Below are 123,878 nucleotides of genomic sequence, written 5' to 3'. Positions count from 1 at the left end.
TGCTTGTCATTCCCTCCCTCTGGATCTCTGAGCTTCCAGCCCCACTTCCCCATGCCATTCTGTCGGAGTCCCCCATCCTCCTCTCGTCTTCACCCTCTTTTTTTCCTACTCCTCTCCCTGCTGTCTCTTGGCCCACCCCCTGTCTCCCATCTTAGCCACTCTCTGTCTCCCAGACCCTGGGAAACCTAGTGGGGATGTCCAGGTCAATGGTTCACTGGTGGCCCGTGGGAGCCCAGAATGAGGGGTCGCCACCTCGCCCCCACCCAGCGAGGCTGCGGCCTGTCTGGCCAGGAGGAAGTGACTGTGCTGTGGCCTGGTCACCCCCGCCCCCAGGACCTGCCTGGCTGCTGCCGCCCCCGGGCTGGGGCCCAGTAAACACAGCCGCCGGCAGCCTGAGATATTTATACCGAGGTCCGGGCGTAGGTCCAGTGCCCACCACAGCCCCTGCCCTGCCCTGCCCGCTACAGCCAGCCCCGAGCCAACGTGGCACCAGCCAGCAAGGGGACGCACCGCAGACACAGCCTCCACTCAGCAGGGAGGCGGTCGCTGGGGATTCCAGCGGCCTCACTGGGGACACAGGATGCCCCCTTCCCAGGAAACACCAACACAAATGCAGCCCCACACGTGCAGCTGCTCATGAACGGGAACGCTCACTCGCCCTGCAGAAAACTCAAAGGTGATAGAGCAAAATAGAGTCCCACACAACTGCTCACATACTGAAGTCATCAGCCCACAGGTGGGGATACAAAATGCAGACAACCACCTGCTCACAGACACCCACTGAGGCTGAGAGCACCAGTCCAGGAGGTAGACACGCACTCACACAAACACACTCGGAGGAGGACAGCAAGCATATGGGAGACACACCCCATAGACACACAAACATGCTCAGAATACCGGCAACACACACATTGATCACGTAAAGGTAACCCAGATTCTGCTTGCCCACAGACACAAACACACACAACTGTCACACACACGCACTGAAAATACAGCTGAAGCAGGAAACAACACACACACACACACAGCGCCTCCTGGAAACACACTTCTCACAGACGCATAGAAATACATAGAAAACACCCACACTTCTAATTTCCACTAAGAACGCACATATTTACACCCAGAGAAGAGCAAGGGTGTTGGGGGAAAATTCAGACACAAAACACACCCCAGGGATACAGCCCGTTCATACACACAGACTAGCTTAGGACACAGAACCCAGAGAGCACACCAGCTTGTACAGCAGAAACAAAACACAGGTGCATGCACCAGAAATGCAACACACATACACACATACACAGAGCTGAACACGTGCTGGGACACATTCATTGAAATCCCCGTCCATCCATACCCAACATAGCTGGAAGGCACCCAGCTGGTGGGTTAGAGACCCCCATAGTGGAGACACAAAATTCACACCACAAAGTTTGCAGGGACACACGCACACAAAGGGATCCTGAATACATTCCAATTCACATTAGAAACAAACAAAAGACATCAACACTCTGGGTGTCCAGAGATCTAGAGGAAAGGGGGCTTTCTCCCCCTCCTCCCCCATCTCCTCCTGCCTTTCTCGCTCTCACGTTGACCCCGTCCTGGGCCTGTCTGGGGGAGGGGGCAGGAAGGCCTGAGCTGGCCTCCCCGGCCCTGCTTCCTGCCCCGTGAGGTCTGGACGGAAAGCTGGGGCTCCAGCCGGAACCCAGGCTCCCCCCACGACTTCCCTCCCTGCCCCGGGCTGCCCGCAGAGGCGGGGGAGGGGACGGGGGCGTCCCGAACCCCCAGTCCCGGCCCCGCAGTCGGCTGGGGACCGAGGCTGCCTCATCCCGACTGGGCCCGGCCTCCCCACGGGGCCAGGGTCCGGGGGTGGCCGGGAAGGTGCTGAGCCCGCAGGTTTCCCTGCCCCCGCCGGCCTCCCGGGCAGGTGGGCGGGGTGCGCCCCGAGGGCGGGGCCGGGGCTCGGCGACCGCGGGAGTGCGCGCCCCGGTGTGCGGCCGGGACTTGTCCTCGGCCAGGCGCGAGCTGGGCGTGTGAGGGCCGCGGCCCCGGGGGTGTGTCTGGGTGTGGGGGACTCTCCGTCTGGGACCCGGGGTGTGACAGGGCGTCTGGCTATGACGGGCCGGCTGCCGTTGGAGGGCCGAGGGGGAGTCCCCGGGCCTGAGCGCGCGGGGCCGGCAGACATCAGACCGTGGGCACGACGGCCCGGCCGTCTGTGCGATCCTGACGTGTCAGATCTCCGTGTGTGGTGTGTGTCTGGGTGCGGCTGTGACGTGCCAGGTCGTGTGCATGCACACTGCCTGTTGTGACCGTGACCCTGCGGAGGATGTTTGTGTAACTGCTGGTGTGTCCCCGGCCGGAGCCTCTGTTTCATTTCCTGACGGGGCTCCGATGCAGTGAGGAGTGTATGTGTGGCACACTGCCCCTGAATCCACGTCTGCTCCTGTGGCCATTGTGACTGATCCTACAGCATGTACTTGTGTGGCTGCCTTTTGCCGTGTCCCAGCCAAGGCTCCAAGGCTGGGCTGTGTGCATGTAACAGGGCAGCACGGGTCCCATGCCACCAGGTGTCACAGTTCATGTGTCATGGGTCCTGCATGAGTTTGCATGTGTCCATTGTGGCTCTGAGAGGTGAAAATGTTTGCATGGCCGTGGGACACTGTCCACATTTGAACCTCTATGTGAGTGTGAAGGCGTGCTTACCTGTGCTGAATCCTCACGGGGCTACAGTGACTGCAGTTCATCTCCACACAAGAGGCTAGTGACAACAGCAGCATGTCCTTGAATAGTGAACTCCTTCTGCCCCCACCCCACCTGGCTCTCTGTGGCTCCCAGACCCGAAGCAGGGGTGGCCACATTTCTACCCTTGGCCTGGGCTGGGCTGGACTCAGAGCCCAAGGACAAAGGACCCTCAGCACTCACACCATCCTCGCCCAGGGCAATCACTGGGCAAAACAGGTCAGAGCCACGGACCCAGGAGGGCAAGGGGAGAGATGGGAGGAACTGAAACCAGGAAGGAAGAGAGGAAACTGGGAGGCCAGACAAAGAGGAAGCAGGAGAGAATTTACCAGCAAGACCCCAGCAGATAAGAAACGCAGCAGAGGGAAACCCACCCTGGCTCAGGGTGCTGTCATTTCTCTCCTGGACAACTGGTCTCCCTGTAGTCCCTCCTGGCCCCATTCAATCTACTCTCAACCATCATCCAGAAGGACTGTCTGAGCACCTAAGTCAAATCACATCCTTCTGTTCAAAATCCCGTCATGGCTCCTGCCTCCCTCAAGGTATAAGTTTTCACTTTCCCACAGGCCTGATGTGGTCTAGAAGGCAGAACCAGTGCAGAAGTTGTGTGCATAGACCCTCAACTCCAGCTGCCTGGGTTCGAATCCCAGCTCTGCTGCTTGCTAGCTATGTGACCTTAACAAGTAACTTAACCTTCCTCTACCTCAGTATTCCCATCTGTGGAGTGGGGAGGAAATGGTCTCTATAGCAGGAGTTGGCAGACTTTCTATCAAGGGCCAGACAGTAAATATTTTTGACTTTGCATACAGTTTCTGCCCTTGCATAGACAATACAATACATAAACAAATGAGCATGGCTGTGCTCCAATAAAACCTCATTTACAGAAACAGGCAGTAGGTCAGAATTGGCCTGCAGGCAGTAGTTTCCCAACCCCTGCCCTGTTGGACTCTGGGGAGAATGCCTGAGCTAGTAGCTCCATACCTGGCGTGGAGAATTGTTATTACTTTCTGGCCTGTGAGTGATACTATCTGACTCAGATCCCAACACCCTTCCCCTTGCCCCTCCCTTCCAACCACACTGGCTTGTTTCCTGCCTGTGTAGCTCACCCCAAGTTCATCTTCAACTCCAGACCTTTGCTTTTGTCCTCCTACCAAGAACACCCTCCCCCACTCTCCCCCAGGTTGTCTTCTTGGCTTCAAGTCCCCAAGGCCACCTCCTCCAAGAAGCCCTCCCTCCTCCCCAAAGCCATCTCTCACCCCATCTTGCTTCCCTGTCTTCGTCTAGCTTTACTATGTCTGTCTCCTCCCCAGAAAGTAGGTTCCTAATGCGCAGGAACTATTCCCTTAACCTTTCTGTGCTTCAGTTTCCTGAACTTTAAAGTGAGTGTTATCAAAGTCCTTTGTCTCAGAGCTTTGTTATAGTGGTTAAATGAGTTAATTAATATAAGACACTTAGAATAGAGTCCAAGGTGCTTAATAAATCTAACCAGTGTTCACCATGAGTTCTTGGAAAATAACAAGTGCTCAGGAAGTGTTTATGTGAGGAGCGGAAAATGAATGGTGGAGAGACATGAGGAGGCAGATGGGGGAGGGGAGGGTCCGGGAACGTCGGAAGGGAGACCCCAGTCAGGCGCCCAACGACACAGAGACACAGTCCTCTCTCCACCTTTAATGGACCCCAGGTGGGCTTGGGGCGCGGTGTCCTTAAATATAGCCCCAGTGAGGCTGTCGGGGGTGGGGCCGGGCCTGCCGGGGTGGGCGGGGCCTGTGGGGCGGGGCCTGAGGGGAGGCGGGGCTTCAGCTGCACTTGCAGGAGCGCACGATCATGTTGGACAGCTGCTCCACCTTGGGCTTGCGGCCCACGTAGTACACGATGGGCAGCGGCTCCAGGGCCTGCGGTACGCAGCATGGCGCCGCCGACGCGCCAGGGTTGTGCTGGTTGTACAGCGCCAGGACCTGCGGGCGGGTGGCTGGGGTCAGGGTTGGAGGTCGTGGGCCGCAACCTCCCAGCCTCTCCCCATCTCCCTCTGTTTTATCTCATTATGTTTCTTTCTCGTTCCCTGCCTCTCCCCATTTTCCACTCTTGGCTTGTTATCTTAGTGTCTTTCTCTGTCCTTCCATCTTCCTAATTCTCTCTGTCTGTCCCCCTGGCTTTTTCTCTCTCATTCTGTCTCTGTTTCTTTCTCCTCCCACCTCCCCACCTCTTCAGCCTCGCCCAAGTTATCCGTCTCCGTGGATCTCCCCATATCCGTCTCCTCTGCATTGTGTCTCTAACTGCTCAGACCCTGTCTCTTGCTTCCCTCCATTCCTTTACCATCTCCCCTCCAATCTCCCCGTCTCTATTTCTGACTACCATCTCACCAATTCATCTCTGATTTTACCTCTTTTACCCCCTCTCCTCCCTCGGTTCCTGTTTCCCCCCATCCCACCCCGAGCTGGTACGCCAGACTCACCTTGCTGTACTGCGTGTCCAGGCTCCAAATGTAGGGGCAGGGCCCCAGGCAGAAATTGGCGTGGTAGCCCTTGGGCTCATGGATCCACTTCCAGCCCAGGTCCTTGCGGAAGTCAATGTAGAGCTGCCGCACGCAGCAGTTCTTCTCCGTGGAGCTGCAGGCGGGAGGGAGGAACCCAGGTCAGGTGAGTGGAGGGGCCGCCCCTCCTCCCTCTGTGTGTGTGTGTGTGTGTGTCTGTGTGTGTGTGTCTGTGTGTGTGTATGTTTCACTCTGGCTGCCCCACAACCCCGCACATCTCCATCTTGGTCTCCCTTGCACCCAATGTGATAATAACAGCAATAGCAGTAATAGTAATGATTATCACTGATAAAGCACTTGCTTTAGTCCAGCACTGCACTAAGGGCATCACATTAACCATTATGTCATGCAATGCTTGAAACAAGCCTGTAAGAAGCCAGATGACTGTCCACAGGGGAAGGCTACATAAATCACGGCATATCCACACACGTGAACATAAAAAATACAATGCAGCTCCATGTGTACTGGCATGTTCTAAGTGTGCAACAATGTCCATTAAAATACTACCACATGCTGGGCTGGGGTCTACTGGGGACTCAGTACAAATGCTTGTTATTCCCACAGAAATCCTCTCTGGCTCTGTTTCTTCACTTCATTCATATGTATGTTCAAATGTCCTCCACTCAGGAAGGCTTAACTCCTAGGACGCCACATGGCATGCAGTAGGTGCTCAAGAAATATCAGTCAAACAAACAAATGTCTTTTCCTCAGAGTCCTTCCTGGGCCATCCTATCCAAAATACCAATCCAAATGATTATGAATTCCATTCAGTGTAAAAACGGCATTTCAGCTATGCAAGAGAATATGAAAATGTCTGCATTTGAAATGGGGCAAATCTTAATACCTGTTGACACTGGATGAGAGTTTACGGGGGTTCATTATACTATCTTGGTTGCTTATGTATACATTTAAATTTTTCCATAATAAAAATATTTAAATCAGAATAGGAAAAATAAATTATCCCAATGATTTCTTTCTTTCTTCTTCCTCTGATTTATTTTCCTTCTTAGTACTTATTGCCACCTGCTCTTTTATTAGAGACTGATTTGTTTACCTGCTCATTGTCTGTCTTCCTCTGAGGACAGGACTTTTTGTCTATTTCATCCCTAAATGTGCTCCCACTGCCTACAACAGTGCCTGGCACACAACAGGTGCTTAGCAATTATTGGCTGTATCAGTTAACTGATCAAAAGGTTAGGTTTTTAAAAAGGACACTGGAAAGTGGTGGTGTGTAAAACTCAGCTATTCTGGACTCATGATTTCTGTCCCAGGCTCAGATGTGAAAGTCAGTCCTCCTCAGTCTGGGGCCCAGGCTTCTGCTTGCCTGGAAGGAAATATGGGATTTTATGTGCTGGCCTCCAGGACCATGGTTGAGATGGGTAGGGAGCTTGGCTAAAAAGCCTGACTCATGGGCAGCTGGGAACACTTTATATTCCATGTTCATAACAGGTGAAAGAAACATTATGCAAAGTTACAGGTACAATATGATCCAAATTCTGTTTTGAATAGAAGGACTAGAAGGCAATATATTAAAATGTTGACAGTGACATTTGATATCTGGCAACGTGACAGGGGATATCTTTCCAAATTCCCGATAGTGAGTATGTGTTACTTTTAGAACCAGAAAATAAAAATTAGGGGGTAGAGGTATAGCTCAGTGGTAGAGTGTGTGCTTAGCATGTGTGAGGTCCTGGGTTCAATCCCCAGTACCTCTGTGGAAAAATAAAAGAAAAGAAAAATTAAAAGAAAGAAAATGTAGTACACTTCCCACTCCCCTGAAAAAAGAGACTCTACCATTTGGACAAAATAAAAACATATATGGATATGTGTGAGTGTGTCATGCTGAGACTCTCAGGAGGGAGACATAAATGTAATAAAAGCTTCTACAGAGGGGCCTGGGGGTCAGGGCTGGAGGGTCTCTGAGTATCCTTTCTAGGTTTGGTCCATGTGCATGTATTTTCCTACTCAAAAATCAATAGAGAACTAATAAATTTCAAAACCCTACAAGGCAGGTCTTATTATTATTCCCATTTGAAGGATGAAGAAACTGAGCCTCAGAGAAGGGGGTAAGGTGTGTCTGCTCATATGCAGCCTGTACGTGTGGAGCTCTGGGCCAGTTCACAGCTAACTCTGTGCCACCCAGGAGTTTGTGGTCTCATGTACCAGTGCAACCATGTCAGCTCAAGCAGAAGGGGAGAGGCGATGCCACAGGACCTCCCAGGGCAAGACATGGCCTTTCTGGGAGCCACATGGTCCTGAGAAGAAAGTTAGAAAACTGAGGTTCCTGTGAGCTCAGCCTGGTCCCTCCCTAGTCTAATTGGGACCCAGTTCCCCCATCTGTACAAAGATGCGAGAGACGCTGGATCAACTAAGATGCTGTGAAGGGCCCGGAAGGCATCAGGAAGTCCATGTACGGGCTCAGGGAGGGGCATATGCCCCCATATATAGGCATATTTCTTGGGGAAAGGTTCCTGGCTTTTGGCTTCTCAAGGGGGGCCTTGACTCACAGAAAGGGAAGAACCACTGTCCAGAATAATCTCGCATTTCTGGTTCAGCTCTGGCCGGGGTGCTGAGGTCCTACAATGTGAACAGTGTGTGATTCTATTATCCAACTCAGCTGTTCTCCACGTGGGGTTCCTGGAGCAGCGGCAGCATTGCCTGGGAACTTGTGGGAAATGCTAGTTCTCGGGCCCCACCCCAGACCCACTGAATCAGAAACAGAGGGTGGAGGTGGGGGACAGCAGGACACATTTAAAAAGCCGTCCAGATGACCCTGAGACAGTATCTAACCCGTTTGTTCTGTGCATGCCTGGATCCTGCTGCCTGGGATACAAACGGTCCGGGCCCTTGCAAAGCTCTTGCCCAGCAACTCTGCCGTCCAGTCTACCAGAACCCAACAGGGCCTGATGAGTAAAAGAAACCCACTGGGGGCCCCAGGGTGGGCAGAAGGGGCCTCCTATCCAACTGGATGTTGGGGAAAGGGTCAGGGAGGCTCCCCAATAGAGATGGTATTTATGCTAAGAATAACATTATTGCGGAAAGCCTCAAACATACACAAAAGCAGAGACTATCACGTTGGACCTTGGTGTCTCCATCACCCAGCTTCAGCAATCCTCAAGTCACCACCAGCTTCACTGTGTTTCTACTCTTATCCACTTTCTCTCCCCAAGTGAATGATTTTGAAGCCCACGTCATCCACCATATCATTTCAGTCATAAATATTTCAATACAGATCTCTGAGAAAATCAGGACTATGTTAAAACACCACATAAGAAAAACTAACAATTCCTTGATATCATCAGATATCTAGTCAGAATTCACATTTCCCCAACTGCCTCATAAACATCTTTCAATAAAATAGTCCGCATAAATAAAGATCTAAATAAGGTCTACACATCGCGATTGGTTGATTCACCTTTTAAGATTCTTTCTAAAATCTATGGAACTGTCTCTGTATTTCCCCCCTGTGTGTTGTAGTTGTTGGAGAAATTGGCTCAAGTTTCCCACACTCTAGATGTTGCTGGCTGCATGCCCATGGTGGTGGCTCACATGTTCCTCTGGTTTCTGGAAACTTGGGAGTTGGATCTACCGTCTTGATCAGCTCCAGGTTTGATTTTTTGGCCAGACTTCCTAACTGACATTTTGTCCCTCGCGTGGTTGGCTGCCTCTCTCTGTAACGTTATTAGCTGTTGGCAATCAAGACCTCAATCCATGCATTCACTCACAGGGTTGCTAGGCTGAGGGTAGGATCTGGTGGTGAAGAAGCTTGGGAGCAGAGATGACTCGCCAGCGGGAGAATTGCACTGCAACAAAGCCCAAAGGCATCATCAAAATATGAAGCAGGGGAGGACCAAGGTCAGACTATCATTCTAAATTAGCAACATTCTACTCTGAATTTCAACATTCTAGGACTACAACTTTTCAATTTTCCTAGATTACCATACACCAGCATCTCAAGATTCTAGATACTCCAACAGCTTTCCAACTTTCTAAGATTCCCACATTCCAACTCTCGAGGATCTTGGCATGTCTGAATTCCAATATTTCAAAACTACATTCCAACATTCCACAGTTCTGAACCCATCACTCAAGAGGTCCAAGCTGCCACTTTCTAAGATCTCAGCCTTCCAAAATTCTAACAAGATTCCAGCACTGAGTCCCAATATTCTAGGTTACCAATATTCCACTTTCTCCAACTCCAACATTTGTGGATGCTAATATTTTAACACAGGATTCCACTATTCTGGGCCCAATATTCAAGGACTCCTATCTGCCAACACTGGAGACTCCAGTCGGACAGTGGGCAATCCTCCAATTCTGGATTCCGAAGTTCTAGGATTCCAACATGCCTTGAGTCCAACATTCTCAGATTCCAATAATTAACATCGAATTCTAACATCCTAGAATTCCCAACATTCTAGAACCAACCCCCACCTGCCAACAATATAGGAATCTAACATGGCGACATTCTAATATTGAATTCCCACTTTCTTGGTGTTCAACATTCTAATGGTCTCTGATTCCAACACACTAGCAAGAAAGCAAGCTGATCTCAACAATCGAGGACTTCCAGTTCACACATTCAGCATCCTAGGCCTCAGACCTCACCCCCTGAGCCCTCCAGGCTGAAGGAGATGCCAGCCCAAGCACAGCACCAGGCAGGTGCCCAACCTGCGGTGCCTGCTCAGCAGATGTCCAGAAGGTCTCCAGCCCGGAAGGCCTCCGTGAAAGGCTGCAAGGTTCACCTGAAGCAGTAGTTGGTGTCCAGGGCTCGGCGGTGCCGGGAGCTGTGCAGGTGCTGGGCCCTCTCCAGCGGGGTGGCCATGAGGAGCAGGAAGGGCCGGTTCATGCCATGAATGGTGGCGAGATCACCTCGGCGGCCAGAACTGAACCCTGCTTTGGTTTGGGAGTCAGGGGATGGGGAGGGTGGGGGAGACACACACACTCTCAGATGGATGCATGAGTGATAGGCAGGGGCAAGAATACACACACACATGCACATACGCACACACACACACACTCACTTTCTCAGAGAGGTGGATGGGTAGGGGGAGCGGTGAGAAGGCAGGGGGAGGGAAGACACACACATACACACACACACATCACTGCTGCTGGGCACAGGGCCGGGCCAGGGAGGTGGGCCTCACCGTTAATGTCCACTTGGAGTGTGTTATCTTTGCTGTCACAGGAACAGTGGGCACTGAGGCGAAAGCCCTCTATTTCCTCTGTGGGAGTGGGGAGAGAGATGCCAGTGTCAGGGGGTGGCCCATCCCAGCCCCTGGGGGAGGAGAAAGGAAATAGCAAACCCCTGGAGTAGGGGTGAGGGGACCTCCTTCCTGCCCTTCCCCTGCCTGTCCTCTCACTGCACCCTCTTGATCCTTCATCCTCCTTCCGGTCTCAGCTCAAATGCCACCTCCTCCAGGAGGCCCTCCAGGACACAGCCCCTCCTCCACTATGACAGAACTTTATTCACAGCACTTACCATCTCTGACATGTGTATTTGGCTATTTAGTTCCCTCATTGTTCTCAGTGGAAAGCAGGATACATGGGGGCAGGGATCCTTGTTTTCTTGCTCCCCGCTGGGCCTGGCCCACAGTCATAAAAACAAACATCTACTGAGTGCACACTGGGTGCCAGACCCTGTTCTAAACACTCTTTGTGCATTATTTCCTTTCATCCTCACCAAAGCTCCCCATTTGACAGACAAGGAAATCAAGGGCTGCAGAGAGGGGGTGACTCTCCCAAACTGGGAGAAGGCAGGGCTGAGGGGCAAGAGCCTGGGCTCTTGTCCCAGGGCAGGACTGGGAGAAAAGTTTCTTGAATGAATGAGTGGAGTGCTTTCCTGAGCTTCTGCTACCTGCTGGGCCCTGTGCTGGGTGCTCTGGACTCAGCAATGACTAAGACTGGCATTTGCCCAGCACCCACCTGCTCCCTAACCCCCATCTTTTCACCTGCCAAACCATCACATATCCCGTGAGTCTTGACACAGTCATTCTCACCCAGGACTCATTCCCAGACCCCACCAGATGGGTTTGGGTGCCCACTCTGGGCTCCCACAGCACTTACAGCCTCCCCCATCCCGGCCCTGTTCACTGTGGCCATCACAGCCTGCTAGGTCTTTGGCAAGACTTCCTAGGTGTCCAGAAGTGACTGTGGGTCCCATGAGGGCAGGCCTAGAAGTTGTCATGGTCACTACTGTGTCCCCCACACCACCAGCACAGGGCCAGGCACAGAGCAGGAACTAACTGGTATTTACTGAACGAAGGAATGAATGAGAGGGAGATCAGGAAGGGAGATGTGGGTGCTGCAGACTCAAGCGGGACCGGATAGACTCAAACCTCTTCCTCTCCCTGGACTCAAGGCCTCTGCACAGCCTGTCTCTCTGCCTTGAACACTATTGTGCCTCCTTTCTGCTCATCCCTCAGACACCCTCTTCGATGTCCCCTCCTCCAGGAAGCCCTCCCCGATCTCCCAGGCTGGGTCAGGCACCTCCTCTGGACTCCCCATCCCAGCCCTGCCTACTCTGGGACATTTCTACCTGGTTTTCAGGTCTTCCCTCCAAGTCTTCCCATTCTAGCAATGGACCACGAGCTCCATGAGGGCAAGGATGGGGCTGTTTTGGCCACTGCTGTGACCCCAGCATCACCCAGCACAGGGCAGGTGCTCAGGAAATGGATTAACCATTAATCACTCAGGTTTGAGAGTCTGGGAGGAGGGCCAGGTCTGGGCTCTTTGGCACAAACATGGGATGGAGGGTGCTAGACAGGGTGACCAAAGGACAAACAATGGGGTCAACACCATTACAAAACAGGGGTGGGGCAGGCAAGCGGTCCTCACCTCTGTGGGTCAGCCACTGCCGCACAACTCCAGTGACATCAAAGGACAGCCACTCCGGTGAGTCGCTGGGGGCCAGCAGCCGGTTGCTGAGGTAGCGCCAGGAATCGTTGCTATATTTCTGGAGGACAATGCGTTGAGGGGAGAGACAGTGGGTAGATGCTGCCACACACCACCATGTACGCTGCACCCCTCATTCCATCTGCTCCCCCAAACGGGCCTCCACGCAGTCCCTCAGTCCCCTCCCGGACACCCACACTGAAAGGCCCAACAGGAACCACCCACCCCCACTGCAGCTGGGAGAGGAGAGAGAGCCTCAGGCATGGGGGGTGGGGAAGGTACCTGGGCAGTTCAGCCCCTGCCCCTGACCTCCTGCATAGCCTGGGGAAATTCCTCTCCCTCTTTGGCCTCAGTTTCCTCTCTGGTGAAATGCCAGGACCCTTTCAGGTTGGACAGTTCATGATGCTAAGACTCTTCTACAGACATCGTAAGGGTCACTGACTATACAGTTCTGCAAATTTGACCCCCCCCCCCCGAATTCTGAGGGTCTGTAACTTTCGAGGGGCTGATGTCAGAAGTCATTCCCTAAGTGCAGTGCTTGGTAACACCCTAAGAATCGCACATTTAATGAGCTGGAGAAGTTCTGTGAGCCTGCTGCTTTACAAACCCAGGAGCTGGACATGCCACAAACCCAGATGTTGCAGATGCCAGACACCCCCGTGGAATGATCCCCTGGAGCTGGCAGCATAAAGCCAAATTCTCTAGACCCCGAGAACTTAACATCAGACAAATTCCCTTCCTGCAGGAGTCTAACATCTACTACTGAATCTAATGCTCCATATGACAGGGATTCTAGGTCACATAACTGTCAAGAGAATCCAGCCCTCCTGGAGGCCCCAGTCCTCCTGGAGACTAAGTCTTCTAGAACAGAGCTATCCAAGAGAACTTTCCACGATGATGGAAATGTTCTTTATCTGTGGTGTCCAAAATAGCAGCTGCTAACCCCATGTGACTACAGGCCACTTGAAATATGGCCAGTGAGACTGAGGAATGGAATTTTTTTTCTTTTAATTTTAATCAACTTAAACGGACCACATGTGGCTAGTGGTTACTGTATGGGACAGAGCATTTTGAAAGTCTCCAACCTTTCCAGAGATTCCAGCTTCCAAAGCCCTGAGTTCTTAGAGCCCAAATCCTAGATTCCAGCCTTCAAAGTGTTTAGCATCTAGGGCACTAGGAGTCTAAACATTTCAGAGTCCCTTGGTTCCATGGTCTGTGCTTCATCGTCCTTCGGGGTCCATCTATGTGGACCTCGCAGCCACCAGCCTTCCAGCCGCCCCAGCCCAGGCTGCCCCCAGGGCCCCTGTCCCACCTGGTACAGCTCCACGTGCTGCTCCGCTTTTAACTTGAGCCTCAGCAGGCGCAGCTCTGCCCGAGAGAGCAACACGGGTTCGGGTACCGCCTCTCGGACCTCCGATGTGTTAAACAGCATGTATATGCTGTGTGGGCTCCGCTTGATTTTATCATAGATTTCTAGGTGGAAGGAGAGGGGTAATGTCAGGGTTTGGCAGGGGCAGGGGAACTGGCCCACACCAAGTCCAAGAGCTGACAGCCTTGGGGTTGAAGCCCCTGACACCTTTTAGCCGGATGACCTTGGGTGACTGGCTTCTCCTCACTAGGTTTGTTTCCTCCTCTTTAAGCGGGATCCTATTCACCCTTCCTTCCCGTCATCTGGGAAGTGCCCCCTCAGTACAAAGCTGGCACAGGGGTGGAGTTTGCTCTGCTTGCTCAGGTCTCCCCAGCAGTTGGAGCCTCAAATGCAAATTACGTTGCAGAGTAGGGATCAAGGGTATTTGGCTCTGACTGACTCTACTGCCTTCCAGCTCTATGAGCTTGGGCAAGCCACATTCCCTCTCCCAGCCTCAGGTTCCTATTCTTTGTGAAGGATCAATTTGACATCAAGCTCTCTGCCTCCTAACCCAGATTCTCCTAACTGAAGTACTGTGTGACTTTGGGCAAGTGGATTCCTCTCTCTGTGTCAGATTCTCATGTGTAAGGCAAGGTCTGATTGCAGGACGACAGTGTGAGATAAGTGAGACAAAGCAAGTCACACAAGATCTGCACACAGTGGTCACTCTAATGTGTTCAACAACCCCTTGAGGAAGATACTATTATTATACCCATTTTATAGATGGGGAAACTGAGGCCCAAAGAGATGAAGCAATTTGCCCAAGGCCACACAGCTAGGAAGCTGCAGAGTGAGGATTCAAACTCAGGCAGTCTGATTCCAGAGGCTGTGCTCTTAACCTCTAGGCCATGCTGCCTCCCTGCTAATGTGACATTCTTCCTCTTATTATTATTATTAATACTAATTGTTTCCGCCCTCAGCTGGTTAAAGAAGGCAAAGTTCATTCTAGGTAGGAATGGCTTCAGGGGTACAGGCAGGGAACACAGAAAATTAGGAAGAGTGTTTCCTGGTCCAGGAAAAATTTGGGCCTGGGAATGAGAGGGCAGGTCAGGAACTCCTAGATCGACCTCTGCAGTGGGAGCGTGGAAATGGTGGCGACATCTGAAGAGAAAGGACAGAGGAGGCCCCTTCTGTGGGCCTCCTTATTCTGCTTCTCCCCTTCTAGCTAAGCCAGCCCCCGCCCACCACAAATAAGCCCTATCTCGTTCCAGGGGTTACTCAGCAGACCCCAAAGGAAGCCCAGGCCGGGAGACAGATAGGGAGGAAGAGAGATAGAAGGGGTAGGAACGGTCAGAGGGAGAGATGGAGAGTTGGGCATGGAGGAGAAAGGGATAGAGAGAGAGAAAGAGATGGAGAGAGAGAAACTGGGAGACCCAGACAGGGACAGAGAGAGTAACGGGGATGCGAAAGAAACGGCAAGGCAGAGATGGGAGACAGAGACACAAGAGATGGAAGACATAGGGTTTGGGAGCAAGATGGAGGCAGAAGAGGGTTGAAGGTATCAGTGTTGAAAAAAATTTCTACCACGAAAGTGAAGCGACCAAGGAAAAGGTGAAATGGAGATGCGGGTGGGTAGGGACATCATTTGGCTGAAGCCGCAACTGGGCGCACAAATGGGCCAGAGACCCGCAAGTGCACTGCCCAAGAGGGAAAGTGAAAGAAAGCAGGGGGGTGGCACCCAAGTCTCGGGGCCACGCGGGACGCCTGGGTCCCCTCGCGGGCGCCGACGGGGCGGGCCCGACGATAGCCCCGCCCAGAGCTGGGGGTGAAGAGGGCGGGAGAGGCCGCCGCCGCGAGAGCGGGGACCGGACCTGCCTCGTCTCGCCCCAGGCTCCGCGCGCGATCCCCGCCCCTCGAGGCACGGGAAGGAAAGGGAAGGGAGGGAGGGCGAGGCGGCCGGACGCTGGGGTTTCCCCAGCCTCCCAGGGAGGAACTAGGAGTTTGGGGTCCAGGCTTTCAGCATTTAGCTCTGCGGGGTCCTCCTGCCCCCTTCCGGAAGCGGAGGCTCCTCCCCCCGCGCGTGGCACCCACGTGGGGCTTCCTCACTCCTACCAGCTCTGTTTCCTCGCCCGGGTCTTGTAGAGTCGCACCCACCCACCTCTCCCGCTACGATTCAACTCCTCACTCAGCCATCTCCCTTCCATTCTGCCGGGGCCGGGGCGGGGGTGGGTCGCAGCTCCCAGCATGGCAAGGTCCATCTCTCCTCTGCTGCCTCCCAGGCCCACCTTTCCCACGCTTGTCTCCCCTTTCCCTTCCCAAGCACGACCCAGTATTCTAGGGTCATAAGTTTCCTGGGGCTCGTTTCCTCCACTGGGCTTCCTCCTCTCTCGTCTCAGAAATACTCGGGAGCACCTCCTGGAGCATCCCTGGCACCCGCCTAGGGTCTCCGCTTCTCTCCCGCTAGCTTCCCCCACCCTACAACCTCGCGCCCCCTTTCTACCCCGCATTTATCACCCCCTCCCCGCCTTTCTCTAAGCCCTCCCCTAATTTCGCGTGTTTCTCGAGCCCTGTGCAAGTGGATCCTCTCTGCACTTTCCTGGCACCTCCGAGCTTACACCTAGTTTTCCTGTCCTTCTTGAATCTTCCCGCCTCACGACCCCTGGGCTCTGGATCAGCTTTCCCCACTACCTCTCCTTTCCCAAATGCTGGGGTCCTCGCTTCTCTCAAAGCGGGCCCCCTCTCTGCAGCCCCCACCCCATGACCCCTGCATTCCAGTGCACCCTGCTAGGGGAAGTCTTTTTCTACACCCCTTCCCTCCTACCCTCTAATTGCTTCGCGTCTCTCCTAAGGGACTCCCCCTACGACCCACATGTTCCTGTCGCCTTCTAAAAGTGGTCCACTTCTCTCACTGTCTCCTCTTCAAGCCCAGATACCTGGGGGGTAGGGAGATCAGCCCTATCTTCTTTGGAATCCCCCACCCACGTTCCCGGCTTCCCCGGGGGTCCTCTTCCTCCAGCCAGTCTCCCCTACGGGTAATTTCCTCCCCGCGACCCCTGCACTCCGGCGCCCCCTGGGGGGTCCCCTCCAGGGTCCCCTGCCCCTCCAAGCTCACTGTCGCCGTTTTCCACCATTAGCACGCGGGTGACCTCCTTGGCGTAGTAGTCCGCCTCTGGCTCGGGCTCGGGTTCGGCACTTTCCCCGGCCACCCGGTCGCGGGTACTGTTGTAAAGGGCCAGTACGGCCTCCGGCAGCGGGCCGGGCGGCACCTCCCCCTGGCTCGGGGGGCTGGCGAGCCGAAGCTTGGACAGAATCTGGCCGCGGATGGCCTCGATGCGCTTCCGCTTCACCAGCTCCATGTCGATGGTCTTGCAGGTGGATAGTCCGGCGGCCGGCCGACCAGGCGTCAGCACTAGCAGCCACAGCAGCGGCAGCAGCAGCGGCAGCAGCCGCAGCCCGGAGGGCGGCATGGGGGAGGCGGCGCCCCCCCGGCACAGCCGAGAGCGCTAGCCGAGCTGGGGTGGCAAGAGGAAGGCCCCGCCCCGACAGGGGCTGGGGGGTCTCCCGAGAAAAGTAGGAAGGTCTGGGGGGGAAAGTTGAGGCCCTCAGGGAGAACGGAGCGGAGGTGGCGGGGAGGCTTTGATGGGTGGGTTCTTGGTATCCCACGGAAAAAACCGGGATGGGCGAGATCTGGTACCAGAGGTGGGTGGTCTTGAATAGGAAAGCTGAGGCAGGTCTGAAAGAGATCTCGTCTCCTGGATCCCAGAGGAGAAGGGTCCTTGGATGCGCGGGGGCTCAGGAGAGAGGCTGGGAGTTGGGGGGCGTGCAGGGGGGTGCGCCCGAGGTCTGGGGTCAAGTCTTCGTGGGAGTCGGGTTTGCGGCTCCTGAGGGCTGGTCCGGAATGGGGGAGCCTGGGGAACGCCGTGTAGGGGGCAGGGAGGGAGGAAGCGTCCGAGGCGGTGGGGGGTGCGGTCTGGTGTCCCCAAATCCTGCCTCTCGGGGCAGCGCTGCGCAAAGCGGTCGCCGCGCCTCCGGCTCCCAGCGGCAGCGGAAAAGTCTCAAAACTTTTTTTCCTCTTCTCCCAACCAGCTCGTCCCTCCTCCCGCTCCTCCTCCCCCTCCTCCCCGCAGTGGCGGCGGCGGCGGCGGCAGCACCAGCGGCGGGGGCGGCTCGTCTCAGGCTCTGGGGCCTCGGGCTGCTCCTCAGCGGCTTCTTCCTCCGCTCCCGGCTGAGGCCGGCCCCGCGGGCTGCTCCGAGCCGGGGGGTGCCCCGGAGGGGGCGTCCCCCCTGCCCCCGGCCCGGGGCCTCGCTGTCTGGCGGATCCGCGGCGGGAGGAGGAGGGTGGGACGGCCCGGGTCGTGAAGGGCGGCGGCAGCGGCGGCGGGGACCGGCTGGGGCGGCGGGGGGTTTTGAAGCCGCCCCGGCCCCACCCAGGAAGCGCGCGGGGCGGGGGCGGCCCTCAGGGGGAGGGCATGGGGGGGCCGGGCCACCGTCCTCAACTCGCGTGGGCGGGCTCCAAGGGGGGTCTCTTAAGCCCTCGGGGGAGGGGGCGGGCACCCGGCTCCGCCCCACCAACAGGGTGCTGCCTCCTGGCGGCCGAGCGCTACCCAAGCGGGTGACTGTGATGCGTGTAAGCTTCTCGAGCTGCGCGAGGGTCACCGAGAGAATGAAGACCTGGTGGAGAGGGTTCAATCAGAGGATGGGGACACGGTACAAGAAGTCCGAGGAGGTCCACCCGGAGTGGAGAGTGAGGAGGTGGGGCAAAGGGGGAGAGTGTCAGCCAGAAGACAGGGAGCCAGTGGGGCGGGAGCCCCAAGGAGTGGGGGCCGTAGGAGCATCACCCAGAGTGGGGAAGGGGTCAGAGGTTGAGGCAGAGGATGGGGTAGGGGGCCTGAGGAAGGAGAGTGACGGTGGGAAGATGGGGCACAGGACATCTGACAGATGAAGAAAGGCAGAAAAGCACCCACTCCTGAAAGAACTGCTCTCCTTTATTGAGCCCTTCCACGAGCAAACAGCTTCTTTGCACTCAACCCACTGTGAGCCCACACAATGACTGACCCCATTTTACAGAAGGGAAAACTGGGAGGGGCAGCCAGTGGGCTTGAGGTGCTAGACAGGACAGAAGCCACACTATGCCTTGGTTGGAGTCAGGTCTGACAGTTTCCAAAGTCCATGCTTCTGACCACTGAGCCATCCTGCCCATCACTGGGTGTCCTGAGATATGGGTGGGGCCAGCTGTTGATGCAGGGTCCTTCAGCATTCGACACCATAGCGGTCGAAGTGGCGGAGCAGCAGGCCCAGCTCAAGGTGCACGGTGCCGCCAGCGGCGGTGTGCAGGCGATAGCGGTCAGCCCCGCTATAGATGGCATCCCCATGCAGCAGCTGAGGCCCGCCACCCACGAAGGCCCTCGCCAGCTGCTCCCGCCAACTGCCCAGGGGTCGCCATGTGGGGCAGTCCAGCTGGTGGGTGCCTGGACTGCTGGGCACATGGCAAAAACCATAGCCTTCAAGCTGGCAGCGGCCAAAACTGTCTTGGGACCACACCTGGAGATGGAGCCGGGGCCAGCCTGTAGGATAGGAAAGAGGGAGGAAAGGAGGGATGGGTGCAGCCCAGTCTCCTGCTCCTGGAGACCCCAGGCCCAGGCATTCCCCTCCAGGTTTCTGCCCCAGCCTCCTCTCTGGACTCCCACCCACACATAGTGGCCAAAGGGATTTTTCTGAATCCATGTTCATCCCTTGCTCAAAACCCTTCCATGATTTCCTACTGCACTCAGTATGAAGTTCCACCTCAACAATTAAGGCCCTTTAGGTCTGGCCTCTGTTAACTTCCCTCTACACGGCCTCCTCTTCCGTGGCCCCATCTCAAAGGAGCCCAGTCCCCAGGTAAATGCTTTGGGCCTTGCCCTGGATGCCTCCCTCCTTCCCTCCCCATGGGCAAACCCTGTCCTCTTCTCTGGCCTCGGGGCCTTCTTTCTTGCTTCCTCCAACCCATCCTTCATCTGGCAGCTGGAAGCATCCTTCGCCCCCTTCTATAGGTCTCCCAATTTCCTCACTCTGAACACAGTTCAGCTCCTCAGCCTGGTAGGCAAAGCCCTTGGAGATCAGCCCCATTTCACCCTCCTTTCTGAGTCCCTCTGTGCTCCACCCTGTTTAAGAAGCTGGGGACACAGCAGCAAACAGAGCAGACAAAAATTCCTGCCCTTGTGCAGCTGACATCTTAGACAACGAACACAGTAAATAAGCAAATTATAGGGTATGTTAGATGGTGATAACTGCTCTGGAGAATAATAAGCTGGGTAGGATGGGGGTAGGGATGGAGTTTTAGAAAAACGGTGATCAAAAAAAGGTTCACTGAGGTGACATTTGAGTGAATGAGTAAAGGAGGGACAGGAGTATGGCCGCATGGCTGTCTAGGGAAGAGCACTCCCAGCAGAGGAAAGAGCTAGTGCAAAGGCCCTGAGGTGGAGTTGCCTGGTGGGGCCAACGTGGCTGGAGCAGAGTGAGAGGAGATGGGGAGGGGGTGGTGGTGACAGAACCAGATCGAGCAGGGCCTCGTGACCCACTGTAAGGCTTTACTTTTTACCCTGAGTGAGATGAGGACCACAGAGGGTCCTGAGCAGAGGAGGAATGTGACCTGACTTAGGTGCTCACAAGGGCACAGACTATGGGGGTGGGGTGGGAACACCAGTAAAGACGCTACTGTAATAGGCTGGTGAGAGGTGAGGATGGACAGATCAGGGTGCTGGGGAGAGAGGGGTGGAAGTGGTAGGATTTAGGAAGCATTTCAAAGGTGAAGCTAATAGGACTTCCTGATGGACAGAACTGGAGGGGAGGGCGCTGAGAAAAGAGGAGGCAAGGATGATGCCCATATTGGGAGACTTGGGGTCCTTAAGAGCTGAAAGGTCTGTTGACTGCCTCACCTTCCAATCCATTACCCACAAGGCAGCCAGAAGGATCTTTTATTTATTTATTTGATTTGGTTTGATTTGATTTGGGGGGGGTAGGTAGTTAGGTTTACTTATTTATTTATTTTTAGAGGAGGTACTGGGCATTGAGCCCAGGACCTTGTGTATACTAAGCATGCGCTCTTCCACTTGAGCTGTACCCTCCCCCCATAGAAGGATCTTTTAAAGGCAAAATCTGACTTTTCAGTCACCTGTGCTGGCTCCCCAGTGCCTTCAGGAGATGGCCTCATCTCTGCAGCCTAGCATTCAAGGCCCTGCATGGCCTAACACCATCCCCTGCCACCTGACTCCTTGCAGTCCTCCTGCTCTCCCTCGGGCCTCCAGATGCTCCTGGCTCACTTTCCCCCTTGAGCCTTCCACGTGTGGCTCTCTGCCCAGAACTCTCTTCCATCCTTCTGTTTTAATAGCTCCTGCTGGCCCTTCACAGTAAAGCTCAAACATTCCCCTCCTCCACGAAGCCCTCCCTGAACTCCCCAGGAGAGTCAGGCGCCTCCTCCGGACTCCCATAGCCCTTCAGGATCCCCCATCTTGGTCCTGCCTACTCTAGGTTCCTACTGTCTGAGGGCAGCTCTGTCTCCCCCAAAGGATGATGAACCATGTGGGGACAGGGCTGGGTGGGACAGGGGCTGTCTCAATCAGACATCTCCCTGGCATCACCTGACACAAGACAGACACTCAGTAAATATTATTTACATTGTAGAAATATATGGCATATTTACCTAGGCTATTTCCTGGAATCCATTCCTCTCTAATGACCCAAATTTTCCGCTAGAGGAGGTTTTCTGATACCTGGCCTCCCCCACATATTCATTTCCCCTCTGAGCATCTGAAGAGCGCTGCCAGCAGAACAGCCACCTGCCCTCACCTCTCTCTCTCTCACACACACATATACACATAAACCCCTCCCAGCTTCCTCCCAAATGAAGACTGTTGTTTGTCTCTGTGAAAGCCACCACCTCTCCCCCTGGCCCTCCCCTTGACCTTGCTCCCTCCACCCCTGGCCTCTGCCCTATTTGGAACACACTCTAGAGTCAGCCTGGGGATGCCTCAGCTCAGCCTCTCCAGGGCCAAGCCTGCCCAGGAAAGGGACCCAAAGGGCATGGGGAACAGGGACAGCACTGGGTGTTCTCAGTCCTGGAAGCATCGGTGCCACTAACCTACCTCCCCTTAGTCTAGCCTGGGGCCCAGGCAGGGAACCTACCTTGAAGGCCTTTGGTGGCAAAGTGCAGGTCGATGGGGTGGGACCAGTAGGCCATGTCCCCTATCTGGGGGGTGTCCACCTGCGTTTGGCCCTCCCGCACACCTGACAGGAGCTTCCATGCTGCCCCTGCAGTGAGAGTCAGGACACAGATGAGGCAGGGCAGGGTGGGAGGCAGTCATCGGAAGGGGATCCCACTGTGGCTGGAGCACCCCATTTCTCCCTGGCATGGCGAGGGGCAAGGGTTGCAAAGTGTGAACTCTGGAGCCAAACGTCTGGGTTCAAATCCTAGCGCTATTCCTCCTGCCTGTGCAACCTTGAGCGAGTTAGCTTTCTCTGCCTCGGTCTGCCCATCTGTAAGGTGGGTGTCACAATAATGCATTCCTCACAGTGTTATGAGAAGATTAAATGAGTTAATAGACACGATGCACTCAGAACAGGGACTAGGTCATAGTGAGTTCTGGACATGTGTTGGGTATCATTTTATTACCATTCTCAGCCCACACTTAGAGGCCTAGTCCAATGATTAAGATGGGCCCAAGGGTGTCCTTCACGAGAAACACAGATCACATCGAGAAAGGTGCGTCATAGCAGCAATCCTGAGGGTGAGAGTAAGAGCAAAAAATGCACTCAGTGCTTACTAAATGCCAGACGCTGTGCTAAGCGCTTTAGTAATGAATTCATTTAATCCACCCTCTGGGACTCTTAATCCCCACCCTACCCCTGCTGACAGATTCTCCTCCGGAGCCCACAAGGCCCTGCAAGGCCTGGCCTGTGCCCCTCTTCCTGAACTCATTTCCCATCACTCTCCCCATTCCTCACCGCCCGCTAGGCTCGCCGGTCCTATTTTTGTTCCCCTCCTCAGGGCCTTTGCACTGGCTGTTCCCACTGCGTAGAAAACTCTGCTCCTAGATGTCCCCCTGCCTGGCTTTTTTTTTTTTTTTTTTTGTATTTCATCCTTCAAGGATCAGCTCAGGTGCCACTTTCACAGAGGGGTTCTCCCTCACCCTCCTATCCAAACACCAGTCCCTCTCCCATCATTTCATCTCATTTCTTCCTAGTACCTACCGCTGTCTGTAATCATTGCACTCATGTCTTTATCTGCTTATTTATTTTCTGTCTCCCCTACTGTGAACCCCAGAAGAGCAAGGATCTTGTAAACTACTGGATCCCTGGGGCCTCAAACCCAGATCATGGTACACAGAAAGTGCTCAATAAATGTTCTTCAGACAAATATGTGATCCTAGGAGGTGGGGGCTAATATAATTTTACTGGTAAAGATACAACCTCTGAGAAGGAAAGGCATTTGGCCATTCATTCCACAAATGTTTACTGAACACCTACTCTGTGCCCCACCATGTTCTCCACCCTGGGGCTACAGCAGGACCGCAGCAGACCAAGGTCCCATGGTGGAGCTGATTCAGATGGAGATCTGAGTGATGGCGGAGACCAAAGGACAAATAGTCCCACTTTATAGATGAGGAAACTGAGGCTCCAAGAGGGAAGAGCACTTGCCCAGGGTCACAGAGCTGGTGAATGGTAGGGTACTGGAAATTGAGTTTCTGAGTCCAGAGCCTGCTTCTTATCTGCTCAGCTGGAGGATCTCAGTTTCCCAGGGAATCTCAACCACCACCCTCCCTACCAGTGAAATCACAAAGGACGCAAGGCCTGAAAAGATGATGATGGCAAAAGCCACATGCATTTCATGGGCATTTATCTGTGCATAAATACTGAGGGCTTTACAAACAAGACTCTATCCAATTTTTCCTTTCTTTTTTTTGAGGGGGGGATCCAATTTTTATACAAGCCAGGCAAATACTTACTGGGCACTTAGAAGTCTAGGCCTTTTTCTAACTGCTGTTGATATTTATTTAGTCCTCACAACAATTCCGTGAGGTAAATAGTGTTATTTTTCCCATTGTACAGACAGGGAAATCAAGGCAAAGACAAGTGTCCAAGGTCACATAACTAACATGCAAGAGCGGGTGTTGAACCCAGGCAGTCTGTGCTCTTAACCTCAGCACTCTGCCTCCTCTTAGTTGCTATTTTTAAAAAAAGTTTTTTAAATTGAAGTACAGTCAGTTACAATGTATCAATTTCTGGTGTACAGCACAATGTCCCAATCATACGCATGCATGCATATATGCATATACATACATATATTCACTTTCATATTCTTTTTCATTAAAGGTTATTACAAGAATTTGAACATAGTTCCCTGTGCTATGCAGGAGAAACATTTTTAGCTGCTATTTCCTTCATTTTCAGACAAGGAAACTGAGGCTCAGAGAGATCAAGTTCCAAGGCTCCCAATTAACAGGCAAGGGAGTTCATATTTGAGCCTGGACCTGATGGCCTGTGGCCTTAACCATCACACCATCCCACCACACTGTACTGCCTCTGATGGGGAGACATGAAAATTGGGGCCTGCAAGGTCCCTATTGGGCCTGTGTGGATGGATTTGGATGACTGCCAGAATAGGGTTCCTACATTCTCACAGAGAAATATGAATACAGGAGTGTAGCCTTGCTTCTTAATTCTGAGATGGAAACTTCCATTTTACATTAAGAACTCAATAAATGGAGGCTGTTAAGCAAATAATAAGGATGGGGGAGGCACCCAGGGCACCCCTAATACAGTGAATGCAGTCAAAGAGCTGTCAACTGTTTTGAGGATTGGGAGTATGTGCTGGGGCCGGGTGTGTGTGTCTAGCCTATAGTCCCATATCCTTAGGGAATGTGTGTTGAGAGAGTGGGAGCCAGAGTCCCCGGAGATGGGATGGGAAGGGATAAGAAGGGAGCCTGAGATTAGCATGAACAGAGCGTCGTCACGTTTAGGAGCCCTGAGAGCCGATGGAAGCTGAAGATCCGGGACAGAGTCAAGGAGTCAAAAAAAGAGGGTGTGGCTTCTTTTGTGGGTCTAGACTGGGGGGATCTTGGTGGGGAAATGCACCATGCCCGGGAATACCTGTGTGGACGCCCCACTTGCAGAAAAGGCTACTTTCCGAGAAACCGGTGGCCCCCATGATCTGCCCGATTACGTGCACCTCAGCCATGGCCCTGAGAGGAGAAAAATATTATCATTGCCTTGTGAGAAAAGTGTACAATTATCTCCACCTAACAGATGGGAAAACTGAGGCCCACCAAGTAAGAAGCAGTACTTGGGATTCCAAGCTAGTTTTCTCAAACCACGAGGCTGCGGTCTTAATCATGATACTAACTGCCTCTCCAAGACAGCCCCGGAAAAATGAGAGGCGAGAAACGGACCAGCTGAGGAGCTGGCGTCTAACTCAGCCGGCCTCCAAAATAACCTCTTCCTCCCGATCATTGCAGCGGAAAGTCCCGCCCCAGGGCCCATAGCCCCGCCCACAAGCACAAAGCCCCGCCTCCTCAGTCGGATCCCTCCCTTCAGATTCATGAGGCGCATGCGTTCTAAGTGCAGGGCACTTTAGCCCCGCCTCTGAGCTAACGCATGCGTTATTCCTACCTCAGAGCACCTAACGGTTACCAGAGGTGAAAGCGCCGGCGACGATTGGAGTTCATGGGCTTGAATGTTTGTCTCTCCGCGGACACTGACCCTCAGGCCTGGCTCGCGCCTCTCCCAAGACCTTCCTGGCAGCGAGAGATCTGAGGGGCTGATCCCTCCGAGGCCGCGCCCGGCTCCCGCCTCCCTGGTTGTTGCTAGGGCGACAGTAGCCTCCGCCCCTGGCCTTGCCCCCGCCCTGCGGGTTGCTAATTGGCCCTAGCGGTCTATGGGGGCGGGGCTGAGATGTGATGGACTTTTTCTCTCCTGGTTTCTCCATTTTGTGACAGGCGTCTGTCCAGCCGCGACCCACGGTTCCGCCATTCGGGGCGTGGCCCTGCTGTTGCCATCTTGAGTGTGGCTGAGGAAGTTTGATCATCAACTGCTTCTCCCAGACACTTTTTTTTTTTTTAACAAAGTAAGCAAGTACATCGATGCCCCGTGCGCCCTAAAACTCTCTTCACAACCAGAACCACAAATCAGAGACTTGAGCCAAAGCCAAGGGGGAATCTCCGTCAGATGGCTGTGTGCATCCTCCGCCTCATAACTAGAAAAAAACCCCAAAACTCATTCAGAGAAGTTGGGGAGGGGGTTCCTTTTTAGAGTTCCCCCAAGCTTCTCAAGGACTGATAAATCCAACTTCCTTCTCAGCAATACTGTCCAGTTCTTCACTGTTAGTGGCGATTCTGAGCAAGGAGTCGGGTATGGGGGAAGGGGTATGAGAAATGAGGAACTGAGGCCCCTTTATCTGCAGAAAATCCTGTTCTTAAAGGCTGAACTCTGTCAGTAACTTGTGACCTTGCATGACTAGGTCTCAATTATCGCATCCATGCAATGGGCACAAGGAGAGTAACTGAGTCAGAAGCACTCATTCTGATTTCCAGAGCAGTGACTTTCCCACCCTTTAAGTCCAACTGAACCTTAGTTCGTGTCTTATTCCTCCAGCCCAAACCAAAAGAGTCCAAAAGGAACTTTTCCCCCTATCTTTTAGCAAAACGGGGACTGCAAAAGTTAGAGTCACCAGCTGAAAGTTATAGCTAGGGGGCAACATTTCAATGGGATGATATTTACATAAATAAAATAATTCAATAGGTTAATATTTCACTAATAGGTGTATTTGAAAGTCACCATTTATGGAGTGATTTCTCTGTGCTAGCCCCGTAAACTGATTGTTTTGTATGCATGATCTCCTTTAATCCTCACAGCTATCCCACAGGGTAGGAAATTATCAGCTTTATTTAAGATGAAGAAATTAGGGCAAAATCATTTGCCTTAAACCAAAATGATTATAGTTCTGTCTCTGTCCTCAAACTCTATGTTCCTAACCTTCTGCTTTCCTGCCTCTCTTGGATACACATCTCCCAGTATCAAATATGGAGGTTATGCACGTCCTCCTCGACTCCATCACGTCCCATATACAACCAGTCATCAAAGTTCCATACAAGTCTACTTCTTAAATATTTTTTCTTCAGTTGGTTTCTTCCCCACTGGTTGATATTACTGATTAAGAAAAATGCTTCCCAGGGGGCAGAGTATAGCTCAGTGGTAGAGCACATGCTTAGCAAGCGTGAGGTCCTGGGTCCAGTCCCCAGTACCTCCATTAAAAATAAATAAATAAAGCTAATTACCCCCTTCCCCCAAAAAATGCCTCCCAGTTCAACTACCTGGGTTTAAGTCTTAGCTCTGCCCCTTCTGTGTGACCTTCAGCCTCTCTGGGCCTCAGTTTCCTCATCTGTAATGTGAGTGATGGTATCTACCTTGTTAGATTACTGTCAGGATTTAATGAATGTATGAAGCTATTTTAAAATATGTCCACAGACTCTTTAACACTCCTTCTTTCACTTGGTAGAGCCTAATTTCTCTCCTCTTGAGTATAGGCTGCACTTTGTAACTTGCTTCTAACCGGTGGAATATGGTAGAAGTGGTTGGTGTGTGACTTCTGAGACTAGGCCATAAAAGGCATTGAGGCTTCCTCCTCTCCCTCTCTCTCTTTTTTTTTTCACTTGGAGGGGGAACATAATTAGGTTTATTTATTTGTTTGTTTGTTTGTTTATTAATGGAGGTACTGGGGACTAAACCCAGGACCTCGTGCATGCTAAGCACGTGCTCTACCACTGAGCTATACATACCTACCCCCTCAATGTCTCTCTTGAATGGCTCAGCTTGAGAGAGACCAGCCACCAGATTGTGACAGCAGTGAAGCAGCCAGTGGAGAGACCCCAGTGGGGAAGAACTGAGGCCCCGTGCCAACAACCAGCACCATGTGAGTGACCCATCTTGGAAGGAGACCTTTCAGCCACATCAAATCTTCAGGTGACTGTTGCACCTGGCCAACATGCTGACTGTAACTTCATGACACCCTAAGCCAGAACCAGCCAGCTAAGTCATCAACAGATTGCTGACCAACAAAAACTATGTCTGATGATAAATGTTTATTGTTTTAAGCCAGTAAGTTTGGGGAGATAATTTGTTACACAGCAGTAATAACTAATACAAATGCCTAATGCATTTAGGGTAGTGCCTGGCACAAAGGAAGCATTATGAATGTTTGCTATTATTGATGGTTTTTATTGTTGACGTTGTTGTTGTAACTGAAATGACATACACACGTGTTTTACAATAAGCATGCTGAGTACTTATTGATGGGCTTTTTACTTTTAAGGTTTTCAAAATTGTGATAAAATACACATAACATAAAATTTACCATTTTAACTGTCTTTAGGTGTACAATTCAGTGGCATTAAGTACATGCACACAGTTGTGCAACCAGTCTCTAGAACTATTCTCATCTTGCAGAACTGAAACTCTGTACCTATTAAACAAAAACTCCCCATCCCTCCCTTCCTCCAGCCCTCTGGTAACCACCTATCTACCTTCTGTTGCTATGAATTTGACAACTCTAGGCGCCCATATGAGTAGAATCATTCATTGTTTGTCCTTTTATGACTGGTCTATTTCACTTATCATAATGTCCTTTAGGGTCATCCATGCTGTAGTGCATGTCAGAATTTCCTTCCTTTTTTTAAAAAAATTATATAGCAGTCTTTTATTTATTTATAATTATACTCTTTATTTATAATTATATACTTAAATTTGAAGTATAATTGACCTACAACACCATGTTAGTTCCAGGTATACAACATAATGATTCAGTATTTCTATATATTACAAAATGATCAGCACGGAATTTTCTTCCTTTTTAAGGCTGAATAATATTCAGCCCATTTTCTTTATCCATTCATCTGTTAATGTACAGTTGGGTTACTTCCTCCTTTTCCTGGCTATTGTTAATAATGCTCTTGTGAACATGTGTGTACAAATATCTCTTCAAAACCCTGCTTTCAGTTCTTTAGGGTATATACCCAGAAGTAGAATTGCTGGGTTATATGGTAATTCTATTTTTAAGTTTTTGAGGAAGTGCCATACTGATTAATAGTGACTATTCACATTGTTTTATATCTTGCATTTTTCACCCAGTGATACATCTTGGAAATTTATCCACATCAGTATGTAAAGATCTAACTCACTCTTTTTCAAAAATAAATGTTTTGAAGTATAATATATGTACAGTAAAGTGCACAAATCATAAATGAGCAGCTGGATTAAATTTCATGAACTGAATGAACCTGGTAACCAGAACTCAGCCCATGTAAAGAACATGACCAGCCCCCTAGGATGCCCATCATGCCTTTTCCAAGATGCCCCCAAGGGAAACCACTAACTGGATTTCTAACAATATGGATTAATTTTGCCTGTTTTTTACTTTGTGGAAATGAAGTCGCACAGTATGCATTGTTTTGTGTCTGCTGTCTTTGGCTGTGTTTTGCTTGTGAAATTCATTCACGCTATTGCATATGGCTGTAGATCTTTCATTCTCATTGCTGTATAGTTTCCTCTGTGTGAAGATGCCACACTTTATTTATCCATCTGTTGACATATGTTTGGTGGACATATGTTCAGATCTGAGTGGAGTGAAATTGCTGGGTCATAGGATATGTTCAGCTACAGTAGTAACTGCCCAACAAGTTTTCCTAGTGGTTGGACCAATTTGGATGCCCACCAGCAGTGTATGAGAGCCCCCCCAACCCCATCCTCACCAACATTTCCTGGTGGTGTGTTCCTTCATTTAGCTGTTCTGGTGGGTGTGTACTGGTATCGCATTGTGATTTTAATTTGCATTTCCCTGATGACTAGTTGAGTAACTTTTTAAATGTTCATTGCTCCCTTGGATTTCCTCTTTTTGTGAAATTTTTGTTCAATTCTTTTGCTTGATTTTATGTGTGTGTATATATATACAGATATATACATATATATTATACCCATAACTCATTATTTCTAACAATAAAATTCTCCTAAGAACAAGAGGATTCTCCTATATAACCAAAATACCAATTTAACATTTCCCCAAGTATCAATTTAACATTGATGCAAAACTATCATCTAATTTATAGTGTATATTCAAATTTCGCCCACTGTCCCAATAACATACCTTATCACCATCTGCTCTCCCTCCGGGATCACACTTTGTGTTTTGTTGTCATGTTTCCTTAGTCACCTTTGATCTAGAACAGGCTTCCAGCTTTTAAATCTTTGTTATTGTTTTGGTTTTCATGACACTGACATTCTTGAAGAGTATAGACCAGCTACTTTATACTGTGTCCCTCAATTTGGCTTTGTCCCATGTTTTCTCATGATTAGATTCAGATGATGCATTTTTGGCAGAAAAATCACAGAAATGATGTTGTGTCCTAAGTGTATATCAGGAGGGACACAATGTTGATTTGTCCTAATACTGATGTTAATTTCTATCTCCTGGTTACAGTGATATTGTCCGTTATTACTATTTTTTTCCCTTTGTAATAAATATATGATCTGTGGGAGCATACTTTGAGACTTAATAAATATTCTGTTCCTCATCAAACTTTCAGTCAGTGTTTAGGCTTCTGTTGATGATCCTGGCTGGAATCTCATGTTTAATATTCCACGACCATCACAAACTCCAAGAGGCCAGGGTCTCTTGTGGTATCCTGGGGAGACTGACTATACAAGGCTGATGGCAGCCAGAGAGATCTACTGGACATGAATAAATCTCTAGGGTGGACAAGGGAGTCGGAGGGACCTATATTGCTCAGAGGTTTGGTAAAAAAAACAGGCTGGTGGGAATTCATGCCCCCACCCCACAAATATGTATTGAAGCCCTGCTTTGTGCCAGGCACTGTTCTAGGCCCTGAGGCACAGCAGTGAACAAAAGAGATCAAATCCCAGCCTGGCTGGAACTGACACTGATGTGGGAGGATTCAAACTACAAACAACAGAAATATATGTTTCATAGTGATAAGCAATAAGAGCGAGGTTAAGGAGACAGAGAGTAACAGGGTCTCTCTCCCCATAAAACAGGTCTCTCATCTTCCCTCCGTGGATCTCCCCGCCTGTTGTCTGCCAGAAACTCTGGCTGAGCCAAGTGCACTTCCAGACACCATCTGCTCTCCCCGGGAGTGGGGCCTGTGCCAGCTCCAGCGTCTGGACTCTTGGCACGGAGCCCCAGAGCCCTGGAGCAAGGGAACTCTGGCCGGCCCCACATCAGGAAGGGAATCCTCCAGTTTGACTGTCTGGGACTGGTGAGATGGAGGGCTTCCGAGAAAGGGAAGCCAATGCAAGATGGGTGGGCTCCCTGAAAGAGGTGGAGGCCGGCAGGGTGAGAAATCCTCTAATCAGACTGATGAAGATGGAAATAAATAATTATATTCCTAAATACCAGACATGTTCGGAGTGCCTAGTTTGGGGCAGATGTTGGACATTTGTTATGGCACCTAATCTAAGTGTTTTATATATATTATCACATGTAAGAGGCAGGGAGTATTTACTACATTTTACAGATGAAGAAATTGGGGGCTCAGAAAGGTGATGCCATTATCCAGAGGTCATATAGCAGGTGCCTTGAAGAGCCTGGAAAGGAAAGGTCTGTGTGGGTCCAAACACTGCCTCATAACCACCACCTGTACCACCTGATAAGTAGCACGCCACCCCTGGCCCACTCCCACCTCCGCACCCTTTCCCTGAAAGCCCCTACCTCACCTGCTGCCTCTGCTTTCTCCCCTCTCTTTGGGCCAGCAAGAAACACAGCCCTGGGTTGCAAACTGCTGGTGGATCCTAGTACCAGTTGTTTACCTTGGCCAAGTGAGCACACATCTCTGAGCCTCAGTCTCCTTATCTGCAGAATTGGGATAGGAATAGAGCTACTGAGAGGAATCCTTGAGATGATAATGCAGGGCATCTAACCCAGGGGCCGGATGTAGTCTGCACTCAGTGACCCCGCGGCGTGCTCGTAGGCAAATCCTAACCTCTCTGCGCCTGTTTCCCCCTGGGCACAACAGGACAATCAACGATCGTTCTTAGGAATAAACGTGTACGTGTATGTGTAAAGCACTAGGAACCTTACCCACAGTTAGCTGTGGTTGCCGTTATTATTGCTGGGCAGCGGGGAGGACAGTGGGGTGGAGGCGGGGCCAAGCCAGGAAGGCCCTGGAGAATTGGGGCGCCCCCTCCACCGTCCTACAGCTTTTGGGTCTGGGTTCGGGAGGGTCTGTGCTCAGAGACTACCGCCTGCTCCTCCACACCCGGGGTAGCAGGGACCCACGCCGGGCGCTGACGTCGGCCTTCAAGGCCCCCTCCTTGGCTCGGCAGAGGGAGGAGCCTGGGGCCCGCCGCCCCGCCCCCATCCCCGCCCCCGCGCGCTGCGGGCCAGGGGCGCTGGGAGGGGCGCCGAGCGGCGCGCACAGACCCCGCGCCCCCAGGCCCCGGTCCCGGCACCGGGGAAAGCGAGGTTCACGGAGTTCCCCCACCCCGGGAGGTAGGGTCGGGGCGGGTGTCTGTGCAGGGGGCCCAAGAGGTTTCGGCCTATGGCCGTGGGCGGTGAGTGAGGGGCTCAGCTGGGGGGGGGGGGCGGGTACCGCTTTCCCCCGGGTCCTGGCGTTGGGGATCCGGAGGCAAAACCTTGGTGAGGAAATCGGCTCAAGGCAGGTTTGTACTGAGGGCGGGAGACTTGGGGACCCCTCAGGGGGATAGTGAGGGCAAGAAGAATATTCTCTGGTTGAGTTGAGTGTGTACGTGTGGTGGTTTGCGGATGTTATGGGGGAGGTGTGCAAAGGTGGATTCTGGTGAGGTGTTTGGGGAGCTGGTAGGTGTGAGTCATGGATGTGGCTGGAGTAGGAGAGGGGTGTGTGGCTCTGGGTATCTGGGGCAGGTGTACAAGGAAGGTGATGGGTGGGAACAGGGGAGAGTGTCCAGGCTGCATGTGTGGGAAGCCTGTGTATATATGTGTATCTGGGGGAATCTGATGCTGGGGGGATTAGGATGAAGGTGCAAGGAGTTATTTGGATGAGTGTGTGAGAAGCTTGGGGCTCCAGAGAGGTGTTTTCTGCGAGCTTATTTTAGGGGGGCAAGTATGCAAACAGTCCCTTGGGACATGAATGTGCACAGGAGGAGGGGGTGTTGGGCTTGCCTGGATGGGTACGTGTGGCAGGGGACTTGGGGATTGAGAATGTGAAGGCTTGGGGGCCACAGAGGGTGTGTGAACTACGCATAATTGGGGATGGGCGTGGGGGGGAGGGATGGGAGTGTGAACCCAGTATGGGTGTGAAGTTCATGGGCCAAGTAGGTGTGTAAGGCATGGTTTGGAATAAATGTGCAACAGGTATGTGGTTTTGACCTGAAGAGAAAGTAGCCCAGAACCAAATGTCCATATTCCTGAGTTCTCGTCACAACTTGGATGAAACTCTTTTTACTCCCTGGGCCTCAGTTTCACTATCTGTAAAATGGGTCTGAAGATCAGTCAGCTACCTAATCTCTGCCTGGGGCCTCTCCAAAGCCAGGAGTCAGGGGAAGGATGAAGGTGCAACTTTTACAACTTGTCTTTTTCTTTCCCCTACCCCCAGGAATTCCCTCTGGGAACCTCTCTCCAGCCATGGACAGCCCCAGTCTTCGAGAACTCCAACAGCCTCTGCTGGTGGGTGCAGGCAGTGAGCCCCTTGTCCAGAAGCCTGGTGAGCCTGATCTGGGGCCTCCCTTTCGAGAGACAGCCTTTGCGGAATCGCTGAGGGGTTGGCAGTTTCTGCCACCATCTTTTCCCTCTGTGAGCGCTGGCCTAGGGGATCCAGGGCCACCTGACCTTGAGGTAAGAGCAGCATCACTAAGGTGGGCTCCTTAGTGGGAGATAGGGGAGGGGGCTGGAGGGCGAACCCAGCTACGGCCAACATCTGGCAGGCTGGCAGCTTGAGTACCAGCCTTTGGCCTCCAGTCTCACTTCCCAACTGTGTGTGGCCTTCCTTGGTTTCCAGTTGTGGTTCTTCCTATTCTCTTTTTCCCCCTGTTGCTTTACCTTTTTCTCTCCAGATTCATCTCATCTTTGTTCCCTTTGTCTCTTTTTCTCTTCCCTCTGACTTCTGACCCCCGTGTTCTCTATCTGTCCATCTCTCTCCTAAGCCAATGCATCTCTGTGCCTCTGTTGTCCCTGGTCTCTCTCTTTTTTTTTTTTTCCAATTAATGTCACTTTTGATAATTTCTTATTCCTTGGGCATATTGTCAAGCTTGCCTTTTATTTCCTAAACATGGTTTTCCGGTTGCTATTACTGTATAAGAAAACACTCCAAAACTTAGCAACTTAAAACAACAATAATCATTATCATGGCTCATGGTTTCCATGGGTCAGGAATTTGGGAAGGACTTGAGTGGCTCTGCCTCAGGGTCTTCCATGAGGTTGTGGTCAGCCAGTGGCTAGAGCTGGAACACTGAGGGTCTGAAGTAGCTGGGGTCTGGTTGGATCTCTGTCTCTTGATGGAATCTCAGGGCTTCTGCATGAGTCTCCCCAGGTGGGCTGGTTTGGGCTCACAGCATGGCAGCTTCAGGGCAGTCAGACTTCTTGTGTGCCTCCAGCCTCCAGCATGAGTGTTTCAGCAAAACAGAAGCTGCTGACTACCTTTTCTGACTTATGCTTACAAGTCGTGTGGCATTACTTCCACCACATTCTATCAATTACAAGTGAGTCACAGCCTGCCCAGACTCAAGGAAAGTGGACATAGACCTCACCCCTTGATGGGAAGATTATCAGTCACACTGGAAGAAGAGCATGTGGGATGGGAGAGTGGTTGTGGCCATTTTTGGAAACACAGCCTGCCACATTGTGACAGTAAGCTTCCCTTTGGTATATGTGTCTGATAATTCCATTAATTGAAGACTTTGAGGGCCTTATTACTTCTGCCAATTCTCATCTATGGTTCTCGTGTGCCTAGTTATTTTTGACTGCGTGCTGGTCATTGTATTTGAAACATTGTTTTTAGGAAAAATTTCTTTGAGGCCTAGAATTAAAGTGCCTTCCTCCAAAGAGGATTTGGTTTACTTGTGTCAGCTGCAGGGCAGAAGGGGCCTTCTCTGTTCATTTGACCTCTCTGTTAAATTAACCTTGATTTTCACTTCAGTTTTGGCCTTAACAGTAACTCCTTAAAGTCTTGTGAGCTATTTGATACAAAATTAAAACAAATTGTTTTTAACCTAGAACCTGTAGTTTCAGCTGACAGGTTTGTCCTAGTAATTTAGGCCGCCAGAGCTGGCACCCCTAATCTCCATCTTGTTACAGTTTCCTGTCCCCATTGGTTTCTGTCTTCACTTCAGAGATTTTTAATTCAGAGCTTTTAAGCAGTTATAGTATCCGTGATTGGACTTGTGAACTCCTTGAAACTGAACTCAAAGCTTTTGAGTGTGGGTGATGCTTTTCTCTGGAGACAAGGTCTAGAGCTTCCCCACAGAGGGATCCAGGATTTAGACAAGTCAGGAGCCTATCTCTTGGAACATTTTTCTCTCTTGGTGTCTTTGGGGGCAGGGAAGATGGGTGGAGATGCCCACTTAGGCCGTCTCCTGCCCATAGGATGTGTCATCCAGTGACAGTGACTCGGACTGGGATGGGGGCGGCCTGCTCTCCCCACTCCTACCCCACGACCACCTTGGCTTGGCTGTCTTCTCCATGCTGTGCTGTTTCTGGCCTGTGGGCATCGCCGCCTTCTGCCTGGCCCAGAAGGTCAGTCTGTGGGTGTGGGGTTGGGAGGGGACTGGATTAAAAAAGAAAAATGCGTTAAAAATAAAACAAAACAGAGGAGCTATGCTTGCGAGGGGGCAGGTGGAGGGGGAGAGATGGAGATAAGTATTCATCATCTAGAAACATTCAGGGGTAAAATGAGGCATGTTTCACAGAAAGCAGCCCAGAGGGGTGGTTAAGAACCTGAGCTCAAATCCTAGGTCTGCTGCTCTCTAGTAAGGTTGTGCGCAAGCCATTCAACCTCTCTGTGCCTCATTTTCCTCATCGGTAAAATGGGAATGAATAATTCCTGCCTCAGGGCCATTGTGAGGCTCAGAGTTAGAACTGTGGCATATGGTCATATATACATGTTTTTATTAGTCACGCGGTATTCCCCAGTGCCCAACTGTGCCCGACCCACAGTAGCTGCTCCATCTGTTTTTGGAATAGATGAGTGAATACATGGGTGTGTTGGGTGGGGGAGGAGCTGGGCTGCGGGGATGCCTGAGTCACCGCTGCCCAACGCCTCCACAGACCAACAAGGCTTGGGCCAAGGGGGACGTCCAGGGGGCAGGGGCCGCCTCCCGCCGCGCCTTCCTGCTGGGGGTCCTGGCCGTCGGGCTGGGCGTGTGCACATACGCGGCCGCCCTGGTGACCCTGGCCGCCTACCTCGCCTCCCGGGACCCGCCCTAGTTGCCCCTGCGGCCCCCACTGTGAACCCAGAGGCTGGCCGCCCAGCGCGTCCGCGGTCGGAGTGGAGAATCCGGGTGGATGAGGCGGCGGCGGTAGCGTCCAGAAATGGGAGGGCGCCGGACCACCCCCGCCCCGCTTCCTGGAGGCCGCAAAGAGCGATTAAACACCAGACACTCTTGCCGCCAAACCTGTGTCTGTCTGTGTGTGTGGGAAGGTGGAAGGGGCTGGCGGCGCCTGACCCCTGGAGGGGGCGGGCCAGAGTGACGGGCTGTCCCCAGGGTGCCCCCTGACACCTCAGAGCTAGAGAAGGGGGAATCCGCCGCGCGGCCCGGAGGGCTTCCAAATTGCAGAATATTCTCTTCACAGCATGGGTGGTCGGTAGAATTAGAGAAAGCCAGGTTCCAAGTCCTCACTCCTCCATGTTCATTGTGGAACCTCTGCCCAAGTGCCTTCTCTCTGAGCCTCTTTTTCTCATTTGCGAAATGGGACTATTTCCCCCTACACCTGAAACAGACCCGAAGACTGTGGGTCATACATGTAAACCACAGCCTCCCTCTGAGCTCCTTTGACAGCAAATGGCAGAAATCCAAGAAGGCCTGCCTTGCCCAAGAAAGGGCAAGAAAGCCGACACAGTACCAGTATTCAGGGCTCAAATGAAATGGTCTGGTCTCCCCATCTCTTGGCCCTCCTTTCTCCTGTTGGCTTCACTGTGCAGGCTCCTCCTTCTGGGAGAGAAAAATAGCCCCAGGTAGCTCAGGTACCCCAGAGGTCCTGTTCCTCAGTTACTCTCTTGTTGGCCCTCCTGGGGTAGGAGGCAGCCCCCTCAAGTGGCCCGAGACTGGGAGGCTGGGATGGATGGAGCCTTAAGACATCAAAGGCAGGCAAAACAGCCGTCTGCCATGAACACTTAGCAGAAGCACGTTAAATGGGGCCTGATAACACCAAGTAACAAGGCGACAGTGGTTTAGTTTTCTCACTCCATTTAAAGCCGTTTAATCTCGCTAGGAGGAAATACTGTTCCCCATTTGTGCCCTCCTGAGTGTCTTCACGGATCATAATTTTAAGCTAGATATTTATGCATTTCCTTCTTGGTTACTGGGGATGAAAATGACACCTGCCCAAAGGGGCAATTGTGGGCACCTCGTGAGCCAGTTCAAGTATGAAGTGTGCAGAAGGCCCCCCAGCGTGTCACCTTCACCATGCACCCCCAAGTGGCAGTGGCAGACAGGATCTGGCAGCCATGTGGCCCACCGGTGGGAACACTACTCCTGAAGGATGTTCCTGGCTCCTATTCCCTAAATATGAGGGTTGTGATCAGTCAAATCAAAACTAAAAATATACCCATTTCCAAAAGCCCCTTAGGGGTTGCTCCCACCCCTGAGAACCAACAGGCCTCAGCCACTTTGGTTCACAGAGAGGGAACCGCAGTCCAGAGTGTGCTGGCATCTCCTGGGTTTGTCTGAACGGTGAGGGCTCTGGGTCTGGACTCAGTGGAACCCATGCTGCACCGCTAATTAGGTGGTGACCCCTGGCAGTTAAAAGACTCAGAACCAGATTCCCCTGAGGCCCAGAAGGCCTGTTACCTCCCTGAGCACCCCTCCCTCCTCCCACCCTCATTCTGCTTCAGCTACACTGGCCACCTTGCCAGCCCTTGAACCTCTGCAGGTCTCTGCCAGGGGTCCTCCCCCCACATATCTGTGAGTTCCTGAGCCTGCCCCTGGCCTCTTCCCGGGCTTCCCTTGGATGTCCCCCTTTCCATGAAGGTGTCTCTGACTGATGTATTAAATTTGCCCTCCTCAAACGAACCCGCCAAAACCCCTCTCCCGGCCCCGTCCCTTTTTAAAATAACATTTGCCACCATTCAACAGACACCAACTTTATTTGTCCATCACTTCACTGCTCCTGGAACCTGGGACCTGGAGGCTACAGTAACAGCCCCACTTTATGGGACGGTCAGAATGAGTAGATTCACTCAATAAATGCACACTCCTAGAGTGTCTTCCTGGGGGCGGGGTGGGGTCTGTACCGACCTCCCCCCATGGGCCCAGGGACTGACTAGCAGGTTGGGGGTCCCTGCAGCTCTGGGACCAGCTCACTCCGGCACACAATGACAGATAGGCAGGGCCAGGCTGCTGGTTTATTTGTCGCTGGAGGTGGTAGGTGGCAGTGGCGGGAGGGCGCCCTGCCCCGGCTTGCCTCAGCTCTTGCCTCAGCTCTTGGAGTAACGCCTCTGCAGCGATTCCCGGTAGAAGCGGAAGACGTGCTGGGAGGCGGTCTGGGCTGCTGCCAGGCACTGCTGGAGCTGGGAGGGGAGACAGGTCAGTGCTCAGGGCCCGGGCCTGCCCCGTGGAGGCTCCCCCAGGCCCCACCTGATTCCCAGAGTCCCCAGACCTAGCCCTCCACAAGTAAGGCAGGTGGTGTGGGGATTACTCCAAGTGCACCCCCTCCTCCCGGACTGCATGGGCTCCCGAGAGGAGAAAAGGAGAAAAAAAAGACAAGGGGAAAGCTCCAGGGGTCAGATTCCTGCAGCTCCAAGCCCTCAGACCAAGGGGATCGGGCATCCTGACCCCTGGAAGTGACCGCAACCTTGTTGATCTCTGGAGCCAGAGTTTGGAATTTTAGAGCCACAGGCCCTGTGACTCCAGTCTTACAAGCCATGGGATCTGAGACACCCCAGATCTTTACTGCCACGTATGCCTGGATTCACAGGAGGGCCAGGTTGGAAACGCTCTTGGAGACCATTTCATCCAACAGTTGCCAAACTGTTTTACGGACATTCCAAACTCCAAGGTGCACAGCTCTGGGCTGGAAGCTGGGAGGCCTTCAGGTGCCCCTACCTCTTGATTTCAACCTGAGCCCCTCTTCTATTCTCGTAAGTTGGGCTTCCCTTTAAAATTCCCACAAGGGTTTCTATGGCTGCAAAGTTTGAACACTCCTCTTTACAGAAGGGATGCAGGGAAGGAGCTCTCCTTAAGCCTCTGAGGATTGGGACAGGACCTGACGTTAAATGGGAGGGAGGGATCTGACAGTCACCCCTAATCACACGCTGGTACCTCAGCATCGGAGTAGAGCCCCTTGGTGGTGGACATCAGCAGCTTCCGCTCCACACTGTCAAGTGCAAACGTCAGGACTGCCCGGGCCTCCTAGGGATGAGGGGTACAAGGTGGGGGACCTGGGACTCTCCCCTCAGACACAATCTCAGCTGGTCCCAAAGAAGGGGCTTGCTTTTCTCCCAGCCAGGCACTTATGTATCAAGTGTGTGTGGTTTTTTTTTTCCCCCTACATATCATTCCTTCCCTGCTTCCCTGGGTAACCGCCTCCCACGCCAGACTCCACCACACGGTTCTGACAGGGGCTTCTGAGCACAGTCTCCTGTGCCACAGGGGCAGCCACAGTGCCCATCATTCCCTGGTGCCTTCCAGCCTCCCTCCAGTGCTCTGTACCCCTGGGGCTGGAAGCCAGCAAATTCTGTTTCCCAGATTCTTCCACCAGTAAGGTTCTACCAGTAATCTGGGGGAAGACTGGAAGGAGGGAGAGCAGCATCTTGGTCCTCCCTGCAGCAGGAGTTTGGGGTACATCACCTGCCACAGTAGCCATGGAGGTGGGCTGGGCTCTGGACTTCAGCAGCCAGTGCAAAGCCAGAGCATTTCTAGTTCCAACTGCACCAGTGTCTCCAACAGCACAGACTAGGAGTTGCCTTCAGGCTTCTAATATCTGGGTGGCCTCCCTTCTTCCTTTTTGCTCCTGCAGCTCTTCCAACATGGTTGTAACCAGGTCCCAGCATTAAATTCCCTCTGTCTGAAATCCCCCAAGGAGTTTCTGCTTTCCCGACTGGATGTGACTGTTACAGTCGGGCAAATAACTGTGACTAACCAGAGCCCTAGCACACTGTGCACTTGAGAAAAAGTTCTCTCCTCCTTTGCTTTTGATTTTCAGCCTCTAAAAATTAACTCCCTTTTTGCTTAGATGGGTTAGAGTTGGGTTTCTAGCACTTGCCCAAATGAACAGAGCAGAGCTCACCAGTTGGGACTGAGGTGGTACAAGCCAACAGTTTTGGAGAAGCGAGGCCTAGAGGAGGAGAGGGAGCGTCTGCCTGAGGTCTTTGACCACCCTGCCCTTCATACCTACCTTTTCCTGCTTTGCTGTGGGGTCCAGCATGAGGGTCCCACCAGAGTCCAAAGCACAGGTGACCCCACAGAACAGGGCCCGCATGGGTACCCCAGCGTCCACCAATGCCATGCAGGCAGCATTCAGGCAACAGGCCAGGAGCTGAGTGCCACAGGCAGTGGTTAAGTTTCTACAACACATGCACGCCTCCATTCACCCTGCTAGTGCTTGTGGCAGACATCACTAATTGCTCACAGAAAAACAGAATGGGAAAGTAGTGCTGGGATCCACTATCCTTGAGTTCCAGACTTGAATTTGCCACCCGTAAGCTGTGACCTCGAGCAAGTTACTTACTCTCTCTGAGCCTCAATCAGGAATCATAATGATATGCAACAGATAGGAACCTTCAAGGAAACTGAGGGCGGAAGCCTTCCAAGATCACACAAGGAGGCAGTGGCAAGGCCAGGCCCGGAGCTTGGGAATTGAGCAGGTGGTGCTATCAGGTGACAGAGGGATGAGGCAGTATCCTGGGAGCCCACAGTCCGGGGAAGAGGTGTGGCTGGGGTGCGGTGCGAGGTGAGCAGAGGCCTAAGTCAGACAGCTGGCCACACCTCAGGTTCCTCAAGTCCCTCCTCCCCAGGCCTAATGTGGCAGATAAGGGCCCAGCTTTACAGTCAGTCAGTCCCACCTCTGCCACTGACCCTATATTACCTCCCTTCCGTAAAATGGGTTCACAACAGATCTCGTCTTCCCCATCTATGAAGTGTCTGACCAGCACAGGGCCACGCCCCAGCAGAGCCTTCTAGAAAGGCCGGTTTCTGGTCCTTGGCCTCCACCTTTCTCACCCAAACCACAGCCATCTTTCAAGGCTGAGCTGTTGAACCAACCCCTCTGCCTGCTTAGGGCTCCTCCAGTGTTGAACCTCAAATCCAAGCTCAGGGTCAGAACAGAGGTCAATGGCACAGGCTTTGGAGTCAGATAGGCCTGGGTGTGAATTCAGCCTCTGCTGCCTTCCAGCCACATGACTTGGGCAAGCAAACTCCCCTCTCTGGGCCTCGGTTTCCTCACGTGAAACATGGGAACGGAACACCCACCTGCTAGGGGCCTTGAGCTCTAGAACCAGATGGCCTGGGCCCAAGTCCTGGCCCTGCCAATTACTAGAAGTGTGAGTTGACCCTACTGTGCAAATTAAATGAGTTAGGTATAAGGTGCTCAGAACAGTGCCTGGCATGTAGTAAGCACTCAAGCCGTGCCTGCTGTTCTACAACAAGTTGGTGCTTGTGAAACAGACTAGTAGAGGGTGCATACATGGCCATCAGTAAGGGGGCCAATCAGAGATTCTGGAGGACTTCCTGGAGGGGGTGGCCTGGGGGAAAGGATACAGAGCCAGCATCACTGACAACCTGCAGCACCACAGTTATGGAGGTGCGGGGATGCAAGGCTCCCAGCACCACTGCTTCACACGTGTTTCTGATCAGTCGCTCTCGGCTCTTCTCTGCTACGCCTGGGGAAATCAGGGGAGGGGTAGGGGTGGTCAGGCGCTTCCCTCCCGTCTGGCTCACCTTCCTCCATATGCCCCACCCAAACCCTCTGGAAAGGGCCTGCAAGTCTCAGCCCTGGTTAGTACAAGACCCTGCATGGACGATAGAGGATTCCTGGTGGGAAAGAGAGCCTCAGAGCTCCCAAATCCAGTGCTGCTGTCTACTCCCATCCCCATGGGCCCAGCTCTGGGGAGTGAGGGGGACAGAGCGTAAAAGGGCAGAAAAACAGGTTAATGGAAAGAAGGAGAGACGGAGCCCGGAGAGAGGAGGGGAAAGTGAAGACTGAGAGAGAGAGAAGTGACAGGAACACAGGCAGAGAGCTGGAGAAAGAGACAGAAATGGCTGAGGGGAGGGAGAGGGGGAGTGGAGACTGGGGACAGCAGTCGGGGAGACACCGGGCAAGACGCCCCAACAGAGTGGACATCGGAAGATCCAGCTGGGCCCAATTACCAGGCAGCCCGGTCTTCGGCCTCAGGATCACTTCCAGGGTGGCCTTGTTGAAGATCTCTTTGCTGACCTTCACCTCAGCTGGCCCGTACACACCAGCCAGGACAGACGTATCCCCTGGGGAGACAGCACAGGAGGCCTCATCCACATTTTCCCTGACTCTGGGGCCCAATGTGCGGCACTTAACAGTGTGGGGACTGAGCCAGGTGGCCAGAGCTCCCCACATCACCCCTACTCTGGCCTCCCATTTGTTGGCAGTGATTCTTTGAACACTTGCTTCGTTTCTCTGCTTTCACTTCCTCATCCGCACAATGAGGATAACAGTACCCTCCACTGCCCCTACCTGTGAGGATTAAATGAGATAATCTATTTAAAAGAAAAACGCTGCCAGGGAACTGCTGAGTGCCCAACAGACTTTTGCTATTATTATCAACTTTAACATGCAGTCCTTCCTGAGCGCTAACCTTCCTTCCTCTTACTGCTGTGGTCCCAACTTCTCCTTCCAAAGCATCCCCTAGCCCAGCTCTCTTCCTTCAGGCCTACATCCCCAGACTCTGCAGCAGTGGAGAGAAAGGGGTAACAGTCTGGGGGTGGGTCCTGACTCCTGCTGACTTCCTCCTGGCATTTTGCTCACTTCCCTGGGCCTCAGTTTTACCATCTGCAAAATGAAGAGACTGGACTGTAACATCAGCTTCCAGGCTTTGCTAACCACAACTCCCCATAAGAGATTTTAGAGCAGGATCCAACACACACATCTGTGTGTACTTAATGGAACGAAAGCCTCACAAAACAACTGTTACCATTACTGCTTTGATACACTCTGATATTCTCCATTCTAGGTTAAAAGAACCATTAACAAATGCAATTCTCAACCCTGGCTGTACACTGGACTCACGGCGGAGCTTTAAAAGATTCTGATGCCCAGGCCCCTTCCCCAGGAGCCTCTGAGCTCTGCAAGCTGCTCTAATGTGCAACCGGGCCTGCAACCTGTAGGGGGAAGACATGGAGCTCTCTCTCGAGCACAGCTTCCAAACACTGGCCTGCAATCAGAATCACCGCAGCAGTTAACTTACAGTGTAGAGGGCCAGCCTTAGTTGGCATGGGCAGGTTTTGGGGCTTTGCATTTTTAACCTCACCAGAGAGTCTGAGGTCACAGGCATGTGGGACACACTTTTGAAGGTCTGCACAGAACCCTGCTCCAGGGTCCTGGGCTTTGGGGCTTTAGAATATGGAAGGGGCTCAGTAGTTCTTAAGCTCTAAAAAACTCCAGGCAGCTGCATTTAGCAACAGCTCAGCCTGGGGAAGGTTCTGGGAAAGTCCCGGGTGAGGCCTTCCCTGCCCCCCCCCCTGCTCCCCGGGGTTGGGAAGGAGGAGCTGCCATGTAATTGGGGGGATTCTTCTTGGCTCCCAGAGGCTGTGCCCTGAAGGGGGAAATTATCCAAACAGAACTAGATCCACAATGGGGTCTTCCTTCCTGTTACTCCAGATGAGCTCTCTGTGGTTCATCTGAGCGTAGGGGTCCCTCCACTCTCACCTTCTCCAGGACATGGCTCCAGCAATTCCCTCCCCTCTGGACCCTACATCCATCTAACTCCAGCCCCACTGAGCTGATCCTCTTACAGCAAAGCTCCTGAAGAGCCGTCTCCACTCACAGACTCTTTTCCTCCCTGACCCCACCACGCCACTGGAGCAGCTCGACAGTGCCATCCAGGATCTGCGTCCAAGTTGTCAACCCACAGGCCATTCCCATCCTCACGTGATGCAGCCTCTCAGTAGGGCCGAGGCAGCTGGTTGGCCCTTACATCTCAAACTCATTCTTCTCTGGGCTCCAGGTCACTGTCCTCCCTTGGTTTTCCTCTTACATTACTGGCTACTCCTCCTCAGTGTCTTTTCCTAGCTCTGCACAAGTTGGAAGACCCAGGGCTTAGTCCTGAGACCTCCTCTCTTCTCCATCTATACTAATTTTGGTGGTAATTCCAACCAGTCAGTAGCTTGAAATACCACCTATAGCCGACGGAGTCCAAATTCCAGTCTCATATGTACTACCGCCCAGTCCACACTGCCACTCGGATTCTACCAAGCACTGCAAATTTAATCTTCCAAACTGAACCCATCTTCTGCTAGCACAGCTGATCTAAGAGAAAAAACATTAGGGTTCTCCCTGACTCTCTCATACCTCCAAACCAAACCATCTGCAACATTGGTCAGTTTTACCTTCAAAACACACCCAGGATCTCACTACCCGCCTGCTTCCACTCTGGTCTGAGCCACCATCGTCTCCCTCCTCCCTCCGATCCTCTATAGTCAACACTGCAGCCAGAGAGGTTCCATTAAAATATATTCAGATCATGTCACATGGCTCCGTTGTCATCATTAGGCCTTATGTGACGGGCAGTCCTTACCTCTCTCCAACCTCCTGTCACTGCTGCAGCCACACTTGTCTCCTGACTGTTCCTCAAACACACCAGGCAAGTTTTTGCCTCAGGGCCTTTACCCCTGTTGTTCCCAATGCTTGGTAAGCTTTCCTCTTGATCTCTTTAGGGTTTGTTCCCTTACATTTGGGTCCTTATTGAAATGGTGCCATCTCAGTGAGGCCTTTCCCGAACACCCTATTTAAGACTGCTTGCAACCCTCTCTGGCATACCCTATTCCTCTTCCCTGATATATTTTTCTCCATAGTATTTTGCTGTATATTTTACTTAGTTACCTTTTGTCTGTCTCTCTGAATGGAATGCAAATTCTGTTAGGGCAGGGATTTAAAAAATTTTTTTATCTGTGTATTCTCAGTCCCTAGAGCAGCACTTAGCAAAAATGCAGGTGTTCAACCAAGGAATGAATGAAAGTAGGCTTTGTACCTGGGTTTAAGATAATACCCTAGAGAGGGGCCTGAAGCATTTATAGGGGTGATCCTTAGGCCTATCTCCAGAGGAATGTTTACCCAGGTCAGGGAGTTGAGTCTAGTTTGAGAGGTATTTAGCTAGCGGAAGGGGATATTTACCTAATAAGTAAGACCTGCCCCAGTCTTAGGGATATATGGAGAGTTGTGTATCCCAGGCAAAGGGATATTTATCCAATTGTTGGGGCGGGGGCTGGGGCCATCACCCGCAATCTGTAAAGTATTTACTTGGGTAAAAAATCTGCCACGTATCTAGGGAGTAATTAAACTGGTAGTGGTGATTTGCCAGACTACCGGGTATTTATGCAAACAAATGGGCTTGCCTCAGTCTGGGATGTATGGACCCACGGTTGGTGTGTGGGAGGCCGGGAAGGAACCTAGTCAAGGGAGACAGTCACCCAGATGAAGAGATTTTCCCTATTCCGAGTATTCGTTAAGAGGAGGTCTGCCCCTCTTTCATTTTGAGCACTACTTACCAAGTGGAGATATCTTCTTTCTAGTCGGGAGGGAGACATATGTCTGCTGGCGTATGCAGTAGTATCCACCCGGGCAAGAACCGCACCAGTCCAGGAGGGTTATTTACCAGCTAGCAGAGTACACTGTAACCACCCCCTCAAACGAATACCACTTGGGTAAGTTCTTACCTTGCAGGAAAGAGGCAGAGCCATCAGGCCGGGACAGCAGGTTCTGTTCGCAGGCAAAGTGCCGGAGGCTACAGCCGGGGCCCCGAGGGCCGGACTCTGTTTTAGACTCAGCGCGGATCTTAGCTTCATTCTGCATCGCCCCCTCCATCGCCCCGGACCCCACGTGCAGCGGGGATTCTCGCTTCCGCACAGAAACGCGCGCTTGCGTACACACTGCGTACCCAGTGCGCACGCGCCGCCGGGGGCTCCAGAATCCGCGCCTACACGTGGCTCCGCGTTTACTAACAATCTGGTCGCTCTCACTCCCGCCTCGAAAGTCCAGGAAAGCCATTGGACAGAAGAGAAAAGAGGGCGGGCCTTGGCATGAGCTCTTCCTACCCGAGGCCCCCGGGCCCTGAAACCCTGGGGCTCTAGCCAGATTGCCCTCTTCTTTGCCTGTTACAGAAACAACTACGACGAGGCGGTCTGAGTAACTTTGGGGGAAGCTGTATTGTTTTATCCCCCTACATATGTGTCCTACAGACCACAGGACTAGTAGCAGGTGGTTTCTTGGCAGGATGATTTGGCATTTGAGTCAGGCTCATGAAGGGGCAGCCTCAGTCTCTCCAGTCTCGCGAGGAGAGGGGGCGGGTCGCCCAAGGATTGTTAGTCAAGATGGCGCTGGCAGCTGCTGCGGCGAGGGTTTGGGAGCCAAGTCGAGGCTTGGGCCAGGTCGGCCTCCTGGTCCTGCGGAGGCTTGGGGCTCGGGGGCTTGCTAGATCTGTGAGTACTTGGGACACCGGGGAGTTTTCCGCAAGGAGGCATAGGGACGTTAACGCTGTCTTCAGAGTGTAGGGGTCCCTGCAGGGAGTGGAGGATGAATTGTTACCGAAGGGACGAGGGCTGGGAGAACCACTTGGAGAGGATACACAAGAGAGGAACTTTCACTTCTTAGGAAAAGCGCCGCAGGTCCTTTGTAGACCCTGAAGGAGGGAGATAATTGGAGAGAGCTAGGGGGCTTCTCATTAGTTGCCATCTATCACCCGGTGAGGCCGCAGGAGGAAGATGTGACTTTTTCCCTCAGGGGCTGGAGAGTGAAACTACGTTTGTAAGAGAAGGACTTTCTTCTCGGTAGAAACATCCCCTTCAAAGAGGAGAAAAGAGAGAAGGTCCCTCATCACGGGCTTTTTAGTGCGTTGTGTTTCTTTGCTCTAATTCTGATTTTAAAATGAATTGGTTAAAAAGTCGTTTGATCTGTGCCCTCAGGTGGAATGCCTGGCCAGGGCCCTTGTCTGTTTATACAGAGGAGAGAATCAGTAAATATTTGTTGAATTAATGAGAGGGGAAGCGAAGAGAGAGAGGTCTAGACAGAGCACTTTGCCCACATTTCTTAGAAACACTTGAGAAATGCCTTGTTTCTTGTCAAAAGGGTCAGGCTCCCTTTAGGTTGATGCTAAGTGGCAAGCAGAAATTTAGTTAGGAGCTCTGTTCAGAGGGAGAGAGGCAGTGAGCTGCAGAAAAGCTGTGAACTAGAATTTTACATAGAAGAGAGTAGTGGTTAAGAAGGTGGGCTCTGAAGCTAGACCATGTGGGGTCATACCCCTAACCTGCCACTTTCCAGCTCTGTAGCTTTGGGCAAAGGACTGCTCCTCTCTGGACCTAATTTGCTCCTCTGTAAAATGCTAACCTTGGTCACCTCATAGTGTTGTGAAAATTAAATATGTCAAGTGCAAAGAAGCGAACCTGGCATGTGACAAAGGCAATAGGAGTGTTGGCGGCTGTTGAAAGTAAAGGTGGAGGGAAAGGACAGAAACTGACCTTGGAGATGGGGGATAGGAAAGGAGTGACCTTGGGAGGGCCTGGATTGGTGGGGGCCTTAGTGGGAAATCTGTCATGATCTTGTAGGGTTGGGCCTGATCGTCTGATCTTCAAACCATTCAGGAGGGAAGATGGAACCTGTGGGAAAGAGCTGTAGCTAGAGAGGGAAGCAGGGGAGGAGGATGGGCTGCGAATGAGGTTTAGGGGTACCTAGGAAGGGAGTCACTTGACGCAGGTAATTTCAGAAGGGTTGCTGGAGCAAAATGGAGGTGGGACAGCCCCTGCCTTTGGGCTGTTCTGTGCCAGGTGTTTGAGGAGCAATCAGATCCTCCACATCTGGTCTCCCTGGAGCTCACTGACTGGCCTTTGGGGTGGGGGTGGGCTGCACTGGAGTGGGAGTAGGGGAAGGTCATTTATAGCTGATCAAATCTGCGTCCTGGCTCAGTCTCCTTGCTGCCCTTCCTCTTGCTTCCCTTCCTTTTTTAAAAATGTTATTTTTTGGCGTGGTGGGCAGGGGCAGCAGGAGGTTATTCAGTCCCTGCTTTTTGTTTATCTATTTTCAGAGCCCATGTTTTTAATTCTCCGTTTTTAATTATCTCACTTTTTTTTTTCCTTAAGATTAAAAAAGATTTTTTGGAGGAGGGCAGGGAAGGAGTAGTAGCCTTTAGTCAAAGAAGCTTTTAGGCCAGGGCTGTCCCATAGAACTTTTTGTGTTGATGGGAGTGTTCTGTATCTCTGTTGTCCACTACAGTAGCCACACGCCACACGTGGCTGCGGAGCACTTGAAATATGGCTAATGGGACTGAGGAACTGGAGTTTTAATTTCCTGTATTTTTAATGAGTTTAAATAGCCGCAGGTGGTTGGTGACTGCTGTATTGGATGGTGCAGTTTTAGCCAATCAAGGTGGAGTTGGGAGAGAGTGCCTTGGGGGCAGGTTGGGAGGCTGTTTCACAGTGGACAAATTGGGTTGTTGGGGCAGGTTGGGTTGGGAGGAAGTTTCCATATTTCTCTCCTGACTGCTTGCTCCTCCTTTCATGTCTTTTATTCACTATCCTGTTGCCCTGGAGGCATTTGCCTGATTCTGTCTCCCTCTCCCTGCAGTTGCTAGCTGAAGTTTTAGTCATCAGGGAGAAGAGGAGGGAGGAAACTTGATTGTCAAGGAGTCCTGAGATGGTTTCTCAGCCACCACCCTGAGAAGCAAGTGGGACCTTGGCCAAGTCACTTTACTACCCTGAGCTTAGCAAGTAGGGTGAGTGCTCTGGTGGAAGTCAGGAAGCTCCTCCAGCTGGGCCTGTATGATCCAACCCAGCTGTTCAGGCAGCCTGTTCGGGGGCTCTAGTGCTCCAGGGCCCGGTGTGGCATCTCCAGGTGGTTGGTGCCCAGCGTGTACTGTGGTATGAAACCATAGGGGTTCATCTCCTTCTTGATTGGTGTCTTTTTATTTAATTGAAGTATTGTCCATTTACATTGTTGTGTCAGTTTCTGGTGTACAGCATCATGTTTCAGTCTTACATATACATACGTATGCTTCTTTTCATATTCTTCATTGTAGGTTACAAGATATTGAATATAGTTCCCTGTGCTACACAGTATAAGACTTGTTGTTTTGGCCGGTGTCTTAATGAAGCACTTCATAATTTATAGTGCCAAGTCACACCGTTATTACATTTAGTACTACCATCCTGCACGGTATATACTGGTGGTTTTCTTCTATTACAGGGGAGGAAACTGAGTCTCAGAGAGGTGAGGTCTGAACTTGGAGCTCTGGACTCCAAAGCCCAGTCTCTCTGTAGTTTCAAGATGCTTGGAGGAGAAGGTATAGGGCTTTGGTCCAAGTCTTGCAACTCCTGCTTAGGCTAGTCCTAGTGTGTATCATCAGCTGCTGGTGGGAAGAACCGGCCTCAGCGCCCCTGTGCCCTTCCTTCCCTGTCCTTTAGCCCCACTGGCCATTTGCCTCTTCCTTGGACAAGCCCCTCCCACCCAGAGGCCTCTGTAGGGATTTGGTCTTTCAGGTGTCGACCGACAGACCACTTCCTCAGAGAAGCTTTCCTGACCCCATCACCAGTCTCTGTAAAACGGGGACAACAGCAGTACCGACCTCAGAAACATGTGGTGAGGAGTAAAGGAAACAGTTCTTATGAAGCACTTATCACATACACCATGCGCTCGGTAAGGGCTCAAGAAATGGGGCTGCTGTTTCTCTCCAGAGACAGTGAATCTGGTGTGGCCTCGACTGATGCAGGAAAAGGCCACTTCATCCCCTTGGTGGCTCCCTGAGGCTGGGGAGAGCCTGCTTCATCTCCACCCCTCCCTGGCCGCCTTCACCAGAGGCCCCAGGAAGGGGAGGCCGCTGATGAGGTCCCTGACTCTCCTGAGCTGCAGGTAGAGCTGGGGCTCAGCCTTGCAGCGTGCCTCAGCCTGCAGAGAGCGGGTTTGGTGGCCTTAGCTGCCCTTGCTTCATCTGGCTTAACTGGCAGCATCACAGAGCCTCCCACGACAGAACCCCGCCTTTCTCTCCAGCTTCCCTGTAGCAGGCAGGCTGCCTGGCTTTGTATGCTCACGTCACCACACATGAGCTCTGTGGCCTTGGACAAGTCACCTAACCACTCTGAGCCTTAGGGCCACCTCTTTTCCAGAGGTGTGGTAATGGCACCTGCCTCACCTGGGTGCTGGGTGGGTTCAGCTAGCACACGGGCATAACAGAGCAGCTGCCTCGTGTGGCGCCGAGGCATGTAGTTAACTGTTGTTATTGGGGTGCCAGGGTCTCTTCTCTTGCCTCAGAGCCTTGTTGTTCCCGAGGACCCAAGTGTTCTCCTGGCCCCCAGCCTTTGCCTGGCTCACCACTGCTTGTCCCGCAGGCCTCGGCTTCACCTCCCTCCTCCATGAGGCTTTCCTCCTGCTGCATCTGCTGCTGGCAGTGACAGCCTCCTCCCAGAGCTACGGCAGGTGCGTTGCACCTGCCTCACCACAAGCCTGCGAAGTAGAAATTCTTATTTCCATGAGAGGACGCAGGTTCAGGGACACTGTCTCCTGCCCAGGTGACAGAGATGGAATGGGACAGAGCTGTATTCAAACCCAGGCTGTTTAGCTGTCCCGCCCCTCATCCCACCCTGCTGCATGTTAACCCTCTACAGTCCTGCTTCCTCTGAGATTGCCCCTCTTGGTTGTAACTTGTGTATTCAGGGCTTGTCATCCCTCTCCCATCGGCTCCTGCCCTCAGTTCAGGGCCCGACTTAGAGCAGGTATCCACTGTCTGCTTGCTTGACCACAGCGGTTGTCAGATGCACTTGCTAGCCTCTCATTTGTCCAGTGTTCGTCATGTGCCAGGCACTGGGTTGAGCCCTCTACACATGGGCTCATTGACTCTTCATGAGCACCCATGAGATAGATACTCACACCCGCCTCAGTTGACCTGTGAGGAAACTGAGGCTCTGGGTTTAGTTACAGGGCCCGGAGGCAGTGGTCAGCTCAGAGTCCGTGACCTTAACTGGCGCCATATGGAACGGCTGGAGGAGGGGCCGGACCCAGCCTTCCAGAGCAGGCCTGTTTCCTGTGTGGTAGGAAGGGATGTGGCTTCAAGGCTTTGTGTAAATCTGTGCAGCCTCTGCCATTGTCAGTCACTGGTCACCAGGAGAGGACCCCCCCCCCCCCCAAAAAAAAGAAAAAATGGCAGAGATGCATACTTCCTCTGCAGGCATTTTACCACCCACTCCCATGATGGAGCATTTCCTCAGGGCCAGGCACTGTCTGAGCCTTTGGTAGCTCAGGGAATCAGCACAGTAACAGGGTAGGTACCACCGTCACCTCTATAGGCCCAGGATGACGGGGCATGGCCGGGGCCCAGCTCCAGGGTGCAGGGGCATCGAGGTGCCCTGACAGTAGCTTTCCAGCCTTGAAGGCAGACAGTCCTGCCCTGACCCCGGGGTTTGTTCCAAACCCTGGCCCCTGGCCTCCTGTCCTAAGGCTCCTGCCCAGACAGCAGCCCTCATCCGGTTCCACAGGCATCTCCCCTGTGCCTCAGTCTCTCGGGAGTGTCTGCTGGGGGCCTTGGTCTGGAGTTACAATCCAGTCTGAGGTGCCGTCAGGCCTTCTCCCAGGCGCCTCTTGCCCCCATCTTCCCAAGGTGCCAGTCAATTCCTTTTTTCCCATTTCCTGACCTTCCTAGATTTTGTGTTTTTTTCTTCCCTTTTGCCAGTCTTGGAGCACATAGTACGTCCCATGCCTGTGCTGAACCCTCTGTGTGCCTTATCTTAGGAACGTTTGGTGGCAGCCCTCTGCAGCCTTTTTGCAGATGAGGAAGTTCAAAGAGACAAGGTGTTTTGCAGAGGGCTGTGCAGTGAGATAAGAAGTTGGAACCCAAGCTGATGAATTTCATCACTCATTCACCAGTTCAGTCAGTAATCGCTTGTTGAGTGCTCTGTAAAGCAACGTGGACATGCTCCTCGCCTTCCTGGAGCTTGTGATGTGTGGGGGAACGGACACGAGATGAACGGATCTTCTAGGTGGGTCCGGCCCTGTGAGCACTCACGAAGGGGAAGCATGGTTTGCGGGAGTTGGGCTGGTTCCATGACATTGTCAGGCCTGGGCCTGCCCTGCCGTTGGGAGTGTAATTTCCTGTATTTCCTCACAGCCGCAAACGCAGATAAACGCACATGTGTTCCCCCATGGGAACCTTGGATGGCCTTGTTCACTGCAGTTACAGGAGGGAGGGTGGGGAACACATCTGTGCAGCCGCGTGTGAGATCCAGCTCGTGGCAAACCCGGTCATTCTTCCTTTGCTCCTGTTAGAAGTGAATGACTGAGCTTAGCGGGTGGGCAACGGCAGCTGGCTTTGGGGGTCTGGATGTCAGTCCTGCCCTGAAGCTCAGTCCTGACTGACTTGTTTTATTTCTGGGGCCTGGCGCAGGGAGGTTACATTACCTCCCTGAACTTCGGTTTCAAGGGCAATAGTAAATAATCTGTCTCACAGCCACGCTCCGAGGACTCGGTGAGGGTTGTGGACGTGGATCTCAGCCTGGCGCCCGCCAAGTGCTTAATAAAGGGTGTGTTGCAACACTGAGACCAGTCTAAGGCCGTCTAGCTCAAGAGCTAAGAAATGGAATTGGTTCACCTCCTGGTGCACGTGGAGGTGTCTGCCAGGCTTCCCCGCCAGGCCTCTGATCCGAGGGGGTGTGATGCTTCCCACGGACTCCTCCAGCCACGCTGAACTCACTTTTTGCCCTTTGATCTGTTCTATTTTCCCCGGCCTCACGTGCTCTTTCTCTGACTCCTAGATATCCTTTGGGTCCCAGTTCTCACATCACTTCTTCAGGGGAAACTTTCCCTCTTTCCACTCTGCTCTAGCCCCCCGGCTTCTCTTGGGAGAATACGCATCACCCTCATCCCCTCGTCCTTACTTGCTCAGCATCTGTCTTTCCTGCAGGGTGGCAGGGACAGGTGTCTTGCCTGTCATAGGTCTCCAGAACTCAATACCTGGGACGAAGCAGGTGCTCAAGTATTTGATGACTGAGTCAGTCTGGACTCCTGGAGGGAGTAAGGACTGGAGTGGTGGGGCATAAAAGTGTGGGGAGCGGTTTGCCACGTGACGGAGGAGGAGGCTGGCCCAGGATAGAGATGGCAGCAGCCGGGCGGCAGTAGAAACGATAATCCACATTTTTTAAGCTTTTACTCTGCTTACAAATACCCTGCTCACCCTTTTATATTAACGGTTCTAAGCCTCACGACATTTCCACGAGGTGTTCTCCATTTTACAGATGGGAAGGAGGAGACTTGAAGAGGGGAGTCACACTCCCATTGTCACCCAGCAAGGGATTTGAACCCAGGCAGGCTGACAGCTGACTCTTAAGGGCTCACAGACGTAAGCTGGGCAGCCTCCCTCTGGGTACGGGGGTCAGTAAAGAGCCCATCTGGCTGACTCGAGGACGCTCTGTGTCTGTGGTAGCCATAGGGGTGGAGAGGAGGGTGCAGCTGTGGTCAGACTGGAGAAGCCTTGGATGCCAGGGTGAAGAGCTGGGGCCTCTCATGATAATGGCTACCAGTTCCTGAGTTGCCTGCCACTTGATTAGATCGATTAATCTTTACAACAACCCTGTGTAGTAGACACTGTTATTTTCACCCTAGTTTTACAGGTGAGGAGCTGAGACACAAAGAAGTGGGAACTTGCCCAAGGTCACACACTGGGAAGGTGGCAGAGCTGGGAACCATGTGCGTCAGGCCCCAGAGACCACAGCGGCCTTGGCAGCTTAACCACCAGGCCTTACTGCCTACTGCTGTGCAGTTGAGCTGCTCCTGACATGAGTGCCCCCCACCCTCTCTCCCCAGCACCCCCAGAGGCAGCAGCAGCAGCACTTCTCGTCCCTGGATGACAAGCCCCAGTTCCCAGGGGCCTCAGCGGAGTTTATAGACAAGCTAGAGTTCATCCAGCCCAATGTCATCTCTGGGATCCCCATCTACCGTGTCATGGACCGGCAGGGCCAGATCGTCAACCCCAGCGAGGATCCCCACGTGAGAGCCACCTCCCTCTGACTCCATTCCCCCAACTCAAGCCCCTTGCCCATCTCCTCTCTGGTCCTACCTGGCCCATGTCTGTCTGCCTCCATCTGCAGCTGCCCCAGGAGAAGGTGCTCAAGTTCTACAAGAGCATGACGCTGCTCAACACCATGGACCGCATCCTCTATGAGTCCCAGAGGCAGGTGCGTGGGGACGGGCTGGGGAGGGGTGCTTGGGATTACCTGAGGTTACCTACCTGTGTTTGGGCCAAAAGACAGCTCCCAAGGAGGAGGGGGTGGAATGGAGATCCTTGTCTTGAAGTCCTTCAAGTTCTTGAGGTTCTCCTGGGGCTCTGGAGGACAGGGTCGGGGGGGGGGGGCCTGCCCGAGGGCAGAAGGATGGACCAAATCACGGAAAACCTTCTGTCTGCTGGGCTGGGGACTTCGCTGTGCTGGGCGAGGGCAGGCAGGAGAAGACCTGACTACCTCTCCTCTCAGGAGCTCACAGTCTTGAGAAACCGTGGCCTGTGGTGCCTCCCGGCGTGCCCGCGTCCAGTGCGCTGCGATCGTACACTCAGCAGTGTTAATACCAGCAGACAGAGATTCCGTCAAAGCAGTGTCAGAGAATGGAATTTGTTGACTCAAATAACTGCAAGTCCAGAGGGCCTGTTTCAGGCACAGCTGGACCCAGGGGACTGAGAAGGTGTTATCAGACTGTTTCTCTTTTTCTGTCTTTTCTCCTCTCCTTTGCCTTGGCTTCCTTCATTCTCAAGCCACAGTGGTCTCTGGGAGCTCCAGGCTCACAGAGAGGCAGCAAAGAAAGGGTTCAAGGTACCGGCTCTGGAGCAAGACTGCAATCGATATCCTCATTCTGTCCCTCTCTAGCTTTGTGGGCTTGGGAAGGTTGCTTACCCTCTCAGTGCTTCTTTTCTGAAGCTACTTCGTGGGGTTGCTGTGAGGATTGATGTAATGGCCTTAGGAACAGTGGCCACATAAGTAGCTAATATTCATTGTGTGCTGGCTAAGTTAACCAGCACACAGTGAATATTAGCTGCTTATTGTGAATATCAGCCTAGCCATTATTGTCCTTTCTCCTTAGCAGTGGAAAGAGAATGTCTGGTCCCTAATCTTTCAGCAGAAGGCCCAGGGCTGATGTTTACTGGACAGGCTCTGGTCACAGACTTCTCCTTGAAAACCAACCCATGTGACCGACCGGCCAGTCCGGGGCCACAGGCCCATCCCCAGGAACCAAGGGAATGGAGGTATGGAGCCCGTCCCTCCCAGGAGACTGAGAGTAGGGGCATGGGGCCCAACCACCCTCCCAGTCCTAATAAAAATAAAAGCAGTCGTGTAGGCAGATTAATAGTTGTTGTTGTTGTTGTTGTTTTAGTCTTGCATAAAAGAGATGCAAAAAAAGGTTGTCTAGGGCTGGTATGGTGGCAACCACATTGTCACTGGATATCCAGCACTGGCTTCTAGCCTCCAGGGCTCCTCATGAACCAAATGGCTGCTGGAGCTCCCTCCATCATGTCTCATTCCAGGCAGGAAGTGGAAGGAAGGTGGAAGATCAGACATGGCAACACCCAGCTATCTCCCCACACCCACATTTGTAGAACTTTCTAGGTAGTCCCACCAAATGACATCACATGTATCGTGGGTCATTCCCAGCTGCAGGGGAGACTGAGAAAGTAGTCTTTTAGTCTGGGCAGTTGCTGCTTACGGTGGAATGAGATCTGTTAGCAATGAGGAAGAGGGATCGGATGCTGGGCCGGCAACTAGTGACCTCTGCCCCAGCCCAGGTCCTGTTTCCTCAGGGGGCCCCTCTCAGGCTCCTCCCCACACCCACCTCGGCACCCCTGCCAGGCCCTCAGCACCAGCATCTGCCCACTCACTTGGCACTGGGAGGTCAGTTCATTTTTAATTGGCTCCCTACTTAGAAGAAAGGGTTATTCATGTGCTTCCCCGACTGTGACAGAAAGCCAGGCAGGCCTGTGGAACACATGAGGCCTGGGCACAGGGTGTCCTGCGGGTGCCCACCCGGCTCTCTCCGTTTGCCTTTACATGCGTTCCTGCTTCTTCCATCTCTGTGCCAAGGCCCCCGGGTCTCCAGCCAGACTTTGCCTCTTAGCCCCAGATCTACTGGGCTTCTTGCCCTGGGTGTCCCACACCAAATTCAGCCTGTCCAGACTTGACTGCGGCACCTTCCTCCCAGACCTGCTCCTCTTCCTCCCTTAGGCCATTTTGCAGTGAAGGGCACCACCGTCCACCCATTTGCCCAAATTGGACATCCACAGTGTCCCCTCCTGCCCCCTCGCTATCACTTTCCCCCTCATTCACTCTGTCCCTAAGTTTAGTTTGAAAGCCATTCTGCTCAGCACCACCATCAGGAACCCAGACTTCCTACCTTTCTGCTTCACCATCGTGGGCGAATTGGCTTTCATCCTGTGCTTGTTGCCTCATGTTCAGAAGGTGGCTGCCACAGGTCCAGACTCCACTGCCACGTGCAGAGCAGGAAGGAGGGCTGCAGGGAAGGGGCGGCAGCAGCCGCAAGTCTCTTTTATCAGGAAAGCAAAAGCAGACTTCCACTAAATTAGCTGGCTAGAGCTGTGTCCTGCGGCCACCTCTGGCTGTGAAGGAGGCTGGGAACCTGCTCTTCCAGGCTCTGGGATTCGGGGGCTTGGGAGAAGGGAGTTGCTCTGGCACCGGTGGAGCCAGTCAGCAGGGGCTGCCGCTCCCTGCACTACTTAACTCAGTTTCTCCAGACTCTGAGCCATCCCCTCCCTGCCTTCTCACCACCACCCACCTGGCTCACGCACTCAGTCCTGTCTCCTCTGTTGTTCCCCGCACAGCAGCCTGAGAGACAAATCTATTTTGTTTTTTCTTTTTTCATTCTGAGAGACAGGTCTGAGACATCGCTCCACTGAGAGCTATCGGCGGGTTACCCCCATCCTCAGGGTAAAGTCCAGACGTATGGTTTCCCTGCACTCTCTGGGTGTCGTTCCCTGTGCTTCCCGCCTCGTCTCCCCACCCCTCCCACTTTATATCTCTGTCCTTCTGGCCTCTTGGCCTTTGTTGTTCTCTCTGCCAGAAACTGCCACCCTCCCCACCTTTGCTCAGCATAGGCATTGCTCCCTGATGCCTCTCCGTGGTGGGGCGGGTCCCCCTTCAGCCTCCGACTGCACAGCCCCATCACCCTGGTTCTAACCAACCTGGCAGTTTCTCCATGAAAGCAGGAACGCCAGTGTGGCCTGGCCCAGAGCCGGCCTTCAGGAAGCATCTGTTGATTCAGAGTCGTCAGAAGTTGGTCAGTGTTTGGATGTGTCTCTGTCATTGCCCAGCCTAACTGAACCCGGACCTCTGGGCCCTCCTCCACCCCCAGGGCCGGATATCTTTCTACATGACCAACTATGGCGAGGAGGGGACGCACGTGGGGAGTGCAGCCGCCCTGGACAACACGGACCTGGTGTTCGGCCAGTACCGGGAGGCAGGTACGTCTGCCCCTGGCCTGGCGCTGTGAAGCAGGTGCTAGGGGCTTGGGTGTGTGGTCCCCATCGAGGCAGGTCAGGCCCAGTCAGTCCCTCCTGTTGTGGCCCGCATTAGTCACCCATTGTGCTCTTACAGGAGCGGGAGGCCTGAGGAGCTGGAGGAAGACCTTTCCGAGCAAGAAAGAGCCGAGCCAAGCCAGGGGCAGGAGTTGGGGGGCTTCCCCTCCCCAGAGGCCTGGTGGTGTTGTGGTTAAAAGCCTGTGCTCTAACCATTCCATGCCTTGCTGGTGACCATTTTCAGATGTTGGGCAAGTCAATTCTGTTCTTAGCCTCAGTCTTCTCATCTCCAAAGTAGAGATTAGGATGCACTGTCGGGCTGCTGGGAGCATGCAGCAAGGTCAGGCTGAGCTGCAGGCGTGGCTCGTATTGTAGACCCCTGTCCACAGGGTGCAGGGCTCTGCTGGCCTCTCCCGAGATGCTGTATCGTTCAGAGAGCAGAAACAAATGGGAGGGCCCGGCCAGGGAGCGGCTAACTGCTGAGTGAATGCAGCAGAGGATGGAAGGGTCAAAGACTAAGGATAAAGAAAATGGATGAGCGATAAGGAGAGACTGGAGGTGAAGGAGTGAGCCTGGGGAGCTGAGGGTGGGGGTCTAGAGCAGTTGTTGATATGGGGGCCCTGCCAGGGAGCTGCCCTGAGGCAGTGCCAGGGAGGCAAATCTGACCCTTCCTCTTTTTTTTAAAATTTAATTTAATTAAAAAAAATTTTTTTTGCAGTGGGGAGGTGACTACGTTTATATAGCTAATTTTTTGATGGAGGTACTGGGGATTGAACCCAGGACCTCGCGCATGCTAAGCATGTGCTCTACCACTTGAGGTGTTCCCTCTTCCCATGACCCTTCCTCTTAGGTTCTGCAGGATCTTGGGCAAGTTGCTTAACTGGTCCTTGATTCGGTTTCCTTATCTAAGGCAGTAGTTGAGGGACTTCACGGGGCAGGTGACAGAAAGCCTTCAGCACAGGGCCTGGCTCAAGATGAGCACTCAAGAGTCAGAGGCAATGTTGTGACCAGGGCCTCTCACCCTGGGACAGCTCTTCAGCAGGGAGGCAAGGCCTGGCCAGGGAGGGCTCGGGAGAGGGCTCCAAGCAGGGCCTGGAGCAAGGGTCCTGGAGTCACGGGCAGCAGGCTCTACCCTCAGGGGCCACCTCCACAGGAGTGAGCCAACCCGTACCAAGGGTCTCAGAAGGCCTTGCATCCAGGCAGGTGCAGGGTGCACTCAGGCAGGGCAAGGAGGAAAGTCAGACTGCGGGCCCCATTTCTGGCTGGGCAGCTACTCGCCTTGCTGGCTCTGTGTCTCCCATCTGTGAAGTGGGGAGAACAAGGGCACTCAGAACAGGAGCGCTCACTGAGCTCCTGAGTGCCAAGGAGCTGTTCCCAGTGCCGGAGCCCTGCAGCAGAGCGGAGGTCTCTGCCCAAGGTCCCACTGCAGCTGCTGCGGGGAACCCCTGACAATCCCCCTTACGTGCCAGAGCCAGGTGACACAAGGCCCGGGTCAGAGAGGTGCCACCTTGTGGCTCCTTTGATGATGAGGTGGGCGTCCACTGGGGTTTTGTTTCAAGAAGAGGTTTTACTGCCATGAACAGGTTTGAATATTTCTTCTCTAGTCCAGAAGTCGTGAGCATGGCCCATACTTTTCTTTGGTTCATATGATGATTTTTTTAAGTAGATGAATTAGTTGACACACTTAAAACTCAGGTAGTTTCTCATTCTAAAAAGAAAACAGCAAGCTGGATTTCTTCTTTTGAAAAACTGGACCATCTGGCCTCCCGGGGCAGCAATGAGTTGCTTTGAACAGCAGCCTCCCTCTTGAGCCAGGCCTGTGCTTTCTGCCTCTGCCCACCTGCTTCCTGCACCCACTGGTCCCTGTAAGCATCCGATGTGCCTTCCCCGATTCTAGTCCGGCTTCCTTCCTGCACAGGAGGGAAACGGGAGCCCTGGTAGGAAGGGCCTGGCAGGGAACCCTCACAGGGTTGACCCGCCTCCTGCATTACCCGCCATGGTAACGGCAGCCTCCTCCCGCACTCAGGCGTGCTCATGTACCGGGACTACCCGCTGGAACTGTTCATGGCCCAGTGCTACGGCAATGTGAGCGACCTGGGCAAGGGACGCCAGATGCCCGTCCACTATGGCTGCCAGGAGCGCCACTTCGTCACCATCTCCTCTCCGCTGGCCACGCAGATCCCTCAGGGTGAGGACGCATTTCCCTGCACGGGCCCTTGCCCTTCTCTGTCCTTCAGGGGCTTCCTAGTTGCTACCACGGGCAGAGTGCTGGTCTGTACAATAGGCTTGCAGGACCCCTCTTGTCTGGGGTCCCTGTCGGAGGGCTGTGGCAGCGTCCACACCCCGTTCGGCAGGCCTGAGCGGGTACGATCACTCTCTCCATTTCCCACACTTGTGCCCCAGGTCTGTTGTTTCACAGGCACAGCCAACTGTGCGTAACTGAGCATGCGCCAGACCCCTCGCTGAAGGTCCGCTGGCAGGGATCAAGAGAAGGGACTCACATTGTCAACCGTGTGGTTCTCGACCCCAGCCCTGCTCTGCCTCTGTCCTCAGAGTCTAATTCCCTAAAGCTTACTCTGGGAGCCCGTGATGCTTAGGTGCTTAGCACCGTCAGTGTGGCTTCTATTAAAGGCCACAGCTTGCTAAGCAGGCCTGCCTGGGGCCAGGCTGCAGCCACATGGCGCAGAGACCACAGGTGCGGACCTCCCTGCCCCACCTCTGGAGCCTGCACTTGATCGAGGGTCGGTCTGCTCCAGGACAGACACATGTGCTGATGTGTCTGCGGGGCTTAGCAGAGGGCCCGGCACGTCGGAAGACCTGTGCACATTCACCCCATGTGTGTTCTGTTTGGGGACAAGGAACAGTTTGTGCCTGAGGTGCGAGGTGGGCACGGCAGCTTTCTGGCAGGAGGGGGCATTTTTGCTGATTTCTATTTCATAAGGTTTCTATAAGGTGGGGCCTGGCCCTCACTTTCCAACTGGGTGACCATTAAGTCACTCAGTCGGCCAATGTACGAAGTCCTTGCTGTGTGCTGGGCGCTGTTCTAGGCACAGTGAACAGAGGTGAGGAAAAACCTTAGCCCTCCTGGTGCTGACACTGTGCGGGGGGTGGGGAGGACCATAAACAGGATGAAGTAACACATGGAGTATGTCAGGGCAATAAAGTCTACAGGGAGAATAAAGCTGAGGGAGTGGTGTGTGATGGGAGAAGGTGGGGACAGGTGTCTCCAGGTGACAGAAATACAGACCAGGAAGTTGGGGGGGCAGGCAGGGTCTTGGGGCAGGTGCTTGCTCTGTGTTTGAGGTGCAGGGAGGAGCGATGGAGCGGGTGTGGAGGGAGGGGCTGAGGGAGGGAGAGCAGTCAGGGCAGGGTGCAGATAGGTGGGGTCTTGGGCCTTTGATTTTTGAAGGCACTTTGACCCAGAGTGAGCCTGAGCCAGGGGAGGGGAGGGGAATGACCGGCCTGGCTCACCTTTTAAGTCCTAGGTTGGCTGCCCTGAGGGTAACAGGTTGGGTAGGTTGGGGCTGGTGGGGAGGCTGCTCTGGAACAGCCACAGGCTAGAGGTGGAGGTGGGGAGGGGTGGGGCTGGGCCCCCGGGGAGAGGAGAGGTGAAGGAGGTGGGGAGGAGGGGTCAGGTTCTGGCTCCACTTTGAAGGTGGAGCAGGTGTGGGAAATGACAAAGTTAGAAGTCAACGATGCGGAAGTCTTTGGCCAGAGCATTTGGAAGGATGGAGCTGGGGTCAGCTGAAGGAAGAAGACTGGGTAGAGCAGCTTCTTGGGGGACAGTCAGGAGCTCAGGTGTCTTCTTTCCCCTCAGAGCCTGGCCACAGCCAGCCTGAGCCCTGGAGCCCCGGGTTGGAGGGCCGGGGTATGTGGGTCTGAGTGCGCATGAGACCCGCGCCTATCTCTGCTCCTGTCTCTGCTCCTGCAGCGGTGGGGGCGGCCTATGCAGCCAAGCGGGCCAACGCCAACAGGGTTGTCATCTGTTACTTCGGAGAGGGGGCAGCCAGTGAGGGGGACGCCCACGCTGGCTTCAACTTCGCTGCCACACTCGAGTGCCCCATCATCTTCTTCTGCCGGAACAATGGCTACGCCATCTCCACGCCCACCTACGAGCAGTACCGTGGGGATGGCATCGGTACGGGCCCGCCGGCCGCTCCCCACCCTGCCTGCGTCCTTCCTTCCCCTCCTCCTCCTGCCCTGGGAGCACAGCTGTTTGCTCTCCTGCCTTTCTCTGCTCTCTCCCCACTCCCTGCTCTTGTGTCATCTGAGCCCTGAGGCCTGACCTACCTCTGTCCCCACAGCGGCTCGAGGCCCTGGATATGGCATCCTGTCCATCCGCGTGGACGGCAACGATGTGTTTGCCGTGTACAATGCCACAAAGGAGGCCCGGCGGCGGGCCGTGGCAGAGAACCAGCCCTTCCTCATTGAGGCCATGACCTACAGGTACCTGCCACCCCCATCACCCCCCTGCCTTGACGGCCGCCATCTTCAGTATCTCCCCCACATTGATCCCACAGCCCCGTACTGTGTAGCCCCTTCCTGACCTTTATTCCATTTCCACCCCTTCTCCCATAGTCCACCCCTCTCTCCTGACCTTCATCCGAGGAGCCGCAGTCTGACCCCTTCCCTCCCCCCAGGATCGGGCACCACAGCACCAGCGATGACAGCTCAGCGTACCGCTCGGTGGATGAGGTTAACTACTGGGATAAGCAGGACCACCCCATCTCCCGGCTGAGGCACTACCTGCAGGGCCGCGGCTGGTGGGATGATGAGCAGGAGAAGGCCTGGAGGAAGCAGTCCCGCAGGAAGGTAAGGGAGGGCCACCCTCTGGGAAACCACCACCCTGGGGCTGGGTTCCAGGATGGCGCGTCAGAACCCTAGGAAGGATGGAGAGGCTGGGGGTCTTGGGGGTAACCCCGGTGATGTCTCTGCCATCGTGCTGCTGTGTCCCGGCCGCTGTCTGCCCTCAGCTCCCTCATCTCTGCAAAGGGATACTGGGGTACCCGCTTCAGAAGCTCGGCAGAGGTGATTTAATTTGAGTGCAGTGTAAGGGTCCATCCAGAGTCGGTGCCCAGCCCTTAGCCCTGGACATCAGACCCCAGAGGCATGCAGTCCACGGTGGGCAGGTCAGACCCTGGTGTTGGGCAGTGCTTGCTTCCTGGCTCTGCCCTTGACTACATCATCCTGGGCACGTCCTTCCCCTTCTCTGTGCCTTGGTTTCCTCACCTCTGAGCTGCCGGCTTCTTAGGGCTGCTGAGAGGCTGAACTGACTCTGTACTCTTCAGTGCGGTGCCTGGGCCTGCTAAGGGTAGAGATGCTGGGATTTGGGATGTTAGGGTCACCACTGTTATGACAGTTATCTCCATTGTCCAGATGGGAACACTTGGCTCAGGGGATAACGCTTTGCCCAGGTCCCACAGTTAAGAGGCAGGTTCCTGGGTGGGAGGCTGGCTGCCTGCCTATTGCCCTTTGTCTCCCAGGTGATGGAGGCCTTTGAGCAGGCTGAGCGGAAGCTGAAGCCCAACCCCAACCTGCTCTTCTCGGACGTGTATCAGGAGATGCCTCCCCAGCTCCGCAAGCAGCAGGAATCTCTGGCCCGTCACCTCCAGACCTACGGTGAACACTACCCCCTGGACCACTTTGAGAAGTGAGGCCGCTCGCCCCACCCGCCTCAACCACCCCAAGGGGCAGAGGGGACTGGAGGGACGCTACTCCTTCCACACACAGCCCCCTCAAAATACTCAGGCCAGGGCAGTACCGGGTGGCTCCTGCTCACCATCCCCGCGCCTACAGGCTGTTACATTGGTGGGGCCTCGTCAGCCCCCTCTCCGGCTTTTGTTACAGGGCCTTCTCTCGGGGGCTGGGCCAGGGCCCCTCGAGGACTGGAAGCCCCTTCTGGGCTGGGGGTGGATGTGGCAGCTCAGCCTGTGGGATTTAGAGTGTGAGGTGGTCAGCAGGGAGTGAATAAACTGTCTCTCTGCCTTTGGCTCCGTGCCACCTCTGGTCTCCGTCTCCTGGAGTTTGGGACGTGGTAGGAGAGTCCAGCATGACTGATTTGGGGCCACCCCCACTTCTCCACTTGAGATAAATGAAGCCTAGGCTGTTGAGCTATCTATTTCCCTTGGAAACTTCTGCAAGCTGGAGGGTCAGCTTCAGCAGACAGGTAGGGGTGGGGGACCTACAGAGATGGGCTCCTGTCTCCCATAGAATAGGGACAGGCTGGTGTCCAGCACAGTGACCAGGAGGCCATCGGGGCTGGCCTTGCACATTAAGGATGGGGAGGGTGTCTGATGTGAAGATCAGGGTACAGATGAGTTCTGCTCTGTAAAACCCCCTGGTACCCTTCAGATACAAGCGACTCCAGGCCTCAGGAGGGAAAGCGTATTTTTAAAAAACAAAAAGACAGAAAGTCCGTTGCCTCTTGGGGAGGCCTCTGGCCTGGGGAGGCCCAGGAGGGGCTCGAGCAGGCTCCATTTCACACCGAGGACTGGAAGGAGAGGCTGAGCCAAGGGCCGGTGCCGAGGCCCAGGCCAGGTCTGCCTGCCCCTCCCCGCCGAGGCTCAGCACTGGAGCTGAGGGTCCTGCAGCTGTTTCCAGAGCCGGATGCTGTCCTGGGGGCTGAGGGGCCGCACCAGCAGCAGGTCGCGGAAGGCACAGGGGTCAGCGGTGCGGTCCGCTGGCCAGGCCGTAAGGAAGCCTTTGTGGGTCCTGGGCACCAGGCCCAGGGCTTGGAAGCACAGGCCTGTGTAGACGTCGTCAAAGGGGAAGGGGGCCACGCGGGCTGCTGCCTGCAGCAGCCAGGGTGCCAGGCGCCCGGCGATGACATAGCCGCCCCCGCTCGCGTAGGCCGGGTAGCTGCCTTCGAAGAAGGACCCAGGCACGTAGAAGGGTCCTCCAGGCTTCCGGAGGGGCTTGGCCTGGGTGAAGACCTCGCCCAGATAGAGGACTCTGGCCCTGCTGGGCGGCAGGGCCCGCAGGTGGTCCAGCAGGGCAGGGATGTGTACGAAGGCGTCGTCCTGGGTTCGCAGGACAAAGCGCACACTGGGGCAGTGGTGGCCAAGCCAGGCCAGCAGCAGCAGGTCTTTGAGCGTCTGGTTGAAGGGGACGTCGAGGAAGTCCCAGAGCAGCAGGTCGCTGTAGCGGCGGCTCTCCCAGGCCGCCAGGGAGCCTAAGTCAGGCCCCCTCTTGCCTTCCGGAGACCCCAGCAGGAAGAGCAGCCGGACCCCCGGAGCCGGCCCGCCCCATGTCTCCCTCACGGCCTGTCGTTCCGCGAAGCGCCCTGGTCCCGACTTGACGGCCAGTAGCAGATAGGGGACGTCAGAATCCTTGCAGCTGGCCACTTGGCCGCCGCCACCCCCAGGCAGCCACTGTGGGAAGCTCCGGCAGGCTGCCGACAGCAAGAAGTGGCGGAGGTCCTCGGGGTAGGAGGTGAAGTCTGGGATCTCGGCAGCAGCAGCAGCCCCCCAGGCATTGCAGTCTCCCGCCTCAGTGCTGTCCCCGCTGGGCAGGGTCCCCAGCCGCCACTGCTGCTGGTTCCAGTAAGCCATGGGCAGCGGGCCAGTTTGGCCCAGACGGGCTGAAAGGTTAGCCGGCAGGGTGGGCTCAGGGCAGGCTGGCGTGGGGCCTGGCGGGGTGCTGCGGGGTCCGGGGTAGGCCTTGCTAAGCCGAGGCTCTGACGTCCATTCGATGTACACTTTGAGGCCCAAGAGTGTGAGCAGTGCTGACAGGCAGAGGAGGCACTTGGGGCAGCGCATGACCCGACCCAGGGAAGGGGCAGCTGTGGGAGCTGCAAAGGAACCACAGAGGCCTTTGGGGTGCAGGGATGAGCCCTCCAGCCCCTGCCAACCCCAGTAAGGCTTCTCACAGTCCCAGACCCTAAACCAGCCCTCCAGCAAGGACTTTCCCCTCTTCCTGGACTTGTGGATCCCTGCTCCCATTACAACACCCTGCTCTTCCACCATCAGCCCAGCTCCTTCCACCTTCCTAGAAACTCAGGAGGCTGCCTCTTCCTCATCCTCAACCCCATCCCCACCCTAGAGACCGGTACTCCGCCCTTCCAACCTTCTCCCACCAGTTCATCCCCCTTACCGGGAGTCAGGATCACAGGGTCCCCTCCTTCCACCTTCGTGGAAACCAGAAACCAGCCTCCCTCTACCGCCCAAGTCCTCACCCCAGGCGCTGCTCTGTCTTTACCTCCGGGTCCGGCTCCCGCCAGCTCCAGCGCCCTGGGCCTCTGGTCCGGCCCTCCCTGCCGCCTCCCCTGCCCTCGTCCTGGAGCTACTGCCCTTGTTCTCCAGCCCAGCTGGTCGGTGGGGCGGGGAGGGGAGCTAGAGGCTGGGAGGGCCCCAGGGGCCGGGAGGGGCTGGGGCGGGGCTGAGGGAGGAGGGGAGAGGGAACGGGGAGGAGGGCAGGAGGGCAGGAGGCCAACCTGAGAGATGGGGCTCTGACGTGTTAGGGCTGGTTTTCTGGTGAGGCAGCGGGAAAGGTGCCGGGGTGGCTGCAGAGACTGACGGGGGGCCAGCAGGCCGGGGAGGGGAGAACCAGGGGCCCCGGAGAGAGCCCGAGGGAGGCTGAGGCTGAGGGCTGGTGGAGCCATGGGCTGAGGGCCCAGGGACAGAGAGAGTCCTAAAGTGGCAGCGCCTGGCCGGGGGTGGAGGGCGGGGCGGAGGTGAATGTGCTGAGAGGGCACGGGTGGCCCTGCCAGTGGTAGGGGGTGTCGTCATCGGCCCTCCCCCCCAGTCAGGGTGGGGGTTGGGAAGGGGGCTGGGGGGGAGGAGGAGGAGAGACGGGCAGAGATAGACAGTGCAGAGAAGAGACAGCCAGGGAGAGGCAAAGAGGACTTGGGGAGGCAAAGAGGAAAGAGCTGCCAGGAGAGGAGATGGGAAAGTGGAGTCGGAGGAGGAGGGAAATGGAGACAGCAAGTGAGAGAAAAGAGGAGCCCCTGTTGGGGAGGGTAGAAAGGGACATGAGGAGAGGCAGGTGGAGGGACGCAGGGTGGGGGACAGAGCCTCAGCCAGGGAGAGGCCGAGAAGGGAGCCAGAGAAGGGAGCCAGAGCTGCCAGGAGTGGGGCAGATGGAAGGGGTGGGTGGAGCATGAGCCAGGCTAGAGGGCAGTGAAGGGTGATGGGTGGGGGCACCAGGAGCCCTGGAGCTAAGCTGACCCCTGCACCTCCTCTGTCCCCTTGGGTGCCTGGGCTGCCTGCCCAGTGGGGCGGGAATCCCTCACTCCAGCCCCGGCCCTGTCTCCAGCTGCACCGTGACTCCAGGAACACTCACATCCGGCCCCCTGGGATGGGAGAGAGTGTCTGCCTGTGTTTACATCCCTGCCCTCCAGAGGCCCCTGCTGTTGAGGCTGCATCAGCTGTCTGGGGAGGCAGGCAGGGGGGCCTCCTCATTCCAGACCTCCTGGGGTGGGGCAGAAGGCCCCTCAGCGAGCCTGGCCTGACACCCTTCACCCCACCCAGGCTGGGGACTGCCGATCATCTCAGCAGCAGCAGCAGCAGCAGCAGTTGATTATCCGTCCAGCACTGATTCCCTCCCTGCCAGGTTTGAATAATGGAGCCCACGGGACCAGCTGGGGGAAGTGAGTGCAGAGGAGGTGGGAAATATTGATGGAATAAAAGCTAGAATGGGCTGGGATCAGGGCCCTGAGCATCCCTGGAAGGGGCCTTCAAGCCTCCCCCAGACCAGGATGGGGGTCCAGGCCCCCTAACTCTCTGCTCATCTAGCAGAGCAGAGAACCTCCCAGGGCCTGGAGGTTCTTCGATCTGGGCAGCTGCCCCTCCTGGGAGTGGTGGGAAGTCTCGAAGCAGAGGGTTTTGGTTGCTGTGTGCATCAGTCTGCAGACACCCGATGAGGAGAGAGAAACCACCCAGCAACTGTAACAGGTACAGTCGAATTTCAAGAATGAAGAGGTGCCTTGTGGAGCATGGTTGAGGGGGATGTGCAGGTAGAACACGGTGAACACAACCCAGCATTCCTGCCTCCCGAGCCTTCAGGTCCCTCTCCAGATGATGCTGGGGCAGTTCTGGCTTCTCGCCCGCCTTAGGGATTGTAGGTCACTGTTGAGTCCAAATTCCAGTCAGCCAACCTAGAAAAGCTGTCAGGACTACCCCCGGCTGCACTAGCTAACTCGTTACATCTAGATCTAGTACTAAAGTGCCCTCCTGTCAGTGAACTTGGCCCCAGCCAGTGAGATCTGCCCTCACTGGCTAACACCCTGAGGACCCACTCCTGCACAGGTTCCCCAGGGTTCTGACACTACATGTTTGCAAGTCTTCCCCTTTTCGTGTCAAAGCTGTTGCCTTCGGGTCATAGTGAGCACCTGTCCCCCGGAGTGCGCCGAGACTTGACCCTCGGTATTTCTGGGTCTAGTGACAGCAGCGGGTGCTTGTGGAAGTCTTAAGAGCAGTCACCCTTTTCAGGGCGTCTGCCCCAGGAGAGGTCAGCACAGGGCTTCCAGGGCAGGGATCCCCGGTGGTCTCAGACACTGGCAAGGGGGGGCCTGCAGCAACCGGGGGGTTCAAGAATCTGATTCCTTTGGGCCCAACCAGATGACCTGATTCCAAATTTCTGGGTCCCACTGTTTACCAGTCAGTGTCCTTACTTTTACATGAGAAACTTCTCAAGACCATGAAGTCAGCTGTTGCACCTTAGCAACTTACAAACTTCTGTGGAAAAAGCACATTTATCAGCCCTGGAGCTAAAAGTAAGAACTGTGGTGGGGGCTGTCACGAGGGCTTTCCAGTTCTGAGACAGTGACCTGAGCTGGGTGCTCAAAGTCACTCCAGGGAACCCGCCCAGCACTGTCTTTAGGGCTGTCATCACTGCCACAGGTCAGCACAGCAGCCTAGGAGCCCCCAGGGCACGCCCTTCAGTTGGCGCCTCATCACAACCCGAGAGGAAGCCCCTCAGATGCTGCTGCTGCTGCTGCATGCCCTGGGTTCTTCCTGTGCCTCTGCCCGTTGCCAGGGGCTTCTGCGCTGCCCTCAAGTCAGAGGCAGGAAAAACCAACTCCCAAATCCTGTCCCTCTGAGTTTATCTCTGGGAACTCTCCGGATGCCAGTCCTGTATCAGTTTGGGTCCAATCCGGAGAGAAAAACTACATAGTGCTTTGAACATGGAAAGTTTAATATAAAGAATTATTGACTTTAACAGCAAACTGAAACAGGAAGGGATTCGTTGGTAAGGTGCCTCAGAATTTACTGGAAATCCACGTTCAGAGGTGTGGTGAGGCATTCAGGGAGGTGTCTCCGTGCAGGCGCTCCTGCGTGAAACTGCGGGGGTGTGTGTGGGGCGGTGTGTTGCCGGGGGTGCTGCTGACCACCTGGGGCTTCAGGAACCAGGCACTGGGGAAGCCGAGCCAGCACTGCAGGGGGCGCCGCGCTGCACACCTGAGCCAGGAAGCAAAAGCCTTTCCCTTGACGAGGAACGTCTTCCCAGTGCCCTCTGCTGGCAAACCTGATCACGCCAGTTAGCAAGGGAAAAATATTTCTAAGGGCCACATCAATTTTCACAGAGCAAACAAGAAAGTTGAATTTGGAGCTGAGTCAGTAATGCAATAAGCAGGAACACCGTGGACCTGAGGCGCTCCCAGCCTTTACTGGTGTGGACCACGCCTGGGTCCTGCGGTGAGCTGAGTCCCACACAGGGAAGCGCACCCTGTAAAACGTGGGTAGCAGCCCCTGTTTGGTCAGGTCCCGGCAGGAAACAGCAGCACATGCAAATGGGATAATTTGACCAGAGTTTTCTTGACATAGTGGTGGGCACGGTGTGGGGAAGCCCCCACCTCCCCCAGGCCTGCAGAGGCAGGAGGAGGTTGTGAACTGGAAGGAGGGACGCGTGCCTGACAGGGGCTGTGACCTTCCGCCCAAGGTACAGAGCCCCCTGGGTTGGGGAGTAAATACCCCGCCTCACACTCTTTCCCTCCATCCCACCAGGGCCCCTCAGCCCGCCCGACCCCCACGTTGGTGAGACCGCCTAGAAGCCAGAACTGGGCTGTCGGCCCCTCAGCGCAGCCCTGCTGACGCAGGCTGAGTCTAGGCAGGGATGGGGCTGCTGGCTGTGTCCTGCGACTGCTCCTCCAGCCCCAACTTGAGGCCCTGGGCCCAGCCAGCCCCCAGAACCTCACAGTTGGGCAGCATCTCCTCCACCAAGATCTGAGTGAGGCCCGGGTTGGACACAGCAGGGAGGTGGGAGATGTCCAGCCTGCGGAGGTTCCTGAGGAGGCAAGATGGGGGAGGCCCGCCTAAGGACTGCGTGTCTGCATCAGGGTAGGGAGGGGGTTGCCCCCGCCCCCACTTCAACCCCCAGCTTCCTAAAATAAAAGTCTGAGGGCCCAAGTACATGAGACCCACCATGTTAGTTACAGACACCTCTGGCTCCTCTTGTTTTGCAACAGTGTAAATATCATGGAGTTCCATTAAAACAAAAAAACCAGGGGTCCTCCTTTCTCCCAGGGGTCTGCCGTGCTGCTCAGCTGTGCTCATCACCACAAACACTGACTCTGTCCTGGAGGCAGGAATGCGGGAGCTGCCCAGCGGCGCCCCCTCCCCACTCCCTCTCCCATGTATCTGTGCTGGGTGGTAGCGCCTCGCCTGGCCTGGGGCCCAGCCTGAGCTGAGGTCTCACCAGAGGTGGTGGAGGCAGGCGAGGCCCCGTTCAGAGATTCGGGGGCAACCAGCCAGCGAGAGCTCCTGCAGTGAGTCGGCCAGCTGGTGGAGGCGACTAAGACACCAGTCATCCACGTGGGGACAGCACCGCAGCGACAGGGACTGGAGCTCCTTCAGGGCCACTAGAGGGGGGAGAGGGCAGATGGCACCGAGGGCCCTTCTGGAGCTCACCACGAAAGGGAAAGTGCAGAGCCCTGCCCATCCCCACCCCCCACTCACAGAGGTGGTCCAGGCCTTGGTAGTTGATGGCACAGCCACTGGCATCGACAGCCTCTATGGGCACCGCCCGGAACTCCCAGAACTCAAGAAAGGACAGACCACGCCCACTTGACCGCATCCACTCCTTGTCCTGAAACCTGGAAAGGAAGACAGGGTTTGCAGGGTACCCTACCCCTCCCTAGGCCACCAACTTCTTGAGAACACTCGCAGCCCATATAACACAACGACTGTACTGGGCCTGGCGCACTTACTATATTCCAGGCCCTGGACTAAGGGCTTTACGTGTCTGTCCTCATTGGATCCCCTGACAACCCCATCAAAGATGGAAGGTTTGGCCAATTTTACATACCTGGAAGCTGAGGGTCAAAGAGATTACTGATAACAGAAGAGAATAGAGCTCTAAGACCAGACTCCCTGTAGATGGGCAAAAGTTGAGGCATTTCCAGGTGCTGGAGGGAGTGTTCAAACCAAGTGAGAATCTTAACTGGAACCAAGATGAGGGGTTGATGAAGCTTACATGAATTTTGTTTTTCAAAAAAGTAAAGGTAGGGGTGAAGGTAGAGCGCATACCTAGCACGCATGAAGTTCTGGGTTCAATCCCCAGTACCTCCATTAAAAATAAATAAATAAATAAAGCTAACTACCTCCCCCCAAAACAAAAACATATATAATAAAATATTTAAAAGGCAGAAAAAAGGGAGGAGGAGGAGGAAGGTAAGAATGAGAAAGGAAGGGGGAAAGAGCAAAGAAAAGCAGCACCAACACTGACTGAGCACACGTGCCAGGCCGGGCCTGTTACAACTGTCTGGATTGCAAAATGGCTTTGAATCTTTACAGCAAACCCATTTTACAGATGACAAAACTGAAGCTCAGGAACAAGTCCCAAGTCACACAGCTAGGAGGGGACAGAGACTGGGGGGCGCACAGAAGCCTGTCTGACTGAAGAGCCTGGGGCTTGGAGCCGCTCTCCCGCCTCCCCCAACCCCATTCTGCACCTTTGTCGTCATACTTGACTGCGCCTCCCTGCTTCAGGATGAAGTGGGCACCTGCCACGTACGGGCCGTATCGCTCCTTGATGTAGGTGAAGGACCTGCCGGGAGGAGAGTGAGGATAAGGCTTGGCAGCACCACACCCGTCGTCAGGCCCCGGCGCTGCTGACACGGTCAGAGTCCACAGCACAAGACGCAGGCAGGCAGGCAGGGGGACACACACACTCAGACTGCAAATATTTACTGAGTGCCTGTTAGGTGCTGGGCACCAGGGGACGGTGGTGATCAAGGCAGATAACCAGCCCCGCCCTTGTGAAGTTATTTCACTGGGGGAAACAGGTAACAAACTGCAGAGTATCAATTCCATGATGATCTTAACACAGAAGAACAGACTAGGAGTGGGCTGGGTCAGGGGTAGGGACAGAGGAGGCTAATTTAGTTTGGGTGTTAAGAAATGCTTCTTAGGAATAAAGAGTTATATTCAAATGAAAAGTTCTGTTCTATTTCATGACATGTCATTCTAGCCACATAAAAATAATCTTGAGGAAACTTATTTCAGAATAACAGTTTTATATTTGTGTAGTAATTAATATTCATGCACCTACTGAAACCCAGAAAGCCTGATTCTGAATGAACTATGAATGTCATCAAAAAATGTAGCAAATATTTCACAGTATAAAAATCACTAATAAAAATGATGTAATGATAGGAAAAAAAGGAAGAAATGCTTCTTGAAGGAGATGACACTTGAGCAGAGAATGAGTGGGAGAAGGAACGCAGATGTCAAGGCAAGAGTCTGCCAGGCCAAGGAACGGCGAGTGCAAAGGCTTGGAGGCTTGAATTAGGATGGCTGAACGAACAGCAGTAAGGCCATCAGCTGACGGGGTTGGGGGAGTCTCTGGTGGAGGTCTCAAAGCTCAGTAGGGGCCAGGTTTTCAGCCTCAGAGTTTGGCTTTTATTCTAGTTGCGACTGGAAACCATTTGAGGGTTTGAGGCAAAGCAGTCATGTGACCCATTCTGCTCTCTGAAGAGTCCTCTGGCTGCTCTGGAGACTATGACAGACTGTAGGGGCAAGAGGTGACCAGGTAAGAGATGACCGCTGGGCAAACCTGTGACATTCTAGTATTTTACTGATGGACTGGATGTGGACGGAAGGGATGGAAAGAGAGGAATCAGGGATGACTCCTCAGAATGTGGCTGTTCACTGGGATGGAGAAGGCTTGGGGTGAGAAGACTTTCTAGGGGGAATCAAGGGTGTGCTGTTAGCCACATAGTCTGAAGTGCCAGCTCGAACTCCAAGAGGAGATGGTGGGCGGCAGGCGGCCTTTATGCGCTGGAATGTGGGAAAGGTGTGGGCTGGAGATGACGCTGCAAGCGGGCATAGCTGGCACCGCCTGGAGTGGCAAGGGCAGGGTGGGCACCGACTAGGGAGGCCTGAACAGCAGGGTCTTGCAGGCCAGGGATTCTCACCGATTCTTCTGGTGCACCTTCAACACCTGCTTTCGGAGCAGGTACTCCCTCACGGCCGCCACGTCATAGAATCGGTCTGCCAGGAACTGGAACAGCGTCCTCCCCTTCCTCTGAATGCCCTCCGGGTCCACTGCCCTGCTCAGGCCACGGATGCTGCCGGTACCCCAGTTCCATACCGGGGCCGCCAGGCGCAGGGACTGGGGAAGAGGAGACGGGAGGAGGGGCTGAGCCTGGAGCCTCCTGTGAGACACACAGCGGGATCCCCCTGTGCTTGCTCCACAAATCCCCCTCCCCAAAGCTTTCCGCTCACTTAATCCTCCATTCAGAACTTCCAAATTCTCTGGGATCCACAAAATGTCCTCATGTTTTCCCCAAGTTCTGCTCCTAAATTCTCCTTGATTTGGCCAAATATTCTTGGTTTCCCCAAATCCTCCCAATTTCCCCCAAACCCTTATTTTCTCAAAACCTCTATTATCTGACCTCTTAGTTTCCCACAAATTCTCCTCTTAATTTTATCCAATTCTCCCCAGAGTCTTCCTGAATAACACATTCCTTTACCCCAAATATAATCTTTTCTCCAAACCACCCTTAACTTGTTAAAGCTCCCAAACTCTTCCTTCAATTTCCCCTCTGAAGTTTTCTCTTAGCCTCTTCCATTTCTCCTTTTGCTTTAACCACATTCTCCTGATAATTTTGCCCAAATTCTTATTTTCCCTCAAAATTCCTCTTAAGCTCCCAATCTTACTTCATTTCTTAATTGAATGTCATCTAGCCTTTTTTTTTTTGTAATTTAAGTATAGTCGGTTATAATGTGTCAATTTCTGGTGCACAGCACAATGTCCCAGTCACACGTATACATACATATATTCGTTTTCATATTCTTTTTCATTTAAGGTTATTACAAGATATTGAATATAGTTCCCTGTGCTATACAGAAGAAATCTGCTTTTTTATATCTACTTTTATATATAGTGGCTAACATTTGCAAATCTCAAACTCCCAAATTTATCCTTTCCCACCCTCTTCCCTTCTGGTAACCATAAGATTGTTTACTATGTCTGCAAATCTGTTTTGTAGATGAGTTCATTAGTGTCTTTTTTTTCTTTTTTTTTTTTTCAGATTCCACGTATGAATGATATCATATGGTATTTTTCTTTCTCTTTCCGGCTTACTTCACTTAGAATGAAGATCTCCTGGTCTATCCATGTTGCTACAAATGGCAATATTTTATTCCTTTTTTTAAATCACTGAGTAGTGTTCCATTGTATAAATATACCACAGCTTATTTATCTAGTTATCTGTGGATGGATATTTAGGTTGCTTCCATGTCTTGGCTGTTGTACATAGTGCGGCTGTGAACCTTGCCAACCTCTTACTTTAATTTTTCGTTAAGTCTATCCCTTGATTTTGCCCATTCTTCCTAAATTCTCTCCACCAATATGGCAAATTCTCCCCTTAATTTCTCCTAGGTCCTTCCTTGGAATTCCCAAATTCACCTCTTGGTTCCTGCCCCCCCCCTACACCCATCATCCCTTTGGCTTTCCATCAAAATTCCTAACTCTCCCATGAGTTGCCCTCATTTGTATCCTTTGGTCCCCTACCCTAGGACCTCAAATCCCAGTTTCTCGGCCAATCCCTTCCAAACCCTCATCCCTTGCAGGTCCCACTCTCACCCGCCCGCAGTCGGATCCCTTCCTAACTGGCTGGGCGCGCTTTCTCACACCGAACGCCCTGCTTCCCCACTGGTTTCTCTCCTCTGCGGTCTGTGACCCGCACGGATCCTTCCCGACCCCCTGCGGCCACACGTCTCCGCTCAGCGTGAGAGTTAGCGGGACAGGCCCTCTGCTCCCTCCTGCTCCTTGCTTCCTGGGGGCCGACAGAAGCCCTGAAGGCAGAGGGGCTAATTTTAGGGGCTCTAACTAAAGTCACCCACCGTCCTCGGCGCCACCATCTTGTTAAGACTACGTAACCGGAAGGGGCTGGCCTTTTTTTTAATCCTACCCATCCGATTCAGGCTCGGGTGTCTTTTCTCATGGCCACGCCCCCTCCGTTTTCCAACCCTCCTCTTAAAGGAACACACACTTTTCACTCTTCTAGGGGTTAAGGATCGGTTGGCGTCCCTTCTTCCACGGGCCTTAGTATGTGGGACTCCGCAGCATTTCCCTAGAAGAGGGTGGGCATTCCTTCCTGTTGGAGTACCTTCCTGACCTCCCACTGCACTCACAGCCCCCCTCAGCTTTCCTGTTCCTCTAGCTCTGGCTTGCTACCTCCCTAGAAAAGGGAATGATGCGCTAAGAAACTGTTGGCTTCTTTCTTTAAAGCAGGGTTAGGGACGGGAAAGGTGTGGGTGGTGGGTGTTGAGGTTAGATCTAGGTAAGGGACAGAAGTGGGATCTCAAGACTAGCATTGTGATGTGTTCACAATTTTAGTTTGGAGTTCAAGGCTGGAATTTGCCGTGAAAATTCAATACGAGGTCTTATGGATAGAATTATTCATTCATTCTACAAATATTTACTGAGTCTCTACCACGTGGCAGGCACTGTTCTCGGTACTGAGGTTGCCGTGGTGAACAGGGCAGACCAAGCTTCTTCGGCAGGAAGTCAACATTCCAGGCAGAGAGAGGATGGGTAAGAAACAAATGAATAGGCAAGATAATTTCAGACAGTGTTTGATAAGAGGCAAATAAAAACAGGCACTATAAAAGGGAGTGACTGAGGCATAGGGCCACCGGCAAAGACCTTTGTGAAGAGATGACATTTTAGCGAAAAACAGCCATTCAGAGATCTGGGGGAGTGTTGTATGAAAGAGAGAAGGATAGCACTCCCCTTGACAAGGATGAAAGAGTCACTCGGGCCTGACAATACGTATCTAACCGTCGTGGGGTTGTTTTGCTAGAGAGGGTGTGGAGAAAAAGGAACCCTCCTACACTGTTGGTGGGAATGTAGTTTGGTACAGCCATTATGGAAAACAGTATGGAGATTCCCCCCCAAAATAAAAATAGACTTACCGTTCTATTCAGCAATCCCACTCCTGGGCATATATCTGGAGGGAACTCTAATTCCAAAAGACACATGCACCCCAATGTTCACAGCAGCAATATATACAATAGCCAAGGCATGGAAGCAAACTAAATGTCCATCAGTAGATGACTGGATAAAGAAGATGTGAGATAGATATATACATATATATATCTCATATATATATATATTACTCAACCATAAAAAAGAATAAAATAATGCCATTTGCAGCAACATGGATAGACCTGGAGATCATCATTCTAAGTGAAGTAAGCCAGAAAGAGAAGAAAAATGCCATATGATATCACTCTTATGTGGAATCTAAAAAATAAAAAAAATAAAAAAAAAACATGAACTTATTTACAAAACAGAAACAGACTCACAGAAAGTAAACTTATGGTTATCAGTGGGGAAAGGGGGTGGGAAGGGATAAATTGGGAATTCAAGATCTGCAGATACTAACTACTATATATAAAATAGAAAAACAGTAAGTTTCTTCTGTATAGCACAGGGAACTATATTCAATATCTTGTAGTAACCTATAATGAAAAACAATATGAAAATGAATATATGTATGTATAGGTATAACTGAAATTTATGCTGTACACCAGAAATTAACACAACATTGTAAACTGACTATACTTCAATAAATTAAACAAAAAAAGATCTGGGGGAAATGTGTTTCAGGCAGAGGTAACAGCTAGTGCAAAGGCTCAGAGGTGGGACCAGCTTGCAGAGAGAGGTGGGAGACTGGGTCAGAGAGGTGAGCAAGAAGCTGACTAATTTATTCCATTTGCAGGGGCATGATCTGATTTACATTTTCTAAGGATCATTTCTGCCCAGTGGAAAACAGACCTTAGAGGGCAAGGGGGGAAAGCAGGGTTCAGGGAAGAGGCTACTGCAATAGTCCAGGCAGGAGATGAGTCCTGTGGGCAGTAGCAGGAACGGGGCAATGGAAATGGTGAGAAGTGCCCAGGTTATGAGTGTTTTGAGGACAAAGCCAATAGCTTGAGAAACTAAAAGAATAGTGATGCCATTTATGGAGATGGGGAAACTGGGAAAGCAGCAGGTACAGAAAGGTAGGTGTGGTAGGCTGAATAGCGCCCCCCCCATATCTACATCTTGATTCCCGGAGCTTGTGAATATGTTACTTTATATGGTAAAGGGAAGATGTGATTAAGTATCTTGAGATGGGGAGGTTATCCTGGATGATCTCGATGGGCCCAGTGTAATCACGAAAGTCCTATTTGGATGGAGGCAGAAGAGTCAAGAAGTAGGAGATGTGATGACAGGTGCAAGAGGTTGGAAGGATGCAGGGAAGGGCTTATGAGCCAAGGAATGCAGGTGGCTTCTAGAAGCTAAGAAAGGCTAGGAAATGGATTCTTCCCTGGAGCCTCCCGGCCCTGTGGACCCACTTCAGACTTCAGACCTCTAGAACTATAAGATAACAACTCTGTGTTGTTTTAAACCACTAAGTTTGTAGTAATTTGTCACAACAGCAATAGGAAACTAATAGTGGGGTAGGTCTCAGCTGAGAGATCTGTTTTGACCATATTCATGGTCATGAGATGGCTGAGACGTCCAGGTGGAGATGCTGAGTAAAGGTCTGGGGGTCAGGACTAGAGTCAGAGACGGGGGAGCCATTGACATATAGGTGGAATTTTCACACCCCTGAAAGAGGGGTTCTAGCTGAGGGTGGCCCACAGTGCATCCTGACCTTCTCCGTGGCAGGGCCCAAGATGCTAGTGATAATGACTGCAGGCAAGTCTAGGGTGGGCAGAACTGGCTGCTCAGCTGTGGGCCAGCAGCCTGGACACCGAGGCACTGCAGCCAAGGAATCGTTCTCTTGGAAGCCACTTCTGGCTCCTCAGGCACATGGATCAGGGAGCTGTGGGAGGGCTGGAGTGGAGAATACAGGCAAAGACCCAGCAGGAGGAAGCCAGAGGTCAAGTGGAGAAGGCTGCAGGGGAGGCTGGGGAGGAGCAGTTGGAAGGACCCAGGAGGGGGCAGGAAGGATGAGGCAGCGCATCCACACACCCGGTGAGGGGTCCTGCCTGAGAAGAGTCAGGGACAGTGGTGTCTGACCTCCGCCAAAGGGGCTGTGGTTGGATTCTTAAGAACAGAGTTGAAGTTAAACTTCAGTATGAAAAACAAACAAAAAAACCAAAACCCACACGAGGCTGCTGATTCTCAGGGGAAAATGGACTTTGGGATGCCCAGTCCCCCTCCCCCACCCCTACTGCCCTTTACTCCCCTCCCCCCAGCTCCCTGGGGGACTGGGTCACTCTGGACCTTGCTACTTCCTGCTCCTGGCTGTCACTACCCAAAGACTATGGAGCTGTGGAAGCAGCTGAGGCAGGCTGGACTGGTGCCTCCGGGGCTGGGCCCACCTCCCCGGGCCCTGAACGGGTTCCCCCCAGTGGAGAAGGTGGGTCAGACCCTCATGTTCCCAGGGGCTGACACTGGAAGTGCCAGGGAGAGTCTGCTGTGGATCTGGGAGGAGCTGGTGAGTGAGGGGTTTGGAGGGGCAAGAGATGGAGGTGGAGAGAATGGATGAATGATGGGGAATGTATGGAAATAAAAAGGCCGCAGATTGAAAGACAGAAAGTGAGAGACAGGACTAGAGAAGTAGGGGCAGAGACAGACACAGAGAGAGAGAGAGAGAAAAAAAAAAAAAGACATGGAGACAGACCCAGCGAGACAGAGACAAGATATGGAGAGCAGAGACTGAGAACCACAACAGACTCAGATTAAATCTGAGAGACAGAGAGGTAGAGAAACAGAGACAGACAGAAAGACAGGGATTTGGAAAGACAGGGACAGAGACAGTCAAGCAGAGACAGAGAGACAGAGAGGGATAACAAGAGAGGGAGACAGAATAAGAGAGACAAAGAGACAGACTCAAAGACACACAGAGAGAAAGAGAGATGGGGACAGTGAGGGCCAATGGAATGGAGAGGCCAAGGCAGAGGGAGACAGAGGCAGAGATCAGAGACAGAAGAGGATGGCAGTTAAAGTCCAGGGACACAGTGAGGACTCCACCCATGTGCTGTGGGCCAGGACCTTTAAAGAAAAAGTAATTGATGACACCTGTGAAAGATGGCCAGGCCCTAAGTATGGGGATCACTGCGGTGGGATTTTGCAGTAAAGGAAACAGAATGGGCTCAGCTCCGAACACAGCATAGGCAAGAGGAAAATTACAGCCAAGGAGCAGGGGAGGGGTCAGGGGACAGAAAATTCCTAAGAGGAAACATCTGGGGTTAGGGGGGATTCTGGCTAAACCAACCTAGCAGGATTCTTGCTGAAGGCAGGCCAGGGTGAGCAGCCATCACCTGGGGGAGGGGGGAGGGCAAGGAACCTGATCAGATATTGAGAGAATGATGAGATATGGAGGAGGGGGAGTCTTGCTAAAACTGGATTTTACAAGGAAGTGCTGATGGGCCCAGGAAAATGTTCAGGATCCTCACTAAAATTTGGTCAGGCAAAGATCTATGCCGGGGCTTGAGCTGGGAGCCACTCCCACCCAGGGTTCGAGGTGGGGGCACACTAACCCCTCGCCCTCTGAGGTGGGGTGCCCATGACTCCCCCTTCCCACTCACAGGGGAACCTCCGCCGAGTGGATGTCCAGCTGCTGGGCCAGCTGTGCAGCCTGGGGCTGGAGATGGGGGCGCTTCGGGAAGAACTCGTCACCTTCCTGGAAGAGGAGGAGGAGGAGAGCATCGAGGAAGAGGACAGAGAGCTGGAAGGGAAGCAGGAGGGGGCCTCCAGCCCTGCCCCAGGCCGCCGCCTCCCTGACTTTGAGATGACTATCTGAGGCCCAGCCAATGTGCTTCCGAGGGACACATGAATGATATGCAAGTTTATGCAAAGAAGGTGGGGGGATTTGCACGTCAAATTAACCTGCCAATGTCGATTTGGAATCAGCGTGCCTTCCTTGAGCAAGAGCTTTCCTAAAGATGTCTGAGATGAGATGGAGGTGTTGAGCTGTGGGGGGTATGTTTGCAGATGATGTGGGAGGTTTGCCGGGAAACTCTAGGTGTATTTGCAGATGCCCTGCAGATGTGCTGCAGGGGAGACAAGGGTCTTTCCAAATATGATGGAGATGTGTGCAGATGGCTGTTGAGCACTTGAAAAGTGGCCAGCCCTAGCAGAGGTGCGCTCTAAGTGTAACATACATGCTGAATTTTAGAGCTTGGTATGATAAACAGAATATTCAGCATTCTGATAGTTGTAAAAATTAATTACATATTGAAGTGACAATTTTGAGTATGTTGAGATAAATAAAAATATGACTAGAATCAACCTCACCTGTTTATTTTAAACTTTTTTATTGTGGTAAAATAACATTGCATAAAAGCTACCATTTTAACCATTTTTAAGTGTACAACTCAGTAGTTAAATGCATTCACATTGTGTGAATGTGTTTTCATCTTGCAAAACTGAAACCGTACTGATTAAACAATAACTCCTCATTCCCCCTTCCCACAGCCCTTGGCAAACACCCTTCTACTTTGTCTGTCTATGAATTTGACTACTCTCAGGGACCTCCTGTGAGTGGGATCACACAGTATTTCTGTTTTGGGGACTGGCTTATTTCACTTAGCATAATATCCTCAAGGTTCATCCATGTTGCAGCATGTATGAGAATTTCCTTCCTTATTGAGGCTGAATAATATTCCATTGTATGTACAGTCACGTTTTGTTTGTCAATGGGCACTTGGATTGTTTCTACCTTTGGACTATTGTGACTAACGTTGCTATGAACAAGCGGGTACAAATATCTATCCAAGTCCCTGCTTTCAGTTGTGTTGGGTATATATAGCCAGATGTGGAATCGCTGGGCCGTACAGTCGTTCTATACCAAATTATCTGAGGAAGTGCCATACTGTTTTCCGCAGTGCCTGTACCATTTGCCACTCCCCTCCAACGGTGCGTGAGAGTTCCGGTTTGCCACCTCCTTGCCAACACTTGTTCTTTTTCTGTTTTTCATGATAGTCATCCTAGTGGATGTGAGGTGGTACCTTACTGTGGTTTTGATTTGCATTTCCCTAATGATTAATGATGTTGAACATCTTTTCCTATGCTTGTTCATCTATTTCTTTTTATGTTTTTAAATATGACTGCTAGAAAACTTAAAATTACATAAGTAGCTCCCGTTGTATTTCTCTTGTGCGGCACTATTTCAAACGTTTGAAAATGGAATGTGGGTGTGAGCAGATGCGCGGTGAGGCTTCATCGATGTTCCCAGATGCACTGCAGGGCGTCACAGCTCCACCTGCAGGAGACAGGCAGATACCTGAGGATGGAAGCCGAGAAGCAGGGCTGTAAATGTAACTCCTGCCCAGTTCCACATTTGTAGAAAAGCTGCCCAGCCCAGCAGGTGGAGGGCTCCAGCCTGAGGAGAGAGAGCTCTTTGGGGAGCTATCAGAGAATGAAAGAGAATGGGAAAGAGAAAGAGGGTGGAAAGAGCATAACAAGTAGAAAAATTGCATAAACACAGGTTCTGGATGATCTAGCGGTCTGGCTCCTTGCTATTCAGAGTGTGGTCCATGGACCGGCAGGATCAGCATTGCTGTGGCTATCTACTGCTATATAATAAATGACTGCACAACTCAGCTGTTTTAAGCAATGACAACATGTATTTTGCTCACGAATCTGCAGTCTGCAAGGGTAACTCCTCTCAGTTCAAAGATGAGCTGTTGCGCTTCAGCTGGAACCATCTGAAGGCACCACCACTCACATGTCTGGTAGTTGATGCTGGCTATTGGCGGGGGCCTCAGTTCCTGTATGCATCTCTCTACGTGGGAGAGACTGGCTTTCACACAGTGTGGTGGGTGGGTTCCAAAGGCAAATACAAAGAATAGAGAGCCAGGCAGAAGCCATACTGCCTTATAAAACCTAGCCTCAGATGCCAGGCAGTGACCCTCACCACATTCCACTTGTTGAGGCAACTGCAAAGGCTCAGGGGATGGGGAAATGGTTTCCACCTTTTTATGGGGGAACACAAGGTTCTGGAAGCGTGTGGGTCAGTGAAATGGAGCAGGGTGCTATGGGGCCCTCCTGGGTATGAAAGCCCCTCCATGTCCCTTATTTCTTGTTTGTAGAAAAAGGCTTTAGTCTCCTAGACCTTCCTTGAGTTGCAAAGAGCAGACTCAAATAGTTTACTAATTAGGGAAGGAAAGGAATGCAGAAACAAAGGGAAAACAGTCAATCAAGAAAAGTAATGATGGCTTAAACAAGGGTTCAGTGATCAAACAAAGTGCTAGTTCCTCCTCAGGGGATATACATAATAATTTGATGCACAGCTTTGAGTCGTTCTACAGAAACTAAGACCCCCACCCAGGTGGAGGATGGTGAGTACATGGACCACAAGCTAGTAGGCCCCAGACTGGTTGGAATCAGGTTAGGTTCCTAAAACATCACCCTGTTACCTCACCACCAACCAATGAGAAGAAAGTCACATACCCTGCAGCCCTAACCCCACATGTTGCCTTTAAAAACCCTTCCCTGAAAGCCACTGGGGAGTTTGGGTCTTTTGAGCACAAGCTGCCCATTCTCCTTGCTTGCCACCTGCAAATAAATACTGTACTTTCCTTCACCACAACCTGGTGTCAGTAGATTGGCTTTGTTGTGCAGCGAGCAAGCGGACTCAAGTTCAGTTCAGTAACAACAAGACATACTGCTGTGGTCATTTTTGGAAAACACAATCTGCCACAACATCACCAGGAAGCTTGGTAGATGTGTTGATTCTCAGGTCTCATCCCCCTCCTGAATCAGAATCTATATTCTGCAAGATTTTTCAGATGCTTCCTTTGCATATTTGATTCAAGAAGCACTGTTCTAAATCACAAACAGCACTGTTTTGAGCATGAGAGGACATAAGTTTTGAAAGCTCCCTCTAGCTGCTGTGTGGGGCTGGGTTAGAGGGATCTCAAGTGGTGGCTGGATACAAGCAACCAAAGAAAAAAACAGATAAATTGGAATTCACCAAAACTAAACAGTACTGTATATCAAAACATATGATCAAAAGCAAAAAGACCAATTACCAGTATTGAAATTGAGTCAGTAATTCAAAAACTCCCAACAAACAAAAGTCCAGGACCAGAGGGCTTCACCAGTGAATTCTACCAAACGTTCAGAGAAGTTAACACCTATCCTTCAGAAACTATTCCAATAAATCCCCTTGGTTTTGGGGAAGAAGGCGAGAGACTTGTTTTCTCCTCGGTTGGCTGCATTGCGAATAGCCTCGCCACTGCGAATCTCATCTAGATGCTTCAGCTTGCTGCAAATGGGCAAGCCAACCTGGTTCGGTAACAAAACCACCCAGTTTGTGGTAATTTACTACGGCAGCCCTAGGCAACTAATACAATTGTTTTTTACATGAAAAGAAAGAAAGAAAGAAGAGAGAAAGAAAGAAAGAAAGAAAGAAAGAAAGAAAGAAAGAAAGAAAGAAAGAAAGAAAGAAAGAAAGAAAGAAAGAAAGAAAGAAAGAAAGAAAGAAAGAAAGAAAGAAAGAAAGGAAGGAAGGAAGGAAGGAAGGAAGGAAGGAAGGAAGGAAGAAAGGAAGGAAGAAAGAAAGAGGAAAAGAAGGAAGAAAGAAAGAGGAAAAGAAAAGAAAGAAAGGAAAAGAAAAGAAAGAAAGGAAAGAAAAGAAAGAAAAGAAGGAAATTATTCCAAAAAATTGCAGAGGAAGGAACACTTCTGAACTCATTCTATGAGGCCAGCATCACACTGTACCAAAACCAAAGACATCGCAAAAAAGAAAATTGCAGGCCAATATTACTTATGAACATAGGTGCAAAAATCCTCAACAAAATAGCAGCAAACAGAATCCAACAATATATTAAAAGGATCATACACCATGATCAAGTGCGATTTATCCTAGAGATGCAAGGATTTTTCAGTATCTGCAAATCAGTGTAATACATTACATTAAAAAATTAAGAATAAAAACTAAATGGTCATTTCAAGAGATGCATAAAAAGCTTTTGATAAAATTCAACATCCAATTATAATAAAAAAAAAAAACAACTCCAGAAAGTAGGCATAGAGGGAACACACTTGAACATAATAAAGGTCATATATGACAAACCCACAGCTAACATCATACTCAGTGGTGAAAAGATGAAAGCATTTCCTTTGAATCAGGAACAAGACAAGGATGCCCACTCTTGCCAGTTTTATTCAACATAGTTGGAAGTCCTAGCCCCAGCAATCAGAGAAGATAAAAAAATAAAAAAATAAATCCAAACTGGAAAGGAAGAGCTAAAACTGTCACTGTTTGCAGATGACATGATACTACAGATAGAAAATCCTAAAGACACCACCTAGAAAACGACTACAGCTCATCAATGAATTTGGTAAAGCTGCATGATAAAAAATTAATATACAGAAACCTGTTGCAGTTTCTATACACTCACAACAAACTATCAGGAAGAGAAATGAAAGAAACAATCCCATTTAGCATCACATCAAAAGAAATAAAAAAACTAGAAATAAACCTACCTAAGGAGGCAAAAGATCTGTACTTGGAAAACTGTAAGACACTGATGAAAGAAATTGAAGATGATACAAACGGAAAGATACCATGCTCATGGACTGGAAGAATTACATTGTCAAAATGGCCATACTTCCCAAGGTAACCTACAGCTTCAAGTGCAACCCCTATCAAGTTATCAATGGCATTTTTCACAGAACTAGAACAAATGATTTAAACGTTTGCATGGAAACACAAAAGACCCCTAATAGTCAAAACAATCCTGAGAAAGAGCAGAGCTGGAAGAATCACACTCCCTGACTTCAGACTATACTACAAAGTTCAGTAATCAAAACAGTATGGTACTGGCACAAAGAGAGACACATAGATCAATGGGATGAGATAGAAAGTCCAGAAATAAACCCATGCACTTATGATCAATTAATGTCTGACAAAGGAGGCAAGAACATACAATGGAGAAAAGACAATCTCTTCAATAAGTGGTGCTGAGAAAACTGGACAGCTACCTGTAAAAGAATGAAACTAGAACATTCTCTAACACACATACAGAAGTAAACTCAAATGGATTAAAGACTTAAATGTAAGACTGATACTATAAAACTCCTAGAGGAAAACATAGGCAGAACACTCTTTGACATAAACTGCAGCATTTTTTTTCATCCAGCTCCTAATGTAAAGGAAATAAAAGCAAAAATAAATAAATGAGACCTAATTAAACTTAAAAGCTTTTGCACAGCAAAGGAAACCATCCACAAAGCAAACAAAAATCTACTGAATGGGAGAAAATACATGCAAATGATATGACTGATAAGGGGTTAATATCCAACATATATAAACAGCTCATACAACTCAACGACAAAAAGCAAACAATCCGATTAAAAAATGAGCAGAAGAGCTGAATAGATATTTTTCCAAAGAGGAAATGCAGATGGGCAACAGGCACATGAAAAGATGCTCAACATTGCTAATCATCAGGGAAACACAAATCAAATCCACAGTGAGGTATCACCTCACACTGTCAGAATGGCCATCATCAAAAAGAGCACAAAAAACAAACGTTGGTGAGGATGTAGAGAACAGGGAACCCTTATACACTGCTGCAGGGAATGTAAATTAATGCAGCCACTGTGGAGAAGAGTATGAAGGTTCCTCAAAAAACTGAAAATAAAGCTACCACATGACCCAACAATTCCATCCCTAGTTATATATCTAAGGAAAATGAAGACACTAATTCAAAAAGATACATTAACCTCAGTGTTCATAACAGCATTATTTACAATAACTAAGATATTGAAGCAAACCAAGTGTCCATCAGCAGATAAATGGATAAAGATGGGCTTTACATATATATAAAATATATATATTACATATATATATACACACACATACACACATACATACAATGGAATATTACTCAGCCATAAAAAGAATAAAATTTTGCCATTTGCAATGGTATGGATGGACCTGGAGTATATTATGCTTAGTGAAATAAGTCAGACAGAGAAAGAAGAATAATGTATGTTATCACTCATATATGGAATCTAAAAATTAAACAAATACATGAATATAACAAAGGAGAAAAAGACTCACAGATATAGAGAACCAACTATACCAGTGGGGAGAGGGAAGGGGAAAGTGGCAAGATAAGGGTAGGGGACTAAGAGGTACTACCTACTATGTATAAAATAAATCAGCTACAAGGACATATTGTACAGCACAGGGAATATAGGCAATTTTTTATAATAACTTTAAATAAGTGTGATCTATAAAATTTTGAATCACTATGTTGTACACTGGAAACTAATATCGCATTATAAAGAAACTACATCTTAAAAAAAATCAAGTGACTTGGAAAGAAATTTCTCCAAAGAAGATACACAAATAGCCAATAAGCGCATGTAAATCGTTCGACATCACTGGTCATTAGGGACTTGCAAATTAAAAACACAATGAGACACCACTTCACGCCCACTAGGAATGACTATAACCCAAAAAATGGAAATAGCAAGTGTGGATGAGGATGTGAAGGTATTGGAGCCCTGCTGCATTGCTGGTGGGAATGTAAAATGGTGTAGCAACTGTGGAAAACAGCCTGGCAGTTTCTCAAAAAGTTAAACATAAAGTTACCGTATGACCCAGCAATTCCACTCCTAGGTGTATACCCAAGGGAAATGGAAACGTAGGTCCACACAAAGACTTGTACATAAATGTTCATAGCAGGGTTGTCCACAAGAGCCAAATAATGGAAATAATCCAAATGTCCACATGTGATGAATATACATGTCATGTAACCAACTGTACATTATTCAGCTGTAGAAAGGAATGAAGGACTGATACACACTACATTGTGGATAAACCTTGAAAACACTATGCTCTGAAAGAAGCTGAATACAAGGCCACATATGGCATGATTTCATTTGTATGAAATGTCCAGAAGAGGCAAATCCACAGAGAAAGTAGATTAGTGGTGGCCCGGGGTGGGGTGGGGGGCGGTGACGGAAGGGGAGACCAGGGAATGATTGCTTAACAGGTGCGAGGTTTTATTCTGAGCTGATGAAAATGTTCTGGAGTTACCTAGTGGGGATGGTTATCCAGCATGAATATACTATATATAAGCCACTGAATTGTACACTTTAAAAGGGTCACTTTTATGATGTATGAATTTATATCCCCCCAAATTGAAGTATTGGTCAGTAGAGGACCCAGGTGGGCCGGGAGGGGCCAGACGGGTCAGGGCTGTGGGGAGGGGGAAGCCGGTGGGGAGGAGGCTCAGGAGACTGATGGGCAGGACTGGGCATGGGGAGGGGCATTAGCCTGAGGACCGAGGGACGGGGACACAGAGGAGGAGTGGTTTGGGGGGAGGATCACGTGTGGTTCTTTTGCAGCTTGACTGTGTGCATGGGAGGCTATTAGGAAAATCAAAAATTACTTGCCTGACTTGTGTTTCTATTGAACGCACACCTGCTGTGGCGGACTGCTTCCACCAGATGGCGCCAAACACAGGCTTCTGCAGCCCCACCAGCTATGGGAGAAACCGGGTAGCGCTGGTGTGCGAGCGGAGAAACTTCAAGATCTGGTGAGTAGGAGACAGGCAATACAGTAGGCTGAATAATTACCCCCAAAGATATCTGTGTTGTAATCCCTGGAACCTGTGAATGTTACCTTTTATGAAAAAAGGGACTTTGCAGATTTATGATTCTATGAAAGATACTGAGATGAGACGACTATGGTGGATTGTCTGGGTGAGCCCTAAATGGAATCACAAGTGTCCTTATAAGAGACAGAGAGCTATGTGACCACAGACATGAGAAGATGATGTGATGACCGAAGCAACAGGCTGTGTGAGGAAGAGGCCACAAGCCAAGAATTGCAGTGGCCTCGAGATGATGGAAAAAATAAGGTAACATGTTCTCTCCTGAAGCCTCCAGAAGGAACGCAGCTCTGCCAACACCTTGATTTTAGTCTTCTGACTTCCAAAATTGTAACAGAATAAATGAGTGTTGTTTGAAGCCACTAAACTTGTGGCTGATTTAGAGATGGGCCCTTTGGCAGGTAATTAAAGTTACATGAGGTCATGAGGGGAGGCTCTCATGATGGGATCTGTGTCCTTATAAGATCTTTCTCTTTCTCTCTTTTTCTTTCTTTCTCCCAGCATGCACTGAGGATGGGCCATGTGAACACATAGTCAGAAGGCAGCCTTCTACGAGCCAGGAAGAGGGTGCTCACCAGGAACCAAACTGGCCAGACCCTTGATCTTGGACTTCCCAGTGTCCAAACTGTAGGAAAATAAATTTCTGTTGTTTAATACTCAGTCAATGGTATTTTGTTGTGGTAGTCGAAGCTCATGTGGATTTTGGTGATGCAAGTGGTTCTAGAGGAACAGAATGTTAAAGATGATTTTCTGAATTGGTTCTGGGATTTCAAAATTGGTTCTCTAATCTGGTTGAACTTAAAGATATTAATGACTCTATTGCTAGTAGTAAGAGCACTGACAGGCCAGGGCTGGCAGCTGAGATACACAGCTTATCTCCACTGGATACTCCTACTCAGCCACTTATACGAAACAAGGAATTAGGTGACTGTGTATGTGAAACTTGCCAACATTTCTGGGGAAATAACAAATATAGTGAGGTTCGCTGACTGATCCTAATGTTGCTGAACAACGTTGTGATAGAAAAGGATGATTTCAGGGGTGAGATTCCAGCTCAAGCTGTGCAGAAATAACCTGGAAACTTCTCCATGTGCCCTGAAGGAGCCCCTTGTCTCTTGTAGTCACAGGGCTGAGGTTGTTGAAAATCAAATGTAGGATCTTATCCTGTGACTGGGTGAATATCAGCCTCTTGGGGTGTTTACTGTCAAAGGAAGGGCATCGACTGGGAAAGAACGAGATCCTACAAGTTTGGATGGAGACGTGTAGGAAGACCCTGGTGAAGCTGGGGACATTGAGCCCCTCAATTCTGATGAGTCTCTTTTGCCAGTGGAACAGGTCTCCACACCCCAGTCTGAGGGGCTGAAGCCTGCATCACCTGAGGAAATGGTAATGCCCCCCTGGGGGCCATCGTCCTGCAAGACGATGCAGATTCTCCTCAGGACCCGCCCCCACCACCTCTCAGCATCTACCCATAAGTAGGCTCAAGTCCCAACGGACCCCTAAAGGCGAGGCACAAAGTGTGACCCATGAGGAGGGGCACTGTACTCCAAAGGCACTACTTGAGAAATCTGGGAAACTCGGTGGGAATGGATGTTAGGTGTGTGGGACGGTGGGGGAAGGAACCCAGAGTTGGATGGGGCTGAATTTATTGACGTGGGCTCTCTACGCAGAGATTCTGCACTCAATGCTGCAGCTCAGGGAGCTAGAAAGGGCTCTAATGGTTTGGTCGGTTGGTTCTCTGGCTGAAAAGGGGACTAAAGGTGGCCCATGAGGAGCAAATTAGAAGTGCCAGATCTCATGTGGCTTAATGCAGTGGGAAGGATTCAGGGACTCTGGGAGACGGGACTGCTAGGTGGATGACATTGAGACCTACCTACCCACATGGGGAGGGTCCAGAGGACATACCTGTCGTCCTGACTGAGAGAAGCAAATTTGTGAGCTGAGTCCCAGCATCCTTGGAGAGCTCCGTGACCGCTGCTCTCTGCAGGCCCCCTTACAGTGGGACTTGCCGTTGCTGAGTTGGGAAACCTAGATACAACGGGAATAATCAGATCTTGGGGTGGCAGGGGGCAAGATGCAGCGCTCCATGGCCAAAAGCAGGGTGGATGTGGTTACCCTGTGGACAGCAGGGTCAAAGGAGCAATCAGAACAGCCTGACCTGCAGGCCTTCAGCCTGGGCTGGTTGGTGATGGTCTTCCTAGATGTGAGATAGGTAGGAAGCCTACTAAATTCTCACTTGAGCTGTAAAAGCAGAAGAGTTTTAAGTCAAGCAAACAAAAGTTTAACCTGAATCATAAAAACAGAGTCAAGTTTCCTCAGTCAATTCCCAGACTTGAGTCAGTTTATAGACCTAGAATCCTTTCAATGAAGGGAAGGCTGGGTTCCCTTGAGGAAGGACTCTGGGATAAAAATTTATACTGCTCATCTTTCTCTCAGTCTTCCTCAAAGAGACCTGTGGCCTTTTACCACAGTCACTGTGCATTGCAGGAAAAGAAATAATCAGACCTTTTGGGGACTATGGGACATTGGCTCTGAACTGACATTTATTCCACGGGACACAAAATGTCACTGTCATTCACCAGTCAGAATAGGAACTTACAGAGATGAGGTGGTCCATGGCGTTTTACCTCAGATCTGTCTCACGGCGGGCCCCATGGGGCCCCGGACTCGTCCTGTGGGTACTTCCACTTCTGGAATGCATAATTGGAATCAATACACTCAGCAGCTGCAGAATCCCCACAGTGGTTCCCTGACCTGCGGAGTGAGGGCTTGTAGGTTGGGCAAGGCCAAGTGGAAGTCACTAAAACTGCCTTTATCTAGGAGGATGGTCAACCAAAAGCAATACTGCATCCCTGGAGGGGCTGCAGAGACCAGTGCCACTGTCAAGGGCTTGAAGGAGGCAGCAGTGGTGATTCCCCAGTCACCCCCAATTCAACTTGCCTATTTGGCTTGTGCAGAAGGCAGACCTTGGAGAATGACAGTGGATTATCCTAAGCTTAAGTAGGTGGTGACTCCAGTTGCATCTGCTGAGCCAGACATGGCTCATTGCTTGAGCAAACTGACACATCCCCTGTGCTGGGGATGTAGTTATTGATCACCTTTTTCTCCATCCCTGTCAATAAGACCCACCAGAGCAGTTTGCTTTCAGCTGGCAAGGCCAGTAACCCTCACTGTCCTGTCTCAGGTGTTTATCAGCTCTCTAGCCCTGCATTGTAATTTAGTTCTCAGGGATCATGATCACCTTTCCCTTTCACAAGACATCACACTGGTCCGTTACATTGATGACATGCTGGTTAGACCTAGGGAGCAGGGAGTGGCAACGACTCTGGACTTATTGATGAGACATTTGTGTGTCAGAGGATGAGAAATAAATCCAACAAAAATTTAGGGGCCTTCTACCTCAGTGAAATTTCTAGTTGCCCAGAGGTGAGGGGCATTTCAAGATATCTCTTCTAAGGTGAAGGATAAGTGGTGACAACTGGTACTTCCCACAGCCAGAAGAAAGGCACAAAGCCTAGTGGGCCTCTTTGAATTTTCTAGGTAACATATTCCTCATTTGGGTGTGTTCCTTAGGCCCATTCACCGAGTGACCCAAAAAGCTGCTAGTTTTGAGTGGTATGCAAAAAAAGAGAGGGCTGCCGTGGGCCCATGCTCTGTGACAGCTGCTCTGCCACTTGGGCCAGATGATCCAACAGATCCAGTGGTACCTGGAGTGGCAGTGGCAGAGAGGGTTGCTGTTTGGAACATTTGGTGGATCCAGGCCCTTAGGATTTTGGAGCAAAACCCTCTACCCTCCACAGGTAACTATTCTCCTTTTGAGAAACAGCTCTTGGCCTCCTACTGCGCCTTAGCAGAGACTGAATTCTTGACCGTGGGCCACCAAGTTACCATGTGACCTGAGCTGCCCATCTTGGACTGGCTGTCATCTTACCCACCAAGCCATACAGTTGGGTGTGCACACCAATATTTCAGCATCAAATGGAAGTGGTACATACCTGATTGGGTCCAAGCCGGCCCTGAAGGCATAAGTAAGTTATATGAAGATGTGGCCCAAATGACAATGGCCTCCACTCCTGCCTTCTCTCTCCCAGCCTGCAACTACGGTCTTACAGGGAGTTTCCTATAATCAGTTGGCTGAGGAAGAGAAGACTCAGCTGGGGGTGGGGATAGCTCAGTGGTAGAGCACATGCCTAGCATGCACGAGGTCCTGGGTTCAATCCCCAGTACCTCTATTAAAAAATAAATAAACCTAATTACCACCCCTTCAACAACAACAAAAAGACTCAGCTGGTTTACAGATGGTCTTGCATGATACCCAAGTGCAAGCATTTACCAAGTGGGCAGCTGCAGTTCTACAGCTCCTTCTGGTGCATCCCAGAAGGCCAGTGGCGAAGAGACTTTGCTCAGTGGGCAGAGCGTCAGGCAGTGCATCTGGTGCTTCACTTTTCTTGGGAGGAGAAATGGCCAGGTGTGTGATCATATACTGACTCATGGACTGTGGTTTGGCTGGATGATCAGGGACTTGGAAGGAGCATGATTGGTGATAAAATTGGGGGAAAAGTTATGTGGATAGACCTCTTTTGTTGGAGAAAAAAAAAATGAAGACATTTGTGTCTCATGTAAATGCTCACCAAAGGGTGACTCAACAGAGAAGGATTTTAGTTTTCAAGCAGATAAGATGAGCCATTCTGTGCATAACACTCAGCCTCTCCCCAGCCATCCCTGTCATTGCCCAAATGTCTCATACGCAAAGTGGTGGTCATTCCATCACCCATTTTTCTTTTTTTACATTGAAGTTTAGTTGATTTACAATGCTGTGTTAGTTTCTGGTGTACAGCACACACACACACATATTCTTTTCCATATTTTTTCATTATAGGTTATTACAAGATATTGAATATTGTTCCCTGTGCTATACTGTAGGACTTTGCCCCACTGGGTCACCTTGGTATTGAACCAATCTTGGGTCCGCTCACCCTGCCTCAGGAAAGCAAACCTACCAACACCTGATTGAGGTGAAGGAGAGTGCAATGTTTATCACAGGTGCCGAGGAAGGAGTACGGGTGGCTAATGTCAAAAGACCTGAACTCTTTGATGAATTTCTGGGAACTCTTTGATGGATTTCTGGGAACTCCTTGATGGATTTCTTTTTCAAAGGCAAGGTGAGGGAGAGAGTCACAGGGTGCATGATCAGTCGGTGCACCATTCTCTGACTGGCTGATGACGAGGTAACAGAGTGGTATCACAGGGGTTAACATTATCATTTCGCAGGCTCCAGCTTGTCTGGGGTCTATGTGCTCCTGATTATCACAGTTACCTTCTTCCATGTGGTTGGGGTTTTAATATGTGCAGAACAACTCAGAAACATGCCTCAGACACTGTTATCTATGTCCCTCAGGGAAGAACTAAAGATTCTGTGGCTCTGCTATATGGCTGATATATTAAATTGTTCCCAGTTTTCCTGGCCCCACTGCTTTTTTTTTTCTTAGTTGCTACATGCTCACATTCTTCCAATCATTAATTCTTGAGCCAGACCTTCTGTGTCTTGGGGAGGCCTGGGCAACTAAAGCTTTTTCACAACCAAGAAGCAGGTGGAACACATTGCAGGGAGAACTGATGGTGTAAGTTCCAGTCCAAGTCCAAAGGCAGAAGACATGTCTCAGCTCAAAGATGGTCAGGCAGAGAGAGCAGATTCTCCCTCGCTTGGTCTTTTCTTTTATTCAGGCCTTCAGTGGATTGGATGAGGCCCCTCCACATTGCGGAGGGCAATCTGCTTTACTGCATCCACTGATACAAATGTTAATCTTATCCAGACACATACACCCTCACAGACATCCCCAGAAGAATGTGTAACCACATATCTGGGGACCTAGTAGCCCAGTCAAGCTGACACAGAAAATTAACCAATACAGCTGGTCATAGGGAACCTCTCCTGAGACCGTAGGTGTGAGTTGAGAGGGTCTGGGCCACCCGTTCATGCCTGATCTTGGACAGACCACTTCTGTTTTATGATGGATGTGCTGGGCCTGCCTGACCTAAAGATTTGGTGGGCTTGACAGAATCCAGATTAAGATGAGGGGCTCTGGCTACCAGGTCATGTTACACCTCACGTTCAGAAACTCTCTCTCCCAAGGCGCAGGAATAGGTCAGGAGCAGTTTTTCTGTTGCTCTAGAGGCATGGCCTTGCTCCGGAGCCCAAGGAGTCTGCACTTCTCCTCTTTTATTAAGTCCTGCCTGAGGCCCCACAAAATGTCTTTCATTCTTCCAACATGGGTTAGAAGGAGGCACAAGGTACAATCATGTGCACCCTTTTGGGGGGTGGTCCAGCATGCCCAGATTACTGGAGACCTGAAAACTTCACGGAGAGAGCAGATACAGACAGTGCCCAAGGCCATGGAACGCTCACCCTCTGTTTTGCATTGCTGCTGACTAGATCTGGGCCTGGCACTAATGTGATTGTCGTCATGGATATCACTGTCCTCAATTATCAATATTCACGAGCATCCACTTCCACTCTTTGGAGTACGTGGGTCTCAGTAAAGCATTCAGAATAGTCACCATTTCTTAGCCATCAAGTCTGATCGTCATGCTGTCACCACTCACCCAGAACACTGCGATTCCGCAGCATGTCCAGACAGGCCAGAACCTTTAGGAACATACTGGGCACAGACCATGAATGTATGTTTTTGGTCCCGTGTCAGTGTCAACTGTCCCTGGTTCATCTTCCTGATAAACTGTGAAAAGAATGCATTTGCCAGGTCAACCCTGCGTACTGCATACCTGAGGCTCTGGTTAGTAGCCAGCACAGCGTCTGGCACAGTGGCTGCATGTGGAGCTACAACTTGGTGATGTTTGTAGTACTCTGCTTTTATCTGCCATTATCTATCTGGATTTTGGAGATACCAGGCTGGGGATGTGATGGGACCATCACTCTTGTGTCCTTTCAGAGTGACTCTTAACATCTGCCGTTTGCCCTGGGATGTGTTTGGTTTCATTTATTATACGCTAGAGGGCAGTATAGAGAAGGAGGTTTCCTCTTTGTTTTTCCTGCTGTAAAAGTTCTTGCCCCACAAGTTAAGGAACCACTGTGAGAGTTCTCCCAACTGCTATGTAGATCCACTCTCATCATATGTGTGATGAGGAAATGACCATGGGGTGAGTCCACGGACTCAGTGGGGCTGGTATGAGACAGACATGGACAAGGAAGATTTCAATTTCCTGACCCCCTTAAGCCAAGTACTCTAACAGGCCCATAGCAGTTCTGTGAGTCCCTGGTTTTCGTGCCAACCTGGGCTCCATGTCCAAGAGCTCTTGAAAGATCTGTGTTTTCCTCCTTCCCAGTGAGCAGGTACTCAGGTAAATGGCTGTAGGTCACTTGTGAGATGGCCTGGGAATCATAGTGGCGTGCACTTGCCTTCATGTTGCAGGGACACTGCTCATGGGGACTGAGCACATTTATCAGTCAGAGTCTGGCTAGGAGGACTTTCTCAAGTCTGAACTTGGCAAAGGATCATGACTTTATATTGCAGCAGCTCTGATCTCAGCCTTCTGCTCCTCCATTCTTCATCTCTCTCTTTTTTGTGTGTGTGCCTTTTACATTTTTAAAAATTGAAGTATGGTCCGTTTACAAAGTTGGATCAATTTCTGGTGTACAGCATATTTCAGTCATACATGTACATCCATGTATTTGTTTTCATATTCTTTTTCATTATAGGTTACTACAAGATATTGATTATAGTTCCCTGTGCTGTACAGAAGAAACTTGCTGTGTATCTATTTTATATATAGTAGTTAGTATCTGTAAATCTTGAACTCCCAATTTATTCTTTTCTGTCCCCTTTCCCCTCTGGTAACCATAAGTTTGTTTTCTATGTCTGTGAGTCTGTTTCTGTTTGTAAATAAGTTCATTTGTCTTTTTCCCCTTAGATTCCACATATATGGCATTTTTCTTTTTCTTTCTGGCTTACTTCACTTAGAATGATGATCTTCAGGTCCATTCATGTTACCGCAAATGACATTATTTTATTCTTTTTTATGGCTGAGTACTATTCCATTGTATAAATATGCATCCTTCATCTCTTGATTCTCTTAAGTGACCACCTTGCTACCTGTTATATCTCTTGTTCCCCAAGATACCATATTCTAAGAGCCATCTCCTAGACCCCTGCAGGTCTGTCTGCACTCTGATGTTGCTGCCAATTATGGTAATTATGTCCCCCTTGCTTCTGATGGCTCAGTGCTGGCCTCTGCTTTTCCCAGATCCTCATCCCCTATTGCTACTATGGAGCCCCACTCTGTAACAGCACCTCCTGTCTGTGTTCAGCCCTGACCTATGGAGGAGGGTCTCCATTTGCACGTCAGTGGTACTGGTGCCCCTTTCACCAGTGCTCTTCTCACCAGCCCTCCTGGGGATCCTAGATGGCCAGTGGGCTTCCTCTTTAGATAGGAGACCTGTCCCACCCAGCATGCACCCTTCCCTGAAGGTTTTGAGCCCTTGCCCCACTGCGATACTGTGGTGCAATTCAATTCTGATGTTGACTACTTGGAATTAGTGCAGACCTCACAGGCTAAGGACAGGTTCTTCCACGAGACCACCTTCACATTAAATGCTAGCCTCACGTTTGTTGTCCCCATGCCACCCATACTTCTAATCAACTTGCTGCAAATTCAGAGGGTCCCATAACACCCTCAGATTGGATATTTTGCTAGAATGACTCAAAAAACTCAGGAAAATTCTATTTATGCTTCATAGTATTGTAGCTGTCAGTGGCGCAGTATCATGTACACACGAACACCTTGCAGAGAGAAGCAAAGCAGTTCTCTGTTTATTGATTCTTAGAGAAGGATTTATATAGAACATGCATGCTGCCTCACATATCATCTAAGTTATAACAATGTTAATAATCTTAAGGTAGTTAGGTTCCCAGGCTCCAGGTTCCCAGGCTCCTGCAGTAAGCACAGGATGTTACATGATCAAGGACAGATGTTTTAAAGTTCGTCACAAAACTTCATTAAGTAGGCCATCTCTCATCCAGCCAGCTGTGACTGTCTGAGGTTGTCCTCCTCTGAGGATCTTACCCGTCGTTGGCTATCCAGCCGTCCATACTGGATACATTAAGTAGGCCATCTCTTATCCAGCCGGCTACGTGACATTTCTCACAGCTTGTTTATCAGTTCAGCCCATGGCTTATTCTCTAGAGCCTTCAGGCGGGGGCCTACATATCCCCCCTTTTTATTATTAAAAGCAAGGAAACAATCCTGTTGCACAGAAGCAAGCAATCCCATCATGACAAGAGTTTGTTGTAGAGCTTCCTGTTGCTTATGTAAATTACATATCCATTTTAAAAGATATAACAAGGCAATACAGATCAATATAAGCATGCCAATATGAATAAAAATGTGTAAATTAAGCCCATTAAGCCAATTTTCAGGCTTAAGCCAATGCAATCCATTTTCAATTTGCTCAAAGACATTTTGTGCAAAAGCATCATGGATATTATGTAATTGAGTCTCCAACTGATCTTGTAAATTAATATGTTCTCCCAAAAAAATCATTAAATGTTCCTTGTAAATGTTGTCTGATCTTACACCATGGTGTCTCTTTTTCATTATATTGAATAGGAGTTACACATAGCATAGAGAATTGCCAGTCACATTTCAATCTTAATCTTTTTGATAATGCTTCTTGCTGTTCTCTAATCCATTCTACGGCAGCCTCAAGAGCCTGTAGTCTAGCCATGATTCCATGATCTATGTCAACCTGTGTTTGTAGCTCTTAAGTTACATTAGTCAAAACCTTTTCAACCATATGGGCAGTATTAATAGAGGATACTAGAGCTGTTGAAGCAGCTGTGGCCATGGCAATTATGATTACAGCCGATATAATAAAAGCAATGAATGTAGCTACAAATCTTTTTGGCCTAACTTTCTTGAAAGACTCTAATAGCACATATAAACTTTGCTCATTAGACCAGGTTCTGTTCAGGGTAACTGGTAGCCATACATGAATTCGTTGTTTTAGTAGCATAACATAAGATACATTATAGTCACTAATATTTTTATGCATCAAACAATCAGAATACCAGAAAGGAGGAAATAAATTTGTGATATAAATATGGTCAGTAGTAATATTAGGAGGGAAGGGACCCCAAACTAAAATGTAAGGATGTGTAGTGCAAATCATTACAGAATCAGAAACATTGGTAATTAATGACATAGAATAATTGCCCGACCCACTTAACATAGTCTCCATGATAAAGAATTCTGTCACTAAAAGGCAGTCCGAATCTCCAAATGGTCTTGTGCATAGGACTAAAAATAATGTCACCATCAGACAGTTCTAAAATGGGTCCGGAAAGTTCATGTTCACTCCAAGTAATTGGTGCCGAAGAATTTTGTCCAAACTGAAGAGACATGTTATTACTTAACAAATGTCCATGGGGTCCCCGATCCAAGAGAGTTCCATTGAACAAGGAGCTATAACAAGGACACTGTATCTGGCAGGATGACCATTGAACAGAATAAAACATATTTCCAATCAGTTTTCAGTTTACACATGGGGACAGGTGGCACTTGTGGTACATTCAGAATTTCATAAGTAGTAGTTGATACAGCTATAATAAAAGTTAAATTGGCTGCTTGATTTCTCTTCTTAGGTTGATAATACAAGTACAATTGCTTCTGTAGATTAATACAATCAGTATGTGACTTATTATATACAATACATAAACGTGGATTATGAGAATATAGTGTCAATGTTTGGTTGCTGCCCAGATATTCTTGCGTTGCCACGGGAGGTATCCATGTGCCACCTGTTCAAGCAGAATCGTTAGAAGCAAGTGGGGGGTCTGCAAGCCACCACGTAACAGGTGTGAATAAAGGAGGGTTAAGAATATAAGCCCAATAAGACATATTAGATCCCCCAGAAATTAGAGACATGTAGCATGCAAAATGATAAAAAAATTAAGATCCTTATCCATCTTTTGAAGTGGTGACCACATAGATATACTTCTGTGCTATCCATCATAGCTCATGACCTGTATCAACACATAGAACACCTCTCTTCCAGCATTCAGCCTGATAAGGGCCTTCCCAATCATCAGTAAATGGCTTTTTCACCCAAACTCTATCTGGGCCACCTATCACAGCAGGATTAGCATGTCTCTCTTGAGCAGTGTGAGCATCTTTTCCTTGATTTTAAAAATTAAGCATATATAATGTGTGTGCTAGGATGTTATGACATTCTTGGGGAGTATATCTCCCCTTTAAGTTTTGCAAGTAAGCCTTAAGAGTCCTGTGACAACGTTCCACTATAGCTTGTTCAGTGGAATTATAAGGTATTCCAAAAGAATGTTGTATTTGCCAATTAGAGCAAAATTGTTTGATAACCCTTGCAGTAAATTCTGAGCTGTTATCTGTTTTTATAATATGAGGTTTTCCAAGGACAGCAAAAGCAGACAGCCAATGTTTAATAACTTCTTTAGCTGTACATTTAATACATAAAGTAGCCCAGGTGAATAAAGAATAAGTGTCAACAGAAACAAGTATAATTTTAAGGCACCCAAAGGGAGGGAAAAAAGTAGTATCTGTTTGCCAAATCTGATTTTTGCTAGATCCTCGAGGATTAACACCTTTATGTATACGGTGAGGACATGAAAGAGTACGTATGTTACATTGAGGGCAAGCAGCAATAATTTGTTGAGCCTCTCGTTTTGTGATGGGATAAATGGCTTTTAAGGCAGCGACATTACAGTGATGCATTTCATGAAATAACTGTGCTTTCTGAAAACAAGAGAGATTGGTAGCTAACATAGAAACAATAGAATCTATGTAAGTATCTCCTTCTGTAAGTGGACCTGGAAGATTAGTATGAGAACTAATATGAGCAATAAATAGTGGGTGTTACCATTGGAAGATTAATCCTTTTATGTTTAGAAAATGCTGAAAATGTTGTCTTGAAGGTGCTTTAGGTGAAACAGCAGAAGGAATTAAGGGTATAGCATCGGCAACATGTAATGAGTCAGTTAATATATTTAATGGTTGAGAAGGCCAAGTCATTAATGCCAACTCAATAGCTGCAACTTCGGCTATTTGAGTACTAGCATGGCCAGTTGTGAATTTTGAGCACCATTGACCTTCATTCATCCATGCAATAGTGGCTTTTGTGGTTTTTCCAGAGCCATCAGTAAAAACAGGTAAGGCTTTGGGTATAGGAGTTTGAGAAATAAGTTCTGGGAATTGTAAAGGAATCTGAGTACAAAATTGTAGCAAGGGATGGGAGAATTTTTTGAAAATAATCTTTCCAAGAAAATCAGCCAAGGACAATTGTATTTCTTCATTTATTATAAAATTATCCAGAAATTGTTGGGAAGTACATGGAGGATTAACAGAGTGTGGATATTCTCCTATTAATTTTTGCAAACAACGTTGATGTCCTTTCATAATTAACTGGGCTATCATGTCAAATTTAGTTGGGGAGCCTTTAGAGGCTTATGAGAGAGATAGATACATTCTAATAGAAATAATTGAGAACCTAATTCTTGAGCCAACACAGCAGTAGGAGACAAAGGGGTAAAAAAACATGAGCAAAATAATAGGTAAAGATAAAGAGATTCTAAGTAAAAATTGCTGATAAACAGCTCTAGCAATTGTTTCTAACTCCATAAAAGCTTCTGATGTAAGGACTGGAATAGATGCAGGATCTCTATCTCCTTCAAGCAAAGAAAATAAAGTATGCAATTGTGATGTGGGTATTCCTAAACATGGATGGATCCAATTTATGTGGCCTAATAATTGTTGTAATTGGACTAGAGGCATTTGTTTGTTTACGTGAATTACAAACGGATGATGATGAATAGTACGTGCGTCAATGGTCATTCCTAAAACTCCCCAGGAACCTGTTTTTGTACTTTGTCTTGGGCAATAAGCAAACCATTAGCTTGAAGTGTCACAAGTGTTCTGGTATATAATTCTTTTAACATGGTATCTGTTTCAGCAGCTAATAAAATACCATCCATATAATGAAAAATAATGCATTGAGGGAACATATGCCGGGTAGGTGCTAAAATGTCACCAACTAATTGTCGACAAATTGTAGGACTATTTTTCATCCCCTGAGGTAAATATTTCCATTGATAGTGCAATGGTATTTCCTGATTATTATAAATTGGGACAGTAAATGCAAATTTTTCTTTATCATCAGGATGTAAAGGTAAAGAGGAAAAAGTCTTTTATATCAATGACATATAAAGGTCAATTTTCTGGAGTTAAGGCAGGGTTAGGCAAGCCCTTTTGTAAGGGGCCCATAGCTTGCATAACAGCATTCACTGCTCTTAAGTCTTGTAAGAGGCGCCATTTCCCAGATTTTTTCTTCATAACAGAAACAGATGTGTTCCAAGGACTAGTAGATGGTTCCAAATGACCCAGCTTTAATTGCTCATCAACTAATTGCTTTAAAGCTTGTAATTTTTCTTTAGGAAGGGGCCACTGCTCTACCCATACAGGAGATTGCTGGGTCCAAGTGAACGCAAAGGGTGTTATTCCTGACAATAGTTCAGTGGCCCATATTAAAAAGGATCAATGTTAAGTGTTAAGTTCCACTGAGTCAATAAATCTCTTCCCCATAATGTGTAGGGAATGGGTAAAAGTAAATGGAGTAACACTTGCCACTTTGTTTTCTGGCCCCTTAGCTCTCAACGGAGAAGTGCTGATCTCTGGGGCCATAAGGCCCCCACACCTTGAACATTAGCATTAGAAGAATCCTTAGGCCATAAAGTAGGCCATTGATGAGAAGCAATAATAGTTTTATCTGTTCCTGTATCTATCAAACCAGTAAATTTTATCCCTTGTAAAGAAATATTTAATGAAGGATGTTGTCCAGATATTTCGTGTGACCAAAAGGCAGCTTGGCCGATTGTCCAAATCCAGAAACCTGTCTCTCTTTTGATAAAGTTTTTTCAGCAGGTAAGTAAGGAATCAAGATAAGCTGAGCAATCTGAGAATTTTTTGGTATAATATAATAAGAGGAAGCTCGAACCATAATTTTTATTTCCCCCGCATAATCATTGTCAATAACTCCAGGCAAAATAGTCAATCCTTTGAGCCCTACAGAGGAACGTCCAATTCAGAGGCTGAAATATCCTGCAGGTAAGGGCCCATAAACTCCAGTAGGTATCAAGTAAGTTTTTGACTTATCATCTAACAACTCATCATTAATGGTAGCTAAATTGAGTCCTGCACTCCCTGGGGAGGCGGCAATAAGGTCGGTAATTGAGTATTGGGTCTTGAGCTGATTTCTCCCCATACTTGTTTTTGGTGGGCACCTGGAGGAGGGGTGCCCCGTTTCTAGTTACCCGATGGTTTTCCTCTTATCATATTACTATTAACATTAATTTTAGATTTGCATTGATTAGCCCAATGGTATCCACGGCAGCACCAGGGACATATTTTTGCAGGTTGTTTTTGAGGAGGTTTATCTCCTTTACAATATTCAGCTATATGACCTGGTTTTTGGCATTTAAAACAGGCTAAGGGTGGTTTAGCATTATTGGACTGCTGGGAGAAAGCAGCAGCCATAATACGGACAGCGTGAGTTTGTGTCCCTACTTCCTGACAAGCTTTTATCAGCTCCCCTAAATTATGATTACGACTTCGCAAATGAGCCATAGCAGCCTGACAGTCAGCATTTGCATTTTCAAAGGCACACTTTAATAATAATATTTGAGCAGCCTCAGGATTAGGTATTTGTCGCTCAATGGCAACTGGTAGGCGAGCAATAAACTCAATATAAGGTTCAGCAATGCCTTGTTTTATGTTCACAAAAGAATTAATGGCCCGATCCTTCATGGATGGTGGGATAGCCTTCCAAGCTGCGAGGGCAAGCTCAGAGCTCTGACGTGGTAATAGTGCATGAGCTTGGCATTGAGCATTAGGCGTTGCATATTGTCCAGCTCCTTGTAGCATGTCAGCACTGATTGGTATATTCTGAGTTAAATTATCTATAGATTTAGTAACAGCCAAATCATTATATTCAGACTTCCATAAAACATATTCGGCATGACTTAATAAGGTCTTAGCCAATATACTCCAATCATAAGGAATCATATGGTAACTTCCTCCTAATGCTTCTATCATACCCACAGTAAAGGGAGATTGAATGCCATTCTCTCAAATACTTTTCTTCAATTCCTTATAAACAGTGAAAGGCAATAAATCATGAATACGTTGACCATTTTGAACAATAACAGGGAAAGCTCTATGTATAGCATCAACATCTCCTTTCAAAAGTCCTTCCCTTAAGCACCCATGCATTAAACTGTGACAAGATGGATCCTCAAAGGCAGGGGCATTAACAATAGGTGGAAAAGTAATTTTTTGTTTATCTTTCTGATCAGAACTCAAAGGAGGAGGAAAAACCTCTTCTGAGTCTGAATCTGAATCAAAAGATATTCCCAAAGGTGAAGTCTCCTCTACAGGCTGCTTTATAGCTTCCCCAGCCGATGGCACTGGGGGTGGTGGCTGTAGTGGCAGAGGAGGTAATTTATCCTCTGGAGGGGCTGATGACTCCAAAGTGTTAGCCACAGCATTGTGATTAATGGGAGTATTCATAGTAGAAACATCCTTAGTATATAATGGCCATAAGGCCATTCTAATTATCCCCCACATCGTTATTAAATGTACATCAGTTAAGAGTTTGAATTCAGTTTTTAAAACATGTCCAGCTTGTTCCCATAACTCTAAATCTAGGGTGCCTTCCTCCGGAAACCACGGGCAATGTTGAGCAATGTCCAATAATAAATTTTGGAGCTCCGTAGGAGAAACCGAAACTGATACTGCTTTAAGCAGCTGTTGTAAAGTCCGAAATTACAGCTGCTGCTGCTTAGTAAGCTGTTGCCCCATGAGTATTCCTCGGCACGCCTGATAGGCTGAAAAGTCCCCCAAAATTTCCTTAGTTCCATTTACGTGTTTGCCGAGTCTGATATCACATTGGGGTCACCATCTGTGACATGATATCATGTACACATGAACACCATGTGGAGAGAAGCGAAGCAGTTCTCTGTTTATTGATTCTTAGAGAAGGATTTATATAGGACATGTATGGTGCTTCACATATCATCTAAGTTATAGCAGTGTTAATAATCTTAAGCTAGTTAGGTCCAGGTTCCCAGGCTCCAGGTTCCCAGGCTCCTGCAGTAAGCACAGGATATTACATGATCAAGGACAGACTGTTTTAAAGTTCATCACAAAACTTCATTAAGTAGGCCATCTCTCATCCAGCGGCTGTGCCTGTCTGAGGTTGTCCCCCTCTGAGGACCTTACCCGTCATTGGCTATCCAGCCGTCCATACTGGATACATTAAGTAGTCCATCTCTTATCCAGCCAGCTATGTGACAGCTCTCACAGCTTGTTTATCAGTTCAGCCCATGGCTTATTCTCTAGAGCCTTCAGGCGGGGGCTTACAGTACCAGCAAAAAGGAGAGATGCTAGGTCAAAGACAGGGTAGGTCCCACACGCAAGCTCCTCTGTGGAGTCAGGACACAGTGCCCACATCAGCCACACTGAGGTGTTCAACAACCAGGAAGCTCATCGGATCACTGGTGTCCAGAGTGTTCACTCGGGTTTTATTACATTGACAGGTGTGATTGAAACATGGGTTGTGATACTGAACTCACTCTCTAGACCAATTTCCATCCCTAGATGACAGGGTTGTTTATTTGGATGACGAGCCACCCTACTCGATGCCGAGCTATATCATCAGAATGAACTCAGAAGAGATCTAGGAACTCCTGAACACAAAAACAGGCTTACCACTTGGAAAATTTCAGCATCAGCGACAGTGATTTCACAGATACTTCATTATATCACACTGAAGGCCGCAGTTCTGGCATCTCTACTTTATTTAACATGACATTCATTTGTTCTAGGAGGCAGTACTTCCTCACGACTCACTTCAAGAATTTGACCTTTGAAACATCCCCATCCCCTAAACGCTATCGGGGCTCATAACCTGCTGTCCTGCCCCCAGGGCGCTGTCCTTTCTGCTGCTCAGGGGTTCCTTCTAGATCTGGCCCTTCCCCTGCTCTGAGCCTGGCTGGAGAGTCACCCCAGTGGGAGCAGTCCTGCCTGCTCACTGCTCCTAGGAGTGGTTTGGGGACAACTGCCCGAAGAAGGGACTGTGGCTCAGCTGAGGGCAAGTCTCTGTTGAAGAGGGCCTGTGCAGAGATCAGTGAGCAGCCTGGGTACAGGAACTCAGCAGTGAACCCAAAACATTCACTATATATATTGTGCAAACACTTTTAAAGAATAATATCACAGACCCTGGGAACAAATACTTTGGCAAGAGAGGTGTTGGTGAAGAGTGATAAAAAAGGTTAGGGTTCTGACCAGAGGTGAGATGAGAGATTGTACGACTCCAAAGCATAGTCAGGATTAAACAGTCACTAAGAGAGGGGATGTGCTCCAGACCCAGGCTAAAGGGAAGTGGCTTTCAGACAAGGGCCCCTTGTGGGCACCACTTAGAGCCAAGGCGTCAAGACCTTGGTGTGGGAGCTCTTTGCACTGAGTGTGTGTGTGTGTGTGTGTGTGTGTGTGTGTGTGTGTGTGCATGAATGTAGGTATGTGCTGTATATGTGTACATGTTTGTACACGGGCATGTGTGTATGTCAACGTGTACTCGTGCGATTATGTGTATGTGTGTGTGTATGTTTATACATGTGGTGTGTATGTTTGTGAAGGGAGTTAGGAACACACAGGTGCAAATCTCCAGACACACAGGAGTCCCAGGGACACCTGAAGATCAGGGGGTCAAGAAAGGGCACAGGAAGCCAGGTGAAGAGGGAGATTGCAATCCCCTGGGGTGAGAGACCCAGAGAATGAGCAGGGAATGGAGGCCGTCAGGTCAACGCAAGAGACAGAAGACTTGAGCGGAGGGTGTGGGAGATTCAGAAAAGGAAGGGATTTGAGTGTGGGGGTGTCAGAAGAGGGTTTCTGGACTCCAGCCTGGGGGAAACTGAGACAGGCCAGTGAAGGGCAGGCTTGGGGTGGAGACTAGAGACTTAGAAGACAGTTCCCAGTGGGAGGGCCAGGATCCAGCTAGGACCAGGTTGAGAAGGACAGGGCTGTTCTCAGAGCGGGTCCGGGGGTGCCATTCAGCATCTGGGGAAGCGCAGCAGAAAACCTGATGTCGACCTTGGGCCTGAAAGACATCCCTCAGCCAAGTTTGCCTTGTGCTGAGATGTGTGAGTAAGCCAAACTGTGACCACAGTGGAGGCTGAAAAGGAAGCAGGGCCCAGGGAAGAGGAGGGGAGGGGGAGGGGGAAGGCATCAAGGGCAGAAGAGTCTAGAGCACGGGATGGGGTTAGGGCTGGGATTGTGGGGCGTGGGAGGGCAGGAAATCGAGGAGGCAGGAGACTGTAGTGTGCAGAGCCCAGAAGGATCTAGAAAAGCAGAAGAGCCAGGAGGGGTTTGAGGGGAGGGGATGTAGAGAGGGTCACTGCCCTGGAGGATGTGTGGTGAAAGTCAGGGTGAGGAATAACTCTGCGGGGGGTGGCATGCTTGTACACTTTGATTTCTTCACTGAAAATGAGGCCTCCGTCACATCCAGTGCTGTTTGGACCGTCAGCCTCACGGCCGGCTTAGGAAGCACAGAGCTTGTTGGAGTCCACACCCTTCCCCTCTGAGGTCTGTCTTCTGAGGGCTCCTCCGTGGCCCAGAGCTTCTATTTTCCTCTGTTCTGATCACATTCTGTCTCTTGAAGACTTCCGCCCGGGCCCTGTTCATCCCTGATCTCTCTTCAAGGCCACCATTTCTCCTCTGGCCCCTCCACTCAGATCAGGAAATGTCCTCCTCAAACTCCCAGGTCTGTACTTACAGCAGCGCCCCTGCTCCCCACACTGAGGCAGAGGTTTCCAGTGCCTCCTCAGGACTCACTTCCAGAATTCCACCTTTGAAACCTCCCCATCCCCTAAGCCCCATCCGGGCTCACCCTCTGCCGTCCTGCCCCCAGGGCGCTGTCCTTTCTGCTGCTCAGGGGTTCCTTCTAGATCTGGCCCTTCCCCTGCTCTGAGCCTGGCTGGAGTGTCACCCCAAGGCGAGAAAGAAGATAGCACAGAACCAGCCTTGGGACCACAGCACCATTCAGCAATAATTTTTTTCTCTGTTTTTAAGTTTATTCTTGTCAGAAAGACAGAGTCGTTATGATGGCATAACAGCGTAATTTCTGTTTTGAAATTTTGCCAATGTTTGAGAAAACCACTGGTTAGGAACCATTTCTAGAAGCTAACAGTAATCTGTTCTCCTGAAATTGTTTTCGTAACAGTCGAAATATTTCTCCAATTTCATTTTTTTTTTCAGGGAAGCGGTGTTGGTACAACTATAAAAGCAAATGCTCAGAATCAAACAGTTACACCAGTGGATGATGATACTGACACAGGAAAAAACAAACATGGGGCATGAGGGGGGCTGTGTCCCAGGTCTCAGGGGAGTCCCTTGGATGTACCCCGCCAAGTGTGGCTCCTTGGCTTTGCACAGGAATTCAAGAGCAAGCCTCAGCTCAGTAAAGGTAGATTTATTTAGAGAGATATATGCTGCATAATGTCTAGTCTGCTTCAAAAGTTAAGAGAAAGGCCACCAGGTGTGGGGATTGGGTGCTCAGGTTAAAGTAAAAGTAGATACACACTCCATAGACAGTCTGCAGGCCATCTCCAAAGATGAGGGTAGTGAGAAAAGCAGCCATGAGGTGCGGTGTTGCTAGTTTTTATGGGCTTGGTATCTTCACATATCAGCAAGCGGGAGGACCATTCCAACTAGAAGTCAGATCTGCCACCATCTTGAGCCTCAAAGTCCCCTTTGAGTTGACCCTTCCATCATTCTGGTGTTAATTGCTGTGTCATTCCTTGAATGGCTGTGCCCTGCCCCCTTCCCTCATGTCTCATTCCCCCCTCAGAGATTTTACTCCCATAATCTCATGGGGGTGCAGAGGGGCGACGGTCCGACTTCTGAAACTACTTCCAGGCTGAGTAGGGGCGTTGACCCTGCCTAACAGGGAGTAAAAATCTCTGAATGCCTAATCTAGGGGCCCCAGGGGCAGGACAGCCTTTTGTTTTTGCGTCAGAGGGCAGTATGGGCTGGAATTCTCGCATGGCCATCATCTGTTCTGGTAGTGCTGTAACCCACTGTTTTCATAGACTTCCAATGAATCTTAAAAATGAAGCACCTTTGTAACAGCAGTTCAACTGTGTATAACAACAAAAGACTTAAAAGTCATGGTTAAACACCTGTAATTGATAAAGAGAGACTTGTTTACAATTACTAGAACTAGGATTATATTCAACTTAACATACCAAATAATCCTAGTTCATTTAATATCTAAGATTCCTCAGAGTTCCTTTAAGTCATCACAAAGTTAGCTGGAACTAAAAAGAACTTGCAGAATTTGTTAAATCCTCACGTGGTCCCATTTCTAGTGATAGCCTGACAGTAGTAGCTCTGTCAGGGACCTCAGATATTCAGACAGCAGGGTTCACTTGACAAACAATATGGGGTGGAATGAAGACCTCCTCTGGTTTGGGACTGAGGCAGGCTCCCAAAGCCGAGAGTAGTCATTTTTCTTGGTGGGTGTTTTTCATGTAAGGGTCTCTGAAATAGATTATTGCCTGGAATTTAGTGAGCAAGTCCCTTCCCAATGAAGGAGATGAGGCACTCAGGCACCAGCAGAAACTGATATTCAAAAGTAAATTTCCTAGTAAGCACTTGGTTTGGGGCTTTCTGTTGATCTCCACTATTATACAGGATTGAGAGGACAAGGGTCCAGGGAAATCAGTCAGCACAGAGTAAGTGGCCCCTGTATTTACTAAGAAAATAGCTTTTTTTGCCTGCCACATCAAGGGTTACCCGAGGCTCCTTTGGAGAAATAACCACGTGTCCTTTGGGACCCAGGAAGGGTCTCTGGCCCCATCGGTCTTCATTCATCTAGGCCATCACTGGTTTGGGAGCCTCAAGCCCCCTTCGGGACTGGGGGCAGTCCCGCTTCCAGTGGCCTTTTTGTTCACATATTGAGCAGGGTCCTGGTGGACTTTTTCCAAACATGGGGCATTCATTTTTCCAGTGGCCCTCCTGGCTGAACTTAAAACAGGTCCCTTTTAGGTGAGACAGTGGCTCTGATCCAGGCATCCTGGATCCTGTCCTCACCATGGATCTTCATAAAGGAGGGTAACCCTGAGGTGGCACAGGGGTTAGGGCTGCCACTAAGAATTGTGCCTTTTGATGCTGTCCCTGAATCCTTCTTGCCTCTTCAACCCCGTCTCTATTGTTAGATACTCCAAGTGCCAGATCCATGAGATGATTCATGGGGGTCTGGGTCCCACAGCTGCCTTTTGTAATTTTCTCCTAATGTCTGGGGCTGACTGAGTGACAAAATGAGTATTTACCAGGACTTGCCCCTCAGGGGTTTTGGGATTAATACTAGTATGCTTTCTAAAGGCCTCCACTAAGCAGCCCTGGAAGAGGGCTGGATTCTCATCTTTTTCCTGTGTTACTTCTCTGAGTTTGTCATAGTTGATGGGCTTAACAACACACTTTTTCATCCCCTCTACGAGGCATGTTACCATATGGTTTCTGTGTTCAAGCCCTCTACCTCCCTGTTGGTAGTTCCAGTGGGGGCTCTTGGTCAGGGATTGCTTCCCCCAGTGTAAGGTAGATTATATGTCCCTAATTGTAGGTAGTCAATTCTTTGGCATGCACCTGGGCTGCACTAAGGAGCTGGCTTTTTTCCTCAAAAGTGCAGCAGGTTGAAAGGAGGACCTGTAGGTCCCTCCAGGTGAGCTCATAGGCCATTGTCAGCCTGGTAAATTCCTCCATGAAGCTACTAGCATCCTTGGAAAAACATACAAATTTCTCCTTGCAAGTAGCCAAATCAGTCATGGAAAAGGGAACGTGAACTCTAATAGTTCCTCCATCACCCCTAAGGGGCAGTTTGGTAGCAGGAGGTTGGTAGGTGGCCCCACTTTAAATAGTACCATCAGGACTTTCCTCTGGTGAGGGAGACGGTGGGGAAGACTGTCCCCCTCAGAGCTGGGGGGCATGGGCGTTCCTGGCTGTGGACCCTGGGGAGCTAGACCCATAAGGGGGTCATCTAGAACATTGAGTTCCTGTCGGGGGAGACACTTGGAGGGGACATGAGCCAGATATAACCGGCAGGAGTTCCTTAGACCTGGATCTTGGGATAGGGTCAGGAACACTTGGACATATGGGATATCCCTGTTTGCCTCCTCTTTTATACAACGGGTTTAACTGCAAGATGGTATTGTAATTTAATGACCCATATTTTGCCCAGACCTCTTGGTCCCCTAGTTTGTATAGAGGCCATGCAGCATTGCAAAGGAAAATTATTTTCTTTTTCCCCAAGCTATCCTGTTTAAACTTTTCCCAATTAATTAATATGTATCCTAATGGGGAGCCCTTTGGGATACTTGTAGTTATCCCCATTTTGGTTAGGATGCTTTTGTCCTTGAGCCTGAGGTGGCTCCTTTGTACTAGTCAAGCAAAGGATCAAGGGCCAGTGGGAGAAAAGGTGGCCAGAGTCCCAGGGCCTAAATCCTTCAGAGGTAAGGAGACCTAGGTCCTGAGTCAACTAAGCAGATTACCTTCTCTGAAAGAGGGGAGACAAATAGCTTCAAAAGGTAGAAATCCAGGATGAAAAAGGAATGCTGTAGTTATGGCACTTCCTAGACCAGAGATCCATAGGCCCACTGAGGGAGTACCCACCTCCCTCAGCGGTGATGTCCACTCAGTGATGTAATGAAACCGGGGCTCCAAGAGGGGTGCTTAGGCCATCAACCCGCAAAGGGAGTGCTCACCTGCGACTTCCACTTAGGGGTGCTTAGACCATCGACCCATGAAGGGAGTGCTCTCCTGTGACTCCCACTTAGAGGTGCTTAGACCATCGACCCCTGAAAGGAGTGCTCACCTGTGACTCCTACTTAGGGGTGCTTAGACCATCGACCCATGAAGGGAGTGCTCACCTGTGACTCCCACTTAGAGGTGCTTAGGCCATCGACCCCTGAAAGGAGTGCTCACCTGCGACTCCTACTTAGAGGTGCTTAGACCATCGACCCACGAAGGGAAGTGCTCGCCTGTGACTCCTACTTAGCGGTGCTTAGACCATCGACCCCTGAAAGGAGTGCTCACCTGCGACTCCCACTTAGGGGTACTTAGACCATCGACCCCTGAAAGGAGTGCTCACCTGCGACTCCCACTTAGGGGTGCTTAGACCATCGACCCACGAAGGGAGTGCTCGCCTGTGACTCCTACTTAGGGGTGCTTAGACCATCGACCCATGAAGGGAGTGCTCACCTGCGACTCCCACTTAGGGGTGCTTAGACCATCGACCCCTGAAAGGAGTGCTCGCCTGTGACTCCTACTTAGGGGTGCTTAGACCATAGACCCATGAAGGGAGTGCTCACCTGCGACTCCCACTTAGGGGTGCTTAGACCATCGACCCCTGAAAGGAGTGCTCGCCTGTGACTCCTACTTAGGGGTGCTTAGACCATCGACCCATGAAGGGAGTGCTCACCTGTGACTCCCACTTAGAGGTGCTTAGACCATCGACCCCTGAAAGGAGTGCTCACCTGCGACTCCCACTTAGAGATGCAAATACCCGCAACCCGAGAAAAAGTGATCACTTGCTACTCTTGCTTGGGGGTTCAAAAATCCTGATCCGCAAAGAAAGTGCCCACCTGAAACTCCGGCCTAGGGATGCAATGAGGCCATATGCCCTGAGGGCACTTGGGGAGGGCCTGGCAGCAAATTTTTAAAGGGGAATTCCTGGATTCCTCTAATTTGGGCCTCCTTTTGCAGTTCCGGTGTTCTGGAACCAGATTAAGATGAAGACTGAGCAGAGAAGAGGAACTGGGCTGAAGGAGCAATGGAGGGAAAGCTCACCCAACCACAGTTGCCAATTACTTGCCATGTGGCCTTAATTTGGATGTCTGAGTGGTCACCTTGGTGGATCCTCTCACTTCTGAAGAGATAGAGCGATAGAGGAGAATGAGAAAAGATCGAGGGGAGAAAAGCTTTGGGTTCTGTGGGCTCCTTCATGGCAGCATCAGCTGCCACCTAAGGGCTACTTGAATCTGCACAGCATGGGAGAAACCCCCTGCTACCCTCCAAAGAAAGGAGAGCCATAGCCCAATAGGTGGACCGAGATTATGCCCTTTTAGCCCTGTTTCTTGATTTAAACACCCCACATTGGGTGCCAGACAGATAATACAGGAAAAAACAAATGTAGGGTGTGAGGAGGGCCATGTCCCAGGTCTCAGTTGAGTCCCAATACCACAGTTTAGGAACCATTTCAAGAGGCTGAGGTGATAATCTGCATCTGCTAAACATGGTTATCATAACATTCAAAATATTTCTCCAGATTCAAGTGCATCTTTTTTGTTACAGAGGCGGGGTCGGAATGTATAGTTAGTAACAAAACTGAAATTTCTGCTGTTAACTTCCCACAATGATGCAGCATCTTATACAATAATATGAGATGTTGTTTTTTAAGATTTTGTAAAGCTAGTATAGATACCGAACGGATATATTAGGAGAAATTATACCATCATCACTTCTGCCGGTTGGCGACCCATCATCTTTTTAAAGACATATATGATCTTATTTTTTAAACAATTCATGTCCAACTGGTTGTATGCCACTGAAGCTATCTTGTCTACTACAAATATCAGCGTCTTTTTGATTAGGTACATAAGCAACCATTTTAAGAGTATCAAGATTGGCTTTATCATATCATATCCATTTATCATTAATTTATCTTTTACGAATTTCCATACCTCCTCTGTGATTAATTCAGCCACCATACTTGTTAAACTTCCCACGGCCTTGTCCTTGATGAATAAAATAAGCGAATCCATGGTGAAAACGCGAGGAGGTCTTCTGGTGGTATGAGTGCAAGTTCTGAATTTACTCCTTCTATAGAAGACACGGGGCATGGGCATTTCACAGAGGAGTGGCCAATGATCATGTGACACGTTATGGGGCAACACTTGACATATAAGGTTAGTTTCCTCTCACTTGTTTGACGGCCATGATGACTAGTCATAAATGCCTAAATATTGCGATGCAATGGGCCCTCCTTCCTGCAGTACTGGGGATGTACCACCCAGTACAGGAGCAACCAACCTCTCACCACCAACTAGTACCCAGGAGGGGAAGTGGACATTGTCTTCAAAAGGCTTCATATATTAAGCAGAAAATTTTGAAGTTGTTTTAATGCTGTGGTAGGCTGAATAAGGGTCCCCAAAGATATACACAGCCTGACCCCCATGACCTGTGAAAGTTACATTATGGGATCAAGGGGCTCTTGACCATGTGATAAAGTTAAGGGTCTTGACTTGGGGACATAATCCTGGGTTTTCAGGGTGAGAGATAAATGGAATCATAAGGGTCCCTATAAGGGGATTGGACAGAAAGAGATTTGAGTACAAGAAGAAAGAAGGTGATATGAGTCTGGACCAGGAGGCAAAAAGGTGATGCAGTGAGAGGCTATGAGCCAAGGAGTGAGGAGAGCCTCCAGGAGCTGGAAAAGACAAGGAATCTGATTGTCTCCAAGAGCACTGGGAGGGAACATGTTCCTGCAGACATTCTGATTTTGGCCCAGAGAAACGCATTGGAGATCTCAAGACTGCTGACTGTTAGAGAGTAAATCTACGCTGTGAATCTGCTAAATTTGTGGTAATTTGTCATAGCAGCCAAACATTCTATCAGAAATAATATTTACATCAGCCCCAGAATGTAAATTTCTAAAAACATCAGCAATAAGACCAAAATTGTTTGTTTTTTCAAATCTTCTTTTTTTTTTTTTAACCAGATAAACACTAGTATGTATTTTTATTTTTAACAACAAGGGCCTCAGCATTACACTTTTAAGAAAAGAAAAATCTGGCGTGTACAGCCTAGGACTTGTAAACAGTATTTCATAAGTGGTTAGGAGGAAATCTGAAACCCAGCCAGAGGGAAGTGGCCATGAAGGAGGAACCCTAAGATTAACAGTTTAGGCACAGCTCTAAGAGCAGGGGTCAAATGCGTGGGCATTGACTGAGGTCCAGTGCACTCCTGGAGGAAAAACCCCTGGCAAGATGGTCTGGCGGTAGAAGCTGGGACTTTTTAAGGCACATAAGGCAGGGATTCCTACTGAAAAGGAAAGTTCAGTTCAGCATGTCCAGGGCTAGTGAAATTGGATGTAAGGGGCAGGGGACTATACTTCCTAGGTCCAGGATGAGAGGAGAAATATTGTTAGGAAATTGTATTAGGGTTCTCCAGAGAAATAAATCAGAGTGCGTGTGTGTACGTATATGTATACATACGTATATATGCATATGTCAAGAGATTGAAGGAATTGAGAAGACTTGTGAAGCCGTCTCCAAGCTGGAGACCCAGGAAAGTGAGTGCTGTAGTTCCAGTCCAAGCACAAAGTCCTGAGAACAGTGCAGCCAGTGGTGTAAGTCCCACGGTGAGGGTGGGAGAAGACTGATGTCCCCACTCAAGCTGTCAGGCACAGAGAGTGAGTTCTCCTTTCCATTCACTCTGTGTTCTACTCAGGCTGCTCAATTGATGGGATGGGGCCCACTGGGGAGGGCAGTCTGCTTTGCTCAGTCTACAGATTCAAATGCTCATTCATCAGGAAACACCCTCACCGACACATCCAGATAATGTTTAACCAAATATCAGGGCACCTTAAGATGGCCTAGTCAAGTTGAAATGTGAAATTAGCCATCATAGAAATAAAGCCCTTTTTTTTGTTGTTGTTTAAAAAAAATCTTTTAATTTTCAAAAAGTTATTTTAAGAGAAAGGTTATTTACAGGCAAGTTACTTGTGTCAGATCTATGGATTGTTTTGGGTAGTGTGGCCGTTTTGATAGTGTTAATTCTTCCAATACAAGAGCACAAGAAATCTTTCCATTTCTTTGTGTCATTTTGATTTTCAGAGTATAGGTAACCTCCTTGGTTAAGTTTATTTTTAGGTATTTTGTTGTTTTTGATGTATTGGAATTGTCTCTGCCAGTTATAAAACTCTGGTTTTTGAAGTGAAAAAAAAAAGTGAATGAAGAGCCACAAATGGAAAAATATCCTTCTTTTTTATGAGTGAGTTGTATTTATGTTTATGTATATATATACTGCATCTTCACTATCTATTCAACTATTTATGTGCACTTAGGATGCTTCCATATCTTGGCAATTATAAATAATGTTGCTGTTAATAGCAGTGTGTATATATCTTTTTGAGTTAATTCTTATTTTGTGGATGCCTTTATTCCCTTGATAAATATGTAAGTTTAAAAAGATTGTACTGTGTAGCACAGGGAAATATATACAGGATCTTGTGGTGGCTCACAATGAAAGAAAATGTGATAATAAATATATGTATGTTCATATATAACTGAAATATTGTGCTCTACACTGGAATTTGACACAACACTGTAAACTGACTATAACTCAATAGAAAAAAATGTTTAAAAAATAAATAAAAAGCTAAAGCTCTAAACATTCTTAGAAACAATGAACAGTGCATATATGTAAATTTAAAAACTATATGTGCAGTAAAAAAAAAAAAGATCTATCAAGCCATGAAAGACATGGAAGAAACGTAAAAGACATATTACTAAATGAAGAAGCCAGTCTGAAAAGGCTACAAACTGTACAATTCCAGTCAAATGACATTCTGGAAAAGGTACAGCTATAGAAAAAAACAGAAAAATCATGGTTTCCAGGGGTTTGGGGAGAGGGAGGGAGGGAGGAATGAATAGATGGAGCACAAGAGGTTTTTAGGACAATGAAATTATTCTGTATGATACTATAGTGGTGGCTACATGTCATTATACATTTGTCAAAACCCACAGAATGTACAACATCAAGAGTGAACCTTAATGTAAAATGTGGACTTTGGTTGATAATAATGTGCCCATGTTGGTCCATTAATTGTATCAAATATGCCACATTGATGAAGGATGCTGAGAGTAGGGGAGAATAAATGTGTGTGTGGGGAGGACTATATGTGAACTCTCTGTATTTTCTGCTCAATTCTGCTGTGAACCTAAAACTGCTCTAAAAGGATAAACTCTATTTTTAAAAAAGAGAGAAAAGTTATTTACAGGCAAGTTACTTCCAGTGTTAACTATTAAAACCTTTTACTGTTGGGCATAGATAGATCAGCAGCAGTCTGCATATACAACAGAGCCACAATAGCATGGCATTCATGGTCTCAGGCTCTCTTCCAATATACCCAAGGGATCTGGACAACCTGCAGAACATCCCATCCATCCCAGGCCATTATGTTGATGACAACAAGATAACTAGACCTGAGAGCAAGAAATGGCAAGTATTCAGATTGTCTAGTAAGACACAGGTGTTCCAAAGTGTGGAAGAGGAATCCTTCTAATATTGATAATCAGTGACAATGAGTATCAGAGGTGACTATGACATCCATTGGAGAGAATGATGCCAATGACAAGGTCAGCCCTAGTTACCAGCAATTTAAGCAATAAGTGAGAGTTCCATGGTCTGTAGAGCATCCTCATCTGTGACCATTCAGGGAAGCTCGTAGGGTCCAAAAGTCTAGGGGGTGCTGGACCACCCTCCAGAGTAAAGGACAAGTTACTGCACCTGTACATCCATATAATCCATGTAAGAGGAAGACTGGTACTTTGTGGGGCTTCTGGCAGAACCTAATGAGAGAATTACAAGCAGCAGGGCCATAGCTCTACAGCAGTAGCAAAACAGCTCCTGATCTGCTCCTTAGTCTGGGGAGACAGTGCCTGATGTGTGATGTAATGTGACCAGGTAGCCAGAACCTGTCATCATGACCTGGGATCTATCACACTCACCAACTTAAGGTCAGATGGGGAGCGCAGCAGTCATCACAAATGGAAGTGGTACATCCTGGGTTAGACAAGGATAAGTGGCCCAGACCATTGGCACCTACCACTCCTGCACTGACATATGTACACAGCTTTCATCTGTGCACTCATGGGATGGTCATTCTGACTAGTCAGCAAAAAAAGAAAAGGCTCCACCCTCTTCAAGATCATTCCAGCCCATCTTCTCTATTTCCCCCTCTCCCTGTCCCAAGGCTCCTATTCAACCTTACTTATTGGTACACAATTGGCTTTGTGGACCAAACTGAAGGAGATCTTGAGAAAGATCTGTTGCTTTTCTGTAGCACTCCCAAAGGATGCTGAAAATGTCTGAACCCAAACCAGGCTTTAAAAGAAAGCTGCATTCATCAACTTGGTCAAAGGTTGACACTGTAAATCTTTCCCACTAAGTCTGCAAACTGCTAGTCATGGACTTTGCTTCCTCCCCAGCTCTGTCCCACATTCACCACCCTCCCTCCAGCTGCAATCCCAGGTGCCTTTTCTGTTCTGGCCACACTCTGACTCCCTTCTGGATTTGTATCCTCAGTGCCCTCAGCTCAAGTCTTGTGTGTTTATTGTGTCTGCTATAGCTCCCAACACCTCAGACACAGCAGTTGGGTGTTTTTGGCATCTTGTTCATAACTCATCCCAACTGTGCATGTCTGCAGTTATTTTTAGCCCCTTATGGTTTCTTTGTATTCTGTTGTCCCAGCCTGTGCAAACACTGTGGCAAGAGGTCTCAGGCCTTGTCTTAGGCCTTGGCCTGCATAAAATGCCAAAAGCATATATCAACCTGACTTTAAACTGCACAAGTTTTTCTCTAGAGCACTTTTCCCACAGACCTCTTTCCTAAGCATCTTTGTTCTAGGCACAAGAATATTAGGAGAGTTCTAAAGCTGGAAGTGAACTTCATACCCAGCAAAAGAAAGGGAACTTCTTCATCTACAAAAACAAGGACAACTTTGCAACAAGTTTTTACCCTGTATGTGATCGCTATGGAAATCATTGCCACCCCTTGAACCCTTTCTATAAAACCTCCTGCCTTCTCTCCCTGGCAGGCTCACAGTCTTGAGGTCATTAGCTCACTGTGACCTCTTTTGCCTGGGTAAGAAATCAAGCTGCCTCTTCTATTTCATCCAAAACTTTGTCCTTGAGTCTCAATTTGGTAAGTGGGGTATAGAGGCCATGTTTCAGCAGCATTGGGACTGAAGCTAATAGACGTGCTCATCATGTTTTCCAAGGATTATTTCATGTATGAAAGTTTTAAAATTCCTACAGGGCAATATGGCTACATTCTCATGGATAAGGTATGAATATTTCTGACAGACAAATTAGTGGCATATCCAATAATCCAGTCACCAACATTCTTAAAGCAGATGTCTATTCTTTGTTTGAAGATTGTTTTTATAAATTTACTGGGAAAAGTTATTCCAGTTGTACACAGCCAAACTGTCATGCCACTGTTAAAGCAATATCCTATATTGTCTTAAAGATGATGCACCATGAACTAAAACAGTGATTATGGTGTAATTACTAATGATAAATCTAACAGAGCATATATCTACTTTCTGGTGGTAGTATCTTCTTGTCCCTGCCTCCTCAAAGGTTACTCTCCAATCATATCAACAACCACTGGCCAGAAGTTTCCATCACCAACTCATTGATTTCTAAATCACTTTACCAATTCTACCTGCCAGGCAAAGATGAAAGACTTGAACTTTTACACAGAAGGTTTTAGTAAATTACTAAGGAAGAATGTGATTTGACTGCCTAATCTATGGATTATGGAGACTTCCTTCTCTTGCGGAGTTCAGGTCTCTGGTTTGGGACCTGAGTCAAAGAGGGGGCTCAAACTGAGAGAACCCAGGGGATGGGGGAAGAAGAGGTCCACATTTGTTAAGGGGAAAGATGCTGAAGGGCTTGAGCCTGGATAGGATTTGGAAAAAGAGATGGGGTGGTTTCAAAAGGTGAAAATCTGAAATGAAACACCCTGAGGGCGGTCTCTGGAACCTCATGGCCCAAAAGCGGAGTAAGTGCCCACTGTGGGTGGTAGATGGCAAATTGCTGGATTTGAGGACAGATATCCAGACATGATCAGAGTAGAGCTCTCAGCCTTGAGCATTCAAGTGAGGAAAAAATAAGGGGCAGAAGAGTGAGGAAGCCTTCCAGAGGGACAAACTGCCAAAAGACTTCAACTGGCCAGAAAATTTCACTATCTCTGCAGCATGCCAAACAGTACAAGGTGTTAAAAGTCAACATTGGAAGTAACCTGACTGTAAAGCACCTGAGGTCATATGCACATGAGAAGACAATTAAGGGAGGAAAAAGTTCACAAGAAACACAAGAAATGGTTCTAGTCAGAAATGGCATCTTTGCTCCTTCTGTTTTGCTCTTTTGCTATTTGCAGATTATTCAGAGAGGAAGAAAAATCTTTCTTTTAAAACCTCTTCTTCAAAGCTGATCAGTCATCCAAGAGAGTTTTTTTTTTTTCCTTTTAACAGAGAGAATACCAACTACCACTCTCAAGTCAGTAGACTATTTGAAACTAAAACTCCTCTCTATAAATTCTTATATGTAAACAACTACTGCATGATTCCACTTATATGAGGTTATAAACTGGTCAAATACACAAAAATCACAAAAAGTGTAATTCCCTTTTAGGCATTGTCTAAGGTCTTCCTCTTGGAAAATGAGGACTCAGCAGCTTTCTTCCCTATCACCACTAAACATATGCACCCTTCCCACCTCCATCTCTCCAATATTTTCCTAAGACCAACATTTGGTGTAGACTTTATCATGTCTATTTAATGTTATTGATGAAATAAAATTATTTTAAGGCAGGGCAAGAAAAATGTAAATGCAAAAATCGATCTGCTTTTTGGGCTACCACCTCACCCCTTTGCTGTACATTGTGCATCTGCATTATACATTAACTAGATACCATTAGAAGGCACAGGAATGCCTGCTCAACAGAATAAAAATGCAATTTTGTTCTGGCACCAGCCAGGTAACTCCTTAAGAGGTAACATTTCTTGTTTAATCCTGTGAGGGAGTCATGATGACCCACCTTGGACACACAGGTCTGGACTATATAAACTGCAATATGGTACTTTGATGTATAATCCATTGTCTCAAAAATTTATGTGCTCTGACCTCTAACCAGCATGGGCCCTTTGAGCCCCACGGACCTCTCAGTATCTCTCAGATATTCAGATCCCATTGTTTTAAGTGACAATACTAAAAATTTTATTTGAGCTGGTTTTATGTAAGATGTGGACTCTTAAGGAGCACCTGTGCATTTCCTAGGCAGGGACCTAAAGGGATCTGAGCAAGAGGAGCAGGGAAGCATAGGTGGCTGGTTTTTAAGTTTGGCTTAATTGAAAAATAAGTTGATATACGGTCTGAACAAACTGCTAGTGAAATGAGAGACTGAATTTTTCCGCCCCAAAGAAAAGGGACACTTGCTCCGTCTGGCCACAAGGTGTCCTCAGGGAACTGAGAACCTAGTGGAAATGTTTGAGGATTAATCCTCGCTAAGTGTAGTGGTCCCACAGGCATTCCCACTACAACCATTAAATAAATCTTGCTCATCTGGAAAGCACGGTATAAAAGATTAATCATCTGGTGCTCCAAGCACCCATGGCAGCTTTAGACTGTTGGAAGGAGAAATCAAGACACATAAAAGAGTAGAACAAACCCAAGGGTAACTCTTTGGGAAGCTAGACTCATAAGCAGCACACATCCTATCTACCACATTGTCCTCAGAAAATTGTTTAGGTCATGTCTCATATCTGTACTAGGCTACCAAATTAATGGTAGGAAATTGTGCCTCAAAGGCCAAACAGTTCCCTGATGGACCTCTGGGAACCCCAGCTGGGTTTATGTAGAATATTTATGGAACTGACATTTGCAAATATTTAACTAAATGGGAATGTCTGACCAAGGATAACCTGTCCCTGAGGTGGCCAAAATGGGGCACCTTTGATTTACCTAAATTGGTTTATTTGCCTGCTCAATTAGAAAAAAATAGGTATAAGATCAAACAGCCAGAATGGGAGGCATATTTTAATTGGTACCTTGAAGCCTCAAAACAAAATGATAAAATGGCTTCATCACAAGAGACAAACTGAAAATTTTTAGAAATTAAGAAAGACCTCAGAAGCCATTGCTTTTCCTTCTCCTTTCTCTCCTCCTCCTTTAGCTCCTTCATATCCTCTTCTTTCTGAGCTCCTATCCTGATTTCCCTGCTCTTCCACCTCCAATTTCAAAGGAAGAACTTAGACTCTGAGTCTAAGGGAAAGGATAAAACAGCCCTAAGATAATAGCTACCCTCTTTAAGGAGAAACCCACAGGTAGAGGGGAATCTGTTCTTACCTCAGACTAGGACAGAGCTTAAGAACTTAACTAAGGATTTTCCAGATCCTTTACAGGATCCTTGGGGGTTTGCTAAAGAATTTGATCTTACATTAAGAATTTACAAGCCAGGATATTTAGACTTGTTCCAGCTCATACATTTACTAGTCTCTGAAAGTAAAGCAAAAGAATGGCTCCAAGAGATAGATTGGAAGATGTCTATGGAAGATTTTCATAAACATGAGGGTGAAGATCACCAGAAATAGAGAGAAACTGCCCATAACCTATATCAGGGTGTTCAAAAAATCTTCCAATCAAAAATAGATTGGGCAAAAGTCTGTCAATGCAAAAAAAAAAAAAAAAAAAGTCCAGGAGATACTACTTTTGATTTGAAATAGAAAGATTTGAAAAGACATTCAGACAGGGATCCAGAGAGTTTCCTGAACCTTCGGAACAATCCAGTAGTAAATTCTATTTTTCTAGAAGGAATAGATGAAGAATTGGCATCACTGGTTAAAAGATATGAACTTGACTGGGCTACTCTGCGTACTCACATGCTTGTCACTGTTGCCGTCAAGCTCTCCAAAGCCTTACAGAAATGAGAAAAAGAAAGAGCTGCCAAGATTATGAATGGACAGCTACAACAGTGCAGTGGTCCATGAGGAACACTTGGCCCAAATTTCAGTCATTCTCAAAAACAACCACATCTGCATTTATTGCAAAAAGCCTGGGCATTTTAAAAGAGACTGCCACAAGTTTAAAAGAGATTTAGAACAAGGCAAGATCAACAAAGAATAGGGATGCTCTGATGATCATAAGAGGGCATTCCCTTCCTCCTCACCAACACCTTGGAGGAAATTGAAGTAACAGTCAGAGGGGAAACTTCTAAGGCCTTTGTAGACATGGGGGCTACCTTATCTATTCTCAGCCCTATCCTCATTCATTGCCTTGTCTCTGGGAGTACACAGTCAATTCAAATGGTAAGTATTTCTAACTTACCTATGCAAGTTTTAAACTCACAGCCAATAACTTTCCAGCTAGGAACTATCACAGAAGAGTTTTGTGTTCCTTCTGGTGGAATGTACTCCAACTGATTTGATAGAAAGGGACCTTTTAGAGGTCTATATTGTCTTTTCACCTAGGGCTAAGTAATTTTAGATTTAGAAAACTTAGATGCAGACCAGAACATAATTGTGGAAAAATTGATGGTTGTGAAAACCAAAGTTCAGATAAATTGAGAGGAAATTAATGATTCACTCTTATAAGCACCTGAGGAATTATGGTCATCTTCCTCAGATACTGGGGAAATCAAGTCAGCTACTGCTATTTATGTAAAATCGGTAATTCCAAGCCTGTACCCAAAATCTGACAATATCCATTTAGACCAGAGGCATTAAATAGATTAAGGCTTGTCATTCAGGAATTCCTTGACAAAAAACTTCTAATTCCTCTACCAGTCCTTGCAATACTTCCACTTTGCTGGTAAGAAAGCCAAATGGAAAAGGCTGGAGGTTTGTCCAAGCACTATAAATAACATGGTAATCTTCACCACCTTGTGGTTCCTAACCCTCAGCCCTGCTCTCAGCCATTCCAGCAGACATCTTTTGCTTTTGGTAATAGAACTATGCAGTGCATTCTTTAGTATTCCAATGGAAAAGGAAAGCCAGTATCTTTTTGTCTTTATGTGGGAAGATCATCAGTATACCTGAAGAGTATAGCCACAGGGCTATACTGAAAACCCTACTCCTTTTTCTCAAATACTTAGTTAATTTGGCTGAGGTAAACTTTCCTAATGACTATTGTTTAATTCAATATGTAGATGATTTGCTTTTGTGTTCTAAAGTTGAACAGGACTTTCAAAGTAATACTATCTGTTAGAACAGTTAGCCTTTAAGGGGCTTAAGGTATCCAAAGGTGAACTGCAAGTCTGCTTAACAATTGTAAAATATTTAGGTCACTTGATAGTTAAGGAAGGATTGTTAATTGATTTGGAAAGAATTAAGGGAATCCTGGCTTTCTCATTTCCCCCAAAAAATAACTAAGATGATTTCTAGGTCTAATTGGATATTGTAAGTTATTGGGTACCTAATTATTGCCTCATTGTAAATCCCTTTACATGTTACCTAAGTCTGACTGATCAGACCCAAATGAATGGACAATAGAAGAAGAAAAGGCTATTGATACCTTAAAATCTGCACTGACTCAGGCTCTGGCACAGGGCCATCCTAATTTTAAATTACCATTTTTTTCTCTTTGTGTATGAAGATCTAGGAAGTGCCCTAGGTGTGCTAACTCAGAGGCATGGTGGTCAGTGAGCTGAGAGACAGTGCAGTGGAAATCATGCAGGCTGAACAGAAAAAGAGAAAAAATAATTTAAAAAATACAGTCAGTCTAAGAGACCTCTGGGACAACATCAAGCATAACAATATTTACATTATAGGGATCCTAGAAGGAGGAGAAAGAGAAAGGGGGCAGAGAACATATTTGAAGACATAATAGCTATGAACTTCCCAAACCTGGGAAAAGAAACAATTATCCAGGTCCAGGAAACACAGAAAGTCCCAAAGAGATCCAACCTAAGACACACTGTAATTAAAACTGCAAAAACTAAAGGAAAAGAATATTAAAAGCATCAAGGTGAAGAGCAACTAGTTATATAAAAAGCTCTCTCATAAGACCACCAGCTGACTTTTTAGCAGAACTCTATAAGCCAGAAGGCAGTGATGCAATATAATTAAGGTAATGAAAGGGAAAAAACCTATAACCAAGACTACTATACCTAGTACGGCTTTCATTCAGATTTGAAGGGGAGATCAATAGTTTTAAAGATAAGTAAAAGCTAAAAGAGTTCAGCACCACAAAGCTAACTTTACAAAAAATGTTAAAGGGACTTCTCTAAGCAGAAAAGAAAGGCCACAACTAGGAATATAAAAATTATGCAGGGAAAAATCCAATTGGTAAAGGCAAGTGTACAGTAAAGTTAGTAGATCAACCACTTATAAAACTAGAAGGAAGGTTAAAAGACAAAAAATAGTAAAATCATCTATTTCCACAATAAGTAGTTGTAGAATACTACTAATAAGTAAAATATGATGGCAAAAACAGCAAATGGTGGGGGAGTAGTAAAAATGCAGGGTTCTTAAAATGCATTCAAATTTATGAGATCAGATATCTACCTATCTATCTTAT

At 49.6% G+C, this 123,878-nt stretch overlaps 8 protein-coding genes and 1 pseudogene across 17 annotated transcripts; 4 read left to right on the top strand and 5 right to left on the bottom strand.

The window, feature by feature from the left end:
- Positions 1-4,381: 4,381 nt before the first annotated feature.
- Positions 4,382-17,876, bottom strand: TGFB1 (transforming growth factor beta 1). 2 transcript variants are annotated; one of them, XM_032485988.1, is made up of 7 exons: positions 16,618-17,876; positions 13,470-13,630; positions 12,101-12,218; positions 10,411-10,488; positions 10,009-10,159; positions 5,186-5,339; positions 4,382-4,688 (listed from the first exon to the last, which is right to left on the bottom strand). In XM_032485988.1, the coding sequence occupies exons 1-7, from the start codon at positions 16,970-16,972 to the stop codon at positions 4,530-4,532; spliced, it is 1,176 nt and encodes a 391-aa protein (XP_032341879.1). In that variant the 5' UTR covers positions 16,973-17,876; the 3' UTR covers positions 4,382-4,529. The 2 variants fall into 2 exon arrangements, with proteins under 2 accessions (XP_032341879.1, XP_032341880.1); XM_032485989.1 differs by having other exon boundaries at positions 10,009-10,156; positions 16,618-17,873.
- Positions 17,877-18,469: 593 nt separating this feature from the next.
- Positions 18,470-25,357, bottom strand: B9D2 (B9 domain containing 2). 2 transcript variants are annotated; one of them, XM_006189816.3, is made up of 4 exons: positions 25,173-25,357; positions 24,633-24,724; positions 21,669-21,794; positions 18,470-19,069 (listed from the first exon to the last, which is right to left on the bottom strand). In XM_006189816.3, exons 1-4 carry the CDS (start codon positions 25,205-25,207, stop codon positions 18,756-18,758), a joined length of 567 nt encoding a protein of 188 aa, XP_006189878.2. In that variant the 5' UTR covers positions 25,208-25,357; the 3' UTR covers positions 18,470-18,755. The 2 variants fall into 2 exon arrangements, with proteins under 2 accessions (XP_006189878.2, XP_014419079.1); XM_014563593.2 differs by having other exon boundaries at positions 25,152-25,340.
- A 6,347-nt stretch (positions 25,358-31,704) lies between these two features.
- Positions 31,705-36,149, top strand: TMEM91 (transmembrane protein 91). 3 transcript variants are annotated; one of them, XM_032485985.1, is made up of 4 exons: positions 31,705-32,099; positions 33,122-33,360; positions 35,107-35,256; positions 35,788-36,149. In XM_032485985.1, exons 1-4 carry the CDS (start codon positions 32,087-32,089, stop codon positions 35,944-35,946), a joined length of 561 nt encoding a protein of 186 aa, XP_032341876.1. In that variant the 5' UTR covers positions 31,705-32,086; the 3' UTR covers positions 35,947-36,149. The 3 variants fall into 3 exon arrangements, with proteins under 3 accessions (XP_032341876.1, XP_032341878.1, XP_032341877.1); XM_032485987.1 differs by having other exon boundaries at positions 31,706-32,037; XM_032485986.1 differs by having other exon boundaries at positions 32,071-32,207.
- A 1,657-nt stretch (positions 36,150-37,806) lies between these two features.
- EXOSC5 (exosome component 5) lies at positions 37,807-45,862 on the bottom strand. Its single transcript, XM_006189815.3, has 6 exons — positions 45,582-45,862; positions 42,045-42,158; positions 41,436-41,557; positions 40,075-40,215; positions 39,000-39,089; positions 37,807-38,248 (listed from the first exon to the last, which is right to left on the bottom strand). Exons 1-6 carry the CDS (start codon positions 45,727-45,729, stop codon positions 38,156-38,158), a joined length of 708 nt encoding a protein of 235 aa, XP_006189877.1. The 5' UTR covers positions 45,730-45,862; the 3' UTR covers positions 37,807-38,155.
- A 325-nt stretch (positions 45,863-46,187) lies between these two features.
- On the top strand, positions 46,188-63,407 carry BCKDHA (branched chain keto acid dehydrogenase E1 subunit alpha). Of its 2 annotated transcripts, none has more exons than XR_004322325.1 (9): positions 46,188-46,343; positions 53,701-53,883; positions 53,985-54,071; positions 57,247-57,355; positions 59,436-59,597; positions 61,341-61,547; positions 61,714-61,855; positions 61,988-62,221; positions 62,893-63,029. XR_004322325.1 is itself a non-coding variant. In XM_006189814.3 (9 exons), the coding sequence occupies exons 1-9, from the start codon at positions 46,236-46,238 to the stop codon at positions 63,061-63,063; spliced, it is 1,341 nt and encodes a 446-aa protein (XP_006189876.1). In that variant the 5' UTR covers positions 46,189-46,235; the 3' UTR covers positions 63,064-63,407. The 2 variants fall into 2 exon arrangements, 1 of the variants encoding a protein (XP_006189876.1); XM_006189814.3 differs by having other exon boundaries at positions 46,189-46,343; positions 62,050-62,221; positions 62,893-63,407.
- A 107-nt stretch (positions 63,408-63,514) lies between these two features.
- B3GNT8 (UDP-GlcNAc:betaGal beta-1,3-N-acetylglucosaminyltransferase 8) lies at positions 63,515-66,862 on the bottom strand. Of its 4 annotated transcripts, none has more exons than XM_032485982.1 (2): positions 65,501-66,862; positions 63,515-65,198 (listed from the first exon to the last, which is right to left on the bottom strand). In XM_032485982.1, exons 1-2 carry the CDS (start codon positions 66,006-66,008, stop codon positions 63,973-63,975), a joined length of 1,734 nt encoding a protein of 577 aa, XP_032341873.1. In that variant the 5' UTR covers positions 66,009-66,862; the 3' UTR covers positions 63,515-63,972. The 4 variants fall into 4 exon arrangements, with proteins under 4 accessions (XP_032341873.1, XP_006189875.2, XP_032341875.1 ...); XM_006189813.3 differs by having other exon boundaries at positions 65,606-66,732; XM_032485984.1 differs by having other exon boundaries at positions 65,583-65,722.
- Positions 66,863-68,521: 1,659 nt separating this feature from the next.
- Positions 68,522-74,733, bottom strand: DMAC2 (distal membrane arm assembly complex 2). Its single transcript, XM_006189831.3, has 6 exons — positions 74,695-74,733; positions 72,762-72,958; positions 71,312-71,392; positions 70,303-70,439; positions 70,043-70,205; positions 68,522-69,631 (listed from the first exon to the last, which is right to left on the bottom strand). Exons 1-6 carry the CDS (start codon positions 74,710-74,712, stop codon positions 69,451-69,453), a joined length of 777 nt encoding a protein of 258 aa, XP_006189893.1. The 5' UTR covers positions 74,713-74,733; the 3' UTR covers positions 68,522-69,450.
- Positions 74,734-75,553: 820 nt separating this feature from the next.
- Positions 75,554-75,653, top strand: LOC116666152 (annotated as a pseudogene).
- Positions 75,654-78,070: 2,417 nt separating this feature from the next.
- Positions 78,071-80,080, top strand: ERICH4 (glutamate rich 4). Of its 2 annotated transcripts, none has more exons than XM_032485981.1 (2): positions 78,071-78,206; positions 79,380-80,080. In XM_032485981.1, exons 1-2 carry the CDS (start codon positions 78,111-78,113, stop codon positions 79,590-79,592), a joined length of 309 nt encoding a protein of 102 aa, XP_032341872.1. In that variant the 5' UTR covers positions 78,071-78,110; the 3' UTR covers positions 79,593-80,080. The 2 variants fall into 2 exon arrangements, with proteins under 2 accessions (XP_032341872.1, XP_006189874.2); XM_006189812.3 differs by having other exon boundaries at positions 78,077-78,284.
- Positions 80,081-123,878: the final 43,798 nt, after the last annotated feature.

Source organism: Camelus ferus, chromosome 9 (genome assembly GCF_009834535.1).
Source record: "Camelus ferus isolate YT-003-E chromosome 9, BCGSAC_Cfer_1.0, whole genome shotgun sequence".
Lineage (NCBI taxonomy): Eukaryota > Metazoa > Chordata > Mammalia > Artiodactyla > Camelidae > Camelus > Camelus ferus.
The sequence above is the reverse complement of the archived record's forward strand: the minus strand, read 5'-3'. Positions and strand labels throughout refer to the sequence as shown.

Bases quoted from the DNA above. Each gene is read 5' to 3' on its own strand.
- TGFB1 (XM_032485988.1), bottom strand. From the start codon at position 16,972: ATGCCGCCCTCCGGGCTGCGGCTGCTGCCGCTGCTGCTGCCGCTGCTG. The intron at 12,219-13,469 runs GTGGGACAGGGG...ATTGTCCTCCAG, and splicing joins AGCACGTGGAGCTGTACCAG to AAATATAGCAACGATTCCTG. The intron at 10,489-12,100 runs GTGAGGACCGCT...CCACTCCCACAG, and splicing joins GCAGTGGCTGACCCACAGAG to AGGAAATAGAGGGCTTTCGC.
- B9D2 (XM_006189816.3), bottom strand. From the start codon at position 25,207: ATGAACTCCAATCGTCGCCGGCGCTTTCACCTCTG. The intron at 24,725-25,172 runs GTAACCGTTAGG...TTCTCCTCTCAG, and splicing joins CGCCGGCGCTTTCACCTCTG to GGCCATGGCTGAGGTGCACG. The intron at 19,070-21,668 runs GTAGGTTCCCTG...CCTATCCTACAG, and splicing joins TGCCACCAAAGGCCTTCAAG to GCTGGCCCCGGCTCCATCTC.
- TMEM91 (XM_032485985.1), top strand. The intron at 33,361-35,106 runs GTAAGAGCAGCA...TCCTGCCCATAG, and splicing joins CAGGGCCACCTGACCTTGAG to GATGTGTCATCCAGTGACAG. The intron at 35,257-35,787 runs GTCAGTCTGTGG...ACGCCTCCACAG, and splicing joins CCTTCTGCCTGGCCCAGAAG to ACCAACAAGGCTTGGGCCAA.
- EXOSC5 (XM_006189815.3), bottom strand. From the start codon at position 45,729: ATGGAGGGGGCGATGCAGAATGAAGCTAAGATCCGCGCTGAGTCTAAA. The intron at 42,159-45,581 runs GTAAGAACTTAC...CTGTCTCCCCAG, and splicing joins CTCTGCCTCTTTCCTGCAAG to GGGATACGTCTGTCCTGGCT. The intron at 40,216-41,435 runs GTATCCTTTCCC...TGTGGCACTCAG, and splicing joins TTGTCAGTGATGCTGGCTCT to CTCCTGGCCTGTTGCCTGAA.
- BCKDHA (XM_006189814.3), top strand. From the start codon at position 46,236: ATGGCGCTGGCAGCTGCTGCGGCGAGGGTTTGGGAGCCAAGTCGAGGC. The intron at 57,356-59,435 runs GTACGTCTGCCC...TCCCGCACTCAG, and splicing joins CGGCCAGTACCGGGAGGCAG to GCGTGCTCATGTACCGGGAC. The intron at 61,856-62,049 runs GTACCTGCCACC...CCCTCCCCCCAG, and splicing joins ATTGAGGCCATGACCTACAG to GATCGGGCACCACAGCACCA.
- B3GNT8 (XM_032485982.1), bottom strand. From the start codon at position 66,008: ATGGCTCCACCAGCCCTCAGCCTCAGCCTCCCTCGGGCTCTCTCCGGG. The intron at 65,199-65,500 runs GTAAGGGGGATG...GTTCCTTTGCAG, and splicing joins CCCTGTGATCCTGACTCCCG to CTCCCACAGCTGCCCCTTCC.
- DMAC2 (XM_006189831.3), bottom strand. The intron at 70,206-70,302 runs GTGAGTGGGGGG...TCCCCCCTCTAG, and splicing joins CCAAGGCCTGGACCACCTCT to TGGCCCTGAAGGAGCTCCAG. The intron at 69,632-70,042 runs GTGAGACCTCAG...TTGCCTCCTCAG, and splicing joins GCCTGCCTCCACCACCTCTG to GAACCTCCGCAGGCTGGACA.
- ERICH4 (XM_006189812.3), top strand. From the start codon at position 78,111: ATGGAGCTGTGGAAGCAGCTGAGGCAGGCTGGACTGGTGCCTCCGGGG. The intron at 78,285-79,379 runs GTGAGTGAGGGG...TCCCACTCACAG, and splicing joins TGTGGATCTGGGAGGAGCTG to GGGAACCTCCGCCGAGTGGA.